The sequence below is a fragment of the Salmo salar genome, chromosome 17 (genome assembly GCF_965601325.2).
Source record: "Salmo salar chromosome 17, fSalSal1, whole genome shotgun sequence".
Taxonomy (NCBI): domain Eukaryota; kingdom Metazoa; phylum Chordata; class Actinopteri; order Salmoniformes; family Salmonidae; genus Salmo; species Salmo salar.
In genome coordinates, this window is record NC_138307.1 from 73,733,745 (window position 1) to 73,875,479 (window position 141,735).

At 43.4% G+C, this 141,735-nt stretch overlaps 10 protein-coding genes and 1 long non-coding RNA gene across 34 annotated transcripts in view; 6 read left to right on the forward strand and 5 right to left on the reverse strand.

Moving 5' to 3' along the window:
* LOC106576581 (neuron navigator 3) overlaps positions 1-15,174 on the forward strand; it is a 226,349-nt gene extending 211,175 nt beyond the window's left edge. For all 21 annotated transcript variants that reach the window (XM_082964081.1, XM_082964077.1, XM_082964078.1 and 18 more), the window contains 11 exons: positions 350-533; positions 3,883-3,980; positions 4,468-4,563; positions 4,801-4,969; positions 6,288-6,523; positions 6,713-6,867; positions 7,209-7,280; positions 9,755-9,951; positions 10,473-10,591; positions 10,723-10,926; positions 12,537-15,174. In XM_082964081.1, the coding sequence (XP_082820207.1) occupies positions 350-533; positions 3,883-3,980; positions 4,468-4,563; positions 4,801-4,969; positions 6,288-6,523; positions 6,713-6,867; positions 7,209-7,280; positions 9,755-9,951; positions 10,473-10,591; positions 10,723-10,926; positions 12,537-12,656 (1,650 nt within the window). In that variant the 3' untranslated portion in view covers positions 12,657-15,174. The remainder of the gene's footprint in view (positions 1-349; positions 534-3,882; positions 3,981-4,467; positions 4,564-4,800; positions 4,970-6,287; positions 6,524-6,712; positions 6,868-7,208; positions 7,281-9,754; positions 9,952-10,472; positions 10,592-10,722; positions 10,927-12,536) is intronic.
* A 4,541-nt stretch (positions 15,175-19,715) lies between these two features.
* On the forward strand, positions 19,716-25,257 carry LOC106576582 (uncharacterized). Its single transcript, XM_014153811.3, has 8 exons — positions 19,716-19,920; positions 20,164-21,250; positions 21,540-21,742; positions 22,030-22,122; positions 22,545-22,640; positions 22,870-22,980; positions 23,339-23,462; positions 23,607-25,257. Exons 2-8 carry the CDS (start codon positions 21,208-21,210, stop codon positions 25,067-25,069), a joined length of 2,133 nt encoding a protein of 710 aa, XP_014009286.2. The 5' UTR covers positions 19,716-19,920; positions 20,164-21,207; the 3' UTR covers positions 25,070-25,257.
* A 1,037-nt stretch (positions 25,258-26,294) lies between these two features.
* LOC106576593 (uncharacterized) lies at positions 26,295-28,876 on the forward strand. The gene is made up of 4 exons (XR_014381049.1): positions 26,295-26,868; positions 27,005-27,042; positions 27,785-27,836; positions 27,962-28,876. It is a non-coding gene; the product is annotated as an uncharacterized LOC106576593 (long non-coding RNA).
* Positions 28,877-29,412: 536 nt separating this feature from the next.
* Positions 29,413-36,123, forward strand: LOC106576586 (uncharacterized). Its single transcript, XM_014153822.3, has 4 exons — positions 29,413-29,857; positions 30,089-31,532; positions 31,736-32,854; positions 35,381-36,123. The coding sequence occupies exons 2-4, from the start codon at positions 30,182-30,184 to the stop codon at positions 36,121-36,123; spliced, it is 3,213 nt and encodes a 1,070-aa protein (XP_014009297.2). The 5' UTR covers positions 29,413-29,857; positions 30,089-30,181.
* A 276-nt stretch (positions 36,124-36,399) lies between these two features.
* LOC106576599 (uncharacterized) lies at positions 36,400-40,468 on the forward strand. The gene is made up of 4 exons (XM_014153844.3): positions 36,400-36,557; positions 37,323-38,120; positions 38,261-38,293; positions 39,750-40,468. Exons 1-4 carry the CDS (start codon positions 36,542-36,544, stop codon positions 39,797-39,799), a joined length of 897 nt encoding a protein of 298 aa, XP_014009319.2. The 5' UTR covers positions 36,400-36,541; the 3' UTR covers positions 39,800-40,468.
* Positions 38,660-45,787, reverse strand: LOC106576590 (tRNA N6-adenosine threonylcarbamoyltransferase). 2 transcript variants are annotated; one of them, XM_014153830.3, is made up of 12 exons: positions 45,653-45,787; positions 45,044-45,163; positions 44,819-44,938; positions 44,543-44,718; positions 43,836-43,931; positions 43,518-43,567; positions 43,343-43,421; positions 43,094-43,159; positions 42,823-42,913; positions 42,597-42,672; positions 42,306-42,404; positions 38,660-41,687 (listed from the first exon to the last, which is right to left on the reverse strand). In XM_014153830.3, exons 2-12 carry the CDS (start codon positions 45,156-45,158, stop codon positions 41,648-41,650), a joined length of 1,008 nt encoding a protein of 335 aa, XP_014009305.1. In that variant the 5' UTR covers positions 45,159-45,163; positions 45,653-45,787; the 3' UTR covers positions 38,660-41,647. The 2 variants fall into 2 exon arrangements, with proteins under 2 accessions (XP_014009305.1, XP_045556082.1); XM_045700126.2 differs by lacking the exon at positions 43,094-43,159.
* A 162-nt stretch (positions 45,788-45,949) lies between these two features.
* Positions 45,950-50,881, forward strand: apex1 (APEX nuclease (multifunctional DNA repair enzyme) 1). The gene is given in 5 exon segments (NM_001141755.1): positions 45,950-46,013; positions 46,413-46,553; positions 46,701-46,867; positions 48,744-48,936; positions 49,052-50,881. Coding segments are annotated over 4 exon segments (939 nt in total). The 5' UTR covers positions 45,950-46,013; positions 46,413-46,489; the 3' UTR covers positions 49,567-50,881.
* On the reverse strand, positions 50,438-60,229 carry LOC106576585 (uncharacterized). The gene is made up of 9 exons (XM_014153821.3): positions 59,892-60,229; positions 58,085-58,281; positions 57,305-57,403; positions 57,083-57,178; positions 56,845-56,955; positions 56,583-56,706; positions 55,357-56,482; positions 53,246-53,298; positions 50,438-53,082 (listed from the first exon to the last, which is right to left on the reverse strand). Exons 1-9 carry the CDS (start codon positions 59,923-59,925, stop codon positions 51,833-51,835), a joined length of 3,090 nt encoding a protein of 1,029 aa, XP_014009296.3. The 5' UTR covers positions 59,926-60,229; the 3' UTR covers positions 50,438-51,832.
* Positions 60,230-60,360: 131 nt separating this feature from the next.
* Positions 60,361-66,980, reverse strand: LOC106576587 (uncharacterized). The gene is made up of 9 exons (XM_014153823.3): positions 66,814-66,980; positions 66,214-66,416; positions 65,867-65,959; positions 65,661-65,756; positions 65,376-65,486; positions 65,090-65,207; positions 64,319-64,982; positions 64,159-64,217; positions 60,361-62,354 (listed from the first exon to the last, which is right to left on the reverse strand). Exons 1-9 carry the CDS (start codon positions 66,845-66,847, stop codon positions 60,841-60,843), a joined length of 2,892 nt encoding a protein of 963 aa, XP_014009298.2. The 5' UTR covers positions 66,848-66,980; the 3' UTR covers positions 60,361-60,840.
* A 552-nt stretch (positions 66,981-67,532) lies between these two features.
* LOC106576583 (uncharacterized) lies at positions 67,533-86,981 on the reverse strand. 2 transcript variants are annotated; one of them, XM_014153813.3, is made up of 14 exons: positions 86,808-86,981; positions 86,192-86,394; positions 85,830-85,928; positions 85,630-85,725; positions 85,193-85,303; positions 84,911-85,034; positions 72,401-72,603; positions 72,016-72,111; positions 71,823-71,918; positions 71,456-71,566; positions 71,013-71,136; positions 69,878-70,829; positions 69,616-69,674; positions 67,533-69,412 (listed from the first exon to the last, which is right to left on the reverse strand). In XM_014153813.3, exons 1-14 carry the CDS (start codon positions 86,833-86,835, stop codon positions 67,812-67,814), a joined length of 3,903 nt encoding a protein of 1,300 aa, XP_014009288.3. In that variant the 5' UTR covers positions 86,836-86,981; the 3' UTR covers positions 67,533-67,811. The 2 variants fall into 2 exon arrangements, with proteins under 2 accessions (XP_014009288.3, XP_014009289.2); XM_014153814.3 differs by lacking the exons at positions 84,911-85,034; positions 85,193-85,303; positions 85,630-85,725; ... (1 more) ...; positions 86,192-86,394; positions 86,808-86,981 and adding an exon at positions 72,935-73,088.
* Positions 86,982-90,835: 3,854 nt separating this feature from the next.
* On the reverse strand, positions 90,836-110,360 carry LOC106576584 (uncharacterized). Of its 2 annotated transcripts, XM_014153819.3 has the most exons (12): positions 110,180-110,360; positions 109,219-109,418; positions 108,583-108,684; positions 105,903-105,998; positions 103,360-103,470; positions 103,094-103,217; positions 95,553-95,755; positions 95,178-95,276; positions 94,978-95,073; positions 94,746-94,856; positions 94,467-94,590; positions 90,836-93,967 (listed from the first exon to the last, which is right to left on the reverse strand). In XM_014153819.3, the coding sequence occupies exons 1-12, from the start codon at positions 110,205-110,207 to the stop codon at positions 93,783-93,785; spliced, it is 1,479 nt and encodes a 492-aa protein (XP_014009294.1). In that variant the 5' UTR covers positions 110,208-110,360; the 3' UTR covers positions 90,836-93,782. The 2 variants fall into 2 exon arrangements, with proteins under 2 accessions (XP_014009294.1, XP_082820224.1); XM_082964098.1 differs by lacking the exon at positions 90,836-93,967 and having other exon boundaries at positions 94,746-94,782.
* Positions 110,361-141,735: the final 31,375 nt, after the last annotated feature.

The window sequence follows — 141,735 nt, forward strand, 5'->3', positions numbered from 1 at the left end:
GAAATTTCCATATTCTTCTAATAGGCTTACCACTCAGTAGAATTACTTTATTTTACATCAGGTTGGGCTCAGTTTCTGGATTGCTCTCTAAAAGCGTCCATTTGTGGTGACGTCATTGTCTCCCAACAGGTGGCGTAGGCCTACATGATGAGTTATAACCATAGAAATATGAATTACTAAACAGGAAACTCAATACGGTTGCTGGTCCACCCATCACAGAACATTGACTCTGAATGGGAATGTCCATTCTGGTAATTCTGTTTCTATGGTTTAGAAAAGCATCTGTCAGGAAACGCCGACAGTGTCATTTAGAGTATCCTCCTGATGTTTATTCTCTGTCACTGGGCAGAATGAGATCGAGCTGCTGAAAGCGGAAAATGACCGGCTCAAGACGGGAGGCACCACGCCAGCCGCCACGCCAGCCAAGATGGGCCGGCCGCCCTCTGAGACCTCCAGCACATCCTCGTCCTCCTCACGCCAATCTCTGGGCCTGTCCCTCAACAACCTCAATATCACAGACACCATCATGTCAGGTGAGCCACAGCTTAGGGCCTGTCCGTCAACAACCTCAACATCAACTGTGGTGACCCACCATAACCCCGTGACTCTACAACATGACAGACACCATCATGTCAGGTGATCCACCACAGCCCCGTGACTCTACAACATGACAGACACCCTCATGTCAGGTGATTCACCACAGCCCCGTGACTCTACAACATGACAGACACCATCATGTCAGGTGATCCACCACAGCCCCGTGACTCTACACCATGACAGACACCATCATGTCAGGTGATTCACCACAGCCCCGTGACTCTACAACATGACAGACACCATCATGTCAGGTGATTCACCACAGCCCCGTGACTCTACACCATGACAGACACCATCATGTCAGGTGATTCACCACAGCCCCGTGACTCTACACCATGACAGACACCATCATGTCAGGTGATTCACCACAGCCCCGTGACTCTACACCATGACAGACACCATCATGTCAGGTGATTCACCACAGCCCCGTGACTCTATTCAGTAGAACAGTTTACATTATATTCTCCTGGATGAGGATTTAGTTGAACAGTTTACATTATATTCTCCTGGATGATGATTTAGTTGAACAGTTTACATTATATTCTCCTGGATGATGATGTAGTTGAACAGTTTACATTATTTTCTCCTGGATGATGATTTAGTAGAACAGTTTACATTATATTCTCCTGGATGATGATTTAGTAGAACAGTTTACATTATATTCTCCTGGATGATGATTTAGTAGAACAGTTTACATTATATTCTCCTGGATGATGATTTAGTTGAACAGTTTACATTATATTCTCCTGGATGATGATTTAGTAGAACAGTTTACATTATATTCTCCTGGATGATGATTTAGTTGAACAGTTTACATTATATTCTCCTGGATGAGGATTTAGTTGAACAGTTTACATTATATTCTCCTGGATGATGATTTAGTAGAACAGTTTACATTATATTCTCCTGGATGATGATTTAGTTGAACAGTTTACATTATATTCTCCTGGATGATGATTTAGTAGAACAGTTTACATTATATTCTCCTGGATGAGGATTTAGTTGAACAGTTTACATTATATTCTCCTGGATGAGGATTTAGTTGAACAGTTTACATTGTCATTTGAGACCAGTCATTTAGGATAGGGACTTGTTCTTAGGGAGTTGAGCTGGAGTGTGTCACACAGGGGATTGTTTGAGACTGCTTCTCTGTGGATGGGGGCTCCAATAGCTTTGACACACTCACTGTATTAAAGTCTTTACTGTTACCCAACACGCTGCGTTGATCTATCTTTATTGTTACCCAACAGGCTGCGTTGATCTATCTTTACTGTTACCCAACACGCTGCATTGCCCTATCTTTATTGTTACCCAACAGGCTGCGTTGATCTATCTTTACTGTTACCCAACACGCTGCATTGCCCTATCTTTACTGTTACCCAACACGCTGCATTGCCCTATCTTTATTGTTACCCAACACGCTGCATTGCCCTATCTTTACTGTTACCCAACAGGCTGCATTGCCCTATCTTTACTGTTACCCAACACGCTGCGTTGTCCTATCTTTACTGTTACCCAACAGGCTGCATTGCCCTATCTTTACTGTTACCCAACAGGCTGCATTGATCTATCTTTACTGTTACCCAACAGGCTGCATTGATCTATCTTTACTGTTACCCAACAGGCTGCATTGCCCTATCTTTACTGTTACCCAACACGCTGCATTGCCCTATCTTTACTGTTACCCAACACGCTGCATTGCCCTATCTTTACTGTTACCCAACACGCTGCGTTGATCTATCTTTATTGTTACCCAACAGGCTGCGTTGATCTATCTTTACTGTTACCCAACACGCTGCGTTGATCTATCTTTACTGTTACCCAACAGGCTGCATTGCCCTATCTTTACTGTTACCCAACACGCTGCATTGCCCTATCTTTACTGTTACCCAACAGGCTGCATTGCCCATCTTTACTGTTACCCAACAGGCTGCATTGCTCTATCTTTACTGTTACCCAACACGCTGCATTGCCCTATCTTTACTGTTACCCAACACGCTGCATTGCCCTATCTTTACTGTTACCCAACACGCTGCGTTGTCCTATCTTTACTGTTACCCAACACGCTGCATTGCCCTATCTTTACTGTTACCCAACACGCTGCGTTGTCCTATCTTTACTGTTACCCAACACGCTGCGTTGTCCTATCTTTACTGTTACCCAACAGGCTGCGTTGTCCTATCTTTACTGTTACCCAACATGCTGCGTTGTCCTATCTTTACTGTTACCCAACACGCTGCGTTGTCCTATCTTTACTGTTACCCAACACGCTGCGTTGTCCTATCTTTACTGTTACCCAACACGCTGCGTTGATTTATCTTTACTGCTACCCAACACGCTGCGTTGATCTATCTTTACTGTTACCCAACACGCTGTGTTGATCTATCTTTACTGTTACCCAACACGCTGCGTTGTCCTATCTTTACTGTTACCCAACACGCTGCGTTGATCTATCTTTACTGTTACCCAACACGCTGTTTGGACAGTTTGAAGACAATGTGCTAATCCTTTTGGATGAAGGTGAGTCACCACAGCACGTTTGTCCAAGTAGAGTTCCTCAAATTGAAGTAACATGTGCATCAATCAAGCAGACGTCAGAACAGAACTCCTCGGAGAGATGTGTGTGTGTGTGTGTGTGTGTGTGTGTGTGTGTGTGTGTGTGTGTGTGTGTGTGTGTGTGTGTGTGTGTGTGTGTGTGTGTGTGTGTGTGTGTGTGTGTGTGTGTGTGTGTGTGTGTGTGTGTGTGTGTGTGTGTGTGTGTGTGAGAGACTAATTAAACCTTGTATGCTCCTCTTCTCCGAATCCGGCCTTGTCCTCGTCGATGAGTGGAGCGCTGTTCGTTCCTCCTTTGGTCTCCTCGTCTGTCCTGTAATTAAAACAGAACACTCTCGGAAGACTTTGGGGCTGTTTAATTGATGGGGGGGATGAGTTGGGAGCAGCAGCGCGTGGGAAGACGAGTGGCAGAGGGCCCTTATCACCCCTGCACAGAGCCTGCGTGCCAGCAAGCCAGCCGAATACAAAGTAGTTCCCCTTCCTCCCCAGTTCAATGTAAATAAAGCAGAGAGAGAGGAAAATAGAATGTTTATAATTAATATCTGGGGCTCCTAGCAATGTAACTTTTTTTAGCCTGACAACCGTGTCTTTCAAACAGGCAGAAGGACCGCTCTATTTTAAATTTAGGCTCTGTTGTTTTTACTTCTCTATTTTTCAGACGCTTTTATTACAGAGATGTTTTTCCCCAAGATTGTTTCTTCCCTTGATAGATAGTTGTGTTTGTGCCCACAGATATTCTCCTGGACGATGGTTATGAGGGCAATCTACGCAAAGAGGGGCGCAGTGTCCGCATTGTGGTCACAATCAACAGTGGCTCCAATAAGACCAAGGTAACTAATGAGATATAAGTGCCGAGAATCAACAGTGGCTCCAATAAGACCAAGGTAACTAATGAGATATAAGTGCCGAGAATCAACAGTGGCTCCAATAAGACCAAGGTAACTAATGAGATATAAGTGCCGAGAATCAACAGTGGCTCCAATAAGACCAAGGTAACTAATGAGATATAGGTGCCTAGAATAACAATGTGAGAATCTTATGCTGTCGGATGATCAGATGCTTCAGTACCAGCGCTTGACTTGGGCAGGAGCTCACCAGAGCCGAGTACCGGGACCTTCGTTTTTCTGTTGCTCTTCTAAAATATTATATCAAAAGAATTTTGGAGCTCCTGCACCTTAATATAAACAGTACCGGCAATCAAAATAAACACTGGCACCTATTTCAGTCCAAGTCACTGTTCGGTACAACAATTTTGCCACTTATTTTCATTCAAGTCTCTGACATCCTACATTTTCTAATTCCCTATCGTACACTCAGGGTATGCAAAGCCAGGAGTACCTCATTGGTTCCATCGGCGTGAGCGGAAAGACCAAGTGGGATGTGCTAGATGGAGTAATCAGACGATTATTCAAGGTAAAACCTCCTTCCCCCTGCTCACCATATGATCAGTCACTGACTGAACCCTACAGACCAAAAACCAAATATGAAGCACTCCATTTATTGTGTCAGAAAATGCTCATGATATATGGTTCTTCATCTGTATGATTGACAGACTATTTCTTTGTTGTGGAAATGCATATGGATAAACACTGAGATGTTAGATAGAATGTGTCTTGATCTTAGAATTCTATTTGGCCATTTCCCCTCCAGGAGTACGTGTTCCGGGTGGACCCACTGACCAGTCTGGGGCTGAACTCAGACAGTATAGTCAGCTATAGGATGGGGGATGTGGTGCGGGCCCACGCCTCTGAACTGCCTGAAATGCTGCCCTGTGGCTACCTTGTGGGGGACAACAACGTCATCAGCGTCAACCTCAAAGGTACTAGGATGGCCCAGACTAACGGCATGATGCATTTCACAGTTTCTATTGTTGTGTGTTTTATGTATTACTGTACGTCCTACATCCTTTTAAGGACATGACCAAACACATTTCTCTCTGGTGGGATAATAAAGTTTATTAAATCAAAATAGCACAGATATAGAGGAAGGGCCTTGAGTCTTGACCATGAGACCTGACCAGGAACAACCCACAGCCCTACCTATAGGATGGCACATTTCCAAACATGACAAAATGGAACCCCAGAACGTTTAAATAGAATGTCCAAAAAATTCTTTATCCTGACATGACAATACCCTCATTTACTTTGAAAAGCACTTCGGACACTTCAGTCAATGTACTGCTCCTGAAGGGGCAAAGGAGGTGTTTTAAATGGACAAACATCGGCTTCCATTTTTATTCACCAGAGCTAAAAAAAAGTAGACAACACTTCCTTTATTTCACTCGCATGCTGGCTGTTATATTCCTGTGGTTGTAATGGCCGCTTCTCTCCCATAGTCACAACAGTGGCCATCAGCAGGAAAATGTAGTGGGCCAGGCCTGAACTAGGTGCCATTGAATCCTGTGTCAGCACTCTGCATTACAGTTGTGTTTTCACTGGAGGAGTAGTGTCCAAGCTCCCACCAACAGTCAATTATAGTTACTCTGCAGTCATTGAAGCTGAATTATAGTTACTTTGCAGTCATTGAAGCTGAATTATAGTTACTCTACAGTCATTGAAGCTGAATTATAGTTACCTCTGACCCAGTCATTGAAGCTGAATTGTAGTTACTCTGAAGTTATTGAAGCTGAATTGTAGTTACTCTGAAGTTATTGAAGCTGAATTATAGTTACTCTGCAGTCATTGAAGCTGAATTATAGTTACTCTGCAGTCATTGAAGCTGAATTATAGTTACTCTACAGTCATTGAAGCTGAATTATAGTTACTCTGAAGTCATTGAAGCTGAATTATAGTTACTCTGCTGATCCTAAATCAGCACTCCTACTCTGAGCAGCTTGACACATACGCCACCTGACGTCCATAAACAATAATCAACTCTTCCCATTTCTCATGATTTATTTTATGTTAACATCATTTATTAGCCATCGCACAGTCGCACTGCATTTAATTATGATATTTTATGGGCTATTACCTGAGTGAATGAACTCCATTCATTCCATTTGTTTTAGAATGGCATGAATTGTATTCAGTCTACCACAGGTTGTGAGCGGCTATGTACCGTTATATACCATTAACATGATAATATCCTGTATTATTAGCACCTAGTATCATCAGACAATCACGTCTCTCCTCCTGTAGGTGTGAAGGAGAACAGCATAGACAGCCTGGTATTTGACACCCTCATCCCCAAGCCCATCATCCAGAGATACCTCAACCTGCTCATGGAGCATCGCCGCATCATCCTCTCTGGCCCCAGCGGCACTGGGAAGTCCTTCCTGGCCAGCAAGCTGGCAGAGTTCATTGTCACCAAGTCTGGTCGAAAGGTCACGGAGAGCAACTTGGCTAGCTTCAACGTGGACCAGAAATCCAGCAAGGTAAGAAAACGCTCAGCCAAGAGTATTAAGGAGCTAGTCGCTAAGGAGTTGACATATTTGTCTATAAATCGCCTCGTTTGGCACTGTACAGTATATCAAGGACAGTGGTCCTATTTCAAAGTCAAAGTAACACTCACTTTATGAATAATGGCCACATCTTTAAGCTCACTTTGTGTTGTTTCTGTGCAGGACCTGCGTCAGTACCTATCCAGCCTGGCAGAGCAGTGCAACTCTGAGGAGAGCGAGACGGAGCTGCCCACCGTGGTCATACTGGACAACCTCCACCACATCGGCTCACTCAGCGACATCTTCAATGGATTCCTCAACTACAAGTACCACAAATGGTGAGTATAGCTCCACCGGCACAGGAAGCAAGTCTAGCCGCTATAGGATGATGGTGATGATGATGATGGGGGTGATGATGGTGGTGGTGGGGATGATGATGATGATGATTGTGTTTAGCTCAAATGCAACAGTTAATGTGAACACTGGGATTCTATACCAACAACCATTTCTAGCTTGACTTATTACAAGATAATGCAATTCGTATTCATTCAAGATAGTTTACCTTCTGTTCCTTAATAAGTACAATCAGTGTTGTGAAAGGAAAGGTAAATATCCTTATTGCCTCGCCCTGGTACGTAACTGCACTGTCCTCAGTATAATTGTTCTGTCTTGTCTGCAGCCCGTATGTGATTGGAACCATGAACCAGGGAGTGTCTTCCTCTCCCAACCTTGAGCTTCACCACAATTTCAGGTATGTGTACCTTCACCAACACTCAAACCAGGATTCAAAAGCTTCATTTGCTCTCTGCTTTGGACATATTCTTTTTCCTGTACAGACAACATATTCAAGCAGATTTTTGCTAACTAACGTTATTTTGGGGCCTTTTTCTTTTTTGTTGTTGTTGAAAACTTTGTTTATTCAGTTTTACACACAAGACAACACAAAACAATATAAATAATATACTCAACTAGAAAAAATACAAATAAAAAAGAATTGCTTTAAAGATACTGTACTTTGGACAAGTTAAACACACCGGGCAGAAGGCTGCCCAGGTTAAAGGGCAATCTGTAGTACAGGGACAGAGCACACACCTCACCATTGTTCCTGTAAACAGACAAGGGATAGGGGTGGAGAAATGCAACCATCCAACCATCCACTGGACCAAAAATAAAGTTTACAATGCTTTAAAAAAAATTGAATAATTTCATGTAAGCATGAACAAAATAATAAAAATAAAAAACAGGGCAAAACAAGCTCACATTTTAGTCTCTGACAGGGCAAGATGAACAAGGCATCCGCAGGTCACATTCAATAAGAATCAATAGGCACATCATCAACCTTAATGCCCCCCCCCCAAAAAAAAACACAAAGAAATGCTCATCCAGCCCTTAATTCACAGGGGAGTCAAATACAGACTTATTTTTGTTGTAATATGAATGCCATCAGAAGATGGACTGTTTAAAGTAAGACCGGAATGGAGCCCAGGCCTCGTAAAACAGTTTGGGGTTCCCTCGTGTATTGAATTTAAAAAAATCTATTTTCAGAGAGCACCCAATATCCCACCCAATATTTATAAGATGGGGGAGCTGCCATCTTCCAGTTCTCTAGTATTAGCCGTCTAGCTAAAAGAGTTGTATAAACAACAGTGTCCAACTGAATTCTTGACAGGGGGGTACCTATGGGCAATACTCCAAAAGGGCTGTAAGGGGAGACTGATCTATAACAGTGTCATATATATATATATATATATATACACACACATCAGAGAAACATTTAAATATTCATTCCCAGAAACCTGACAGTTCGTGACAGCCCCAAAACATATGATACAGTGTGGCTGCTTCTGTTTTACATCGGACACAGGTAGGATCAGAATCTGAGAATATTCTTCCCAGTTTGGCTTGGGGGCTTTTTCAATAATAAGATGTGCTGTATTATTTTAAAAAGGGTGACAATAAAAAGATTTTAAAATTGTAACTCAATTAAAAATTAATCAATAGTCAATAGTAAAACTACCAATAAGAACATTGTGATTATGTACAGTATTTCATCAGCATTTCATTCCTGCTTCCACTAGTAGAAACAATAATACCACCACCAGGCCTACTGCCACAAAATAGTTGTGTGGATGTCTTTCAAACCATGAAGTCAGTCAACTTCAGATATTACATATTAGAAAGTAGAAGAAAAAAAAACTCACAATTCACATAGAAGTATTTATTATAGATCTGTCATTCTAATTTAAAGTAAGTTCTATATGAGCTATTTCTATGCTTCCCGTTAAGTTTCGTTTTTGCGTCTTTAACTTTGGTTTTGTACACCAGCTTCAAACAGCTGACAATACAATATTTTTGGTTATGGAAAATATTTCACAGCTGTTTAGATGATACAATGATTCTCTACACTATACTTGCTGGTTTTGTTACATAAACTGAAATAAGGTTAACTATTATAATTTTTCTAAACAGGCAATGGTGGAGTGATTTATGCATAGTGCATCTTAAACTTGGCTAATTAGCTTTGCTAATTTGACCTGATATAATTTTAGGCCTTAGACACCTGGTAATTTTTTACGTGACATATTTGAGGAGATAATTACATGACTAATGTGGCGACAGATATATTTGTCATTGGGTGCATGCAAAATCACACTGACATTCATTGATTAACATTTTCATCACACTGTCACCATGGAAGGTACAGGAAACAGCCCAGCATTTCATAAAATGCCATGAGGTCAAATGTGGCACAACCTCCACGCTGACACTGGCCTTCCTGACTATGAGTCGGAATTACAATATGGAATGATCAAACCAGAGTGCAAGCCTCAGAACAAGCAGTCATCTTTATTGTGACAACTGACAACAGAGCAGTCATCACCAATGGGGCTTTATTTGGGATACAGATTTCAAATATATGCCAAACATCCATCCCCCAACGGCCCTTATCTTTGGGCCAAACTTGCGTGGAATTTCCCTAATGCTGAATTCCAAATCGACATCTAATGCCATTCTCTAGTCACTGATCTGAAAGAATTGGATCTGGGTATAAGAAACTTGATGCTTCATCTTTTCTTTCCATAGGCTGATTGGAATAACCACCACATCCAATCATTTCAGGTCTACCGGAATCATGTAGCGGTGTAGCCTCCAATTCCATCACAGCTGCTCCATAGAGTGTGATGTCATACATGTTGTCTCGTCATCCTTTTCCCCCGTCTCCAGGTGGGTGCTGTGTGCCAACCACACAGAGCCGGTCAAGGGTTTCCTAGGCCGATTTCTGCGCAGGAAGCTGATCGAGACGGAGATCAACAGGAACATGCGCAGCAATGACCTCATCAAGGTCATCGACTGGATTCCCAAGACGTGGCAGCACCTCAACGGCTTCCTGGAGGCCCACAGCTCCTCAGACGTCACCATCGGTTAGACAATGCCCGCACGCATGCCCACACACACACTTTGAGTTCACATATTTCTAATGATATTTTGAACATTGCACACATGACACTTAATAAGTGTATTTTGGTGTTGTGACTTTGGCCATGTGAGGTAATGCCTTGCTCAAACTGAAAGGTGCTACATGGTCAATCAGACGTCTGCATTGGCCGTGCAGCATTTACAGTGATACGGCCTCTGCAGAAGTCAGGGCATTCATACTTCTTGCTCTTTGCTGAGCAGCACAGAGCTGTTGTCCAGGAAGTGAGTTTGTGTTTATGCAGGACCTGCCGCCCCCACCTACCGTCAACCAATCATGTCAATGCGGAGCTATACAGAGCCCTCCGAATTATTACAAATTTGAGAGGCGCACGGCGATGCGGTACAGAGCTCAATATAGCCTCTGCGTCACACCATCCGTACTGCGCCTCCGACCACATTTTCCAATCAAGCATGAATTGTCTCTGACCCCACAAAACACACTGAATGTGTTGTGTTCTGCCTACAGGTCCCAGGCTCTTCCTGTCCTGCCCCATGGATGCAGATGGCTCGCGGGTGTGGTTCACTGACCTATGGAACTACTCCCTGGTGCCTTACCTGCTGGAAGCCGTTAGAGAAGGGCTCCAGGTGGGTACAGACGGAGGTCAAAGGACACAAAGTAGAGGGGTACCGGTGTAGGGTGAATTTGCTCCTGTCATCAGCATCTATGATTTCTCCTTTCGCTTAACTCATTTCTCGTTTTGTGGCCACCATTACAGCTGTACGGCAAGAGGGCGGCGTGGGAGGACCCGTCCAAGTGGGTGAAGGACACCTACCCCTGGAGATCTGCCTCCTTGCAGCATGACAGCCAGGCCCTGCTCCAGTTACGGCCAGAGGATGTGGGCTATGATGGCTACAGCTCCTCCAAAGAGGGCGCCTCCTCCAAACAAGTGTCCCAGAGTGACACGGAAGGAGACCCACTGGTAAGGAGAAATGAAAACAAAGCCCTGAAATGCTGAAAGAAGGTCCAGTACGGGGATTTTGAATTTCTGAAGAAGGCCATTGAAAGCCAAAACGTCAGTCTTATAAGCTTGTCTAATAAAACTACGTGTCTTTAATGGTGAGCGAGTGTTGCACCTTTTCCTGTCCAATTATTTAATTTCCTTCAATCACGTTTCGGAGCATCGTTAAACATTATTGAACATTATTGAATTAAGTTTCTGCCCTGAACCCTTCTTTCAGCACTTCAGTTTTACTGTGGTCCAGAAAATATAGACATATTGGTTAGAGCGCTAGCACAACACAATGATTCAGGGCGGCAGGTAGCCTAGTGGTTAGAGCGTTGAGCCAGTAACCGAAAGGTTGCTAGATCGAATCCCCGAGCTGATATGGTAAAAATCTGTCGTTCTGCCCCTGAACAAGGCAGTTAACCCACTGTTCCTAGGCTGTCATTGTTCTCAACTGACTTGCCTAGTTAAATAAAGGTCAAATAAAAAATACAAAAATAAATAAAAACATGATGAAGACTGAAATCACAGGCATGTTCTAACTCTGATAGCTGATTTTAATGACCGTTTTATTTGTACAGTGATATGTAAAATAGAGTCATATGAAAAGAGTTTGCTAAGAGAGTTTTACGTTCACTGAAGCTAAGTGAAGTAACATGAAGGAGACCATGTTGGTGGACATAATAATAAGTAATAAAAAAAGAGACATCAGTGAGTAGAGGTGGAAGCCAGTTTCCAAGGATACCAATAACAAACGTGACAGCAGATGACCTTGTCTTTTGAAAGAAGAAAAGACAAAGGGGGATTTAAACACACACACACACACACACACACACACACACACACACACACACACACACACACACACACACACACACACACACACACACACACACACACACACACACACACACACACACACACACACACACACACACACACACACACACACACACACACACACACACACACACACACACACACACACACCATTAAGCTCTGAAATGTCAGCAGCTCGTTATTCGGATGACTACACTTTAATTCCACTTTGTGCGTGATAAACAGTGTGGCAGGCGATTCCTGGGGAGTTGAATAGGAATGGGCTTTCTCTGCAGGCCACTTAATCCTCAACACATTACTGTGTAATCATCAGAGGAGGCCTGCACAGAGCTTCCCAGCCCTGGCCGCTCGCCTCCCTATAGGCCCACCAGGACCATTACAGGGAAAATGAAGACCGCTGTGCCAGGTGCTTTCCATATATGGTAGGAACGGGCCACTCCGTTCCTCAGGGGCTTGAGGATCGGCTGGTTTTTCATCTTTCTTTTCAAACCACGTCTGATGTAGACCTGAGGAAACAGGTGTGTGCACTTGTGTGCAATTAAGCGCGATGCAAGTGGAAAAAGCAGCTGACACTCGGGCCCCCTGGTGTCCATCTCTGATAAAGGACCACTGCAATGTCACCTTAATGATAATAACCAGTCTAAGACCTTGTAGTTGGGATAGTGGACTCTGAATAGCAATGTGGTGTTGGACCTCTTTTTGTTTACCAGTCTTTTTATTGGTTGTTTGTTTTCTGTGTTTTCCAGATGAACATGCTAATGAGGCTGCAGGAGGCGGCCAACTACTCCAGCGCGCAGAGCTGCGACAGCGACAGCGCCAGTCACCATGACGACCAGCTGGACTCGTCGCTGGAGTCGGCGCTCTAGACAAGAGCTCGGAGAGGAGACCTCAGATGGAGTGACGGAGCGGAGCGCTTTTCAGCGTGGCGTCAGCGAGACGTGGCGGCTCGAACACTTCCAGGCACCCCACACATAAGACAGAGAGATGTGTGTAGTCAGGAGATGTCTGTTAGCGGGGTCGGGGGGAGTAAGGCCTCTGAATGGAGTAGATTTTTGTGTATGGTGGTTGAGACACAGTCCTCCATTTCTCCACTGGATGTGGCATCCCAAAATGCAGGCTGCACGTACACAGTGAGAGACAATTATGTCTGTGGTTCTACACCATAAAACTGGAATTGACATTATAGTTTTATTTATGTTGATTCACAGTTGTTGTATTAACTACGGATGTTTACAAGGGCCAAATTCTGGTTTTGTTTACTAAGGTGCTGAACAAAAAAAGGCACGTATCCCTCCCGTCAAACCCTGACCTCAGACGAGCCACATGGTGCTGGTCCCGTGCTTAAACCTGTCCCTAGTTTACAGGCAACGCCAAGACCCTCCATACACCACTCGCCAACAAGCACAAAAAGAGCATTGTGTGTCGTCCAACCAACTGCTACTGTGAAACAATGGGCAAGTGCTAATGTTACCGTTTGATTTACTGCCAAGTGCACTGCGACGTGTCCATCCACATCCACAAACAGAGTCCTTTTAGGGTTTCACACTAGCAGACCAGTTGTTCACCCTTTCCTTAAAAGATCGACAGCACTATACCAACAGATGGGTGCTGAAGGGAGTGATGGCTCCTTCAATCCAAGGGCCAGGTCAAGAACAGTACAAGCCTGATATTGGTGCTTTCTCAATGCAAAGCTCTGAGACAGGGGGTGTATTACTTCAGCCTTTGGCTCCCTGCTGACCATCCTGACTGGATAGGAGATTGACAGGAACACACACTTCCTGACACACAACCATTCAAATGAAGTGGACCCATATCGTGTCAGTGGGTGCTTTAATCTTAGTACAGTAAAGGAGAGTTTTATAACTACTTTTAGGCCAAAATATCTCACAAATCCTGTCAAAAAGTATGTTGCCCAAAACCATCCACTTTTGTTTCTGACAGTAATATTGTACAAGCATAATGGCTGTTATACTGTATTTGCAAGTAGAACTGACCAATTGTATAAAAGTTCAAAGGGGTGGGCATTTCTTTAGTTGTTGCTTTTACCCAGTTGAGCTGGGTTCACTTGAACTGTCATGAGCACAACCCGACCCTTTTGATTTTATAGCCTAAGGAGCATGTTTTAAGCTTTCTAGGGGGGAACATTTGAAGGAGACTTTTACTTTTACATAACAGCGTGTGGTAGGGACAGAAGCCATTTTGGATTTTGATTGTCCTTCCTCCATTAATGAGTGGGTTGGTTTTGCACAGTTAAAGTGGGGGTGTAAATAATAAAGTATTGCACAGTGAATCAGAGATGCATTCTTCCCTGTTGATGTTATATTACGCTTTAACTCGCTGAGAATTATTGTACGTTGCAAAAAAATACAAAATAGAAATGCAAAAACCAACAAGCTGTCAGAAACAGGTGTATGTCTTGTGATGATTGGTTGTCTTGCCTATGCAGGAGGCATACGATGTACAGTATGATATTATTATTTTTTAACGCCGTATATTAATGTTCACTAAATCACTGATTTGAGGAGCAAACCATTCAATTTATCAAGAAAAGCAAATCTGGTCATTGTCACAGATTTCCCTTTTGTGTATTCTCTGGAACTAGTATTTGGTGACTCATCCCCCTATTCAACAGGCAAAAATTCACTTCAAAGTGTTACAGTGTAACATTTATTCACTTCCCAAAGCATTACACTGTAACATTTCTGAATATACTTTCATTCAGTCTTGTATTCACCGGTTTTAGTAGAATCCGATTTTTTTTGTCATCCCATTCTGATGTACTGTTTGCCTACTGTTGTGCTATTTACAATTCCAAATAACAGGTGCTACTGGTCAACTAAATCTATCAGATTCCATTTTCTGCAGAAAATGTTGTCACAACCTCAGGACAAGCTCTTGTTGTCATCACTTGGCTGTGACAAATGTATTTTTTATTTTGTTTTTGCATGCATCATTGTTGGTCTACGCCATCAGCCTGCATCTAAACTTAGCCTCACACACACACACACACACACACACACACACACACACACACACGGATTGTCGGTAAGACATAGCTCCCCTCCAACACAGCAGAAATGTAGTCAGTCCTCCCTGTTCCCCTAGGACACCACCAGTTGCCTAGTTAACCAAATGTTTTCACAACACAGTGTACCATTATGTCATGGTGACGCCATAAAATTGCAATTACATCTTAGTTGAAAACATTGCATTTACTGCTTTGAGAGAAGAGTTTCTTTTTTGTTGAAACATTTGTCCTTAAATGTTTTATATTTTGTACATTTGTATGTAACATATCGTGTAAATAGACAGAGACAGCGATTTAAATCATCTGGAGGGATTTTGTAGTCTTTGTAAAGCCCTAATAAATGGTATTTGGTGTCACATGAGCAAACAATGCGTCCTGTTCTATCTCATGTCTCTGTTCATTTTTTCTCCACCATATCTTTCCTCTGGTACAGACTTGGAGATATCCCAAACAAATGTTAAGACACACAACTGGTCTTGACTTTATTTACGGTCGCTATTTGCTAGTGTGCAGTTTTATTTGAACATACATTTGTTTGGGATTGAACTTTGTTCCTGCCAGAACCAGCACCTGTATCTGGACATACAGCTGTGGACAGGGTTTCCACTTAGTTCTACAACTATGCCTAAACTTAACATGAACCTATCCCTCATAGAGAATCATGTTGGGGATGGAAGGTGCTGGCTGGGTAAAACTATTGTGCCCAATGGATTATGCCACTATAACCGATTACTGTGCCACTCCAGAGCTTTGCCAACAAGTGTTTGTCTATCATTCAGCTTTGGCTTACCTATCTGTGTCAGTGAGCTACTGGATGAGTAATGGCCAACCCTGTGAGCCACTCCAGAACTCTGACCACAAGTACTCTTGATCAAATACACCATATTTGAAATTCTAAAAAGCTCACTTGTAAAGGAGTGTACGTTCACATTATGTTGCTAGTCCAACAAAAGCCGGTCGTCAATGTTCACTAAGATGTCAGCAACTTCAGTTCCAGTTATGTTAAATGGACAATTGTTATTAACAGGGGTTCCTTCAAATGGGCTTTAATTGATTTTAAAAAGTTTATTTCTACAAGTACAGAAGAGGAATGATTAGTAATTATAATACAATATCACATATAACCAATAATACAATATTACAATACATTTATATTATGAACTGCTATAATAGTAAGCGGTTACATTGATAATGGGAGATTCTCAATTGTATCCTTCTTGCGTCCTCTCTCCTTGCCGCCTCCTCAAAACCCATTGGATGAGAAAGCCAGAGGTCCCGCCCCTCTGACCCTTTCTTCCATTGGGTTTTGAGAAGGGGGCTATGAGAGAGGACACGAGGAGAATGCAATTGAGAAAAGACCCTTGAGTTATAACTGCCAGTAGTTACATGGGGAAACCTGACAATTCATTGGAACCTGATTGGAAGGATTGGGGAAGGATTGGGGAAGAAGGGGAGTGTGAGTGAGGGTTGGAGGTCGGAAATGGCGGCGAGTAGTGCAGACGAAATGGAGGAAATGGAGAAAAGGTTGGTGAAACAACAGCTGTGCTGGAATGAGGACAATATGGGTGTCAGTTCTGATGCTATGGAGCAGGAGGATGAGGGTCAAGGACCGGAATGGTCAGTAGTGGAAAGACATAGGAAGAAGAGAGATCATGATACAGAAAGTAGTGGATTTTCTAGTAAAGAAAGCATAAAGAAGGCCAAGGTAGGAAGCAAGAGTAATGAAGTGTTGGAGTGGAAATGGTGATGGTGTTTGATGAGACCACAGGGCCTCACTTACACCCTATCTGACGAACTAATGCCGTAGAGAAAGAGGAAGGTGAAGTGAAATTAGCTCGACTCATTGGAAATGGTAGATTGTAAATATTGTGTGGTAGTCAGGCTCAGCAAGAGAAGATATTGGAAATGGAAAAGCTTAATGGGAAGAAGATTAAAAGCCATGCCCCTGGTGTTTATGCTAGATTGAGGGGAGTCATCACTGGGGTCCCAATATCTATGTCCACAGATGATAATTAAAGAAAATGTGAAGGCAGGCAGAGTGATTGAGGCCAAAAGGTTGTTCAGTAGGAAAGAGGGTCAAAGAAGTGAAAGCTTATCAATGATGTCTTGCCGGGAAAAGTACAGATAGGATTCCTTAGTTTCAATGTTAGAGAATTTGTCCCATATGCACTGCAGTGTTTTAAATGCCAAAGAATGGGACATGTAGCTGCTCATTGTAAAGGAAAGAAAAGATGGTGGAGGGGACATGATTACCATTACAAAGTGTGGAGGGGACATGATTACCGTGAAAACAATGTGAAGGTTAAGTACTGTAATTGTGGGGGAGAACACAGTGCAGCATTTGGTGGATGCCAGTTACAGAGAAAGGAGGATCAGTCATGATGTATCATATGCAGAGGCAGGTTCTGATGGATCTACTGAGTGGACCTACTGTCAGATTGATGGATCTTACATGGATGTAGCTGTAGTGAGTGGATCTACTGTCAGACTGATGGATCTGACATGAATGTATCTGTAGTGAGTGGACCTACTGTCAGACTGATGGATCTTACATGGATGTAGCTGTAGTGAGTGGACCTACTGTCAGACTGATAGATCTGACATGGATGTATCTGTAGTGAGTGGACCTACTGTCAGACTGATGGATCTTACATGGATGTATCTGTAGTTAGTGGACCTACTGTCAGACTGATGGATCTGACATGGATGTATCTGTAGTTAGTGGACCTACTGTCTGGGCTGGTGTTTCTGATGGTCCTGGCATGGTTTGGAAGCTTATTCAGAAATCTTGTGCTCATGAATGTGTAGTGTCAAAGGGCACTTTGATAATGAATAAAGTTGACTTCAAAGCTTTTATTGGTAAGGTTATCAATACGAATCGGGTTGTGGAAAGCAGAAATGCCAGGTTGAAGGTTATTGTGGAGACGGCAAAAGAGATATTGGGGGTAATAGATGTTACTGTTGAAATGGTTGTTGACATGCTGAACAATCCTAAGGGTGGAGTGATTCAGCATGATATAATGTTTAATGGGTTGGGGGAGGGGGGAGGGTGTGGTAGAAGTTAGTGATTTATTTTGTTTTGAATTTTATTTTCATGGTAGTACAGACTTGGGCAGATCATGATTGATCGTACATTCCAGCACAGTAGGTGGTGACATGCACTTTAAACATTTGTTTGCAGACCGCCATGATATCATAGAAGAAGAAGAAGAAGAAGAAGAAGAAGAAGAAGAAGAAGAAACAACTGTACTATAAGCTCCACTAGGTGGAGGGGGGCGGACGCCTCGGCGGAAATGGAGTCCCTAGAGAAAGCAAGAACAAGATGCTTGTCAGGAGTAGTACAGTATTATCATAAGGAGACGTATACTTGGAAAATGGAGGAGGAATGGAGGGAAAAAGAGAAGGAGAGGAGGTCTAAGAGAGAGAGGGAAGAAGAGGGTGAGCTTGAGTCATAAAAATTGTGGGGAAAAGGGAGATGGTTTGTTAAAGAATGGTAGAAAGTGTAAGCAGAGGGAGCTGAAGACAGGAGGAGATATGGAAGTGAATGAGGGTGAAGTATCGGAGGTGGTATGTGTGGTGAAGTTATTGGAGACCGAGGTATGCTCCGAGGATCAGGAAAAAGATGAGTCTGTGACAGTAGGAGTGAAGTTTATGGAAAAAGTGGGCTCTTGCCTTTTGGCTGATCAATTTGTGGTTTCACAGTGGGTGAAAAAAAGAGTTGGGTAATGTGGAATCGGTGAGGGTAACCAGAAGTGGTCTAGTGATAATTGTTTGTGTTTCTGTTGGTCAGAGGGAGAATGCACTCTAAAACGAATGGGGGCAAGAAAAGTGAATTGTTTCACTCTCAAGAAAAGGGCACCAATGAAAGGAGTGATAACTGGGGAAGCAGTAAATATAAAAGTTGATCAGCTGAGGGGAAAGATTCTTGGTGTATGTGATGCTCGTCGTTTGATGCGATGCAGACAGGGTGGGGAGACTCAGACTGGGTGGGGAGACTCAGACAGGGTGGGGAGACTCAGACAGGGTGGGGAGAGTGGGGAAACAGAAGAGTCATTGTCTGTTCTTTTGAGTTTTGAAGTTGAGTCTTTGCCCCGACAAAGTGAAGTTAGGATATATAAGTTATCCTGTATGAGTATGTGCTGAATACATTACGATGTTACAGGTGTCAGGTTTATGGACATGTGGCAGCACTGTGTAGGAGGGGGGGTCCAAGGTGTGAGAAGTGTGCAGAAGGGCATGAGACAAAGGAATGTGTAGTATTGGGGAAAGTAGTGGAATGTGTTAATTGTAGGGGTACCCATGGAGCTGGGGATCAGAAATGTCCCGTGCGAGAGAGGCAGGTTGAGGTTTCTAGGGTTAGAGTAGTACAGAAGTTGTCATGCTGAGGCAGTGAAGAAAGTAGAGGCAGAGGAGTGGTGAGAGTAGTAGAGATATACCAGTACAGAGGAATGGGCCACAAAGTGATATAAGTTTCAGTAAGATTGGATTTTTAGCATGTATAGCAATGGTTATCAACTGTACTGCAGGGATGGAACGGAAGTCGCAGAAAATGTAGGTTGTGGTGGCAGCTGCAGAGTGGTATTTGGGTGTGCGAGACTTGACATCAGAAGAGTTACAGGATGTGTTAAATGGTGATGTCCCATCCTTTCTGGATGATGGCATGAAGTAGGAATAAATACATTTAATAAGTGGCGTAGGGTGGTGTTAATTTAATATAATTTTTTTCATGTGTGAGTGTAATGTTAGATGGTAGGGTATTTATTTAGTACATTTTTATTTTTCAAGCAAAGTATAAGGGAGTTGTACTCCAGTCTAGTAGGTGGCGGTAATGCAACAAATTGGATGCCAACCGCCGTTAAACCTCGAAGCAGAAGCCACTAGGCGGAGGCAAAGAGTAAGAAATAAACAGGGCTACGATAGCACTGGGGCGGTGCTCTTCAGTCCACACACTTCCTGAAAATGCGCTCGGAAGAGAGTTTGGACACGAAAGGAGCTTTGGTATCTTTACCAAAACACTCATACTGGTTTGACTTTTGGCTGTTTGTGATGTTTGACATCACATTTTTCCTCGTTATGTATTTCATAGTTCCCTAGCTAAAATGGTAAGTTTGAGTACTACTGCAAAACCCCAGATAGCTAACTACAAATGAGACTTGCTAGCTTTGGTGGCTAAGGAAGTGATCGTGCCAGTAAAGTTTGTTGTGTTAGGGCACACCCTGTGTATTTTAAAGTTAGCTAATTTATCATATTAAAAAATATATATACAAATACCACTTTATCTGGTTGCGTACCTGAACATGTGTATTCAAGATGATTAATAATTTGTTGAATTGTATCCCTTGCAGGAGTGACTTGGAATTCTACACTTGAAGTCCTGCCCCCTTTAACCATGATCGCCTGAAATGATCTATCTTTAAAAAGGAGTGTTTACACCACTGAAGTATAAGGTTTACACGCCTCGACCAGATTGACGCAGATTGGTATTCAAATTATATTGGATGTCTTCCTTCGTTAGGCCCATGTTTTGTTTTTAACTGCCCACATTTTGGTATTATATGGAATATTTACCAGTATTGGTCAGTATGTCCAGAAAATAGCTACATTCTGAGACCATAACATTTGAATATGCCTGTTGAAAACAAGACAATGATTTGTGGCAGTCTATTTAAAATGTGAAACTCAACTTCAAGACAACACCTCACTCTGGATAAAAGTGACAACTAAATGACTGCAACGTCACAAGAACTGCAGGTTAACATGATGTAGCTAGTAGATTAAAGTGTGCTCTTTCTAAAATGTGTATGTCTGATTTGGATATGAGACAAATGAGAAGGCGACTTGATTAAGCCACTTAAACATGATGATTGAAACAATATTAAAGCAATAAGGGGAAAGAGATGTATTCCCGGTCTCTTGAACAAAGATCCTACTGAAACTACATCGGCATAAACCAGAGATCTGTAATTCCATGTTGTCTGGAATAAAAGTGATGTACACTATGAGAAAACTTATGTAAATCTCTAAGTAAACATGTTTTTTTTTGGTCACATTCTGAGATGGGCATAGGGGAATCATATTTACTAATACTTTTGACAGTATGTTTTATACAAATATACAGTTGGTTTTTGTATCTGTGTTTTTGTAGTAAATAAAGACAGCTGGAAGTTTACACCAGAGTCGTGCCAATGTCGTAGGTCGGTAGGTGGCAGTATAAGCGCCTTTTCACATTGATGGACCAGAGAGGAAGGAAGATAAAAAAGAAGAGGAAGAATGCTAGCCTGCCAGATAGTGGATAAGCTAAACTATTATACTCCCAAATGTCTTTCTGGGTTTAATATAAACCAAACTAGTTAATTAAACTTATATAAGTCACAACTCAATTATCCATAATGATGGAAATCTGTGTCACGACAAAACCAGTGGAGAATGCAGGTTCGTTTAAAAGAAGTACCTAGCTAACGTTGGATAGATAGCAACTTGCGGCTACTGTTAGTTGTAGCAAAGATATAGACTGTCTAGGGTGGACCAGCCATTGGGGTAGACTAGCTACTAGAAGATGGATCGAATAGATAAAATAGTTGGGCCACTGATTCACATTTTAGCTGCATCTTTATTTGCTAGCGTGAACTCAAGTTATGCCTCCTAACCCGCACTACCAATAATTATTGTCCAAAGATTGTCTCATCTCTCACCAAACTCAATGACCAATTTTTGCCCGTAGATATCTTCCTCCCGTTATCCTCTTTGCGCCTGTTGATACCACCTCTGAGGCTGCTCTCTGCGGCCATGTGGCAAGTAGCTCAACGAAGAGATGTCATGGATTATGAGAAACTAGAGGAGTTCGTCGGCCTTGTGACAGCGACAGTTCCAGACCTGTTGAATGAGAAACAGAGGGCCAAGCTTCTTCTGCGGCTGCGAACAAGGGTTAGTAGCGAATACAGTTAAAGATGTTGTTTTTGTAAACTGGAACCCCTAACAGCAGTGGTTTGGACAGTGTGTTTAAAGTCATCTCTGATTAAAACGGTCTTTATCTTGCGGTTTATGTAGCTGCTGATTGGTTAGGTTCTGTCCATTTTCCTGATTGCATGGGGGTTGTCCATGGTCCTGATCAGTTGGGTTCTGTCTATTGTCCTGATTGCTCAGGTTCTGTTGGTGGTCATCATTTGTTGGGTGCTGTTGTCTACTTTCTTGAATACTGTTATTCCTTTCAGGTGATACTAGAGTTGTGTTCCGCTGATCATACAGCTGATATCCAGATCATCCAACCCCACCTGGACAGAATTCGTCCCCCTGGACACACAGGGGTAAGTAATGATACTCTGTGGAGAACAACTGTTCAATTTGGCCAGGGGCCATATGTATCAAACTTCTCGGAGGAGGAGTGCTGATCTAGGATCAGGTCCCCTCTGTCCTTGTAATCCTTTTCATTGTGATATAAAAGGCTAAACTGTTCCTAAATCAGCTTACTTTGAGATGCTTGATATATATGGCCCCTGGTCTTTATGGAACCGCCTTTGCCATTCCTATCATTTGAAATGTGCTTATTTAAATCACTTATTTGCCTAGGATAAGAGAATTAAAACATTGACATAATGAATAAGCAACCGTCAGATCCTTTGCACCAATTAGCTTGCGCTAATTTCCAGTGCTTGTTCCTATATGTCAAGGCCATCAAGGACTGCAGTGGTTTACTGTTCCCTTATCACTGATAAGTTCTATTTCACAGAGTGGAGATGCTGAGGTGGATGCAGAAGAGGCCATCTTCCTGGAGCTCATCCAGACTTTGCTGAAAGACCCAGCGGAAAGAGAACACTTCTTCCAGGTCAGTCTGCCTCCATCATATGTTAATGTCTCTCTCTCTAGCTTCCTGGTTCTGTTTAGTAACCAAAGACAATATTTACAGTCCTTGGAATTATTGCCCCGGAGGGAGGTTTCCCATAGGTACAGATCTAGGATCAGCTTCCCCGCCCCCAATCTAACCTTGACCATCAGTGGGGTAAATGCAGAACTTCACCGTACACCAATTATATCACCATCTATCTTGATTCCAGGAGGTGTTTCCGGCGGAGTACGGCGCCAGCTATGACACAGATATGCAACTACTTGTGTGGGAATTCCTTTCTAAACTGGAGAAGATACTGCCAGTACCAGACCTTGGACAGGTACCACAAAGTAACACCTCACTAGGTCACCTTCAGCTGGGTTCAAGTCACCTTCTGTTATTGTATTGTGAAAATCCTGCAGTGCTGACCATGATGGCAACATTTAGATTGGTTAAGTTATAGGAGGGTAATATCTTCTGTATCTTATTAGGAGAAGATATCCAAGCTGTACTGTCACTTTCTGCACATAACCTCTGCCTTATAGCCACTGTGGGGACACGCTGTTAGCTGAGGTGCTAGCCATCTTCTTCTCTGGTTTTCTTGAATGGGTCTAGCATTTTGTAACGTTTCCCGGTGTGAAAAAAACCATGTCAACTTTCCAGCATATTGTCACTCGTTTGCATCTCTGCTCCTATAGACTGTGTCATGGCTCAGTTCTGCTCCCTCTGTCCTGGAGGATTGTTTGCAGGCCCTCTCTCAACCTGAGGACCTGAAATCCCTGCTGCAACACCACACATGTCTTGAGAACTTGGGCACTCAGAGTAAGGAGGAAATATTGAATGTCTTTCTCTGCTACTACATATAATAAAATGTGGAGACTGGTATGCCTTGTTAAAAACAACCACCTAATGCTTGTGCTGCCTCTGTTAAACTATTAGTCTCCTTTTCCCATTGTATTCCTTCAGGTCACACCGTTGAGATGTCTTCCCAGGTCTTTGCCTGTTCCCAGTGCCCATTCTTTCACATGCAGGAATCCTACCTCCTCCAGCACATTGAGCGAAATCACCCAGAGGAGTACAGCAAGCTCCAGAAAACTGAAGAGAACCCAGCTCTTCCCAGGAAAAAGTTCCCCCGTCCTGAATTCCCCAAGCCTTTCCCTATCCACGCAAGCTCTGAACCCGGTGCTCACACGTGCCACGAGTGTGGAAAGACTTTCACTCGCTCGTCAGATGTGACCAGGCACCAGCGCATTCACACAGGGGAGCGTCCGTACACCTGCAAGGAGTGCGACAAGGGTTTCAAAAATTCCTGGGATCTGACGAGGCATCAGCGGATTCACACCGGGGAACGGCCATATATCTGCCCTCAATGTGGCAAGGGGTTCACCCAACTGGGCCTACTGTCCCTGCACTTCACCAGAACACCTTGCGGCCAGAGTGCTGATCCCCCACTACAGTCCACAGAGCAGCAGGAGGAGCCGAATGACAAAGGGAGTGGTCAGTACAAGTGTCAGAAATGTGGGGCTAGCTTTGACACCGTACTAGAGCGGCTGAAGCATAGGCAAACCCACGTGGTGAATCGCCATTACAAGTGTTCCCAGTGCGAGAAGATCTACGGCCGCCCGTCTGACCTGAGGAGACATCAGATGAAGCACACCGGAGAGAGACCCTTCCCCTGCGCAGAGTGCGGCAAGGGCTTCACTCACGTGTGGCTGCTGAACAAGCACCGGCAAATCCACACCAAGGAGCGGCCGTACCCGTGCCCAGAGTGCGGCAAGAGTTTCACCCAGTTACAGATACTGAACAGACACCAACTGATTCACAACGGGCAGAGGCCTTTCCAGTGCTCCTTCTGCGAGAAAAGCTTTACTCAGCTCGCGGGCCTGACGAGACACGAGAGGATTCATACAGGGGAGAGGCCATACCTCTGCACCGTCTGTCAGAAGACCTTCTTAACACATGGGGAGCTGGTAAGACACCAACGCAGCCACAGCGACTTCAGACCGTTCTCTTGCTCTCAGTGTCCCAAGAGCTTCAAAACCAAGCGTGCACAGAGTGAACACATGAATACCCACACAGGGGAGCGACCGTTCTCTTGCGCACACTGTGGGAAGGAGTTTGCCAAGTCTACTTCCCTCATAAGACACAACCTGATGCACACAGGGGAGAGACCGCATCAGTGCGCTCAGTGTGGCAAGACCTTCCTTACCTCTGGGGAGCTGCTCCTCCACAGGCGAATACACACAGGGGAGCGGCCATACCCGTGCTCGGTCTGTGAACGGAGGTTTAGGTGTTCGTCAGACCTGACCATGCATCTGCGGACACACACAGGAGAGCGCCCATACTCCTGTATGTTGTGTAAAAAGTGCTTCTCCACCTCAACGCGTCTCAAAAGGCACCTGCGCACTCACATAGGGAAAGGTGTGTAATCATGGCGAGAACCTTCGAAAATATTGTCATGTATATTAATTTATTTTCCAAATTATGTTTATGGACTGGATTACTGAATAGTATGAGGACACAAAATATATGCATTTTACTAAAACTCAGCCTTACATCATGCCTCTATTAAAAAATACAATTATGCCTTTAATTCACATTAAACATTTTATTTTAATACTTGGTGTGGAATTTTTCTTGGCTCATCTCTTGTATTTCCCTGTTAACATTCCAACACAAATGTTGTACACACACATTTTTCCAACAGTTGACCTGTTAGATCAGCCCACTGGAAAATAAAGGAAAGCCAACGTTTCGACAGCGAAGCTACCCTGATGAAGACAGCTTCGCTGTCGAAACGTTGGTTATTACATTTTTGCATCTGAGCTCTTAGAGTGTGCGGATTTCCTTTTATTTTCTAGTGTTCTACTCCGCTAGCCAGCACCTCGCCTTTAAAGGTGTGCGTTTCTTTTTTCTAGATAGATCAGCCCACTGCCCATAAACTAGTCAACTGAAAAACAATATGGTGCTCCCTCCCTGATCAGATGGCTTTTCTGTTTCGTTATGAAGTACTGCACCAAGCAAGATTGGTGTGAAATAATTAGAAGTGGAAAGACACCCCTTTGAGGTTAAAGCAACAGTCGTGAGAAATTTTGAAATAAGCAACCAATGATTTAAATTATCATTGGGCACAATGGTAAGGTTTGGTTAAGTAATTATCATTTGAAATTGAGTTGACAAAATTATATTCTAACACTACACAAATATGCTTTCTGATATACTAAGGCTTTTTCTGATAATGCCATAAACCATATCAAGGATGAACATGTATTTACATGTTTTATTTTGAATGCTTAGGTCATCTGTCTTTTAATCTGAGAAAATACTATGGTTCATTATGAAGTATTTTATTACAACGGAACTTTTCTTAATAAAGTATACCATTTATCATCGGCGGGGGGTTATCGTGTCGTTCACTACAAACCGTCACGCAGCGTAAACGTTAAACCTAACTGAACACACCCCAGGAGTCTTAACGAGCTACTGACACCTACTGGTGGAGATCGAGTCGTGTCTGGCGACGATCAACATCTCGCATGTAAACTTTACAACTGACTTAACAAAACAAGGTTCTACAAAATCCCTTTTTCTTTTATGATTCTGTCAAAACATAATGTTGCTAGCTATTCATGGGTTGCACCTCGGTCGCGTCGCCGCATCATATTGATGTCCAACTGATGATCAGTCTTTCTGAACTGGGGCTAATGACATTGCTAAAGTAGACAACATTTGTAGAAAACAAAATTGGCATCATTATGATGTCAAGTTTACTTGAGAAATGGCAGTGTTGGCATCATGAGCTAGCGAAGTTCGGCAGAAAAAGCTAGCAATGCTAACGTTAAGTTAACTAAAATGTCGATGCTCTCCCCTCAATCGTAGTTAGCTAGCTGAAGTTATACTGCATATAAAGTCAATCTGGCGACATTACAATGATGACAAAAGCTTGTCCTACTAATTTTCCTCATTTTTAAATGTAATTGTGTTTCCAAGCCACGGAAATGCACTTCATACAATATCTTCATCAACACCAAGACCACATTAAATAGAATGCTCAGCTAGGCATCAGTCGAATAAAACGAATGTTCAAAACAATATTGTATGACGAAACGTGCAACCCAGGAATATAATTAAACTACATCATGTTATGACACGACATTTGCCGTGGTTAACTGGGTTCCATTTGTTTTGAATCTAAGCAACTGCTACAATGCCGAAGAGAGGGAGAAAGGTATGTCGATTGATAGACTATATTTTTAAAGGCTACAAAACAATAATTTCTTACCGGATAAATTACTGTAGAAGTCGTGTTTCAAACGGTGTTAACTTGAGTTTGTGTGTATTTGTTTATTTTAACATGGAACTAGAAGAAGAGGTCAACCCCTGTAACCATCGAGAACGCCAGGTGAAATTACATTAGAAAATTGAGGCCCACATAGATCCTATTTAATTATAAATGTAATTCTATATTTAGGCCTATATACATGTTTTCCCCACAGAAAATAATCTAATGAATTATCTAAAAGTATCATTCATGTCATATGAAACCCCAGCCATGGTGAAGGAAGTTTCTAATGTATTCCACCTACAGAGTGAAGCAGAGACAAGTCAGTCTTTGTGGAATTCAGCTACGACTACATTGATTCGCCCAAAGTCAATACTTGTAAAAATATATATATATATATTATGAAATGCTTACCTTGTACCTATGTTTTTCCTCAGTAGTTGCGTGCCTTTCTTTGTTTGCTGAAATCCATACTTTTTCATTAAACCTTAATCGAATACAACCACCTGCTGTTTCCTTAAGATTCAATTGGCACATGCTCATTTTCACTGAGTTGCCATCTTAGAGCAACAGCAATGAGCAAACAGTCAGTGGTTGCATTTGATTAACATTTATTGAAAAGGTATGGATTTCATCAAATAAAGGCACGCAACTACAGAGGACAAACATAGGTACAAGGTAAGCATTTCATTATTTACATTTTTTGAAGAATTGACCTTGGGCGAATCGATGTTGTCAGAGCTGAATTCCACAAAGACTGTTCTCCACAAAGCCTGTTCATCAGGAACTTCCTTCACCCTGGAGGGGAGTTTAGTCAGCTAACACATAGCTGACTAATACATATATGGTCAAATATCTGCAGGAACAATGAGGCGACACCTGACTCGATACGCCGTTACGCAGGAAAGATTGTGGTGAGCCATCAATTGTGAACTATACCTTTGCTCTATGTATGTGGTTTCACTGTATAAACATTTGCCTTGACTTTGTATTAATACACCTGCATCATCTTAAACATACATCTTGCATTTACTTGTAGGAATACATTGCCCAGTCAACCACTGCTTTCTCTCAGGAAGATGTTTCCGGTGTAGGCCTACATAACATCTTGGGGAAGACGGTAGAGGGCCTTCTCCAAAAAGTGTGCGGAGGGGTCTCAAGCGTCCTGAACAAATATTTGTATGGGGCGGGGGTGTTATCTGATGCGGTGATCCCAGTAAATCTCTTGCCTGTAGCTCCAAATGGGGACAATCAGAAAATGGAAAAAAGATGGCAGGACTGCACTGAGGAAGACTGTGAACTGATAATTATCAGACTGACAGGGACTGTAATTATCACCATGTTGGATAGTGTTATGGAGAGTTGCAGGACGGACCCCACACACAGTTCATTCTTAGAAGAACTGGGGCTCACCATGGAAATGGTAAAGATCATACGTGACGTAGCAGAATGTGCAGCAAACGCCACAAGTAATGATTTCAGTCAGTTCACAGTCGGAGGAGTTCCTCTCTTTCAGAGACCACTGAGCAATCTCTCTTCTGGGCCCAGTCAACCAGCACCCCCCCAAAATGCCTTGCCAACATCCACTGTTCCCACACCTGTCTCAAAGGTGAGCTCAGCCAGTCCCAGATCCACTGACTCAGGGTCCTCACAAGTCAGGAAGCCAAGACAATCAACAGAAGGAGTTCAGAGCCTCTCCGAAAGGCAGCAGGACTCAGGGGAGGAGATCACATCTCTAGTGATTGAAACCATTCTACGGTCAGTTGCGGATTTAGCCAGGCATGGACTTCTGCCAAGCTGCACCCAGTAGACTGGATGCCCCCTTTTTATGGAGGTGATGCAGAAAACAAACATGTGAAGCCAATTCATAAAAGCATTAATTAAACAAATATGTTGTTTAAAGGTGAGTCAGCGGTTTGTTTCTATGGCAACAAAGACATGAAATAAAGTGAAATGTACTACTGTTTTTATTTTTTATTTATGAAAGCCTTATGAAGGGATTTAACACAGAACGTTGTGTTAAAAGATGAATGTCAGTACAGAATCAAGTACTGAATGTGAAATGGCAGTGCAGATATGATATATTTTCCAACAACAAAAGAATGTTTAACAAGACTCCATCCAAGGATACATTCAGGTCACCAGATGGTGTTCTACTCTAGAATAATAATATTGATTATAGCAAGCAACACTGTATGAAAGCTCAGATAGCCTAATAAAATAAAAAATATGAACGTTTTAAAACAAAGAAAAGGTGTAGAGGTTACATGCCTGAGTTTCTCAATATGGGTTTCTGATTTTCAATATTCAGGAGTTGCATATTCCTTTCCTTTGGACCAATGGTGGGGAGTAAGCTATGCATGGAAACAAACTCAGGGCTCACCAGCCATACAATCAATAATGCAGTTTTCATATGTGGTTTGAGTCTGTACCCATGAAATACATGTCAAGATGCTAACACTTAAAAGGTCTTGTTAAGCTGACAATGTGTAATATTTCCCTGTATATAGTCACCACCCAAAAACACATTAAAGCCATGTATGTGAAGCAAATAGGCTACAATATGTATGCACACACACACGCATACAGGAAAATAACATCAAAGTCGCAATTGCAACATTGCTGCACATGGAGCCTGGTATGGCCTAGTACATATGAGCCAGTGGACAGCGCTTAGTGCTGAAAACGTAAACGCGCTGTTGTCAAAATGTTTTGATTTGGACATTTGGCATCTGACGTAACTAGCTAGCTAGCGAAAGTCTACTAACGCGTCGAATACTTGAACACAAACATTCATCAACTTGTTGCTTGCTAAAAGAAACAGCAAAAATAGTAGCTTGCTAGCTCCCGATGTTTGCTTGATATCGTTTAACTCTAGCGTTTCGTCGTTTGTTTTAGGGACGCTGTGATTGATATTGACAAAATTACAAAGGAGGTAAATTATCTTGAGTTATGTGTTGCTTGCTATTTTTTTAATGAAATACATTTTCCACTACAACTGCGTTGCTAATTTATCTAGCTACGTAACTTAGCTGACGTTAGTTGCTGACAATGCAGCATGTTATTTTAAAAACATTTAATTATTTGACAACTATTCAGGTGATGTTAATGTATAGAAAACACTGTCAATACTGAACTATACATTTTTTTTTTTTACAATTGGCAGAGAAAGCCATTAGGGAAGCTGTGCACACAGTTCTGACAGATGGACGCCATGGGGAGTTTTCCATTCTAATAATAAGAGCTGAAATGCATTGATATGTCTAAGACACCTAAAGCCCAATCAACCTTGGAGTCCATTCAGCTGCCCAAAGACCGTGATGACAGCTTGACATCAGGATCCTGTGAGGACTCCCTGATTGCTGAACCTCATGCTGACCAAGTTGATGCCATCAAGGCGTCTCTGAACACTGAAATCCACTCAGTGGTTACTAAGGCCACAGGGGTCTATGCTAACCAACCCGAGGCACTGTCCAGTGAAGTGCTTCTGGGCACTGAAGGTAATGGAGATGATGCTGACCATGCTGTGGTGGGTTCTCTGACTCCAGACTATGACCTGGCATTGGTAGAAGGGCTGGACCCTGGGTGGCACACTGCCCTGGTACTGATGGAGACCTTGGTAAATCCTGGCAATGACCCTGACCTGACTGTGTCTGACTCCAGTAAAGTGTCTCTGATCACTGATGACCTACCAGTGGTGGACTCAGCTGTGGACTCCAGGGGGCAGCAGAGGGCAGAGGATGACTTACAAAGGACTGACAAGCTGCTAACGAGGTCCTGTGCAGACTTTGTGACCACAGAGAAGCACTATGCTGTACCCTTTGATGACTCTTTGAACTCTGACAAGGAAATCTCCCTCAACATTAAAGACCATGATGACCGACCTACAGTAGACTTTAGCAGAGATTCTGTGAGTTCGTCTGACCAGTCTTTGTCCCTTGTTGCCACTGCTCTTGGATCAATAGTCACTGTTGACTCTTTCAATAAGGCTCTGTTGGTTTCCAATACATTGTACCAAGACAAAGATAACCCTCCTATTGACCAGCCTGTAGTGAAGTCTCAGACCACTGAAAATCTAATTAACCCCACGTTGGTGTCAGAATCCGTTCAACCTCTCATCAATGAGATCCTGGAAGATAACATTATCTCAGCCCCTGATGACAGACCTCTGTTCACTACAGACCATATAGGATCACGTGAGATAGAAATATTTATATTTAGAATGCACTTAGGCAGTGTTATCACCTGTCATGATGACCAGTTTTTGGAGTCAGACAGTGAGGATGACATGGTTGACCCTTTGGCTCACACCCGTCATAGCCATCATCTGTGCGAGTCAGTCATGAGGCCCAAAGGTCAAGTCCAACTCAGTGGACATACTTGGTCACCCTCTTATGAGACTAATGACTGCCGTCGCTATGCTCAAGACCACAACATGATGGAATACAAATTCAAATACAGCTGGGACCTAAAGTCTGCATGTGTTTCTGTGCCACACTACATTTTGACTAGAGGGGAGAGTGTGACCAAAAGGATGGAGGGAGAGAAGAAGTATGGAGAAAAGGAATGGGAGAAGTGCTCCTCACAGTGTGACAGGAACTCTCTGATTGGTGAGTATTGTGATAATTATGTAGTTGATTATTTCTATACATATTTTGACCATGGGAAAGGGGTAGCCTATGTTTCCATGTTACTACAAGATAGATTAAATAGATTCATTTGAATCCAACATTTTAATTATTGTGATTCTTGGTGTAATGTTAGATTACAGGTATGTATTGATTGGATTTAATTTTTCCCTCTTGCTCTTTAGAGCATAATGGACAGTGGAGGATAGCCAGAGCAGTAGAGGCAATCACTGAAGAAATCCTTCCCAAGCCGTACACGAGAGACTTAGTTATGTACGATGGATTCAAACAGCTAAATGAAGAGAGAGTGGGAAATCAGCTGTCCTCTCTCTCAGCGGCTCTCAATGAAGTTAAGAAGGACAAGGCTTTTTGGAGGTCATTGGGGATCAATAAATTAATGAAGGAAAACGAGAGAATTAATGGTGAGATGAAGAAGAAAGACATGAGGAACTTTAACAGTGCCAAAGAGCGAAGGGCAGAGAGAAAGAGGGAAAGGAGGAGAGAGCGGGAGAGGAACTGTGATGTGACCACGTGGATGCCCTCCCGGCCCGGAATGGAAAGTTCCATTATAGGACTCCGTCCCAGGCCTCCGTCCCGGCCACTACTCAGAGAACCACTCATAACCAGAACCAGCTTCAGCCGCACCGACGCCAGAACGATAGAGGTTAGGGAGATGATCCTGCAAAGGAGCCGCATTGCCTACAAGATCAAGTGCCTGCAACGCCGGAAAGCGGCTGCTGAGGGGTTGACACTGACTGAGGGAGGTGGAGGGCCTGAGGATGGGGGTGACGGAGAGACAGTGATGGACATTACAGGGCAAAGTAAGAAATCCTCAAAGGGCAAGGGGTCAAAGGGCAAAGAGAGTGAAGGAGGGGAAGGTAGTGACTGGGGCAAATTAGGTCTGGAGGAAATTGTGGAGACAGATGACAGGAATAAAGAGAAGAGAACCAAAGTACAGACAGGACAGAGAAGTAAGGACAGGCGAAGAGAGGAACGAGAGAGACAAAGATGTAGTAAGGAAACAGATTTGATCTCACACGAATTAGCAAGAATGGACATAGAGAAAATAGATCGACATAAAGAGGATGAGACGGTGAGCAAGATCTCTGAGGAAAAGATTTCTAAGAACTGTTGTGTAGAGACAAATGAGGGAGAAAAAGATGATAGAAAACAGATGAAAGAAAAGACAAACAGATCAAATGTACTTACTGATGAGGGAGTGTTGAGCAAAGCATCATGGGAAAGAGAAGAAGAGGCTGGAGAGGAGAATGCTAAGACATTTCAAGAGAGCTTAAAAGTCCAGGGTAATAGCATAACATTCAAGTTAATGATAAGTATAATGTGTCATAAATCAAATCAAATTGTATTTGTCACAACAGGTGTAGACCTTACAGTGAAATGCTTACTTACAAGCCCTTAACCAACAGTGCAGTTTTAAGAAAATACCAACAAACAAAAAGATAAGAAAAACAAATATTTAAGGAGCAGCAGTAAATAACAATAGCAGGGCTATATACATGGGGTACCAGTTCAACGTGTCAATGTGCGGGGGCACCGGTGTCAAGGTAATTGGGGTAATTATGTACATACAGGTAGGATTATTAAAATGTCTATGCAGTAGCGTAGGGGGAGTGGGGGGGGGGGGGGGGCAAATAGTCTGGGTAGCCATTTGATTAGCTGTTCAGGAGTCTTATGGCTTGGGGGTAAAAGCTGTTTAGAAGCCTCTTGGACCTAGACTTGGCACTCCGGTACCGCTTGCCTTGCGGTTGCAGAGAGAACAGTCTATGACTAGGGTCGCTGGAGTCCTTGACAATTTTTAGGGCCTTCCTCTGACGCCGCCTGGTATAGAGATCCTGGATGGCAGGAAGCTTGGCCCCGGTGATGTACTGGGCCGTACGCACTACCCTCTGTAGTGCCTTGCGGTCGGAGGCCGAGCAGTTGCCATACCAGGCAGTGATGCAACCCGTCAGGATGCTCTTGATGGTGCAGCTGTAAAACCTTTTGAGGATCTGAGGACCCATGCCAAATCTTTTCAGTCTCCTGAGGGGAAATAGGTTTTGTCGTGCCCTCTTCATGACTGTCTTGATGTGCTTGGACCATGTTAGTTTGTTGGTGATGTGGACGGCAAGGGACTTGAAGCTCTCAACCTGCTTATCTACAGCCCTGTCGCTGAGAATGGGGCCGTGCTCAGTCCTCCTTTTCCTGTAGTCCACAATCATCTCCTTTGTCTTGATCATGTTGAGGGAGAGGTTGTTGTCCTTGCGCCACACGGTCAGGTCTCTGACCTCCTCCCTATAGGCTGTCTCATCGTTTTTGGTGATCAGGCCTACCACTGTTGTGTCATCAGAAAACGTAATGATGGTGTTGGAGTTGTGCCTGGCCGTGCAGTCATGAGTGAACAGGGAGTACAGGAGGGGACTGAGCACGCACCCCTGAGGGGCCCCCGTATTGAGGATCAGCGTGGCAGATGTGTTACCTACCCTTACCACCTGGGAGCGGCCCATTAGGAAGTCTAGGATCCAGTTGCAGGTGTCTAGTCCCAGGGTCCATAGCTTAGTGATGAGCTTTGAGGGCACTATGGTGTTGAACGCTGAGGTGTAGTCAATGAATAACATTCTCACATAGGTGTTCCTTTTGTCCAGGTGGGAAAGGGCAGTGTGGAGTGCAATAGAGATTGCATCATCTGTGGATCTGTTGGTGCGGTATGCAAATTGGAGTGGGTCTACGGTTTCTGGGATAATGGTGTTGATGTGAGCCATGACCAACCTTTCAAAGCATTTCATGGCTACAGATGTGAGTGCTACGGGTCGGTAGTCATTTAGGCAGGTTACCTTAGTGTACTTGGGCACAGGGACTATGGTGGTCTGCTTGAAACATGTTGGTATTACAGACTCAGTCAGGGACAGGTAGAAAATATCAGTGAAGACACTTGCCAGCAGGTCAGCGCATGCTTGGAGTACACGTCCTGGTAATCTGTCTGGCCCTGCGGCCTTGTGAATGTTGACCTGTTTAAAGTCTTACTCACATTGGCTGCGGAGAGCGTGATCACACAGTCAGTGTTACTTGCCCCCAAAGCGAGCGTAGAAGTTATTTAGCTCGTCTGGTAGGCTCGTGTCACTGGGCAGTTCTCGGTTGTCCTTCCCTTTGTAGTCTGTAATAGTTTACAAGCCCTGCCACATCCAACAAGCGTCAGAGCCGGTGTAGTACGATTAGATCTTAGTCCTGTATTGATGCTTAGCCTGTTTGATGGTTCGTCGGAGGGCATAGCGGGATTTCTTATAAGCTTCTGGGTTAGAGTCCCGCTCCTTGAAAGCAGCAGCTCTGCCCTTTAACTCGGTGCGAATGTTGTCTGTAACCCATGGCTTCTGGTTGGGGTATGTACGTACGGCCACTGTGGGGACGACGTCCTCGATGCACTTATTGATAAAGCCAGTAACTGATGTGGTGTACTCCTCAATGCCATCGGAAGAATCCCGGAACATATTCCAGTCTGTGCTAGCAAAATGATCCTGTAGTTTAGCATCTGCTTCATCTGACCATTGTTTTATAGACCGAGTCACTGGTGCTTCCTGCTTTAATTTTTGCTTGTAAGCAGGATTCAGGAGGAGAGATGGAGAGCTTTGTACGTGTCTCTGTGTGTGGAGTAAAGGTGGTCTACAATTATTTTCCCTCTGGTTGCACATTTAACATGCTGATAGAAATTCGGTAAAACTGATTTAAGTTTCCCTGCATTAAAGTCACCGGCCACCATAGCTGATGTTGATGTTCATATAAATGTTTGTCCTATTTGTGAATTATAAGTGAACTGAATTTTTTTGTAATTCTTTCAGAGGTCATAGATGGAGAGGAAGGTACTACAGGAAGAAAGTTAGAGCATCAGAAGGCTAGAGACAGTGAGGAGATACGAAACAGTGATGGATATGTGAAAATGAGAGAGATTGGTAAAAGAAAGGAAGTGGAGGTAGAGGTTACAAAAATCGGTACCGCCTGTGATGAAATGTCCATCATGGTTCTGGAGAGCCAAGCCAATGCTAGGCCTATGACAGACTCCCAGACTCCAATGAAGGGCAAAGGAAAGCAAAAACGTAACCTTCCGTACAAGAGAACGGAAAGACTTCAAGAAGAGATCAATTCAAAGGGTGAAATGCTTGAGGGTGGAAGACAAGTCAACTTCCCTGAGTGCCAGGCACAGAAACACAGAAGTCCGGGTGAGTTGGGTGATGTTGCAGGCTTCTGGAGAAAGGAGAAAAGAGTCCACAAGGAGAAAGACAGAGAGTGTAAGGAGGAGAAGGACAGAGTGGGCCGGACATGGCGAGACCAGGGGGGAAATGGCAGGGATCAATGGAATGGAGAGACAGAGAGGGGTGGAGTTGGTAGGAGTAGAAGAGCTAGACAGAGAGGAAACCAGTTGCTGCTTTTTTCTAGGCAAAAGCACAGCAACTGGAATGACTCTCATCCATCAGAGAGCAGCTGTGACTGGAGGAGCAGGGAGAAAGAGGCGCCTGAGAAACATGTTGAGAGTAGGATGGATAGGCAGAGAGGTGAGAGGCCTCGGAAGGGGGAAAAGAGCTAAAGGAAAGAAATACATTGATGTTTGTTAAATAAATATTATTTCAGATATCAGAAATTGGTTTATTGAAGTTATTGGTAAATCAAGGCACATCATTGCAGGGGGAGTTTAGAGATGCAGCCATGGAATTACAGAGTACGATTAAAGATTACACATGATTCAGACAAAATGAAATCCATTAATATTATTAATCACTAAGACAGGGTATATTATTATAACCCTTTCTGCAAAGGGTTTGAGGGCGGGAAAACTATTTGATTAACATCCCTCCTCTATTCGCGCTTCAATATCCGGCAAAGTTGAACGGTGACGGTCATTTCCACCTCCGACAGTTTCCGTGTGGCCACAATCAAGACACCCGCTGTAAACAAACTTTCAGTAACGGTTTAATTCCAGAAGAAGTACATTTAAACAAAAAGATATGCATATCAAAACAGGTGAGTTTTGGGTACCGGCATCTATTAGCACATTACTTTGTTACTTTCTACTTTGCCAACGTTAGCAAAACGTTCTGAAATGAATACTCCCGGTCCGGTGCGTTGGAGCCGGGGTGTTATGAAACTTATCTAACGTAATGTTAGCTAGCTAGCCAGGAAATTGTTTATTGTTCCAATGCATACTTGAAGACTAACGGTAGATTGTATGGCCTTATTATAATACCCACTGCTTAGTTATGTTACTATTTTAAATAAATTACGTTTCAGGTTAGCTGACGTTGGGTACTGTTAACGTTACATACACGTTGCTTTTCTGTTTATTAGCAGACTAGCTAGCTAGTTAGCAAGAGGTTGGTTGGCAAGGCAGTTCGATAAGGTTATAACGTTAGTTACATAGCTATTTCCTCATATGACATACAACTTGAATAAAATTGGTAACTAGCTAGCTAGTTACAAGTAATTTAAGTGTCATAAAATTTGCCACTGGATTTTCTTTCTGGATTCAGCTTAATCGGTAGCTAGCTAGGCCAACCGTGGCGTGCATTCTAGCTCTGCGTAGCTATGTGGCTAGCTAACGTTAGCTAGCCAGTTAACCTCAAGCCCCAACAAAACCCAACACAAGTTAAGATGGGTACTTTGACAGTTAACTAGTTCATAATTTCACCAATAAACCATAACATAAATGCGTAGTTTAAACTGTTCCCATTTTTTTTTAAATTATTAGGGGATTCTAACGATCTTCCTTTGCCTTATATCTAACTTTAGGTACATGGGAGGCCAACACAGTGTGCGAGTCCGACACCCTGTGTGATCCTGCTGGCCTTGTGTCCTCCACCAACCCAGAGGCGCACATTGGCAACCGCCGCCTATCACCTGGGTCTGGCAACTGTGGTGGAGGTGGAGGCTGCCCAACTGGGGTTGACCAGCAGCCCTGCCAAGCTTCACCCCAGGCCCTCGAGGGCAACCTGAACGGACCCGCCCATGTACATGCCTTCACCTACCGTAGAGACAGAGATCGTAGAGGCCAGCACAAAGGCCGTGGCCCTCGCAGAGAGGGGCCCAGGGGGGCAGGGCGTGTAGCAGATAGGCCCCCGAAGCCGAGCCAGAAGGAGAGGTGGGTGGAGGACAGCCTGTCTCTACTCAAGCACCCACCTGCTTTTCCAGTGCAGGACAGCCCTGCCAAGCTGCAGCCAACCATCAGCTATGCCTCGAAGGTGAAGTCAGGGGCTGTGGGTGGAGTGCTGGAGGAGGAGGGCCGCCCAGCCATCGGTGTCCTGCTGCAGAACCAGTGGGGACTTAGTTTCATCAGTGAGGTCCTCCAAGCCACAGAGGGGTCAGTTCCCTGCCCTGCCCCTGTAGCACCACCTCAGCTCACATTTGGAGGTGAAACCGCCAACCCAACACAAGAGAGGCATCACACAGTCCAGGCCAGTGGTGAAATCCCAGTTCCTGTCACTACCTCAATCTCTATTGACCAGTACAGAGAGGAGGAAGCAAAGATCAATGGGAAGCTGCTTCTCACCTGTCGCCATCTAAAGGAGGCTCTGCGCTATCACACAATAGGTAAGGGCTGATGTGGTTGAGACCTCAATAATACATTAATGTATTATAAATGTTATTTTTCTGTTGCATCTGTCATAAAATTGTGGTCGACGTTATATGCATCATAGTATGAATCCTAACTATACCCTGTTCATTTTTAGAATGGAATGTCACCTGCAACAAACAGAAAGAAGGTGAGATGATCATCAGGAAGGTCCATTAGAATTTGGCCTGGATTCTCCATTCTCCACGCTGGGCATTAGAATCTCTGAAGCAGGGCTCATAATTTAAAGGATTTTAAGATGTTTTCAGACCTCTAAAGTAGTCTAATGTTAAGAGAATATCCCATGACATCAGTGGTGTAAATTCAATTTAGCTATATGCCTCCATCCCAAATTAATAGAAAATATGGTCACCCAAATAGGCCAGGAAATGAAATGGTGCTCATCTTTTCCATTCATTTGGAATTGTGGCGTATAGCTGGATATACACAACCACTGTCGGGGACATGGTTTCATCTTGACATTACTTTTGAGGTTGGGGGAAAAAATGGACGAATGTTACTTCAAAAATTAAATTCTCTTTAATGGTTTGATTTGGTAAACGTTGATATTTTATTATCCCACCATAATGCGTAAAAACACCCAATAATACAAGATGGTTTAAACACAGATGGAACGATGAGACTGATATATAAATGTGAAGGATCCGCTTGGACTACTGACTCATTTGTTCCAATTTGAAACGACGGGCTGTGGTCTCTTGGTTTAGTTATAAAACTCTTTGGTTTAAACGCGTAGAAGAATAAGTTCAATGCGTGCAGTGCAGTGAAGAACAATCTCCTGTAGTTTCTGTCTTTGAGGGCACAGTCATTGAATTTCAGGTTGTTTCTCAATTCCAAGGTATTTATTTATGTTATCACTATCAACTGATTCCCCGTTGCTCTTCGGGGGGGGGGTTCTTCATATTTTTTTTAAATCAATTGCCATCTTAATTTTTCTTAATGTTTATTTTTTAAGGGAGTTGTCTGAGCATCACTGGATGAATTTGGATGTTTCTCTGTCAAGACCTTCAGGGGAGGCTTGATATGATTTTAAGGAATCCCACCAGCCGAGTGTCGTCCGCATATTTAAAGAATCCATGGGCTGGGCCAGAGGCTTGGCAACTGTTACTGTATAGTGGACACAGTATCGGTGATTGTACGCAACCTTACAGGGCTCCCTTGTTAACCTTTCTAGATGAAGAGATGGCAGGGTTAAATCTCACCTGACTACGGTTTACAAGGAATCTGATAATCCAACAGCTTCTCAATAAGTAGATGGTGTTGAAAGCGCTACTGAAATCAATTAACACAATTTTCACGCGCTGTGTTTGTGGTTATTCAGCATGATCAGTAGGTACGGTAGGCAAATTGTTTTGGATCTAGGAGAGTTCCTACTAGTGACATCATTAAAACTTGCTGCATCTCATCTGCAAAAACATTTGTATCATGTACCCTACTGGTTCTAAAGGAAGGATACAACTTGAGATTTTTTTTATCTAGTGGGTTTCCCTTTTCAGAAGTCCTTACAATCTAGCCCTTAGGGGCTGCAGCATGAGAGGTTTGACAATGCTGCCTGTCACTAAATGCTGTCTTATTTTCTGTTTCAGATCCCAATAAGGTAGTTTGGTATAAGAACTCCCTGGACCAGCCAGCCTAGTGACGCATGGACCTGTCTGCCACAACACACACACACACACACACACACTCAGGTCGATGTCTTTACACAAAGCCACACTGAGACACTTTGGACTAACTCCTTGATGAGATCCACAACTAGGGACTTTTCTAACGCCTTCAAAGGCCTGCCTTAATGAGTTGGACCTGGAGTTCCTATCAGCTCAAAATGATTGGTTTTAATGTCGTGTTGAGCTGGTCTTTTAACAATCTTAAGAGCTGTCATTTTATTGTGAGGAACTGCAGTTTTATCAGACATTTTCTGTTTTGTCCTCTTGTGAGGGATCCGTCAAGCACTTTCTAATCTGTTGTGACCAATCCTTGGTACGCCTACCCTACCAGGTGTTTATTTTTTCACAAATTTGAAAATGTTATACCTGCTTATTTCACTGTATTTTACACGGGACAGATGTGTAATCATGTCTCCAGTTTACAGGGGTGCAGACAGCACAATAAGAACGCACCCTTCCCCTGTCTGATCCTAATGCTGGTTTGTTTTTTTGTACCCTGATTGGGTGAATGTTACTCATGAATCCATATGATTACTCATGATCACACTAGCTCAATTTTTATGATTTGAAATTTTAAATATAGAAAAAATACACTGGAGGACAAGTGAACAGTATTGCATAATAAAATTGAATGAACTTGACATGCCCCATGGTCTTACTGGTAATGCTCATCATTTTAACATACGATACATAAAACCCACAGCATTATTTGCTTTGTTAATAAGGACAAGTATAAAATGTATTTACCTTTAAGTAAACTGAGGGCTTGACTCTATCCTTGTCGCTGAAGTTCAGCACGATTGACATGTAAAGGTTATTTCCAATTTAGCCGACATGCAGTGCTGGTAACGCAGAACATTGCCTTTCAATTTCTATGGCGCTGAACTACTGAATAAAGCCGACAACTTGATTGTGATCCTTGGACAACTTGATTGGATAAATGCTCAGTGGGTGGAGGGGAAAAATCTGTTGCGTCTTGAGTTCCAAACTTGCCTAACTTTCTGCCTGAACAGCTTTAAATATGTGGGGAAAAGGCATAGTGCCCTCACCTCTGCTGGTGCAATGCACTGGGCTAGGAAGATCACAGGTTCTGATCTCCATCCTTGAAAAAGGTACATTTCAGCGTAATGCACATTTTTATTTAATGTTAAGCCAATATTGCCACCTGTCGATGATTTAAATGGTTTGATAATCCAGATCTGTTTAGTTGTAAGAAATCTAGCTACATTACAACGCATCACTGACTCTCAGCAGGTGGTCGGGAAGATCTGATCACTTCTATTAATCGTATACACTTCTCAAAAAATATGGGCGCAATCAGAATGTTGACAAGATCAGGAAACGTTAACACCAGGTATAAACGTGGCTATATTGTGGACTAGGGGCTGGATTAAATCTGTATCGCGGAAGATCTGCATTATATTGAAATTTAAAGGCGTAGTTCGCGGTGACTTCATTCACGGTAAACGCTGCATATGTTGGCTCAATCAGAAATGACTTATTTTAATGCGGATCTTCTGCGATACGGATTGAATCCAGCGCTAGAGAAAGCAAAAACAAATCGAAAGATAAAGGTGTTTTCTCCAAATGCGGGAACATTGCCTTTACATTTTAATCGCGCTATAACGCAGATTTTCTGCAGTCCGGATTTAATCTAGGCCTAAAATACTAATGCACGTGGCTAAAAACTGTTGTGTTGAGAGGTTCAGAACAATAGAAGTGAGGCATAGAATATTTCTACATTCTTTCCCTCCATCATGACACAATGCATACAATCCAGGTAAAGGGAAGGTGGGTGCAGGCTGTTGGGTAGTGAGCTGTCAATCTCTCCAGGTCACCTCCACTTCATCTGTTCTGTACCTGCCAACAACAATGTTTCTCTTGTCACTGGATGACAGCACAATATGGTAGACCTGTTGTCAAAAATATCCAGTTAACATCTCAATACACTTTCAGAAAATAGACAAGAACTTCCTGTAACATTTTAGCTAACAATTTTATGTAAAGGGAGTCACTGTACAATAGAATGAAAGGTAATCATTGTACTGTACAATATGAAAATCACTGTACTGTATAATAGAATATGATCAAAGGGAATCACTGTACAATAGAATATAATGAAAGGGAATCACTGTACAATAGAATATAATGAAAGGGAATCACTGTACAATACAATATAATGAAAGGGAATCACTGTACAATAGAATATGATGAAAGGGAATCACTGTACTGTACAATATAATAAAAGGGAATCACTGTACAATAGAATATAATGAAAGGGAATCACTGTACAATAGAATATAATGAAAGGGAATCACTGTACAATAGAATATAATGAAAGGGAATCACTGTACTGTACAATAGAATATAATGAAAGGGAATCACTGTACAATAGAATATAATGAAAGGGAATCACTGTACTGTACAATAGAATATAATGAAAGGGAATAATTTGAGTTGCAGATATAGTGGAATTACCTTTGAGTGATCCAAGAGTCTGACAGCTCAGTCGTCTGACCGGACCGGAACATCTCCCAGCCAGCCTGTGCAATCATTGCTCCGTTATCGATACAAAAGCTGTGACACAACAAAACAGAATATCACATTTTAATAACAGAAGGATGTACAAAGTTAAAGTACATTATGAAATTAGCATCAACATATGCCATTTTACTTGTATTAGTTCATAAATAATAAAGGTAAGCATTGAATGTCTTAGATACACTTGTCAGATCCCTTGTATTGAAAACATAGTATGTAGAGCCTTACCTCTCATCTGTAGCAAAGAGCTTTGCACCTCTCTCCTTGCACATGACTCCCATCATCTCCTGCAGACGCAGATTACCTACAGAGCAAAACCCTCATCAGCATTCCTGAAGGGTTGTGTTTGAGGTGTGCCTGTCCATAATGAGGTCAGCCAGATTTACATCTTATGTGTTTTAATGAATTACATTGGAAAGTCCACAACCCCCACAATGAAGTACAATTGACTTACAGCCAACGCCTCCAACGATGAGCACTTCCTGGGAGCTGCAGTGAGCCATGGCCCTCTCTGTGATCTCCACCAGCATGGAAAACAGGGTCTCCTACAGGACACACAAGTAGTGAACGGATCATTACATAGTGGTGTGCTCTGCCACCTCTCAGACAGTGAATGATGCCACCATGTAGCCGCCATCATTCTGAAGGGGAAGGGTGTTGCCGCGCCGATGCAGGAAACAGGCTGACAACAATGCACTGGGGCAGTTTATTGCTTTTGTCCTGACCTGTAGGGAGAAGCACAGGTCTTCTGCTGTACACTGATTACATTTCAACATCTTCCCAGCTGCTTCCTGAAAGAAAAGGGACAAATATGAACACATCAAACACGCACCCCTTATTATTACCACAGTCCATCTAACTATCACAAAAACCCTGTCTCTCCCCTACAATGCAATGTAACCCAATGCAACGCAACCCAATGCAATGCAACTCAATGCAGAACTTTATTCCCACTTAAAGGCTCTGCATCTTACCTCGATATAGGATAAAATCCCAGAGAATGACACATCCATCCCCTTCACTGTGTATGGAAGCTCCACATACTGTGTACCCCTGACAAAACAAACAGGAAATCAATGGTGTAAATATATACACATATGAAAACATCTACTGGCCGACAGCAATTCCAAAGAAAACACATGTACTCACTTCTTGGCCATCTGCTCAATGTTGTACCCAGGGCTGGGATCATTGGAAATCTGAGCACAAACCATTTTTATTCATGAGAAAGTGTAAAAACAATTTATACAAGGTATAGTCCAAGTCCACAATAAATCTTAAAAATGATGTTGCTATCTCGCTTTAAAAACAAGATGCATGAAAAGAGGAGCAAATTGAAAATGATATTCAGAAACTCTTGTAAGACGATGGAAGTGGACTACATGTTTCAGCATGTAGTCTTTATAGGAGCATTACTTAATCAGGTTCGTTTCAGTTTAGTCCCCTGAAGAGCCATGCAGAACTCACCTTTATCACCCTAGCAAACCTGTCCAGGCAGTTGCCCACTGCAATGTCGATGGTCTCACCAAATATCCTGTAGCGCCGCTCAGAGTATGCAATCACCTTCATGAGGAAACATTGCATTAGAGCACAACTAAACCCAAAAAACCTCAGTTGAGACAGGTATGAGTGCTAACTAAGGGGAAACCCTAAGAACTCTCAAGTTGCCTCCCGGGTGGCGCAGTGGTCTAAGGCACTGCACCACCAGAGATTCTGGGTTCGAGCCCAGGCTCTGCCGCAGCCGGCCGCGACCGGGAGGCTCATGGGGCGACGCACAATTGGCCCAACGTCATCCGGGTTAGGGAGGGTTTGGCCGGCAGGGATATCCTTGTCTCATCGCGCACTAGCGACTCCTGTGGCGGGTCGGGCGCAGTGCACGCTGACCAGGTCGCTAGGTGTATGGTGTTTCCTCCGACACATTGGTGCGGCTGGCTTCTGGGTTGGATGTGCGTTGTGTTAAGAAGCTGGTTGGGTTGTGTTTCGGAAGACGCATGGCTCTCGACCTTCACCTCTCCCAAGTCCGTACGGGAGTTGCAGTGATGAGACAAGACAGTAACTACTACCAATTGGATACCACGAAAAAGGGTTAAACATTTTTTTTTTTTAAATAAAGAACCCTCAAGTTGTGCGGGACATCCCAAATCTGTCTTAGTAAGTATGTATGGGTGACTGACCTGTGTGTTACCCCCACTGACATAGAGCACAGTGGGGTTATTGGCTTGAGTGATGAGGCGGCCCATCTCAATGTGGCCAATACAGTGGTTGACACCCAGGAGAGGCTTCCCCCACAGCTGGGCCACTGTGCGTGCCACCAGAGCCACCGTCACCAAGGGGGCACCCATCCCTGGTCCTGCGGTAAATAATATCATGTTGGTGAAAACTGAATGGTACTACAGGTCAGAAAAGGCCATTTCAGCTTTATAGGAATCAGTGACATAGGAGTTCCTGACCCTTTGTGTATGCCACGCAATCAACGTCAGCAGGCTTCAGCCCTGCCTCCTCCAGCGCCTCCTTCAGAACTGTTAGGATGACACTGCGGTGATGTCTGGCTGTCTCACTAGGCAGGAACCCTGGGATGGAGAGTTAGTCTGTTACTGCAACTACACACATGAGCATTAGGACAAATGCAATCGTTCAGTTGTCATTTGAGTCTACTTTGAGTTCAACCAACTTGCCTTGACCAGGGGGTGTAATGTAGGTGTGTCTGGGGTTTGAGAGTACTTCCCCATCCCTCACAATGCCCACACCAATCTTGTTGGCACTGCCCTCAAATCCAATCACTACAGTCATGACAGCTAGAGAGGTTGAGGGAGATGGAGAATTATATTGTTATGAATAAAATAAAAACTTGTGCACATTGAAAGAATGTCGTAAATGTCATAGCTAGTGGTCTTGTGTGCATCTGAAAAAAATATATGTTCAGAGTGCGATGCCATAGCTACAAATACCAGAAACAGTTGCATACATCAGTTCATACAAGAATAAACAGTGCAATGTCAACGACTAAAAAGTACAGGTGTTGTTTTACTTATTCTTCAAAAGCAATACGAAAAGTAGAACATAAGCACTAGAATATAGATACCAAAACAGGGTCATGTTTGGTTAAAACTATTAGAAGCATGATTAGTTAGCTAACACTCGGGTTGCACACCAGGTGGCGATCTAGATCTACCATCAATTATTCATTTCACATGCCAAAAGCGAAGGCACATTAAGAGCCAATTTCACGTGTTTTAAATGAAAAACATCATTTCAGATGAGAAAGCAAAAAGTTTAATTCGAACCTTTCAGTTGCTGAGTATTTCGGGTTTCAGACAGCACTCTAGGCAGTGAGGACCCATAACAAGAGGTAGTTTGATGATTTTCTTACAGAATTGTATCTTTCAAGGTATTGTATTAACCAAAACAAATTGGAAGCTAATTGTAGACATTTAATGTTTGACGTAAACAAATACATAACATGCATAAAGAGCTGATTCCTGGTGCGTTCACGGATTCAGAGGAAAATCACATCAGGCATAATATAGGGCAGCCTAACAGCACATGCGTGTCTGTGTGACAATGTTCCTCAAAACCCACTGCTTTGTTTTGGAGGAGTGACTGCGCGAGTGTGACACGGTTGATCCTTTGTTGTGAAAAAGCAAAGTAAGAATAGTTTGGGTTCTCTCTAGTTCAATTCTTAATTTGCAAAGAAGTAGTAGTAGCAACATTAGTTGCATTCATTTTCTGCCTGATTGCTCGTGCACATTTCCCCCATTTATTCAGACTCGATCTTCATTCGACATGGATTGAGCCATAGGCCGCACATAAAGTTATGTATATGTCCTAGCTAACTAGCTTTTTATCAAAGATTCGCCTGTTTTTGCAGTAGTTACAGAATTGTTAAATGGATATGTAATGCAGTAATGTAAACATCTATCACATCTGGCGTACAAACTAGTAGCTATTGTGGCAGTAGCTGATGAGCTAAGCGTCGCTATAGTATTTGCTAAATTGGCTGCTATAAATAAAGCTAATAACTAGATAATGTTTTTCTTTTCCCAGCGGCGGCGCGTGTGTACTGTGTGTGCGTGCGTGTTGTGTGTCTTCGGGGCGTGTGTGGGATAACAACGAGTGCAAGTATGTCGAAAAGAGCAAAGAAAAATGAGCAGGAGGCTGGAGATGGTGACCATGACAACGGCACAGGTGAGACGTCTAGTCAATTAATGTTTCCTGTTTTTTGCGATATGTATCTTACTTACAGTATGTCTGAAGCAGAACAGAATAAAAATGAAAAGAACATACTGTTACATCAGTGTCATTACCCCTCCTGTTTTCTCTGTCACCTTACAGCTCCCGCTGCCAAGAAAGGAAAGAAGGTCAAGGAACCAGAGGCCCCCATTCTGTACAGTGACCCTCCTGATAAGATGAACAGCAAAGATGGTCGTGCTGCTAACATGAAGATCACCTCCTGGAATGTGGATGGGCTCAGAGCTTGGGTCAAGAAGAAGGGCCTTGATGTGAGTTTGGGAACCAGAGTCCAAAGCTGCATGACGACTTGGCATTGCGCTAGAAATAAAATTGTATTAGTCACGTGTGCCAAATACAACAGGTGTAGACCTTAAATTGAAATGCTTACTTACAAGCCCCTAACCAACAATGCAGTTTAAAAAATAGGAATAAGAAATAAAAATAACATAGTTAAAGAGCAGCAATAAAATAACAATAGCGAGATTATATACAGGGGTACTGGTACAGAGTCAATGTGTAGGGGCACCGGTTAGTCGAGGGGGCACCGGTTAGTAGAACTATAGTGCATAGAAGAGTAGTAATGTAGTAACCAGTTTAAATCGGGTACGTTTTTTATCCGGCCGTGAAAATACTGCCCCCTAGCCCAGACAGGTTAATACTGCCCCCTAGCCCAGACAGGTTAATGTAACCACATTGTCCGATTTCAAAAAGGCTTTACAGCGAAAGCAAATCATTAGATTGTTAGGAGAGTACATAGACAAAAATAACCACACAGCCATTTTCCAAGCAAGGAGATATGTCACAAAAACCCAAAACACAGCTAAATGAAGCACTAACCTTTGACGATCTTCATCAGATGACACTCCTAGGACATCATGTTACACAATACATGTATGTTTTGTTCGATAAAGTTCATATTTATATCCAAAAACAGCATTTTACATTGGCGCGTGATGTTCAGAAAATGTATTCCCACCAAAAACTTCCGGTGAATGAGCACATCAATTTACAAAAATACTCATCATAAACGTTGACAAAATACATCAATTATTTTAAGAATTATAGATACAGTACTCCTTGATGCAACCGCTGTGTCAGATTTTAAAATAGCTTTTCGGTGAAAGCATATTTTTCAATATTCTGAGTACATAGCTCGCCATCAAAGCAAGCTATACAGACACCTGCCAAGTTCTGGGGTCACCTAAACTCAGAATTAGTATTAGAAATATTCTCTTACCTTTGCTGATGTTCGTCAGAATGCACTCCCAGGACTGCTACTTCCACAAGAAATGTTGTTTTTGTTCGAAATAATACATATTTATGTCCAAATACCTCCATTTTGTTCGTGCGTTAAGGTCACTATCCAAAGGCATAATGCGCGAGCGTAATTCGAAACACGAAAAGTCAAAATGTTCCATTACCGTTAGTAGAAGCATGTCAAACGTTGTTTACAATCAATCTTTATGGTATTTTTAACGTAAAAATGTGATAATATTCCAACCGGACAATAGCGTATTCATTCCAGAAGAAAAAGGAGGGGCATGCTATCGGGCTCACACATCACCAAGTCCTTGGTCCTCAGGCAGTCCACTCATTGACTGAGCTCCTATTCTCTGCCCGGTTACAGGAGAATGATGAAAAAAAAACTTTCTGAAGGCTTTTGACAGCCAATGGAAGCCTTAGGAAGTGCAACGTGACCCCACACACACTGTAGTTTCGATAGGGATTCAAAAGAACTACAATTCTCAGATCTCCCACTTTTTGCCTGCCATATTAGTTCTGTTATACTCACAGACATCATTCAAACAGTTTTAGAAACTTCAGTGTTTTCTATCCAAATCTACTAATAATATGCATATTATAGTTTCTGGGCCAGAGTAGTAACCAGTTTAATTTGGGTACTTTTTTCATCCGGCAGTGAAAATACTGCCCCCTAAACTTTAAGAAGTTAACTACATATGTGAAATAAGTCCACGCACTATAGTTATGCAATGCATGAGATTTAAACATTGAGTGTCTATGAACTTCTGTTAAATACCATTGTCTGGTTCATTAATCTGCACAGTGGCTGCACCTTTTAAACACTGATAAATGGCAGTGCAATGTGAAGGAGCTGACTGGTTATTTTCCCTCTCTCTTGCCCAGTGGGTGCGTGACGAGGCCCCGGATGTGCTGTGCCTGCAGGAGACGAAGTGCGCTGAGAAGTCCCTTCCTGATGAAATCACCTCCATGCCCGAGTTCCCCCACAAGTACTGGGCTGGCTCCGATGAGAAGGAGGGCTATAGTGGGGTAGCTATGCTGTGCAAGACTGAGCCCCTCAAAGTAACCTATGGCATTGGTGAGTGAATGGCTGATCCTGGTTACTCTAGTTGGCTGTGAACGTCTTAACTTTACTCATTCAGACTTCTCTCCAGGTGTCCTAGTTAACCTGCCTATCCCCAATCTGTCTGCAGGTAAAGAGGAGCATGATAAGGAGGGCCGTGTTATCACTGCTGAGTTCCCCACCTTCTTCCTGGTCACCGCCTACGTGCCCAACTCTGGCCGAGGCCTGGTGCGCCTGGACTATCGCAAGACCTGGGACGTGGAGTTCAAGGCCTACCTGAGCGACCTGGACAAGCGCAAGCCCCTGGTGCTGTGTGGCGATCTGAACGTAGCCCATGAGGAGATCGACCTGAAGAACTCCAAAGGCAACAAAAAAAACGCAGGCTTCACAGCAGAGGAGCGTGAGGGCTTCAATCAGCTGCTGGCTGCAGGCTTCACCGACAGCTTCCGCGAGCTGTACCCCGAGCAGGCCAACGCTTACACCTTCTGGACCTACATGATGAACTCTCGGTCTAAGAACGTAGGCTGGCGTCTGGACTACTTTGTGCTGTCCTCTGCTCTACTGCCAGGCCTTTGCGATAGCAAGATCCGCAACCAAGCTATGGGTAGTGACCACTGCCCCATCACTCTACACATGGTTGTGTAGATCAGTCTGGCCAAAGTGCTGGATCAATTGTTTCCCAGTTCAATAGTTTTGGCAGTGTGGCCATGCATTGTTTTCTCATGTTAAATGTGACCTAGGTGGCGGACCTCAGATGAAGTCATGGCATTCCTAACTACTGAAACTAATCTGTATGCCGGTGTGCACACTCAACATGAGTGAAACATCAGAACCTGGAAACACGTTGCTACTGAAACAGATTCTCAAATGAGTTTACTTTCACCTCAAATCTTAAATTTGATAAACTAGTCACAATTGTCCTGTCACCTATTTGAAGTGACTATTCAATACTGTCCTTTACTTTTCCACCCACACAATGCACTCCTAAGTGACATCTGGTAACAAATTGCATAATCCCTGCAAGTCCTCTGAGGCATTGTGTTCTTTAACCATGTGAATCTGGTGTTGGTGCTAAATAACTGCTAGTCTGTCATTGAAACATTGCTCGCTCCTTTGAAGGGAATGTGAGTCCTATTTTGTTAATGAATATTATATATAATGGTAATGAAGTCATTACCATTGAGTGAATATTGATCAATTAAATCATGGTACAGATTTAGCATGCAAACATTCAGACCCAGATTGATGGCCAGTGTTAAGATTGTCAAATGGTTCAACCTCTGCAAAGCTGATATGAGACCAATGTCAGTGGAATCTCACCCCTTACTGCCAATGTCCAGAGCAATGTTTCTAAGACATGCCTGTTTTGTAAAAAAAATCCAAAATAGAATCCTAAACCATAGCATAAGTTTATAGATGATAAATGTACCCATGCATCTAACAAAGTTTAGTTTTAAGTATGCTTGAGTTTGCTTTTTTTTTTAAATGAGGTTTTCATTACAGAAGACAGTAACAATTTGTATTGTTCATCGAAGTCTTTTCATTAAACTCATTTGAGCTACAACTATGAAAATACAATGTACTATACATATGAAATGCATTTTAGCAGAAGGACACGAGGCACAATTCTTTTAGTACTTCTACATTATTATAATTAGCCAAAAACAACATTTTGTCCGGGATTAATTGCAGCCAGCGCTCTACAGATTTAATCCAGGCCAAAGTTGTGTCACATGAGTGATTCAGCTCACAGAAGAGCTGTATGTGCCTTGATGAGTAACAATGACACAGTATTTATCATTATTTCAGCTGAGGAAAGTCAGAAAGAATTCAAATGCATTTCATGAATCCTTAGATTAGGAATTATCACTAATATACTGAACAAAAATATAAACAACGTGTAATCATGTTTCATGTGCCGAAATAAAAAAATCCCAGGTATGTTTCACACTCACAAAAAGCTTATTTCTCTCAATTTTCTTGCACAAAATTGTTTACGTCCATGTTAGGGAACATTTCTACTTTGCCAAAATAATATATCCACCTGACAGGTGTGACATATCAAGAAGCTGATTAAACAGCATGATCATTATTTAACCAGGCACATCAGTTAATTAAGAGCAAATTCTTATTTTAAAATGATGGCCAAACTCTCCCCTAATCCCGGAAGACGCTGGGCCAATTGTCCGCCGCCCTATGGGACTCCCGATCACGGCCGGTTGTGATCGAACCAGGGTCTGTAGAGACGCCTCTAGCACTGAGATGCTGTGCCACTCGGGAGCCTAAGGATCTGATGGGAGCTCACAGGTGCACCTTGTGCTGGGGACCATAAAAGGCCACTTTAAAATGTGCAGTTTTGTCACAACACAATGCCACAGATGAGGCGTCAAGTTGAGGGAACATGCAATTGGTATGCTGACTGCAGGAATGTCCACCAGAGCTGTTGGTGGTCTCACAACCGCAGACCACGTGTAACCACGACAGCCCAGGACCTCCATATCCGGCTTCTTCACCTGCGGGATCATCTGAGACCAGCCACCCACAGCTGATGAAACGGAGGAGTATTTCTGTCTGTAATTAAGCCCTTTTGAGAGGAAAAACTCATTCTGACTGGCTGGGCCTGGCTCCCCAGTGGGTGGGCCTGGGAGGGCTTAGGCCCACCCATGGCTGCACCCCTGCCCATTCATGTGAAATCCATAGATTATGGCCTAATGAATTTATTTCAATTGAATGATTTCCTTATATGAAGTGTAAGTCACTTAAATCTTTGAATTTGTTGCATATTGAATTTATATTTTTATTCAGTATTTATATTTTAACACTCCTGGTTGTCTACACAGTCGACAGCTAACTCACCATTACATTCTACCAAATCAATTGACTGAAGTCTGGACAGAGACACAATCATGCCTCAGCAAATCTTAGTGGCATGAGTCTGCTGGTGCATCTTGAGGTGATATGACTGTTTGAAACCTTTCCCACACTCTGAACACAGGTAGGGTTTCTCTCCTGTGTGGGTTCTCAGGTGTCTCTTTAGACGGTTGGCGCTGAGAAAGCTCTTGTCACAATGGGTGCAGGAGTAAGGACGTACCCCTGTGTGGTAGCGCAGGTGAATGGTCAGGTAGCAGGACTGGGTGAACTGCTTCCCGCAGTGGGAGCACTGGAACGGCTTGTGGCCCGTGTGGAAGCGCTCATGCTTTAGAAGCTCCGCATGGGAGAAAAACCCTTTGCCACAATCGGAGCACAGGAACGGTCTCTCCCCCGAGTGGGTTAGCTCGTGCCTGGTCAGTGTGGCCTTGTACACAAAGGTCTTGTCGCACTGCGAGCAGCTGAACACGTTCTCCCTGGTGTGGCAGCGTTCGTGTTTCTTCATGTTCCTCTCCCTCTTGAAGCTCTTCCCGCAGAATGAGCACATGAAAGGCATTTCTTCGGAGTGGATCTTCATGTGACTTACCAGCCCTCCCTTGTAGAGGAAACCCTTTCCACACTGCTTGCACTGGTGTGGCCTCTCTTTCAGGTGGGTGCGCTGGTGTGCGGTCAGAGCAGCCTTGTAGGCAAAGTTCTTGCCACAGCTGCAGACATGCAACCTCTCCTCTTGGTGTGTGAGCAGGTGCCTGTTAAGGTACGTACTACTGCTGAATCCCAAGTCACACCTTGGGCATTTGTAAGAGAGCTCATCCTCGGTGGCGTTGTCCGTGTGAGTCCGGAGGTGTCTTACCAGCGCAGACTTCCAGGAGAACCGCCGGTCGCATTCCGAACACCGATACACACCGTTCTCCATGTGGTTCTTCTTGTGCTCTGTGTACGCTGACAAGGACTTGAAGTTCTGCCCACAGATCAGACAGTCATGCTTGCGCCCATCCTTGTGTGTCTGTTTGTGCCTCTCTAGTGACTGCTTGAAGGAGAAGCGCCGTCCGCACTGAGGGCACACGTACGGGCGCTCGCCGGTGTGGACGCGCCGATGGTATTTCAGTAAGGACTGAAACTTGTAGCTGCTGTTACAGTCTGGGCAATCATAGCGTCCAGCTTGGCCTGTTTGGTGCGGAGCGGACTGAGCATCTTCCTGCGCTTCCCCCGAGTGGTTCGTCTCAATGTGCTGCTGGACGGACGCCTCGTCTGAGTTGACGAATGAGCACTCGGGACAGGAGAATGGACACCACCCTGAAGGACCAACAAAGTAAAAGTGAAAACCTGATGGATTCAATAAGGGCAGGATACAAACAATTGTTTAAGCAATGTATGTAACAAAATAATACATGTAGGTAACCACTCAACAAACCTAACAATTACACACTTATGCAAACTGATAAGGTAATACATGCACCTGTGTCTCCTTCCTTTGTTGAGACCACTGGTGAGCCATAGGAGTGTTCCTCACTGTTGAAGATAAACAAGTAGGTAGAGGGCAATTCCAAGGTAACAGAGTGACACAGACTCAGATTTTTCACTTTAAAATGAATGTCAAACAAAAATGATTGCAAAGTTAAACAAACCATACAACTATGCACAAGGACAACATTGAACAATTTCCACAGAGAATTTTACAAGGATACATTTACTTGAAAAACAGTAGTTTGGTAACAGAATGACAGTTTGTGCTGTTCGTGTTGTCTGTTACCAAACTTAGTTTTTTGTTTGACATATTTTAAAGTAAAAAAAAAATTTGAAGTCTCAGTGTCGCTCTGTTACCGTGGAATTGCCCGCCTAGAGCATTAATGCCATGAGATGACAGTTAAGTTACATCTTATTTTTCACTTAAAATACCAAACTTACAGTGCCTTGCGAAAGTATTCGGCCCCCTTGAACTTTGACCTTTTGCCACATTTCAGGCTTCAAACAAAGATATAAAACTGTAATTTTTTGTGAAGAATCAACAACAAGTGGGACACAATCATGAAGTGGAACGAAATTTATTGGATATTTCAAACTTTTTTAACAAATAAAAAACGGAAAAATTGGGCATGCAAAATTATTCAGCCCCCTTAAGTTAATACTTTGTAGCGCCACGTTTTGCTGCGAATACAGCTGTAAGTCGCTTGGGGTATGTCTCTATCAGTTTTGCACATCGAGAGACTGAAATTTTTGCCCATTCCTCCTTGCAAAACAGCTCGAGCCCAGTGAGGTTGGATGGAGAGCGTTTGTGAACAGCAGTTTTCAGTTCTTTCCACAGATTCTCGATTGGATTCAGGTCTGGACTTTGACTTGGCCATTCTAACACCTGGATATGTTTATTTGTGAACCATTCCATTGTAGATTTTGCTTTATGTTTTGGATCATTGTCTTGTTGGAAGACAAATCTCCGTCCCAGTCTCAGGTCTTTTGCAGACTCCATCAGGTTTTCTTCCAGAATGGTCCTGTATTTGGCTCCATCCATCTTCCCATCAATTTTAACCATCTTCCCTGCCCCTGCTGAAGAAAAGCAGGCCCAAACCATGATGCTGCCACCACCATGTTTGACAGTGGGGATGGTGTGTTCAGGGTGATGAGCTGTGTTGCTTTTACGCCAAACATAACGTTTTGCATTGTTGCCAAAAAGTTAGATTTTGGTTTCATCTGACCAGAGCACCTTCTTCCACATGTTTGGTGTGTCTCCCAGGTGGCTAGTGGCAAACTTTAAACAACACTTTTTATGGATATCTTTAAGAAATGGCTTTCTTCTTGCCACTCTTCCATAAAGGCCAGATTTGTGCAGTATACGACTGATTGTTGTCCTATGGACAGAGTCTCCCACCTCAGCTGTAGATCTCTGCAGTTCATCCAGAGTGATCATGGGCCTCTTGGCTGCATCTCTGATCAGTCTTCTCCTTGTATGAGCTGAAAGTTTAGAGGGACGGCCGGGTCTTCGTAGATTTGCAGTGGTCTGATACTCCTTCCATTTCAATATTATCGCTTGCACAGTGCTCCTTGGGATGTTTAAATCTTGGGAAATCTTTTTGTATCCAAATCTGGCTTTAAACTTCTCCACAACAGTATCTCGGACCTGCCTGGTGTGTTCCTTGTTCTTCATGATGCTCTCTGCGCTTTAAACGTACCTCTGAGACTATCACAGAGCAGGTGCATTTATACGGAGACTTGATTACACACAGGTGGATTCTATTTATCATCATTAGTCATTTAGGTCAACATTGGATCATTCAGAGATCCTCACTGAACTTCTGGAGAGAGTTTGCTGCACTGAAAGTAAAGGGGCTGAATAATTTTGCACGGCCAATTTTTCAGTTTTTTATTTGTTAAAAAAGTTTGAAATATACAATAAATTTTGTTCCACTTCATAATTGTGTCCCACTTGTTGTTGATTCTTCACAAAAAATTACAGTTTTATATCTTTATGTTTGAAGCCTGAAATGTGGCAAAAGGTCGAAAAGTTCAAGGGGGCCGAATACTTTCGCAAGGCACTGTATTTAACCTTAAACTGTCTGCATCCATCTACTTTACCTCTTAAAATGCAATGGTGTGAAACCCTGGGGGTTCATCAAGCTTCCACCCATCATCCTCTTTGGGGTGGCAACCTTTCCCTTGAGCTTCTGCAGGTTCACCATCTGCACCTTCAAGGTCGGTTTCGTTTTCCTACCACTGGTACGGACCTTGACAAGTGTTACGACCTTGTCCAGAAGTCCAGGCACCAACACTGCAGGCTCAGACGAAGTGGACTGACCATCTCCTTCCTGTTGTTTGTGATCCGCTCCTTCCTGTGGATTGTGACAGGATTTCCCTCCATCCTCCAACACCAGGTCTGTTTCAGGGGGCTCAATAGCCACCTCTCCTACAATCTCTTTAATCCCTATATCATCTTTCTCAGACTTCAGGCTTTTTGTAAGTTCCTGCGTTTTGACCTCAGTGCCCTCTGTGTGAGCCTTCAGGTGTCTCACCATGGCCGATGCCCAGTTGAACTTCCTGTGGCACTGTGAGCACTGGTAAGCGCCTTCTTCCATATGACTCTTCTTGTGCTCTGTGCGGGCTGACAAGGACTGAAAGGTCTCCCCACAGATCAAGCAGTCGTAAACGCGCCCATCCTTATGTGTCTGTTTGTGCCTGTCCAGAGACTGCCTGAAGGAGAAACACCGTCCGCACAGATTGCACACATACGGGCGCTCTCCTGTATGGATGACCTGATGGGCTATTAGTGCAGAGGCAAACTTGAAGCTCTTCTCACAGACTGAGCAGATGTGGGGCCCAGAGGATGTTTGGTGATGGGAGGATGCTGGGTCATCCTCGGCTTCTTCTAGATGCGAGTTGCTCTCCAAGCCCCTCTCTTCATGGTCCTCCATCACTTTCTCCTCTTCCTCCACTTCTTCAGCAGACGTTTTTTTAGGCTCTTCTTCCTTGTCCTCCATGGTCTGCCCTTCATCATCGTTCCCATCCTCCACCTCCTGACTCAAACCTAATTCAACCTCTTCATAATCTGTCAGAGTTACAATTTCCACCTCGAAGTCATCAACAAACTCCTGCGAGGGTTCTGACTGGTTGTGACAGCTGGTCTGCTCAGTGCTGATCACCGTTCTACTGTGTGGCGGGATGGAGAGAGAGGACAGGATGCAGTCGCCCATGGCGCAGGGGGGTACTGTTCAAAGAGAAGATGCTACAATTAAAGTCAATCCATTTGGATGAATGACACGTGCAGTTTTAAAATATGATGCATACTTTTACTACGTGTCACCCACCATGTTGCTCCAAATGTCCAAGACGTTTATGGTGCTGAAGCAGACTCTTCAGATCTGCTGGATGAGATATAACATGGGCACAATCATCCAAGACTGAGGGGGCAGTACCGAGCCATGCTATTGTCTGGGGGATAGATCAAATAATAGATATGTATCTACTGAATATTCCACTTCACATGGTTCCTTACACAGTTTAATTAATCTGGTACAGCACAATGATTATTAAACAGTAGGTGTGAATGGAAGGTATTCTTTCCCTCACCTGTGTGAGGTCAGGGGTCGGTAACAGTTGAAACAATCTGGACAGGAACTCCCACAGTAGAGTCTGCAGCTCGATGTCATATTGTGGTCCATACTCCACTGGGAATATCTCCTGAGGGACAGATGAGGAAGAAAAATCATGTGGAGGGGTTAATATACAGGTAAATGCAATGCAAAACACTTTACTTCATTGACCTGTAAATCCAATGCAAGAGGACATGTGTTCTGTGAAGTCTCACTGTGAAAAAATGCTCTCTCTCATCAGGGTCTTTAAGCAGGGTCTGGACCAGCTCCAGAAAATGAGTCTCTGACTCCTCCACCTCTGTGTCACTTACCTGTAGGATACATCAAATAAGGACACATTTGTCCAACACACAGTTTATCTATAGCAGTGCATTTCACTCCACAGTTATTCCAGTCTACTCCTCCAGGAAGAAGGTACTCTTTGAAGATCAACTTACATCATTACTGACGTGGGTAAGTGGTTGAATCATGTACAGCTGGGTTAAGATGACCTGAGGTTCTACAGGATGCTCACTGCGACACAACTCCAGAATGTGCTGCAATAACACATACCCCATGCACCGTTATTCATTAGTTATATAGTTGTAGTACGTCAGACTGTTACCATGGTTACCCCATGGCTTTTCAGTCGGAAAAAGTCGCCCTAAAAAATATGCAGTAGTCTCTACAAGCCAGAATGTTGAATAAAATGATATTTACACTCAATTTACCGGTTGTCCATGCTTGTCCTTTTGGCAGTAGGAAATGAAGAGAACATCTCCTGACGCATTGCACATGATGCACAATATGCAAACAATAGCCGAACGTTGTCGACCGAAGCATGTCCCCTTCGCAATCAGCTGGAAGCGCATGCGATATACTGCAAATGAAAAGTTGTCAACGTTTGGCCATTGTTTAGATATTGTGCAAGTGTTTACGTCCCATGCATCAGTATTGAAAACATATACAGACCAGCGTCCTGAAAGTCGGGCTAATAACACTTCCCTGTGGATATTTTGTCACCAATTACCTCCGACGTAAGGATAAAAATCAACAGACAACAGGTAAAGTATGGCCAAATGAAGTTTATTCAACATTCTGACTTGTAAAGGGCCTGTTTTGAAAGTAGTGTGCCTAGACGAGACTAAATCTTCCACTCTTGGATTCTAAAAGGAATCCTAATACAATAGGGGTCTATCCATGCTTCTACACTCACTCATTAACGTTGTAACACTCACCCTTGCTCGCAATCCCAAAATAAGTTGGGCCCTGTGCCTATAGATCAGCAACTCTGGGACCATCTCTGTCACCAGGGAGACAAACTCTGCCAGCATTGCATAATTCATGGCATCTCGCTGTTGCACCACCTGCCATATGGACGCTGACATAAGCTGAATGGGTGGAACCAAGAGGCAGAGGGAGAGGAGAGGGAGACCTAAAACAGCATGGAAAAATTAATAATAAGGGTGCAATCAGACAGAACGTCAAACGCATACACTGTATATATATATATGTATGTGGACACCCCTTCAAATTAGTGGATTTGGCTATTTCAGCTACACCAGTTGCTGACAGATGTATAAAATCTAGCACACGGCCATGCAATCTTCAGACAAACAATTTTCAGTAGAATAGCCTTCCTGAAGAGCTCAGTGACTTTCAACGTGGCACCGTCATAGAATGGAAACTTTCCAACAAGTCAGTTCTTCAAATTTCTGCCCTGCTAGAGCTGCCCCAGTCAACTGTAAGTGTTGTTATTGTGAAGTGGAAACTCTGGGAGCAACAACAGCTCGGCCACACAAGAACGAGACCGTCGAGTGCTGAAGCGCATAGCTCGTACAATTTGTCGGTCCTTGGTTGCAAAACTCACTATAGAGTTTCAAACTGCCTCTGGAAGCAATGTCAGCACAAGAACTGTTTGTTGGGAGCTTCGTGAAATGGGTTTCCATGGCTGAGCAGCTGCACACAAGCCTAAGGTCACCATGCGCAATGCCAAGCGTCAGCTGGAGTGGTGTAAAGCTTGCCGCCACTGGACTCTGGAGCGTTCTCTGGAATGATGAATCACGCTTCACCATCTGGTAGTCCAACAACGAATCTGGGTTTGGCGGAGTCCAGGAGAACACTACCTGCCCAAATGCAGTGTCAACTATAAAGTTTGGTGGAGGAGGAATAATGGTCTAGGGTTGTTTTTCATGGTTCAGGCTCAGCCCCTTAATTCCAGTGAAGGGACATCTTAACACTGAAAGCATTCAATGACATTCTAGACAATTCTGTCCTTTCAACTTTGTGGCAAACGTTTGGGGAAGGACCTTTCCTGTTTCAGCATGACAATGCCCCCGTGCACAAAGCGAGATCCATAGAGAAATGGTTTGTCGAGATCGGTCTGTAAGAACTTGACTAGCCTGCACTGAGCCCTGACCTCAACGAACACCTCTGGGATGAATTGGAACGCCGACTGTGAGCCAGGCCTAATCGCCCAACATCAGTGCCCGACCTCACTAATGCTCGTGGCTAAATGGAAGCCAGTCCCCGCAGCAATTTTCCAACCTCTAGTGGAAAGCCTTCACAGGATGTCTAGTGGAGGCTGTTATAGCAGCAAAGGGGGGGGACCAACTCCATATTAATGCCCATGACTTTTCAATGAGATGTTCGACGAGCAGGTGTCCAAACTTTGTCATGTGTTGTACCTTCATTGGCGTGGAAAGAGTATTTCAAAAGAACATTGTAAACAATTTTGAAATCAATCTGCAACATAGCTAGTGCATTATCTGAAATTGTTAAATAACGTTTCACAACAGTCTTGTGTAATTGAATGTAGCTTATGCATCTTAATTATGGGTACTGGGGCATATTCAGTGGAGAAAATGTTCATAATTGTTGTAGAAATATACGAGTACTGCTTGTGTCCAGTGGACTTCATTTTTGACTGCAAACAAGCTGTGAACATGGTGTCTTGCTGAACATACCCCACAATAACTCAAGTAGCAAAAATAGTATATGCAGCGGCTGGAATATTTGCATGGTCATTTATTAGATATCGCCTACCTGCATTGTCCGCTGCCGAAAATTCCGAGTCCATTTTGTCGCGTGAGCCAAATGCTGACTGTTGTCACAAAAGTTAGATGGAAGATCCCATTAGACGACGGGATTTAATGCATCGGTTCCTTCCTGAACGCTGCATATTGTAGCAAATAATGTTGTGTACACTACGTTTGCTTTGTCTACGAATGTTTTACTAATATAATTGTAAACCAGTTAATAACATGCTTATAGCCATGAACGACAAGCAATCCGGAAGTGATCCTGGAATTACTGCGCGTCACAACGGGTACTGTCATCGGAAATGCATCGGATAGTTCACCAAGTTATGATTCAACCGGCATCCAACAGATCTTCTGCACAAAGCTACTCAAAGCCTATTGTTTTCACTACATGGGCCTAACCTGTTCTCCCCGCCCAACTGATTTCATTTTAATTACTGGTATGCGTGTCAGCGAGACAGAGGGCTACAAAGTAGAACAAAATACATGTATTGTACTGGGAACTGTAAAGACAAGGAGACAAGTTGGCATCCACCTAAGGCTGTTCATTACATAACAGAACATTTTACTAATCTTTGACATTCTTCAAAAGTTAGACATTTTAATTTACCAGCGCTTCCAATAGACCAGCTACTGATTGACTACTAATTGGATGATCATAGCACTCTTTTTACAGTTTAAAACGGTTGCATTTAAGATGCTGAGCATATACAGTTTCACAATAAAATAAGCCAAGGACATGGAGTTGCAACTCCCTTTGATCAGACACAAAATAATACATTGACAGCTATATTCAATGGCCATGAGCCAGACTGACAAGATATCTTATTTTAGAGATCTAATGGTGTTGAAAGATCTTCCTTGACAGAGACATTGTAGAATATAATAGCTGTGAAGGTAAATTTACTTTAATTGTGTCTGCCATTTTTGCCAATTGTGCTGCTGCCCTTACTTCACGCTTGGTTGGAATTTTCTCCAAAGTCTGAGCTCTGGACTGCCTCTGTCCCTGAGTGGTTCTCCATGTGTTTCTTCAGTTTGGACGAGGTGGGAAAGTTTTTCATACACTGGTTACAGACAAATGTCTGCACCCCTGTATGAAAGCGTTTGTGTCGTGCCAAGTCTGACGAACTCCTAAACTTCAGCTGACAATCAGGGCAGGGGTAAGGGCGTTCCCCTGTGTGAATGCGGATGTGTAGTTGTACCTCTGCGGGGGTGAGAAACGTCTTCCCACAGTGGACGCAGGGGAATGGTCTTTCCCCTGTGTGTATGAGATGGTGCCTGGTCAGAGCGTATGGTTTGGTGAATCCTTTCCCACAATAAGAGCAAGGGTAAGGGCGCACGCCGGTGTGGGAGATGATATGTTCCTGTTGGGATTTTTTGCTCTTAAACCTCTTGTCACACTGATTGCAAGCGTACGGTCTCTCATCAGTGTGGGAGCGGTGGTGCTTGGACAGCTCCCCCTGGGACAGAAAGCTCTTCCCACACTGAGAGCAGAGGAAGGGTCTCTCCCCGGTGTGCATTCTCTCATGTCTGCTCAGGATGGATATCAATGTGAACCTCTTGGGACAGTAGGAGCACTGGAAAGGCCTCTCGCCCGTGTGAACTATTTGGTGTTTCTTGAGCAGGAAGAGGAAGGAAAAGCATCTCCCACACTGGTTACACTGGTGCGGTCGCTCGCCGCTGTGGGAGAACATGTGCCTCTTCACATCAGCTTTGCGCGTATAGCTCTTGTCGCAGTGCGGGCACTTGAACTGCCGCTTTACCAGGTGGGTCTGCCGGTGTTGGGAGCGAGCCAGCAGGGAGTGGAAGCTTTCGCCACACTGCTGGCAGATGTACTGGAGGCTGGTCCCGTGGCTCTTCCTGTGCTCCAGTAAATCCAAGGAGGAGGGGAAGCTCTTGCCACAGATGGAGCAGAGGTGGGGCAGGTCGCTCTCGCCCAGGTGGGAACTTCTATGGTGGGCTGTCAAAGAGCGGAGGTTGGCAAAGGAGCTCCCGCACTGCTGGCAGGGGAAAGAGATGGATGTCCCACCATGTTTCTTCTCATGCTTGGTCAGGTCCCACGAATGCTGGAAGGTCCTGTCGCATTGAGAGCAGTGGAAAGGTCTCTCACCCGTGTGGGTGAGCTGGTGTCTCCTCACATCTGAGGAGCGAGTGAAGATCCTACCGCACGTGCCGCATGTGTGGGCCTTATGGTAGCCTTGTGCTTTCGTGGGAGTCCCAGCATTACCGGTTTGATTCTCAGAGTTTTCAGTTAAAGTTTTTGAAGAAAGGAGAGGTTTGATTGATGTGGATATCTGGCCAGTGTTATCGGGACATGGTGAAACCTCTGCTCTGTTTTTCCCAGACACATTGGGCTTGTTGTACTCCTCTGTGTGAATGCTTTGCATGTGGAGGTGAAGGCTCTTTTCCTCCAGACTGTGGTAGGCACACTTAGGGCAGGTAAAGGGGGTCACCTTGTCAGATCCACCTGGGAGACAGAAGTCAGACAAGGCATGTTTTATTTGCATGGCTTGGGAATGAAATAAAGGGCATGCTCATTGAAAAAATATATTGAGACCACACAATGAAAGACATGTAAACATACATCTCTTCCAAACATAATTTTTTGAAAATGTTGGTCCCTCAGAAGTTTACATACACCTTAGCCAAATACATTTAAACTCAGTTTCACAATTCCTGACATTTAATCCTAGTAAGAATTCCCTGTCTTAGGTCAGTTAGGATCACCACTTTATTTTAAGAATGTGAAATGTCAGAATAATAGCAGAGAATGACATTCCCAGTGGGTCAGAAGTTTACATGCAGTCAATTAGTATTTGGTAGCATTGCCTTTAAATTGTTTAACTTGGATCAAACATTTTGGGTAGCCTTCCACAAGCTTCCCACAATAAGTTGGGTGAATTTTGGACCATTCCTCCTGATAGAGCTGGTGTAACTGAGTCAGGTTTGTAGGCCTTCTTGCTCGCACATGCTTTTTCAGTTCTGCCCAAAGATTTTCTATAGGATTGAGGTCAGGGCTTTGTGATGGCCAGTCCGATACCTTGACTTTGTTGTCCTTAAGCCATTTTGCCACAACTTTGGAAGTATGCTTGGGGTCATTGTCCATTTAGAAGACCCATTTGCGACCAAGATTTAATTTCCTGACTGATGTCTTGAGATGTTGCTTCAATATAACCACATAATTTTCCCTCCTCATGATGCCATCTATTTTGTGAAGTGCATCAGTTCCTCCTGCAGCAAAGCACCCCCACAACATGCTGCTGCCACCCCCGTGTTTCACAGTTGGGATGGTGTTCTTCAGCTTGCAGCCTCTCCCTTATTCCTCCAAAACATAACAATGGTCATTATGACCAAACAGTTCTATTTTTGTGCCATCAGATCAGAGGACATTTCTCCAAAAAGTACGATCTTTGTCCCTATGTGCAGTTTCAAACCGTAGTCTGGCTTTTTTATGGCGGTTTTGGAGCAGTTGCTTCTGCCTTGCTGAGCGGCCTTTCAGGTTATGTCGTTATAGGACTCGTTTTACTGTGGATATAGATACTTTTGTACCCGTTTCCTCCAGCATCTTCACAAGGTCCTTTGCTGTTGTTCTGGGATTTATTTGCAATTTTCGCACCAAAGTACATTCATCTCTAGGAGACAGAACGCGTCTCCTTCCTGAGCGGTATGACGGCTGCGTGGTCCCATGGTGTTTATACTTGCGTACTATTGTAGACGAACGTGGTACATTCAGGCATTTGGAAATTGCTCCCAAGGATGAACCAGACTTGTGTAGGTCTACAATTTTTGGCTGGGCTGATCTATTTTGATTTTCCCATGATGTCAAGCAAAGAGACACTGCATTTGAAGGTAGGCCTTGAAATACATCCGCAGGTACCCCTCCAATTGACTCAAATGATGTCAGTTAGCCTATCAGAAGCTTCTAAAGCTGTGACATCATTTTCTGGAATTTTCCAAGCTGTTTAAAGGCACAGTCAACTTAGTGTATGTCAACTTCTGACCCACTAGAATTGTTACAGTGAATTATAAGTGAAATAATCTGTCTGTAAACAATTGTTGGCACAATTACTTGTGTCATGCACAAAGTAGATGTCCTAACCGACTTGCCAAAACTATAGTTTGCTAACAGGAAATTTGTGGAGTGGTTGAAAAATGAGTTTTAATGACTCCAACCTAAGTGTATGTAAACTTCCAACTTCACTGTATATAACCATTTCCCTGATTACTGTCAGAATAGTCACTGTCAGAATAGTTGGAGAGCTCATTATTACCAGCTTCTCTTCCCCTGGGTGAGATGACATAAACCACGCTTGAGGCCTCACCGTTGTTCCTGTGATTAAAAACGAACACAAAAATATCACTAATTTGATGACAAAATGGCAGATTCCTTTTTAAATGACAGTACTCCTATTTTCTAATCATCACTCATACTTGTTCTCAGTGTTCTTTTTCCTCCGCCAAGTTCTTGGTGTCTTCGACTGCAGCCGTGTAGACCGCCTCACAGTTGACGTCGCAGGCTGTTGGGTTTGAAAGTTGACCACATGGGACGTGTCCTTCCCTTCCTGGTTCACACACACATTCACAGTCTCTGATTGGCCGCCCTGATCTGCCACCACCTCATCTTGGACATCCTTTTTGACTGCTAGTGTCTCTGTCGCAGTTCCAATGTCTTCACTGATATTAACGGCTTCATCTGCTTGCTCCACCAGAACACTCACTGTGTCCATCTCTTCCTCGGCTGCATTCATCTCCTCCCCCACGTAGCCATATTCTTCAACGACTGTCATCTCCAGATTCATATCCTCAGCTTTAAGTTCAACCACCTCCTCCCGCAGTGGAGAGGCGTTTGACGATACGTATTCCTCGTTCATTGTCTCTACAATCTCTTCTTCCACCTCTGTTCCAACCTCCACTTCTGTGTAAACAGTTACTACTACAGCATCTGTGTCCTCTAAAGACATGGGGCCCAGCACGTCTGCTGAGTTATGTGACGACTCTGACCGGATGACAAAAGTGGTCGGCTCAGTGGTGACCACCATTTTAGGGGTGGACAGAGAGGAGAGGATGTTGTCACCCATGGAGGAGGAGAGAGCAGCTAAACGAGAGAAAATAAGGACTGTTATAAAAAGACCTGCGAGTTTTAAACAGTACTGTGCTACAAAACGTTGCATCATGATTTGGTAATCATTACAGGAGACTTACAAGGTTCTTTTAAATGTCCAAAACTCTTATGGTGCAGGAGAATGAGGTTCAGATTCTCTGGGGTCGACTGCATACACTCCTCCAGGACTGAAGGGGCAGAGCTGAGCCATGTCGCCGTCTGAAAAGGAATGTCTTTTAGAAATGCATTTTATATTCAATCAACGTAGCCTAAATAATTGTTTGTCTTCCCAAAATGTACTATTCCTAACCTGTGCTAGATTTATGCTACATCCAATATCAGAAAGGCTAAATTGCCAGAAGCTATGTATGCCATAATGCTCAATACCTGCTTGAGGTCTGGTACTGGAAACAGTTGTTCCAGTCTGGAGAGAAACTCCCATGTTAACGTCTGCACCGCTGTGTCATAATGTCGGCCATATTGTTCCGGGAACACCTCCTGTTGGGGGAAACATTATTTAAATGAAGGAAAGGTGATGGATTGTCACTTTTTTCTTGAAGGCCTGGACGAGTAACTTTTCCCGGGAGTGAGACACTCCCATTGTTTTCAACAAAACCTTGACGTAAGCTGCGCGGTCCTGCAAGAGGCTCACAGCGCCGAGTGTAAAAGTACCTGAAAGAAGCACTCCCTCTCGACAGGGTCCTTTAGCAGTGATTGGACAAGCACCACAAAATTGGATTCAGATGCTTCCACTTCTGCATCTCTGTACTGCAAGACAGTAAACAGATACAATCATCTCATCACATAGTGGATGTGTGCACTCAAATCCACTTGGAAAACAACCAAATTCTGTTCTAAAAGGACTATAGCCCACTTACTCCTGTGCATCCTGGAGTAACAGTGGGCATTCTGTCCAGGTAAGGTTGGATGGTTTGAGGGTCAGCAGGGCCTCGGCACAGCTCCAGAACCAACTGAATCACACACAGTAGAAACAAGTATTAACTGTGGTACAAACCTGTAGCTGGAGAAACCATGTCATTGTCATCTCTCAATCAACTCAGGTGGGGAGTACCCATTCATAGGATTGCAGACAGTTACATAATGTATAGAACAGACCCAATTCTCTACTCATAGGAAATTCTCTTCTGTTCAATATATTTCATTTGCGCTTTTCAGGGATCTCCATCCAACCGAATAACCCTATGCCCCCTGACTCGTGTCTCACCCGTGCTCTCAGACCTAGAATGAGCTGAGCTCTATGTCTGTGGCTCAGCAGCTCTGGAATGGCCTCTGTCACCAGAGTCACAAACTCCTCCAACTTCTCATAGTGCCTCACATCTCTTTGCTGTGCCACCTGCCACATGGCAGCAGACAGGAGCCGCAATGGTGGAACCAGGAGGTGCAGAGAAGAAGGACTGAGAACTGGATCTGAAATGTTGGTGTACAAATGGACAAACATTCAATCAGAAGTCAGAACACTGTTCAAAATATATACAGTGGTAATATATCACTATGTCTGTCAGCTAATGATGCGGACAATCATTTCTCATCCAGTCGTTACAGGATGGGGCTCCATAGAATGGAAGACTAGCATCAGACATTAGCCTTTGTCCGGATTAATTTGCATTAAGCAATACTATTCAAATTGTCTTTACTTTAAATTGATAGCTAGTCAGGTTAGAGGATTACAAGCACACTTGGCTTAACAATGCAGTCATAACCGATTTTAGCCGGCTATCAAATGATAGAAAAAGTGTCATAGTTAGCTATCGGGCAGATATTAGCTAGCATGGTAACGTTAGCTAGAAGTTATTTTCTTACACACCACTGATGTCTTTAGATAGTCCACATGCATCCATGGCTATAAATATACTTATGTAAAAGCGCAGAATAATTTGAAAACAAAATTATTTGACTGCTCCCTAACGAGCAAAGTAACATCGATCTACTTCCCCAAAACTTCCGGTACCCAAGACTGGACTCAATTTTCGTTCCGCCTGTACCTTTTCCAAAATAAAAGTCATAGAATAAGCCCCCCAAGCTGCCGGCCTACATTACTACTAACATGGCTCTGTTAGATTTTAGTTGATTTCCTTTTGAAAAATATTGTAGCCTACCGCAAGACAAAATAAGCAACGTTACTTTTATTAACTTTTCTCTTCTTTTAATAAGGAATACTTCGTTAAAGATACAGAAGTTTTGCCTCTGGGAGTGCTGATGAGACAAAATGGGTCCCTTCGAAAAGGAAATACTGTATCGTCTATTGACCGAGATAGCAGATTGATTAATATTATGTATATCAGCCATAAAGACAACACTCAAGCCTACATTTAAGAATACATATTTTCCCTGTTCTGAACATACAGTAGGGCCTGGCACTCGCCTCTCAACAACCAGCCTGTATAGATGTACTATTGTAAAGTGGTTGTTCCACTGGATATCATAAGGTGCACCAATTTGTAAGTCGCTCTGGATAAGAGCGTCTGCTAAATGACGTAAATGTAAATGTGTACCGGTAGCAACTGTCCTCTTCATTCTGCAAAGGAGAGTGCGCAATACTTCTCTTTTTAATGTCAAAACAAGGTGAGTAATCTAAATAAAATGCCCTTTGATGTATGATTCCTGACAGCAAAAAGCACATCTCCTCAAAAATACAATCAAATTCCAAGCAGTGACAGAATTAACAATTTACAGTACGAGGCTCAACTCTTGTTACAGGCCTCTAATACAAAGGGCCTGTTTTACTTTACATTTCCAAAAAACAACAAATGATCCACCAAAAGACACTACAACATATGAATAGCAAATGACACTCCAATATCCTCAACAAACAGCCTCAGCTGCTGCATGAGTTCGCTCGTGTGTCCGCAGAAGATGCAATCTGTTGTAAGCCTTCCCACATTCAGTACACACGTATGGCTTCTCTCCCGTGTGGCTGAGCATGTGTCTCTTCAGTGGAGTGGTGCTGTTATAGCGATTTCCACACACGCTGCAGGAGTAGGGCTTCTCTCCTGTGTGTATCCGCTGATGTACTGTAAGATAGCAGGACTGGGTAAAACTTTTCCCACACTGCGCACATTTGAATGGTCGTTCTCCAGTGTGGTAACGCTGATGTTTCACCACTTCGGAGTAAGTTAAGAAACTTTTACCGCACTGAGAGCACATATGTGGCCTCTCCCCTGTATGCATGCGATTATGCCTGGTCAGATCAGTCGACTTGGAAAATCTCTTCCCACACTGGGAGCAGGGGAAAGGACGCTCCCCTGTATGAGTCTGTAAGTGTTTCTTTAAAAAACGATTGGCCTTGAAAGTCTTTCCACACTCGAGACAAGGGAAGGGTCTCTCCTCTGAGTGACACTGAAGGTGTTTTGACAATTCACCAGAGGACAGAAAGCTTTTTCCACAGTCAGGGCAAAGAAATGGTCTCTCTCCTGTGTGAATTCTCTCATGTCTAGTCAAGATCTGTAGTTGTGTGAATCTCTTTGGACAATGAGAGCACTGGTAAGGCCGCTCACCTGTATGAGTTCTCTGGTGTTTGATCAAGTTCGATAGCCTTGAGAAACTTTTAGGACAATGGGAACACAGAAATGAACCCTCTTCCTTATGAGCATTCAAGTAGTGTTGCCTAAGACAAACTAGCTGTGTGAAGTTAATTTTGCACATTGAACACTGGAATGGTCGAGCGCCGTTGTGCATTTGCATGTGTTTTGTGAGGGCATCAGAGTTTTGACATTTCTTCAAACACTGGTTGCACTGCAGAGTGTCACCACCGGAGTGAATCAGCTGGTGTCGCTTCATTTGGGATATCTGACTGAAAGACATGTCACATTCTGGACATTTGTGTTGACCCTCTTCGCTGGGACACTGCTCACTCTCAAGGCCTGCTGGGAGGGTTAACTTGATCCCAACGTCATCATCAGAGACTGGCGACTCTGCTAAATGAGCCACACTGCAGTGTGTCTTGAGATCTTCCGCCCGATCGAAGCCCTCTCCACACGCGCAGCACTGGAACGGCCTTGACCCTAGGCCCTTTCGCTGGTGTCTTTTCAAGTCGAAGGAGTACTGGAAAGTCTTCTCACATTGGGTGCACCTGTAAGGCCGCTCCCCAGTGTGGGATCTCTGGTGTCTCCTCATATCTGTCGCTCGAGAGAAGGTCTTTCCACACACAGAGCATGTTTTGGAGCGTGATGCATGCCTGCCAGACTTCCCCAGCGTGTGGGGAATGTCTGAGAGACATGGCTTCAGAGGGGTGCTGCTGGAAGACCCTGGAGGGGTTTCTGTTTCATTTTCTCCAGCAGCAAGTATCCTTCTGTACTCCTCTGGGTGAAGCTCTTTAAGGTGTTGCCGGAGGGTCACCTCGTCGGCATGGTTAAAAGAGCACTGAGAGCAGGCGAAGACAAGAGAGGGAGCCTCCACCGTCCCACCTGCAGGGGAACAGAGAAAGGAGCATACTGTATATTTAGAAAGTTATAAAAAATTATAATCCAACTTATTCTGAACCAGGCATCTGGACCATATTCAACATTGCCAAATCTATTCAATTAAAATTAAACTTTCAGAGAATTCTAACGATATCTAGTGTACCTACAGTGCCATAGAAACCTTGTGTTGATATAACATTGCAAACCTTTATTTCCATTCATTGTGGAGCTGTCAGAAGTGGCGCCGAGGTCTTCAGAGTCTTCCCTAAAGATAGCGATAAAGCACAATTGATGTCCAATGACACTGGATTGATTTTATTTGACAGTTTAACAAAGCCATACAAACATTTTAAAAACGTGACAGGGATAACACAATGAATTCAATTACGCATTTCCATTGTGGTCCTTTTAAAGTAAATGGTGAAATTGCTTTAAAACCTTAAGTCCCCTCCCACCCCTCATTCTTACCTTGGGTCTGGAGGCAGGTATAAAGGGACGCCCCAGGTCCCATTAGCCTCCTCCTTCAATGCCTTGAGCTGCCCTCCATTGGGTCCTTTTGATCCCACTGTCTTCATCCGGAGCCTTGTGTTTCTTCTCAATGGTTGAGAGGGGGAGGACATTTGGAGAGGCAGACCACTGACGTCCAGTCTCTGGAACCCTAATGTGGGTTTTTGGTGCAGACAGGATGTGACCAGTTCAGGCTGGTTCATTACTTCTTGTGGCGTACATTGGGAACTTCCTTGATGCGTGTCAGTTTGGGGGACATAACCAGCTTCATTTCTCTCCTGCTCAATCCCCTCCTCTGTGACCCCCTTTTCTCCATGTAGGTTCTCATTGTGGGTGGACGGTCTGTCAATTGTATTCTCTGCACATATAGGCCCAACTAACTCCTGATGTTCAACATGCTCCACCTCCTCATAAATAATTTCCACCTCTCTATTTATTGACTCCAGATCCACACACACATCCCCCACCTCTGCACAGAAAACGTCTTCCTCTGTGTTCATGTCACTGGTTTCCTCTGAAACAAGCTCAGCATCTCCGTTAGGATGCCCCACTTCCTCAAACATAACCTCCACTTCTCCCTCTTGACGGTCTTCCTCGCTTTGCATGGCTACCATCTCCCGCTCTTCCCCATTCAATTCAACCTGACTGTCTCTTTGGTTCTGTGACTCAGTCTTCTCTATACTAAACTCCCTTTCCTCACTGGTGTATGTACTGGTCCCCAGCTCCACTTCTGCATACTCCGTCACTACTACAGACTCAGTTTCCATCGCTTCACCATATAAGGCTGGGTCCATACAGCCATCCATCAACTCTGATTGGATCTCTGTTTCTGTCTTTCTAGTGGCCGTCACCACTACCGGAGTGAGAGACAGAGAGGAGAAGATGCAGTCGCCAGCAGAGGAGGAAGAAGTTGCTGATTGAGAGGTAGAAGGAGACAATTACAGTGAGATGTTATTTATTTTAATAAACTGCTGGGATGATATGAATAAAGGGGGAATATTACAATCCTAAAAGCATTTCCTTGAATCATTCAAATGTAACAATTTGCATACCACCTTTACTAATTCTGGATTTATTTATTTTTTAAGAGGTTTACCATTGGTGTCCAAATGTCCTAGTTCTCTATGATGTTGCAGTAGAGTCTTCAACTGTAGAGGTTGAGATAGAGAGTTGACACACTCTTCCAAGACAGAGGGTGCAGCATTGAGCCAAGACACTGTCTACGAGATGGGGAGCACACATTAATATATGTATCAATCGGTCCAGTTGTTCTTCAATAAAATTTTCTAAATGCCCATTATCTTAAATAAAATGCTCCAAGATGTCTCATGTCTAATACATATACAGAGAAACCAATGTAACGTTTTGTGAAGAGTGCTGCACATGAGATGTGTCAGCATGTTAATTCATCGTGGGCATTATGACATGAAAGAAAGATGCAGACATTCAAATAAGCCAACTTTATTCACAAGCTCATGCTTGATAACGACGGTCCGAGGAGTGGTCTAATGACGAGGTTCTGCATGAGTACATGAGTACCTGTTTGAGGTCTGGTACTGGAAGGAGCTGCTCCAGCCTGGAGAGAAACTCCCACATTAATCCTTGCAGGGCAGAGTCATACTTGGGTCCATAGTCTACAGGAAACACTTCCTAATGGGAGAGATGAAAAAGACAGGGGGATCAATTATTTGGCTGGCTACTTTTCACATATAATTTTTCTTTCAAAGATTAAATGTAGCCTAAGAACATGAAGCGATAGGTTTATCATCACAAAAACATTGAAAAATTGAAAATGTAGCCTAGATATTACTGGTTTCATCTGTTTTGAAATACCAATGTTGACGGACCATATAAATGTTCAAACTTTGGTGTTTAACAAACTGAACCAACAAAACCATATACTGACCTGGAAGAAATGTTCTCTCTCAACTGGGTCTTGGATAAGAGTTTGTACCAGTGCAAGGAAATTTGATTTAGAGGCTTCCGCTTCTGCGCAACAAAACTGGGGAAATAACCTCTTGAATAAATGTACTGTAATTCTGACAAGATCGAGTGAGAGAACATCATTACAGAGGATTGAGGAATATCTTAAGACTCACGTCTGTATCCCCCGGATGTGATCTTGCAGCGTGGATCCTGTCCAGATGGCTCTGAAGTCCTGCTGTCTGCTCCGTGCGGCACAACTCCAAAACCAACTGGGAAAAAAACATAGATTATTCCTACAAGAACACTGTTGGGTAAACAACTTGGCCTAACCTTTCTCTTCAAATATTCCATTCCCTGTTGCTTCATGACTAAAATATTATTCCTTACAACTCATTACTAAATTAACCATGTTCTTTTCAAGTCACAGGACAAATCTGGATATATAGATTTTGTGTTATCATTCCTGGTCCTTTTGGACCGTGAAAGATGTGTGGGCGCTATGACATCTGGTAATGACATCAGAGTCAAAGTTACTGCAAATAATCACCTCTCTCTCACCTTTGCTCGTAAGCCCAACATGAGCTGGGTTCTCTGTCTGAAACTGAGCAGCTCTGGAACCATCTCTGTAACAAATGTCACAAACTCTTCCAGCTTCCCGTAGTCCATTATATCCCCTCGTTGGGCCACTTGCCACATCGCTGCAGAAAACAGCCGCAGCGGTGGGATGAACAGGCGCAGGGCAGGTAGAGGAAAAGATAACCCTATGAATGGACATATCGCAGGCAGTAAGCAGCTGCACTGACTGGGCCAAACAAGAGCACACAAATAGCTAGGCTATGACTAGAAGAGTAAAACATTGCTATACTAGCTATAGCTAACTACGCATTGCATTTTAAGTAGACTATGTATGAATGCAGATCGCATAAAAGCGATCATAAACGGAAATAAGCATTGATTCCATACATAGTTACACCATAAGTACCTAGCTACAGGGCTACGATTGGAAAGTTGGCTTGCTAGCTGGAACCCCTGCCTGCTGTTTCTGTCTGGTGAAAGCTTCCAATCAGTTCCCTGCGACAACTATCAACTTACCCGTATTCACCACCGGCTCCATTAAGTTCCGATAATCCATTATTATCAGTCACAGGGACGTCCTAAACTAAACCCAAGCAATCATTTAGTCACTTGGCTGAAATATCTGTTCACCTGGAAGTTATTATTTTTTTTCTTCTCATTTTGCAGGAAGTCACTTAAAAAAAAACAATAGTTCCGGTTTATATTCGCCTTCAGAATAAAAGTTACGATCATGGGAAACGCTATATCACAGATAGAACAATGAGACCGGTATTTCACTGGATGTATAAATATGAAGCATCCGCTTGGCGTTTCCACTCGGAAGCCCACTGGCGGGCAATGGGAGAAGATGGAACGAGATGGATTTTGGCCTACATTCTGCACATTTTCTCATTAATGAAACATTTGATCTCAATACAGTTCTGCTCCCAAAACTAAAATATGTTATCAATAGAGTGGACTAAGTATTGTCAAAGTTTTTTTAATCGCGTTGTTTAGGAGTGAAAACTCGAATTGAGTTATTGCACACGTGCATTTCAGAGTAGGCGTTACCTAACGGATATATGCAGAAGTTTGCTAGAACGGGCCAATAGGATCTCGCCATCTCGTGCTTGGCTCTGCCCACCTCCTTGCTTGTTCTTCTTACTATGACTCATCTGTTCCCATTGGAAACTACAGGCTGTGGTCTATCTTGGTTTAGTTATACAAATCTGGCTATATCGTCTCTAGTAATCAGTGAATCATCTCACAGATGCTAATATAATGCAATAAACTCCTCTGATGTTGCCAAAAAAGTCAATTTAATTCAAATGACAAAAAATAATAATCTACAGCACGTTTCATACAATATTAAAATAATGGTTAATAAAATGAATGTAACCATAAAAATAATGAGTGTATTCTCAATGAAAAAAAAACAATACTTGAAGTATTGGACTGGATATACCCACTATGATATGTAGTTAAAGGAACATTCCACCCAAAAACGATCTTAAAAAAAAAAGGTAATTAGTCTATTGATGATGTTTCGCTTGTCAGGAATCAAGTTTTCAAGATATGTAACTTTTGGAAAGTATTCAGAGCCCTTGACTTTTTCCACATTTTATGTTACAACCTACACACAATACTGAAGGGTACGTATGCAACCCCGGTTACGTGAGCTATTTGGATCACTCCAATATATTGGTATCACTCCACGGCAGAGGGATACATATGATGTGAGGATTAACAGATTTACTCCAGTGTACACCTGTGTCACGGCTGGGGTCCGCCCATATATATAGACCCCATGGCCGCAACATGCGTTCTCTAGTAGAGAATCTCTACATCATTTTTGAGGCACCTCTAGCACCGTAGAGGATTGGAGTGATCCAAATAGCTCACATACCCGTGGTTACATACATAACCTTTGTTATATTTCACTATATTGGACCACTCCAATATTTTGGTATACCCGTACCAGACTAGTCGGTGCTAGAGGAACCTGACCAGCCAGCGGCGAAGTCCCAGTGCGGGACCGAGACGCAGGGGCTGTCAATGTGGAAGGGGAGGCGACGCCCAGGACTGCTGAACCAAGGGAGGGAGGTGCCTAATTTACCTGATAGTACCTAGCAAAAATTGCAAGTGAACAAAGCAGACAAAGAGCTGGTCTGTTCTAACTGACCGTGTCTGCTCCACATAGGCAGCCAGTGCCCTCACAGGGCTAAACATGCTGGAGGGAGGCCCAGAATCCCCCGCCACTGCCGGGGGGTCATAAGCAGACAGGATAAAAGAACCTTCGGGAGGAATGAAGGGTTGGGGCAGAGAGATGTACTCCTCCCCCGGGGTCCATCCGGTAGCACACAGAACTTACTGAAAGAGCATGGAGCTCACCCACCCTCTTCATGGAAGTAATCGCTACCAAGAAGCCACCTTCATAGAGAGGTGTTTCAGGGAGGCAGACTCCAACAATTCGAAAGGAAGATCTGGATGTGTGCCAAGACCACATCCAGACCCCAGCTCGCCATTAAGCGGGTCCTAGCTGGACGCAGGCGACGAACCCCCTTCATAAACCTGGAGACCAAGGGATGGCACCCCACTGGCCTGTCCATCCACCCCACATGGCAGGCAGATATAGCGGCCAAATACCCTCTTAGTATAGAAGCTGTCAAGCCCTCATCCAAATGAGACTGCAGGTATTGGAGGACATACTGCACCCCGCATGACGACTCGGGCACGACCTCAACAACAGTGCACCAAGAGCAGAACAACCGCCAGTGCAACTGGTATGCCACGGTTGTAGCCGGTGCCCTTGCGTTCTGCATGGTGTTCATTACACCCTCCTGTAGTCCTAACATGGACCATTGGTGCCGTTCAGTGGCCAAGCCCACAGACTGCGGTGCGGCCTCGGATACCACAGAGTTCCCCCGGCCTGAGACAGCAGGTCCGGTCTCAGGGGAAGTTGCCAAGGTGTCCCAGACAACAGCGACAGGAGAAGGCTGAACCAGGGTCGTCTGGGCCAGTACGGGGCCACCAGAAGCAGACGATGCTCTGCCAATCTAGTCCTGTCCAGCACAGCCTGGATCAGGGGAAAAGGGGGGAATGCGTAAAGCTCCAGCCCTGGCCAATAGTGAGCCAGAGCATCCAAGCCCAGAGGCCCTGGTGGCTCCGACATGGAGTACCACTGGGGGCAGTGAGCATTGTCCAGAGAGGCAAACAGGTTCACATGCACCCTCCCGAACTTGTCCCACAGGTGCTGCACCTCCCTTGAGAGCATATCCGCTGCCCCAGTCAGAATGCCAGGTACGTGTGCTGCGCGTAGAGACGCTAGACGTCCCTGAGCCCAGAGAAGGAGCTCCCGTGCCATAAGATGGAGGCGGTGTGACCTCAGTCCACCCTGATGGTTGATGTAAGCCACCACTGTGGTGTTGTCCGTTCTCACCAGGACATTTCTTTCCTTCAGATGTGGAAGGAAAGACTGCAGGGCCAGCAGTGCAGCTCGGAGCTCTAGTATATTGATGTGCCTGCCGCTCCAAGGGGGTAGCCAACAGCTGCTGGCCGACCTGCCCTTGGTCACACTCCAGGAGAACTGGGAGGCGTCTGTGCTGACCAGCTCCCAGCGGCACATCCTCAGCATCTCCACCCCACCTGAGAGAAAGGAGTGACAGCGCCACCTCAATGCCATGAGGCACTGTGCGGTCACCCGCAGCTGGTGGTGACGGTGGCGCTTCGGGTGCAGCCGGTGGGAGTTGAACCACCGTTGAAGAGGCCGGAGATGGAGCAGGCCCAGGGGAATCAACAACGAGGACGCTGTCAGCAAGCCCAACAGGTGTTGGCAGGTTAGGATGAATACCATCCGCCCCTGCCGAAAGTGGTCGATAAGATAAGATCGCCTGAACCCTTCAAGTGGGCAGGCGTGCTTTCATGAGGACTGAGTCTCCATGCCAATGAAGGCCACCCTCTGGGTTGGCGTCAGGCGACTCTTGCCGTTTACAGTAATGCCCAGCCCCCCGATGTGGGTCAGGAGCATGTCTCGGTCTGACAGGACCTGGGTCCTGGTTGGGGCACAAATCAGCCAATCGTCCAGGTAATTGAGGCTCAACAACCCTCGGGACGTGAGAGGTGCCAGGACAGCGTCCATGCGCTTTGTGAAAGTACGGGGTGCCAAGGAGAGGCCAAAGGGAAGAACCATGAATTCATAAGCCCTCCCTTCGAAAGCGAATAGGAGGTACTGCCAATGAGCTACTGCCAATGAGCTACTGCCAAGGAGCTGGGTAAACAGGAACATGGAAATACACATTCCTCAGGTCCAGCATCACAAACCACTGGTCCCTGGACACGGCCTGCAACACGCGGACTGGGGACAGCATGTGAAACCTCAGTAGCTTTAAGTACCCATTGAGGTTGCGGAGGTCCAGAATCGGTCTAAACCCTCTTGACTCTTTTTGGTTATTTTTGGTTCTGAACTCTTGATCCTGCGGATGGCACCCTTGTCCAGGAGTGAGGAGATCTCCAGTCGCAGGGTTATCTTCAGGGGGGGGGGGGGGGGGGGGGGGGTCGGCCACTGTGGTGACAAGAAGGCCCCTGAAGGACGGGGAATTGGAGTTGGTACCCTTCGAGCATTGTGGACAAAACACCCATAGGGACTCCACACACTCCTCCCACTTTGCCCTTTGAGACCAGGCTGGGGAAGGGTGTGTCAGCGGTCCTGCCAGGGCCCGCCTTTCCTCTGGCGCCTGGGTCCACCAGGCACATCCCTATGGCGGTGACGGTTGACAGGTTGTTGTTCCACCGCACACTGTGCCCCTCCCCGCTGTCGTTCCTCAGCACGAGGCGATGGGGCAGGAGAGGGACCCCACCGTCATTCTGGTGCAGGTGGAGGCAACGGTCCGTCTGCCTTGGACCCGGGGCCTGAGGAGGCGGCATGAACCATCTCAGGGTCTCCCGGTCCATACGAACCTTATCGGTCTGCTCCAGAATGTCATTAACCCCTGTGCCAAAGGTCAGCCCTGGGGTGATGGGGAGAGTGACAAATGTGCTCTGGACAGCAGCGGGATTGGGCCAGCCAGAGATGGCGCCGGGAGGTACACACCTGTACCATGGCCCGTCCGTTGGAGCGGGCCACATCCCTCTGGAGCAGGCAAAGCAGGCGAGCTTTCCGGAGGAGCTCCTCTGTACCCCCCTGCAGCCGGGGATACAGAGTCTGCAGGTAGGCCTGCAGCAGCATGGCTGCATTGGTAAGGTGGCCAAGACAGCAGAGGGACCCATATGTGGCTTTCAAGCCCACATCAAAGACTCTGGGGGGGGTCCCGGCTTCAGTTGCCGGTTCTGCTCTATTATCTCCCGGTCCGGGAGGACCATGGCAGCGATCATGGTGTCCGGTACTCCCGGAGGCCGAGTGACTCTGCGCCCGCCACATAACTCCATGGTCCAGTCTCTGCTCTGAGTCAGAAGCCCCATCGGCCGGCTTCTGATGACCTGTCAGCCTGGTAGCCCCGCTCACGGTGGTGAACAGTGCCAGCATCGTCCCCCAGGAACAGCCCATCACTGACCAAAGGGGAACAGCTGTGGTTGCCATCGAAGCTATTGACCTCTTGACGCAGGGCATGCGCCATCTGTTCAAGGTGGTCCCAGCGGTCCCGACTCCTGCCCCCGTCCAGGACTGGCAGAAGATGGGCTCTGCCTGCGGTGGCTCCAGCCATGCTTCCTGGGAGGGGTACTGGGCCCAGTAGAGGGACTAACAGCTCGCTGGCGCACCACTCCTGAGGGAGGGAGCTCGTCCCCAGCCTGAGCCCAAGCCTGGCCGACTCACTCATGCATGGCCTACAATCGCACCAGGCACAGGCGTTCTGAGAACACCACACAGAACAGGCATCCAGTAGGGTGCTCCACCGCCCTCTCCACGTGGCTCAAACCCAGGCAGTGCATACCGAGGAATGCAGATCTCCAGGGGGATGCCACCATCACACCTGTCAAAGGGAAGCCATAAACTCAGCCAAGCCAGCAAGGCCACGGAGCAGGGGTCCGACGCCCTGGGAGAACTTATGTCGTGACCCGCTTGGAGGAATAGGAACCCGGTGAGGGATAAATTACTCAGTACCTCTGCAAAACGGGGAAGACCCGTGAGGGAAAAACAGGCAGACAAAAAACAACAACCAGGTAATGGATTTGATTTATATGTTGTTGTTTTTTACACCAACTGCAATATTACCTAGCTGGTTTAATATCTAAGCAGTAAAAACAGCACCATATGATGAAGTAACGCCGCTAAAGAACTCCAAAGTTAATGTCTCAACGTAGTGGAAGCCCACCACGATACGCTTACATTCTGCAGGGGAAAGAATAAAAAAAAAAAACTTGTAGTGTAATTAGCAGAGAACCCGCTAAAGCAATTCACAACACAAAGAACAAGCCAGTCGGCAAGTTGTGTAAGGTAAATACAGTTTGTGGCAGCAAGAGCCAGCAATATATTAAAGGATGCACACAGAGTCGTAGTGTAACACTAACGAAACACAAGCACGACAAACCACAGGCGGAAGATACAGATCAACCGAGCGCAGCGAGTGGAGCACTCAAGAGGGGCTGGCCATTTGGCCAGCTGCAAACAGCCAGTGAGCCAAAAGGCACCTAAATGACTCTCAGACCATGAGAAACAAGATTCTCTGGTCTGATGAAACCAAGATTGAACTCTTTGGCTTGAATCCCAAGCGTCACGTTTGGAAGAAAACTGGCACCATCCCTACGGTGAAGCATGGTGGCAGCATGTTTTTCAGCGGCAGGGACTGGGAGACTAGTCAGGATCAAGAAAAATATGATTAGAGCAAAGTACAGAGAGATCCTTGATGAAAACCTGCTCCAGAGCACTCAGGACCTCAAACTGGGAAAAGGTTCAACTTCCAATAGGACAACGACCCTAAGCACACAGCAAGACAACGCAGGAGTGGCTTCGGGACAAGTTTCTGAAAGTCCTTGAGTGGTCCAGCCAGAACCCAGACTTGAACCCGACACATCATCTCTGGAGAGTCCTGAAAATAGCTGTGCAGCGATGCTCCCCATTCAACCTGACAGAGCTTGAGATGATCTGCAGAGAAGAATGGGAGAAAGTCCCCAAATACAGGCGTGCCAAGCTTGTAGCATCATACCCAAGAAGACTCAAGGCTGTAATCACTGCTAAAGGTGCTTCAACAAAGTACTGAGTTAAGGGTCTGAATACTTATGGAAGTGTGATCAGTTTTTAATTTTTTAAATTTTTTATAAATTTGCAAATATTTCTAAAAACCTGTTTTTGCTTTGTCATTATGGGGTATTGTGTTTAGATTGAGGGGGAAAAAACCAAATGTATCAATTTTAGAATAAGGCTGTAATGTAACATGTCAAGGGGTCTGAATACTTTTTGAATGCACTGTACGTCAACAATGGACTAATGAAACAAATACCAAAATATGTTTTTGGGTGGATTTGTCCATTAAGTAAAATCAATTGCCCATTGGTCATTTAGATTTTCTCTCCAAATGACTTACTATCAATACTTGCAGCCGACTCTACATGACATTTTAGATAATCTATTCAAAATATCCACTTAACTATCAGACGGACCAAGTTATTAAATCTATCCAAAATAAAAATCTAAAAGAACATTCAACAACTGATATGCAAATGTACAACAATAACTCAATTTTCATTGAGGGAGTGAGTGAGTTGGTGAGCCTTGAGGCATCGAATTTGGGTGAACGATTCCCCACATTCCCCACACACATGCTTCTCTATATGGGTTTTCTGGTGCCTTTTCATATGATGAGAAAATCTGAAACGTTTGTCACAAACGCTGCATGAAAATGGCTTCTCTCCTGTGTGAAGTCGTTGGTGTGATTTCAGGTAACCTGACTGAATGAAGGACTTTCCACAGTCTTGGCATTTGTATGGTCGCTCACCAGTATGGTATCTTTCATGCAACCTCCTTTCATTTGCTGTGATGAAAGTTTTCACACAATAGGAGCATGGAAATGGTCTTTCTCCTGTGTGAGTGAGTTCATGTCTTTTCAATGACACTGCTTTGTAAAACTGCTTTCCACACACTGTACAGGTAAATCTCACCCCCTCATGAACTTGCTCAATATGTGTATTTAGCTGAATCTTTGTCCGATAAGTCATGTCACACTGCGAACAAGAAAAAGGTTTCTCCTCTGAGTGAGTCCCCATATGCACCGACAGTTCAGAAGCGGCCCGGTAGCTCTTTCCACACTGCCAGCACAGGAACGGCTTTTCTCCTGTGTGCTTCCTACTGTGTATTGTTAGAGAATTGGCTGTTCGGAATTTTTCTGGACAAACAGAGCACTGGTACAGGTACTCTCCTGAATGAACCCTCTCATGGATGACAAGGTACGATAACTGAGTGAAGGTTTTCTCACATTGAGAGCAGGGGTATGGTCCTGTGAATTTATGTTGATGCAGATAGTGTTCTCTCAGACGCCCCAACAGGGTAAAGGTCTTCTCACACATGGTACACTGGATTTCCTTGTGCATCAGCTTGTGTCTGTCAAAGGCAATGGAGTTTGGGTATATCCTTCCACAATCAGAGCAATAGAATGGATTGTGAATTCGTTTGTGTGTTCTTAGGGAGGATGAGCCTTTGAATTCCTTATCGCATTCATCACATTTGAATACCACCTTTCTTTCTTCCTCCTTGCATTCTGCCCTTGTGTCATCAGTGGCTAGCAGTTCACCAGCCTCCTCTGGAGTAGCATCCTCTTGTTGCTGGTCCACCAACTTAGATGCTTCTTCTTGGTTCACCTTCAGACAGATATCCCTCTGGTGTTTCTTTAAACCATGCATGTACTTGAAGCGCTGCTCACAATTGCCACATTGATAAGGACGCTCCTCTGAATGGGATCTCATATGAATAGCCATTCCTGAAGCACGGTTAAAAATCTTCCCACACACAGTGCATGGTTTGGGTTCTTTGAGAGTCGGCACTGAAGTAGCAGCCATGATAAGGGTCCCAGTGTCGTTTTCCTTGGTAGTGAGAGGGCTGCTGCAACCTTCGGTTTTAACTTCCGCTTGTTGCTGGTCCACACTCTGACCCAAGTCTTCTAGGATGCCCTCGTGGCCAAGGATTTCCTGATGTTTCTTCAAGGTATCTTTGTACTTAAAACTTCTCTCACAAATAGCACAGTGAAAGGGACGTGCCTTTGAGTGAGATTTCAAGTGCCTTTCCATGTCTGAGGTACGAGTCAAAATCCTACCACAGACACAACAGGTTTTTGAGTCGGACAGCCCTTTGTGAGATGGTTGCGGGTTTTCATCAGTGCCAATAGACCCAGTGCTACCCATTGATTCGGATTCATCTTTCTCTGGCTGCGGTTTCCCGTTCTGTTGTGACAAGTTTGGACCAACCTGACCTAAATCTTCCTGGTTCACTTTCTTACACAAATCTCTCTGGTGCCTCTTCAAATCATATGAATACTTGAATCTCTTATCACAATTTACACACCAAAATGGATGCTCTTTTGAGTGGGATCTCATGTGCCTTGCCATGTCTGAAGTACGAGTGAAAAACCTCCGACACAAAGAGCATGTTTTGGTGTCCAGAGCTCTTTTCTGTGTTAGCCCTGATGGAGAGAGCGTCTTAAGGGGTGATGTGTTCGGAGATTTGGTAGTTGAGGGTTGTGGGATCTCTTCTATATTTTCCCCATCAACCAAAGTTGAGAGGTTCTTTTCACAAACTCCCTGCTGGTGTCTCTTCAGATTATAAAGATCCTTGAAGCCTATTGCACATTTGAGGCACTTAAACCTATGATCATGATCTTGAGTGTGGCTTCGCTGGTGCCTTCTAAAGGACGTGGCTCGAGCAAAAGTCCTCCCACAGTCTGGGCATGTCTTACTGAATGGGCCCCTTTTGCATGACTTCCTCAGGGAGGTGTGCACCTTGGAGGAGGATGGCTGTTGGATTGCATGGCCGGAAGAATCCGTTTTACATGTTTTTTGAACTTTTGACCATATTTTCTTAATCTGCAGCCTTTTGCTTTGTTTTGAGGTTTGAACATGAATTCCGGTGACAGCTTGATTGTCCGTTGCCCCACTTACAGGCTTCCTATTCATAGCATGCTCCTTCTCAGTAAATGCGTCTCTTTGATCCTCATCTGGTGCAAGTAGTCTTCCATTTTTCTCCATTGTACCCTCCACCAACCCTTTTCCTTCCACTCTAGCCAAATATTCTGATTGCGAATCTACTTCTGTGGCAGTCACCACACGTACATGTGGAGGGAGAGACAGAGAGGAGAGGATGTAGTCACCAAAGGACGATGGAGTTTCTTTTTGTGCAAGAGGGAGACAAAAGACAGGTTAAACTGAATTAATATATTTTCTGCAACAGTGTTTGACCAACTTCATACATGTCAATTACTTTTCCACAATCTTATATAATTGTTATTTATTTATTTAATTTCAGTTTCATATTCCATTTGGTGCCCAACCCATGACTTACAAGACACTATTCATCAAGCACTTGTGCAAAAAAAAACACAAAAACAAAATTACATTTTACACTTTAGATGCACAATTCATATTTGCATCATGTACAACTAGCTTATACTTCAAATATTTGCAATTATGGCACAACCAATCCAAGCAACAACAAAAAAAACTGTTTTATTGTCACATACACCAGATACAGTGCCTTGCGAAAGTATTCAGCCCCCTTGAACTTTGACCTTTTGCCACATTTCAGGCTTCAAAATATAAAGATATAAAACTGTAATTTTTTGTGAAGAATTAACAACAAGTGGTACACAATTATGAAGTGGAACGACATTTATTGGATATTTCAAACTTTTTTAACAAATAAAAAACGGAAAAATTGGCCGTGCAAAATTATTCAGCCCCTTTACTTTCAGTGCAGCAAACTCTCTCCAGAAGTTCAGTGAGGATCTCTGAATGATCCAATGTTGACCTAAATGACTAATGATGATAAATAGAATCCACCTGTGTGTAATCAAGTCTCCGTATAAATGCACCTGCTCTGTGATAGTCTCAGAGGTACGTTTAAAGCGCAGAGAGCATCATGAAGAACAAGGAACACACCAGGCAGGTCCGAGATACTGTTGTGGAGAAGTTTAAAGCCGGATTTGGATACAAAAAGATTTCCCAAGCTTTAAACATCCCAAGGAGCACTGTGCAAGCGATAATATTGAAATGGAAGGAGTATCAGACCACTGCAAATCTACGAAGACCCGGCCGTCCCTCTAAACTTTCAGCTCATACAAGGAGAAGACTGATCAGAGATGCAGCCAAGAGGCCCATGATTACTCTGGATGAACTGCAGAGATCTACAGCTGAGGTGGGAGACTCTGTCCATAGGACAACAATCAGTCGTATACTGCACAAATCTGGCCTTTATAGAAGAGTGGCAAGAAGAAAGCCATTTCTTAAAGATATCCATAAAAAGTGTTGTTTAAAGTTTGCCACTAGCCACCTGGGAGACACACCAAACATGTGGAAGAAGGTGCTCTGGTCAGATGAAACCAAAATCGAACTTTTTGGCAACAATGCAAAACGTTATGTTTGGCGTAAAAGCAACACAGCTCATCACCCTGAACACACCATCCCCACTGTCAAACATGGTGGTGGCAGCATCATGGTTTGGGCCTGCTTTTCTTCAGCAGGGGCAGGGAAGATGGTTAAAATTGATGGGAAGATGGATGGAGCCAAATACAGGACCATTCTGGAAGAAAACCTGATGGAGTCTGCAAAAGACCTGAGACTGGGACGGAGATTTGTCTTCCAACAAGACAATGATCCAAAACATAAAGCAAAATCTACAATGGAATGGTTCACAAATAAACATATCCAGGTGTTAGAATGGCCAAGTCAAAGTCCAGACCTGAATCCAATCGAGAACCTGTGGAAAGAACTGAAAACTGCTGTTCAAACGCTCTCCATCCAACCTCACTGAGCTCGAGCTGTTTTGCAAGGAGGAATGGGAAAAAATTTCAGTCTCTCGATGTGCAAAACTGATAGAGACATACCCCAAGAGACTTACAGCTGTAATCGCAGCAAAAGGTGGCGCTACAAAGTATTAACTTAAGGGGGCTGAATAATTTTGCACGCCCAATTTTTCAGTTTTTTATTTGTTAAAAAAGTTTGAAATATCCAATAAATTTCGTTCCACTTCATGATTGTGTCCCACTTGTTGTTGATTCTTCACAAAAAAATTACAATTTTATATCTTTATGTTTGAAGCCTGAAATGTGGCAAAAGGTCGAAAAGTTCAAGGGGGCCGAATACTTTCGCAAGGCACTGTAGGTGCAGTGAAATGTGTTGTTTTACATGGTCAGCCATAGTAATACGGCGCCCCTGGAGCAAATTAGGGTTGAGTGCCTTGTTCAAGTGCAAAGACAGATTTTCACCTTGTTGGCTCAGATATTCGAACCAGCAACCTCTTGGTTACTGGCCCAACGCTCTAACCGCTAGGCTACCTGCTATGGATCTATGGATCCTCTGAGTCTGTATGATACTCACCGATGAAGTCCAAATGTCCATGTTTTCTGTGGTACTGGAGCAGGGTCCTCAATTGTATGGGGTCAGGTACAAATTGTAAACATTTCTCCAGGGCAGAGGGGACAGCATTTAACAAGGAGGCAGTCTTGAGAGAGAGGAACACGTTTAAAATCATTAACCCACTACAAACTCATGTCCGACTCACAGTTTATTAAACATGAAAATATCATTGATTCTTGCTTGGTATTCTTGACTTCTAATTTCCCAAGCTAATTAGATAAAGGTGTTATTCATTCTTATTACCTGTTCAAGGTCTGGTATGGGAAGTAACTTCTCAAATCTGGAAAGGAATTCTAACATCAGCATCTGTATTGCAGTGTCATACTTGGGCCCAAATTCCACAGGGAACACGTCCTAGGAGAGAATAAATTAATGTAATAATGAATGTCAATAATTAGCCTAGTATTTGCCTTTTGTAACCTAGACCAGCAAACTTTTTGGCTCAAGGGCCACATCGGGGTTTCAAAATTCCGAGGGGCGCACAGCTTTTGTTTGTCAAGATAAGGGCAGTTATCTGAAATGATTTAGGTCCATTATTATTTCTACATACTTTCTATTTGGTTTTATATGTTAAAGTGTAGCCTGGAGTTATTTTTCTATCCAAAATAATCATGGGACTGGATAGGGAAGTCAAGCAGAAAGAGGTGGTCACTTTCCTACCATATAAGAGCAAAACAAACCTGGTAAAAGTTCTCCCTTTCACTTGGGTCTTTCAGCAGAGATTCAACCAGCTCCACAAACTTTGATTCAGATAATTCCACCTCTGCATCACTTGACTGCAACAAAACACGCACAACAATTAAATAATCACATTTTACAACTCAATGACAGAATATTTTGAGTGACATTGGTCTTTGCTCCCTCCCAGAAAGATACTCACCTCTGCTTCCCCAGTTGATATGAGGCTTCGGATCCTGTCCAGGTGTTGCTGAATGTCTTGGTCTGCTGTCTGCTCAGTACGACACAACTCCAGAACCATCTAAAATTACAGATGACCAGTCAGGAGTAGAACAAAGGTCAACCACACACTTCGTAGGCATTACTCTGTTCTCATTTGGAGATAAATGATAGATAGTTAAGGGCCAACGGCAGTATTTGAGAAACCAGTGTCAGGGTCATTATCTCAATCAATGTTTAACAGCTGTCTGTTTTAGGATAGAGTCAACAATATTGTTGTCAGAGAGTAACCTCACATGATCTTGTTGCATGTTTATTTTCCCCATTCTGAACCCAATCTCTTACCCTTGCTCGAAGCCCCAGAATGAGTTGGGCCCTCTGACTGCAACTCAAAAGCTCTGGCACAATGTCGGTCACCGTGGTGACAAACTCCTCCAGCATCCCATAATCTTGAACATCTCCTCGCTGAACCACTTGCCACATGGCTGCAGAGACAAGCCGCAGTGGTGGAATGAAGAGACGCAGAGAGGGAAGAAGAAGAGGGGGACCTAAAAATAAGGATATGAGCCACAATAATGATTTTAATAATACTGAACTGATATTGAAAGTTAGAGCTGGTTTAAAAACCTTTCAAATATTTCCTCAAGGTTCCAATGGAATTGCCCCAAACGTGGAAACTGCATTCATACAAATGTATCAAGCGCACCAGATTAGTTCCAAATATTGAGGTCCCTATCTAGCAACTCATTTAGTTAAATGGAAAAAAACATAACATGCTTGCCAAGGTAATTGTAACATCTAAATAGGCTATCCCTTACAAAACATAACAGTGGATGATTCAGAAGTACCAGTCCTCCCGCTTCTAGCATACTAAAAAGATCGAGACAGACGGACATTTAGCGAGGATACGCCATGTTGAACATCAAGCACACCAAGTTTAGTAAAACAAAATCCGCAATACCATTTTCGCTGGGATTTTGATATTGCATCTCGTCCTCATACAAACGTAGTCACGCACGAAGCTTGGAAATTAGCTAAGTGTTTGTTATAAAGATGGTTTCCAAAGTTAAAAGGCTTACAACAGTTTTAAAACCTAACCGTCGGTAGCACTGAGTGTGACACTGAACGTAGTCCGTTCAATTTCCGGTTGCGTTTACACCCTCCAGAATAAAAGTCCTCCTGAATTGAGTTAAAATTCGGAATAGATTTTTTAAGAAAGTCATCTTTGTCAGCAAGTTCGGTTATTGACTTGGTGTGCCAACTAAAAATAATTCTTACAATAGTTAGCAATCCCCTTGTATAATCATAAAACATATTTAGAAACTCACCTGCAACTGCGTAAATCCCAGAGTCTGGCATGGCTCAATAATGTGTCCCTGAATGTGAGGGTCAACAATGTGCAACAAGAAAACACAGCCTAAAAAGATTACTTTGAAACAATGTACAGTACACCATAAACAATGTGGGTCACATTATGTGCATTGAAATCAAGATTGCCCACTTTCTCCATCTCCTCATGTGTAACCTACTAGATGGATTTACCCCTGTAATGCTCCTTCCACAAACAGCAATCTGGAAAAAAGCCCACACCATAATCAATGACCATTCCCATATTCTCTACACCCCCTGGGATGTGCTTGCTTCCCTTAAAAGCAGTGTTATGTGGGTTTGTATGAGTGTTAAGGCTGAAGCAATCACCTGCAGACTAAAATTTGAGGAGTGAAGTCAGGGGAGGTGAATCTGCTACAGTTTAAAGTCTGACATTGATGTGGTTTTCTAACAGAAAGGCTCAGTGCAACATGGCAGTGTTGTCATTGTTTATAAAAGTTATTCTTTGTAATGTCGAGATAAACATGTCTCCAACCCCCATATCACACACTGAAAATATGTGTGTACATTGTACTATCATGTTGTAGGCCCTCATTGTAAATAAGAATTTGTTCTTAACTGACTTGCCTAGTTAATTAAAGGTAAAATTAAATGTTTAAAAAAAATTGGGGAGAGAGCCTGAAATATCCCATTCATTTGTACATATCCACTGTATATGTTTACCTTTGATGATGTTAAATGGCATTATGCTTATCTTTGTAATTCCGATAATAACTATTTTATTAACATTATTATTCTCTTGGCCAAATAATATATTCACACATGTAAATGGGGTAGGACAATTCCTTATTTAACTTGTGAAACTTAAAAAGTTTGAAAAATTATTAGACGTCATGTCTCTGAATGTCTGTTAATGTCTCATAGCCTTATTTTTTTATTTTATTTTATTGTATACACAGGAATGTCCCTGTATTGATGTGTAATATTGCTATTATTGTTGCAATAAAAAAATGTAATTTATTATTGTTGCAATAAAATAATTATAATTATATCCACGCGGCTAAATTGCTACCTGTTAGTCTTTGGTTCCGTTCGCATCCGTCAAACAAAAACACTCTAATGACCGGTTGACAATTCCCTTACAAAAATGTACCATGCTAGTACTATGGTACTTTCATTCATACCATGGTACTACTATGGTACTTTCACTTAAACCATGGTATTGTCTGAATTATGGAAATGTACCATGGTTTTATCCTTGAAGTATGATGGTACTACCACGGTACTGACATTATACCTAAATACTACCATGGTATTGTCTCATTTATACCATGGTATAGATGTGGATCATGGAAATACCATGGTGTTAAACGGCATTATACATTCTACTATGGTAATGCACAATTATGATGAATGGTACCAAAAATGATATATGGTACTATCTTTATTAAGTGTGCGTTACCATGGTACAATGGCTATATAATGCATAAATAAATAAACCCCCCAATGTGAAAAGAGGTTGGTTGGCATATTGATGAATTGATATACCAGTATGGGCAAGTTTCTGATAGTCAGAGGCAGGCTACTTGTTGGTCCTAGTTTTCTGAAACATCAAAGAAAAAGGAAAATAGTTGCTGTGAAAAAAGGGGTAATACTTTTTGTTTTAATAGTACCGTATTTTGCTCATGTTTGGGTTCCCTGTGTTGCCAACCTGAAATGTGGGAGAAAGTGAGATATATGGTAGATCTTTGGCATTGTGTAATAATTTAGTATTTATAGTCAAGGGGCGTTGTGCTCGTTTCAGCCCGCAGAGGGAGCCGCTCGCTCTAGCGGTTGCTTCACGCGCTCTCTTACAGCGGCTCTCGCGCTAGCCTGCCTGGTCAGTTAGTCAATTCAAGACAATTGATGAGGCACCAGATAAAGGAAATATTTTAAACGTTATCATCATGGTGAGCGAGTTGTAAACCATAGGATAGGAAACACCAAGTTAAACGGAGTGTAGTTATATAATTGTTGTTATTTTATGTTTTGATAGTTTAATTAATTTATAAAAACCCGTTAACATAGAAGTCGGCTAAAGTTCGCTCCAGTCAAGCTAGCCTGTCGTAGTCATGGCGACAGGATCAACGAACGTTCTTGCGGAGTGTAACAAAGTGAAACATTGTAAATGGCTGTTTTAGGGATATGTTGAGAATCTATTAAATAATATAATTAATACCTTTAAAAAATATATTTTTAGTATGTTGGCTATTTAGAATTGTATAAGAGTAGCCAATTCAGTTGAATGAGAGAGCAAACTGAAAAATGTATTGAAGAGAGAAGTTAACTTACCAGATGTACTATTTTAAATAGTTTCCGACTCCTGTCATTTTTTTCACCATACTCTATCCAGCTCCCAAGGTTTAAGAGGGTACACTACTAGACCATGTGTGTTGTGGTTTTTCACAATGAGCTAAAGGGGTTTAAGAGGGTACTAGGTTTATGCTTAGCCATTTCAGAGCTTCTATAGTAGTCAATGTTGCATTATGCGAGTATCATAAATTACTTCGATTTTGGCCACTTTACCCGGAAAACGGTGGTGCACAAACCATCATAATTCACTGTAAACAACTACCATGCTTTTGTTTTACAACATGCTACTAGTACAAAACCATGGTATTTTTTGAATTGTACTACCATTTTTCATTTTTGTTCCATGGTAGCTAGTATTTTTATATCACGTTTTTTTAGCAGGAAAATACCATGGTACCGGTGGGAAAAACCTGATAGTATTTTTTTTAAGGACATTAGAGCCTCCCACAACGCAGGCGATGGCTGCAAATTGCAGCTGGTGAGAAGCAACTGCAGAAAATTGAAGTCGACCAGTCGAAATTTCGTGACTTTTGATCACATGGTTGTAGTAAAGTTCATGCAGTCCACATGTAGACGCATGTCGGAAAATGTTTATCCCCACAATGCAACACAGTTTGAAAGGTTGGTCACTGATTTAACAAACGTGATCCACTCGAGCATTCATGGTGTTGCATTTGTTTGAGTATGTCATTTGTGCTGTTCGTGTATGCTGTCATGTTGCTGACTCTCACGTGCCCAAAGTAATTGATTGCCCTGCGGAGACAGTTATAGTGGTTTAAAGAAGGCCTGAGTAAGGCCAACATGTCACAAATATTCCAACCTTGGATGAATTATTTCTCGATTAAGCTTTTGGATAAAAATGTAAAATAGCCAATATGCCCGAAAAAACACCCTTCCTCCAAAAGGACCTTTCTATGGATTAGCCTACCTTCCAGTTAAATCAAACGTCATTAATAATTTTGTTCCAGTGTCACTGGGACATTTGAGGACCAGTGATGTTGACCTGAATGATACAAATATGACTGATACTGTTGGCATGTGGACTAATATGTTGTTGAGTTGTGTTCTTACACTGGTACAGTCATGCCCTATGAGAGATGTATGACTGCGCATGTGCGAAAATAAATAAAGTGCATTTTCCCCCGTTCTGGTTAAAACACCAATGATGAACATGTGTGTTTATTCCTCCGTTAAGTAAACCGGTATTCCTGTCCTGAAGATGTCAGCACCAACAGATACAAAATTCAACCAATGCTTGCAGAAATGTATGAAGTGAATCTGTGCAAGATATGAATGTGAATACACACGTTTTTAAATCAGACATTTTCATGTCCTTTATTATTGCTATTGTCAGAAAATGCAATGTGTAGTTATTTGAGAATAACAGTTTACATTACAATTTGGCTATTGAAATTATATAGGGAATTATGAAAAAAATATGAAATGAACAACAAACAAAAAACTATTAAAAGCAGAAGGTGTTAATATACACATACATACACACACACACACACACACACACACACAAAACAAGAACTCAAATGCCAGAGTGGTAATGCTTTTGACTCCGGTCCACATATACCTGCCTGGTGACGAGGGTTCAAACTCCTTCTCTGCCCTTCTGTCTGTGCCCCTACTTTCCCTGCTGTACTGTCTTAAAATTAATAACAATACAAAGGAACATGAGTTCCAAAAAAACCTTCCATTTTAATTCACGGGGTGAGTGCATAGGTGTTCAGTCAGGCGCTTTTTTTGAGCGAAAGCTAACCCACATTCTCCACACACATGTGGCTTATTTTTTCTGGTATGGGTTCGCTCGTGTTTTAACCTATGATAAGATAATCTGAAACTTTTATCACAAAAGCTACATACAAATGGCTTCTCTCCTGTGTGAAGACGTCGGTGTGATTTCAGGTAACCTGACTGAATGAAAGACTTTCCACAGTCTTGGCATTTGTATGGTCTCTCACCAGTATGGTATCTTTCATGCAGCCTTTTTTCATTGGCAGTGATGAAGGTTTTTGTGCAATAGGAGCATGGAAATGGTCTTTCTCCTGTGTGAGTGAGTTCATGTCTTTTCAATGACACTGCTTTGTAAAACTGCTTCCCACAGATTGTACAAGGGTATCTCACCCCCTCATGAACTTGTTCAATGTGTGAATTCAGCTGAAGTTTTGTTCTGTAGGACATGTCACACTGCGAACAGGAAAATGGTCTCTCCTCTGAGTGAGTCCCCATATGCACTGACAGTTCTCCAGCAGCCTTGAAGCTCTTTCCACACTGCCAGCACAGGAACGGCTTTTCTCCTGTGTGCTTCCTACTGTGTATTGTTAGAGAATTTGCTGAATTGAACTTTGCTTGACAAACAGAGCACTGGTACAGGTACTCTCCTGAATGAACCCTCTCATGGATGACAAGGTATGATAACTGAGTGAAGGTTTTCTCACATTGAGAGCAGGGGTATGGTCCTGTGAATTTATGTTGATGCAGATAGTGTTCTCTCAGACGCCCCAACAGGGTAAAGGTCTTCTCACACATGGTACACTGGATTTCCTTGTGCTGCATCAGCTTGTGTCTGTCAAAGGCAATGGAGTTTGGGAGGACCCTTCCACAATCAGAGCAATAGAATGGGTTGTGAATTCGCTTGTGTGTCCTTAGGGATGATGAACCTTTGAAGTCCTTCCCACAATCATCACATTTGAAGACAACCTTTCTTTTTTCACATTGGAAGACCACCTTTCTCTTTTCCTCTTTGCATGAACTTTCTTGGTGTTGCTTCAAATTACAGATGTCATCGAAACTCTTTCCACATTTTTTACACCAGTGAACCAGTTGTAGTTGCCCGGTAGATGTCGCTGGGGTATTAGCCTTAACAGCCAGCAGTTCACTAGACTCCTCTTGGTGCTGGTTTACCATCTGAGAGGACTCTTCTTGGTTCACCTTACAGATATATCTCTGGTGTTGATTAAAACTTTGCTTGTACTTAAAACGCTGCTCACAGTTGACACATTGATAAGGACGCTCCACTGAATGGGATCTCATATGAGTAGCTAAATGAGAAGCACAGTCCAAAATCTTCCCACACACAGTGCATGCATGTTCTTTGGCAGTCGGTGCTGGAGTAAAAGCCTTGATAAGGGGCTCAGTGTAGTTTTCCTTGGTAGTGAGAGGGCTGCTGCAACTCTCTGTGTTAACGTCCACTTGTTGATGGTCCACACTCAGGCCAACGTCTTCTAGGATGCCCTCGTGTCCAAGGATTTCCTGATGTTTCTTCAAAGAGTCTTTGTACTTAAAACTTCTCTCACAAATAGCACAATGAAAGGGACGTGCCTTTGAGTGAGATTTCAAGTGCCTTTCCATCTGTGAGGTACAAGTCAAAATCTTACCACAGACATAACAGGTTTTGGAATCTATCTGGGTTCGATTCTCTGCAGTGGCAAGAAAAACCTTCTCTGGTTCCGGGCCACTCTTTTGTTGTGCCATGTTCTGACCAACATCCTGACACAAAACTCCCTGGGTCACTTTCTGACACAATTCTCTCTGGTGTTTTCTAAAATCATATGAATACTTGAATCTCTTACCACAATTGACACACCTAAATGGATGCTCTTTTGAGTGGGAGCTCATGTGCCTCACCAAGCTTGAAGTACGAGTAAAAAACCTCCCACACACAGAGCATGTGTTAGAGGATGTGATAGTGTCCAGAGTTCCTTGATGAGATGGCCCTGGTGGAGAGGGAGTCTTGAGGAGTGATGTGATCTGAGGTTTGCTAGTTGAGGGTTGTGGGATCTCTTCCTCATTTTTATCTTCATTCAACACGTTTAGCTCCTTTTCACAAACTCGCCTCTGGTGTCTCTTCAGATTATGACCATCCAAGAAGAATTTTTCACATTTGTGGCACTTAAACTTGAGATTTTCAGTGTGGGTTAGCTGATGCCTTTTCATGGCTGCGACCCAAGTGAAAGTCTTTCCACACACTTCACATGCCTTATTGAATGGGCCTCTTCTGCATGAATTCTTTGGGGAAGGACACACCTTGGAGGATGATGGCTGTCTGTTTGCAAGCCCAGTCTTTTGAGGTTTTCTACCTTTTGAACACATTTCTTTAATCTGCAGCCTTTTGCTTCGTTTTAATTGTTGAAAATATGATGGTCTGAGTAAATTCAAGCCAGTGACAGCTTGATTGTCAATTTCCCCAACAGCAGACTCCATGTCCATACCATAATCCTGCTCAGTAATTATGCATCTTCTAACTTCATCTGCTGGGACTAGTACATCGATTTCCTTTGTCTGATTCTCCAACAACTCGCTTGCTTCCATTCCCTCCAAATTCATGCCTTCTGATTGTGTATCTGAGTCTACATCTGGGGCAGTCACCACTTGCACGTATGGAGGAAGAGACAGAGGAGAGGATGCAGTCACCAAAGGACGATGAAGTTCCTTTTTATGCAAAAGAGGGAGACAATGAAAAAAAAGTTAAACTGTGAATACACTTTTTTTGCGATAGTAGTTGACTAACATCATACATGCAAATTATGTCAATACCTCAAATATAAACTTTTACAGATAAAAGTAATATTTGTTCTACTTGACACAAGTCATTCAAGTAATAAGGCCGAGGGGGTGTGGTATATGGCCAATATACCACGGCTAAGGGCTGTTCTTAAGCACGACGCAATGTGGAGTGCCTGTATACAGCCCTTAGCAGTAGTATATTGGCCATACACCCCCAAAAAACAGAGGTGCCTTAATGCTAATATAAACTGGTTACCAACGTAATTAGAGCAGTAAAGAAGTATTTATACATCATAACTGTGGCAAATTGTTTGATATACACATGGCTGAAATGCGGTATCAACCAATCAGCATCCAAGATCCAAACTACCCCGTTTATAATTGAAATTTTGGCACAACCAATCTATAACACTATGATACTTACGGATGGAGTCCAAATGTCCAAGTTTTCTGTGGTACTGGAGCAGGGTCCTCAATTGTATGGGGTCAGGTACAAACTGTACACATTTATCCAGGGCAGATGGGACAGCATTTAACAAGGACGCCGTCTTGAGAGAGAGGAACATGGTTTAAAAGCATTAACAACTACAAACTCATGTCACACTGAGTTTCTTTGTTTAAAAGTGAAAAATATTACTGATTGGTATTCTTGACTTCTAATTCCCCAAGCTAATTAGATACAGGTGTTATTCATTCTTATTACCTGTTCAAGGTCTGGTATAGGAAGTAACTTCTCAAATCTGGAAAGGAATTCTAACATCAGCATCTGTATTGCAGTGTCATACTTGGGCCCAAATTCCACAGGGAACACGTCCTAGGAGAGAATAAATTAACCTAAAATGCCAATAATATCTATATTTATATTGGTTTGAAACAATATAAAACTAGGCCACTAAAACTTTTATACTTTCCTACCATATAAGAGCAAAACAAACCTGGTAAAAGTTCTCCCTTTCACTTGGGTCTTTCAGCAGAGATTCAACCAGCTCCACAAAGTTTGATTCAGATAATTCCACCTCTGCATCACCTGACTGCAACAAAACACGTACAACAGTTAAATAATCACATTTTACAACTCAATGACAGAATACTTTGAGTGACATTGGTCTTTGCTCCCTCCCAGAAAGATACTCACCTCTGCTTCCCCAGTGGATATGAGGCTTCGGATCCTGTCCAGGTGTTGCTGAATGTCTTGGTCTGCTGTCTGCTCAGTACGACACAACTCCAGAACCATCTAAAATTACAGATGACCAGTCAGGAGTAGAACAAAGGTCAACCACACGCTTCATAGGCATTGCTCTGTTCTCATTGGGACACATTTGGAGAAAATGATAGATAGGTAGGCTAAGGGCCAACGGCAGTATTTGACAAACCAGTGTCAGGGTCTTCATCTCAGTCAATGTTTAACAGCTGGGTGTTTTATGCTAGAGTCAACAATATTGTTGTCAGAGACTAACCTCAATGATCTTGTTGCATGTTTATTTTCCCCATTCTGAACCCAATCTCTTACCCTTGCTCGAAGCCCCAGAATGAGTTGGGCCCTCTGACTGCAACTCAAAAGCTCTGGCACAATGTCGGTCACCGTGGTGACAAACTCCTCCAGCATCCCATAATCTTGAACATCTCCTCGCTGAACCACTTGCCACATGGCTGCAGAGACAAGCCGCAGTGGTGGAATGAAGAGACGCAGAGAGGGAAGAAGAAGAGGGGGACCTAAAAATAGGAAAATAATTTGTAAACAAAGCCACCCAGATGTCTTGCTAGCTAAGAAGTTATCCCACTGCACTGTACAGTCATCTTGACCAGGTGTACACATTCATAGAACCTAGGTATAGTTAGAAGGGGAAATGCTATACTGAACAAAAAAATAAAAACAACATACAATTTCAACGATTTCACTGAGTTACAGTTCATATAAGAAAATGAATCGATTTAAATAAATTCATTAGGTTCTAATTTATGGATTTCACATGACTGGGCAGGGTCGCAGGAGGGCATAGGCCCACCCAATTGGAAGCCAGGCCCAGCCAATCAGACTTCGTTTTTCTCCACAAAAGGGCTTTATTACAGACATAAATACTTCTCAGTTTCATCAGCTGTCTGGGTGGCTGGTCTCAGACGATCCCGCAGGTGTAGAAGCCGTGCAGTAGCAGAGAGAAAAGGGTGGCTGGAGGCCTTCCTCTGACAACGCCTGGTATAGAGGTCCTGGATGGCAGGAAGCTTTGCCCATGGTGATGTACTGGGCCGTACGCACTACCCACTGTAGGAGGCCGACCGCAAGGCACAGGCAGTGATTCAACCCATCAAGATGCTCTCGAAGGTGCCGCTGTAAAACCTTTTGAGGATCTGAGGACCCATGCCAAATCTTTTCAGTCACCTGATGGGGAATAGGTTTTGTCATGCCCCCTTCACGACTTTCTTGGTGTGCTTGGACCATGTTAGTGTGTTGGTGATGTGGATGCCAAGAAACTTGAAGCTCCTAACCTGCTCCACTACAACCCTGCCGCTGAGAATGGGGGCGTGCTTGGTCCTCCTTTTTCTGTAGTCCACGATCATCTCTTTTGTCTTGATCATGTTGAGGGAGAGGTTGTTGTCCTTGTGCCACACGGTCAGGTCTCTGACCTCCTCCCCATTGGCTGTCTAATCGTTGTCGGTGATCAGGCCTACCACTGTTGTGTCATCAGCAATCTTAATGACGGCGTTGGAGTCGTGCCTAGCCGTGCAGTCATGAGTGAATAGGGAGTACAGGAGGGGACTGAGCACGCACCCGAGGGGACCCCGTGTTGAGGATCAGCGTAGCGGATGTGTTGTTACCTACCCTTACTACCTGGGGGCGGCCCGTCAGGAAGTCCAGGATCCAGTTGCAGAGGGAGGTGTTTAGTCCCAGGGTCCTTAGTTTAGTGATGAGCTTGGAAGGCACTACGGTGTTGAACGCTGAGCTGTAGTCAATGAATAGCACTCTCACATAGGTGTTCCTTTTGTCTAGGTGTGAACGGGCAGCGTGGAGTGCAATAGAGATTGCATCATCTGTGGATCTATTGGTGCGGTATACAAATTGGAGTGGGTCTATGGTTTCTTGGATTATGGTTTTGAATTGAGCCATGACCAGCCTTTCAAAGCATTTCATGGTTACAGACATGAGTGCTATGGGTCGGTAGTCATTTAGGCAGGTTACCTAAGTGTTCTTGGGCACAGGGACTATGGTGGTCTGCTTGAAACATGTTGGTATTACAGACTCAGTCAGGGAGAGGTTGAAAAATGTCAGTGAAGACACTTGCCAGTTGGTCAGCGCATGCTCGGAGTACACGTCCTGGTAATCCGTCTGGCCCTGCGGCCTTGTGAATGTTGACCTGTTTAAAGGTCTTACATCGGCAGATGAAAACTCTCTAGGTAGATAGTGTGGTCTACAGCTTATCATGAGATACTCTACCTCAGGTGAGATATCATGCACCAGCTGTTGTTTACATATATGCATAGGCCCCGCCCCGTGTCTTACCAAAGGCTGCTGTTCTAACCTGCCGATAGAGTGCATAACCCGCCAGCTGTATGTTCTTAATGTCGTCATTCAGCCACGACTCGGTGAAACATAAGATATTACAGTCTTTAATGTCCCGTTGGTAGGATATTCGTGCTTTCAGTTCATCCCATTTATTTTCCACCAATTGAACGTTAGCTAGCAGGACCAATTTGTAAGTCGCTCTGGATAAGAGCGTCTGCTAAATGACGTAAATGTAAATGACGGAAGGCAATGGCAAATTAGAGACTTGTCGCCTGATCCTCACAAGGCACCCTGGTCTTTTTCCGCAAAAATGTTTCCAGCGAATGACGGGGATCTGGGTCTGGTCAGGTGTCTGTAGTATATCTCTCTCATCCGACTCATTTTAGAAAAACCTTTCGTCTAATCTGAGGTGAGTAATCTCAGTTCTGATGTCCAGAAGCTCTTTTCGGTCATAAGAGACGGTAGCAGCAACGTTATGTACAAAACAAGTTATGAAGAACGCAATTTTTTTTTAGCATGGTTGGTTAAGACCCGATAAGACGGCAGCCGTCCACTCCGGCGCCATCATCAGATGTCGTTGGAGGCGGCTTATGGTAAAGATATAAACATTAAATTGTCTGGCAACAGCTCTGGTGGACATTCCTGGAGTCAGCATGTCAATTGCACACTCCCTCTCAACTTAAGACATCTGTGGCATTGTGTTGTGTGACAAAACTTAACATTTAAAGTGGCCTTTTATTGTCCCCAGCACAAGGTGCACCTGTCTAATGATCATGCTGTTTAATCAGCTTCTTGATATGCCCCACCTGTCATGTGGTCAGATTATCTTGGCAAAGAAGAAATGCTCATTAACAGGGATGAAAACAAATATGTGCACAACATTTGAGAGAAGTAAGATTTTTGTGCATATCGGACATTTCTGGGATCCTTTATTTCAGCTCATGAAACATGGGACCAACACTATAACGTCACATGTTGCGTTTAAAGTTTTGTTCAGTATAAAAGGGACCCTTCGGACGTCCAACTCTGACGTCACCCCATTTAAATTGAAACGTAATGAAGAAAGGGTAAGGACGTCCCAAGGAGCCCAATCTCAGCATCTACATACAATGCGGGGCTAAAGAAATTGATATGAGCCGCAACCCTGATTGAAAACTGAACAGATTCAAAAGTTAAATTTAACATAATACAGAGCTGCTTCAAATACATATTTAAAATATTTATTAAAATGTAGCAGATTTCAAACAACAGACAATGAAACCTATGGTGATGCCCCAAACGTGCGAACTGCATGCACAAACCAACAAAGCGCACCCGATTAGTTGAGAATATGTTTAAAAAGACAGATTACTTATTTGGGGTAAAAACAATGCATTCTTGTCAAGGTAAAGTTAGGTCTCTATGTCCTTCTACAATGCAAAGCGCGCTGAATAACTACACAAATCAAATAAATTATTATTTAATAACAGGCTATCCCTTACAAAACATAAGTGGGTGATTCTGAAATACTAGTCCTCCCATTACTAGCAGAACGACAAATGCAAATTTAGCAAGGATACGCAATGTTGAACATCAAGCACACCAAGTTAACAAAATCCACAATACCATTTTCGTCAGGATTCTCGTCCATCTCGTCCTCATACCATATTCACCCCAAAAACATGAAATGTTGCTAAGTGTGACAGCTATGATTTCTACGTTAAAAGGCTTGCAAGTTTTAAACCTTATCTTCAGTAGCAGTGTGACAGTGAATTTAGTCCGTTCAATTTCCGGTTGCGTTTACCGCCCACCAATTTCTGAATAACAAATCCCCGTGAAGTTGTACATTATTAGAAAGACATATTTGCCAGCAAATTCAGTTACTGACTTGGTTTGCCATATTGGAACTCTTACTATAGGTTAGCCATACCCTTTGATAATTATTACAATTAAGAAAACCCAACGGGAAGTGCGTAAATATCATGAAACTGTAAAATAAAAATGTCAATAGCCTTTATGCCAGATACCCTTCCTGCAAAGGACCTTTCCATGGATTAGCCTACCTTGCAGTAAAATCAAACGTAATTAATAATTTTGTTCCAGTTTAACAGATATTTTTGCAAGCATTGGTTGACTTCTCTATGAAGTGTATATTTTCCAAAAGTTACAAATGTGAATACACACATGGATATTTTCATGTCCTCTTTTATTATTGCCATAATCATAAAATGCAATGTTGTGGTTATTTCAGAATAACATTTTACACGTTTCATCCTTTACTGTACATACTACAAATTAGCTATTGAAATTATCCACGGAATTATGAAACAAAGCTGAAAAATAGAATATTAATTCAAACCTGAGGTGTTAAACCTGTGTTTTTATTTATAGTACACTACAAGGGTTCAAGCCCCTTCTCTGCCCTTCTTTCTGTCTGTGCCCCTAATTTGTCTCCCTCACTACTTTCCCCAATGTACTGTCTTAAAATGAATAACAATACAAAGGAACATTAGAGTTTTAAAAAAGTACTTTTTAACTCAAGGAGTGAGTGCATTGGTGTTCAGTCAGGCGCTTTCTTTGAGCGAAAGCTAACCCACATTCCGCACACACATGTGGCTTCTGTTTTCCTGTATGGGTTTGCTCGTGTCTTTGCCTATGGTAATTTAATCTGAAACGTTTGTCACAAACGCTGCATGCAAATGGCTTCTCTCCTGTGTGAAGTCGTTGGTGTGATTTCAGGAAACATAACTGTACGAAGGACTTTCCACAGTCTTGGCATTTGTATGGTCGCTCACCAGTATGGTATCTTTCATGCAATCTCCTTTCATTGGCAGTGATGAAGGTTTTTGTGCAATAGGAGCATGACCATGGTCTTTCCCCCGTGTGAGTGAGTTCATGTCTTATCAATGACACTGCTTTCAAAAACTGCTTCCCACAGACTGCACAGGTATATCTCACCCCCTCATGAACTTGTTCAATGTGTGTATTCAGCTGAATCTTTGTCCGATAAGTCATGTCACACTGCGAACAAGAAAAGGGCTTCTCCTCTGAGTGAGTCCCCATATGCATTGACAGGTTTCCACGATCCTTGTAGCTCTTTCCACACTGCCAGCACAGGAACGGCTTTTCTCCTGTGTGCTTCCTACTGTGTATTGTTAGAGAATTTGCTTTATTGAACTTTGCTTGACAAACAGAGCACTGGTAAGGGTACTCTCCTGAGTGAACTCTCTCATGTTCAACAAGGTATCTTAACTGGGTAAAAGTTTTCTCACATTGAGAGCAGGGGTATGGTCCTGTGAATTTATGTTGATGCAGATAGTGATCTCTCAGACGCCCCAACAGGGTAAAGGTCTTCTCACACATGGTACACTGGATTTCCTTGTGCTGCATCAGCTTGTGTCTGTCAAAGGCAATGGAGTTTGGGAGGACCCTTCCACAATCAGAGCAATAGAATGGGTTGTGAATTCGCTTGTGTGTCCTTAGGGATGATGAACCTTTGAAGTCCTTCCCACAATCATCACATTTGAAGACAACCTTTCTTTTTTCACATTTGAAGACCACCTTTATTTTTTCCTCTTTGCATGAACTTTCCTGGTGTTGCTTCAAATTACAGATGTCATCGAAACTCTTTCCACATTTTTTACACCAGTGAACCAGTTGTAGTTGCCCGGTAGATGTCGCTGGGGTATTAGCCTTAACAGCCAGCAGTTCACTAGACTCCTCTTGGTGCTGGTTTACCATCTGAGAGGACTCTTCTCGGTTCACCTTACAGATATATCTCTGGTGTTGATTCAGATTGTGCATGTACTTGAAGCGCTGTTCACAGTTACCACATTGATAAGGACGCTCATCTGAATGGGATCTCATATGAATAGCCATAACTGAAGCACGGTTAAAAATCTTCCCACACACAGTGCATGGTTTGGGTTCTTTGAGAGTCGGCACTGAAGTAGCAGCCATGATAAGGGTCCCAGTGTCGTTTTCCTTGGTAGTGAGATGGCTGATGCAACTCTCTGTGTTAACTTCCACTTCTTGCTGGTCCACACTCTGACCCAAGTCTTCTAGGATGCCCTCGTGGCCAAGGATTTCCTGATGTTTCTTCAAGGTATCTTTGTACTTAAAACTTCTCTCACAAATAGCACAATTAAAGGGACGTGCCTTTGAGTGAGATTTCAAGTGCCTTTCCATCTGTGAGGTACAAGTCAAAATCTTACCACAGACATAACAGGTTTTGGAATCTATCTGGGTTCGATTCTCTGCAGTGGCAAGAAAAACCTTCTCTGGTTCCGGGCCACTCTTTTGTTGTGCCATGTTCTGACCAACATCCTGACACAAATCTCCCTGGGTCATTTTCTGACACAATTCTCTCTGGTGTTTTTTCAAATCGTACGAATACTTGAATCTCTTATCACAATTGACACACCCAAATGGACGCTCTTTTGAGTGGGAGCTCATGTGCCTCACCAAGCTTGAAGTACGAGCAAAATACCTCCCACACACAGAGCATGTGTTAGAGGATGTGATAGTGTCCAGAGTTCCTTGATGAGATGGCCCTGGTGGAGAGGGAGTCTTGAGGAGTGATGTGATCTCAGATTTGCTAGTTGAGGGTTGTGGCATCTCTTCCTCATTTTTATCTTCATCCAACATGTTTAGCTCCTTTTCACAAACTCGCTTCTGGTGTCTCTTCAGATTATGACCATCCCTGAAGCTTTTTTCACACATGAGACACTTAAACTTGAGATCTCCAGTGTGGGTTAGCTGATGTCTTTTCATGGCTGTGACTCGAGTGAAAGTCTTCCCACACACTTCACATGTCTTACTGAATGGGCCTCTTTTGCATGACTTCTTTGGGGAGGGCCGACACTTGGAGGATGATGGCTGTTTGATTGCATGCCTGGAAGAATCAGTCTTTCGTGGTTTTCGTCCTTTGGGGGAGACGCGCACCTTGGATGATGGCTGTTTGATTGCACGCACGGAGGAATCGATCTTTCGAGGTTTCCGTCGTTTTGAAAAAAAATTCTTAATCTGCAGCCTTTTGCTTCGTTTTAATTGTTGAAAATGTGATGGTCTGAGTAAATTCAAGCCAGTGACAGCTTGATTGTCAATTTCCCCAACGGCAGACTCCATGTCCATACTGTAATCTGGCTCAGTAATTATGTATCTTCTAACTTCATCTGCTGGGACTAGTACATCGATTTCCTTTGTCCGATTCTCCAACAACTCTCTTGCTTCCATTCCCTCCAAATTCATGCTTTCTGATTGTGTATCTGAGGCTACATGTGGGGCAGTCACCACTTGCACATATGGAGGAAGAGACAGAGAGGAGAGGATGCAGTCACCAAAGGATGATGGAGTTCCTTTTTATGCAAAAGAGGGAGACAATGAAAAAAATGAAGGTTAAATTGAACAGCATATGATAATTATATCAATGCCTCAAATATAAACTATTACCAGACAAACATAACCAATAATATATTTCCTATACATAATTACTCTACCCGACACTCATCATTTGCCATTTTTGCAGAACCAATCCAAGCCATGGATCCTCTATAAATCTGTATGATACTTACGGATGGAGTCCAAATGTCCATGTTTTCTGTGGTACTGGAGCAGGGTCCTCAATTGTATGGGGTCAGGTACAAATTGTAAACATTTCTCCAGGGCAGAGGGGACAGCATTTAACAAGGAGGCAGTCTTCAGAGAGAGGAACATGGTTTAAAAGCATTAACAACTACATACTCATGTCCAACACACAGTTTCTTAAACATGAACATATTGATTCTTGACTTCTAATTTCCCAAGCTAATTAGATAAAGGTGTTATTCATTCTTATTACCTGTTCAAGGTCTGGTATGGGAAGTAACTTCTCAAATCTGGAAAGGAATTCTAACATCAGCATCTGTATTGCAGTGTCATACTTGGGCCCAAATTCCACAGGGAACACGTCCTAGGAGAGAATAAATTAATGTAATAATTAATGTCCATAATTTGGCTAAAATGTGTACTGATATTACCTTTGGTCTTAGAGCATCATACAGTCACTTCAACATCCTAAAGCAGAACGTTTTAGCCTTTTGTTTGATCTATAAAGAAATCATCACTAAACCACAAACACCTGGAGGTGGAGAGACAGTATGTGTGAATGAGAAGGACTCAAACATATAAATATTGTACTTTAATTTACTGTAGATGCAGTCTTGTGCATGGATGTAACATGTAGAATATAAAAACACAGCCCCTCAGAGTTCTAACTAGCCTGGGTGCTAGTCTGTTTCTGCTTTCTTGCCAACTCATTTACATTTACATTTTAGTAATTTAGCAGACGCTCTTATCCAGAGCGACTTACAGTAGTGAATGCATACATTTCATACATTTTTTCCCCCGTACTGGCCCCCCATGGGAATCGAACCCACAACCCTGGCGTTGCCAACACCATGCTCTACCAACTGAGCCACACATGACCAAAAGTATGTGGACCCCTGCTCGTCGAACATCACATTCCAAAATCATGGGCATCCTTATGGAATTGTGAGGCCAAACATTGACAATGGAGTAGGCACAAGCAGATCTGCTACCAGGCTAGTTTCTAACTGTAGCGAAGACTAAATGGAGCGAAGTCTACAGTTGAAGTCGGAAGTTTACATACACCTTAGCCAAATACATTTAAACTCAGCTTTTCACAATTCCTGACATTTAATCCAAGTAAAAATTCCCTGTCTTAGGTCAGTTAGGATCACCACTTTATTCTAAGAATGTGAAATGTCAGAATAATAGTAGAGAGAATGATTTATTTCAGCTTTTATTTCTTTCATCACATTCCCAGTGGGTCAGAAGTTTACATATACTAATTGAGTGTTTGGTAGCATTGCCTTTAAATTGTTTAACTTGAGTCAAACATTTTGGGTAGCCTTCCACAAGCTTCCCACAATATGTTGGGTGAATTTTGGCCCATTCTTCCTGACAGAGCTGGTGTAACTGAGTCAGGTTTGTAGGCCTCCTTGGTCAGGGCTTTGTGATGGCCACTCCAATACCTTGGCTTTGTTGTCCTTAAGCCACAACTTTGGAAGTATGCTTGGGGTCATGGTCCATTTGAAGACCCATTTGCCACCAAGCTTTAACTTCCTGACTGATGTCTTGAGATGTTGCTTCAATATATCCACATAATTTTCCTACCTCATGATGCCATCTATTTTCTGAAGTGCACCAGTCCCTCCTGCAGCAAAGCACCCCCACAACATGATGCTGCCACCCCCGTGCTTCATGGTTGGGATGGTGTTCGAGGCTTGCAAGCCTCCCCCATTTTCCTCCAAACGTAACAATGGTCATTATGGCCAAACAGTTCTATTTTTGTTTCATCAGACCACATTTTTACATTTTAGTATCCAGAGCGACTAACAGTAGTGAATGCATACATTTCATTTCATTTTTTTGTACTGGCCCCCCGTGGGAATCGAACCAACAACCCTGGCGTTGCACACACCATGCTGGCGTTGCAAACACCATGCTCTACCAACTGAGCCACAGGGAAGACCAGAGAACCTTTCTCCAAAAAGTAACATCTTTGTCCCATGTGCAGTTGCAAACCGTAGTCTGGCTTTTTTATGGCGGTTTTGGAGCAGTGGCTTCTTCCTTGCTGAGCAGCCATTCAGGTTATGTCGATATAGGACTCGTTTTACTGTGGATATAGATACTTTTGTACCTGTTTCCTCCAGCATCTTCACAAGGTCCTTTGCTGTTGTTCTGGGATTGATTTGCACTTTTCACACCAAAGTACGTTCATCTCTAGGAGACAGAACGCATCTCCTTCCTGAGCGGTATGACGGCTGCGTGGTCCCATGGTGTTTATACTTGCGTACTATTGTTTGTACAGATGAACGTGGTACCTTCAGGCGTTTGGAAATTGCTCCCAAGGATGAACCTGATTGCTCCCAAGGATGAAGCAAGGATGAACCTGAGGTCTTGGCTGATTTCTCTTGATTTTCCCATGATGTCAAGCAAAGAGGCACTGAGTTTGAAGGTAGGCCTTGAAATACATCCAAAGGTACCCCTCCAATTGACTCAAATGATGTCAATTAGCCTATCAGAAGCTTCTAAAGCCATGACATCATTTTCTGGAATTTCCAATGCTGTTTAAAGGCACAGTCAACTTAGTGTATGTAAACATCTGACCCACTGGAATTGTGATAAGTGAAATAATCTGTCTGTAAACAATTGTTGGAAATATTAGTTGGGTCATGCACAAAGTAGATGTCCTAACCGACTTGCCAAAACTATAGTTTGTTAACTAGAAATTTGTGCAGTGGTTTAAAAACGGGTTTTAATGACTCCAACCTAAGTGTATGTAAACTTCCTACTTCAACTGTAAATGGAGAAACGAACCTGGTAGAAGTTCTCCCTTTCACTTGGGTCTTTCAGCAGAGATTCAACCAGCTCCACAAAGTTTGATTCAGATAATTGCACCTCTGCATCATTTGACTGCAACAAAACATGCACAACTATTACATCATTGAAGCTTACAACTCAAATCACACAATACTGTCTGGTTGGTTTGGTACCGCCTGGTGACACGGGTGGGTGGAGTTTGCATTGGTCCTAAAGATGATTGTCCAGCCAGCTGGGGGCACATCAGGTTAAATCCATTTGAATTCAATTACTTTTTGACAGCATCTGTTTTGATTTAAATAAAACATTCCATACATATTTACCCACGGAAGAAGTGGTCAGAAAGTTACTTTTTGTACCGGAATGCCAAAACATTCAGGAGGTAAAGGTGCTTAAAGTTGACCCATTTTGCATACCCCACCATACCATGAGACATCCATGTCTTCGTCACTGGAAAAGATAAACGGTTACAAGAAAGGTTGTCATTTTTATATATATATATATATATATATATATATATATATATATTTGTTTTTCACAATATTACACTTATTACACTTATTACATCTCAAACTACTACCTACTGCTATGCCTTTGTTCTGTATTTTAATGGGTGTGTTCATACTACCGCTACATCATATTTATTAGACTAAATTCATTTAAAAAGTCGATGAAAAAGTGTAAGAATAGCTCATGCAAAGCCCATATGTAGTAGGACAAGTGTGCATGTTTATATGTAATGTAAATGGCAATTGTCATTATTACATCTTTATACAATTTTTTTGAAGGCCCTCATAATGATGACGACGATGAATTCTGACATTATAGCACCACCCTGTGTCCGTATTAAGCTATTACTATTATTGTCGATTGACAGTGGTGGCACAGGGTGGTACAATTCTCGTAAGTGCACTGTAAATAGGAGCATCAACGCGGTGCAGCGGGTCAGGGCTGGGTGACATTGTGTAAGGCAGAGAGCCAGAGACAGGCAGCTGGTCACTGAGGCAGAGAGGATAAATGGAGGCTGGGGTTGAGAGAGGGTGATGACCTTTAGAGGAACAGGGAAGGCTGGGGTGAGATGTTGACAACCCTAGACCCACATGATGGATGGAGGGTCCTCACCCTTTTGCCCTCAGAACAGCCTCAATTGACTCCAATGCTTTCCGCAGTTGTGTAAAGTTGGCTGGATGTCCTTTGGGTGGTGGACCATTCTTGATACACACAGGGAACTGTTGAGCATGAAAAACCCAGCAGCGTTGCAGTTCTCGACACAAACCGGTGCGCCTGGCACCTACAACAATACCCTGTTCAAAGGCACTTAAATCTTTCTCTTGGTCATTCACCCACTGAGTTGCACACATACACAATCCATGTCTCAATTGCAAGTTAGCTGGTACACACACACACACACACACACACACACACACACACACACACACACAAATTATGACATTTATTAACCTTTAACGTCAGTGATCTAAAAACAAGTAATCTCAGATTTGTTTCATATTCCCATATGTTATAGTTTAAACCTTTTATTTAACCTGGCAAGTCAGTTAAGAACAAATTCTTATTTACAATGACGGCTTAGGAACAGTGGGTTAACTGCCTTGTTCAGGGGCAGAAGGACAGATTTGTACCTTATCAGCTCGGGGATTCGATCTAGCAACAGTTCGGTTACTGGCCCAACGCTCTAACCACTAGGCTACCTGCCGTCAATACATCATCTGAGGTTTTTGTGTTGAGCCCGCCATCGGTTGAGACACAACATGCTCTTGAATAAAGGGTGGGTGTCATTTCAATCATAGAAATAGAATGTATAGAATGTGCCAATCCCCCCAGACCACTGCAAGTTAGCTGGTACACCATTATTTTAATTGAATGGAAATGTTTACTTTTAATTTTCTACCACAAAGATGCCCGCAAGTCCACCCACTGTCAAATGTCAACTTAAAATGGTCATGTCTATTATCCATATTTCTATGATTTCAATATGTTTCCTATGAAGGATTGATAGTATCATTTAAAACAACAGATATTTCATTCTAGTCAACATTCTCTAATGTGTGGACCTACATACATTTTTGTGGTACCATTTGAAAGTAGACATTTCAATTTGATTCCCATTTTAGTACATTTATCAGCGACAACATGACACCCTGTATTTAAGAGTACGTTGTGTCTCAACCGATTGCAGGTTCAACACAAAAACTTCAGTTGATGTAAAATAGGGTCTGAGCTACAACATATGCAAATATGAAAAGAATCTGAGTTTAAGTGTTTTTAGATCATTTACATTTAAGGTTAAAAAATGACAATGATTATAAAAAAATTAAAATAAAAGTTTTTAAAGAAACTATAAAATCGTTTGAAAACACTGTCTGCTCGTTTTTCAATGATATCAATCTCAACTGGTTATCTTTTTTAGTGATGAAGACATGATGTCATGGTATGGTCGGGTATACCTTTATCTTTTGAATGTTTTGGCATTCAGGTCACTTTCTGAGCACTTCTACAATGAACAAATATGCATGGAAGGTTTCGTTCAATTTAAAAGGATTGTTGTCAAAAAGTGATTGAATTCAAATGGATTTACCCATCAGTGAACATCAGTGAGTGTGCCCACTGACATAGGCATGTGTTCTTCACCTCCAATCCCTCTTTGAAAGATACTCACCTCTGCTTCCCCAGTGGATGTGAGGGATCGGATCCTGTCCAGGTGTTTTTGAATATTCGTGAGGTCTAATGTCTGCTCAGTGCGACACAACTCCAGAACCAGCTGAAATGACAAATGGCCAGTCAGTAGTCGGTCAAAGGTCAACCCAAAACTTCCTAGGCACTGCTCTGTTCTCATTGGGATACATTTTGAGAAAATGAAAGATAGCCTAGATAAGGCCCAATGTCAGTATTCAATTGAGTTAATCAACGTCAGGGTCTTCATCTCAGTCAATTACCATTACCAGATCGTTGTAAGGCCAGAGTCAACTGTCTACACTATCTGGTCAGAGCTAAAGGCTCGGGTAGCCCCAGGGTGCATTGTGGTGTTTACTATGATAACTATAAATATCTGCATCTAAAGGTGGATGAAACATGTTCAAGGTCTGTGTAGGAGTTCAAGGTCTGTGTAGGATATGTAGGAGTTCTAGGTCTATGTAGGATATGTAGGAGTTCGAGGTCTATGTAGGATACGTAGGAGTTCGAGGTCTATGTGGGATATGTAGGAGTTCTAGGTCTATGTTTGGGCTAAAGGCTAGGACAACCATTATCATCTTGTTGCATGTTTATTTTCCCCATTATGAACCCAATCTCTTACCCTTGCTCTAAGCCCCAGGAGGAGTTGGGCCCTCTGACTGCAACTCCATAGCTCTGGCACAATCTCTGTAACCATGGTGACAAACTCCTCCAGCATCCCATAATCTTGAACGTCTCCTCGTTGAACCACTTGCCACATGGCTGCAGAGACAAGCCGCAGTGGTGGAATGAAGAGACGCAGAGAGGGAAGAAGAAGAGGACCTAAAAATAGGAAAATAAATTGTTAGCCGACACACGGTTACCCTGACTAGGCGCGTGCATTCATAGGACCTAGGTTGCTAGCTCTAGCTAAAAAGTTAATACACTTTAGGCTAACGTTACTAAAAATATATGTTATGTTAATGATATATTTAAAGCAGCCACCAGCAGTAGAAACAATGACAAAGCGGAGTCCCGACTCTCCACCCATGTTAAGGTAAAAAGTTAAGGGACGGGGCTGGAGAAATGTAACCACTCAAATAGAAATAGCTATCCATGATATCAAAATTATAGTTTTAGTCATGTTTTGAGACTATGTAGTGTTTGTTTACAATTACATTGTTGACAAACATTGTAATAAAACAAGCTTATATTTTGGGTTATGATGGGGTACGACCAATGGTTTATATACATCATTGGGTACGACAGTAGAACTTAGCTCATGAGGCATACAGGTTGTATTTTTCAAGAAACAATGGGTAAATATCATTAATAAGTACAACAATGGATGAAGCAACTGCTGATTTTACGATATAGAGTTAAATAAAGTCATGAACGATTTCGAAACGGTCTAGACATATCGATATTGCAGATCCGTGGACTTGCCAGTGCCACCATTTCAGCTAGCCTAGACTACATTTCAGGCAGGGCGGGATCATAGGGCAAGATACGGCATACGCCATGTTGAACATCGAACGCACACCAAACCTAGCTAACGTTAGCTACGTTAACAAATGTGTTAACAATTTCTATCGTTAACTTACAATTTTCGCATGGATCCTGACTTTGCATCTCGGCCTCATACAATAGTCAACAGGAAGCTAACGTATACTTGAAAAGTTAGCTAGCTAGATATGATTTAGATGCCCCACTTCCCGGTCTAAGAGTCGCCGTTCTCTCTTCATTCCATTCAGGCAGTGAGGAACGGAAGTTGTTTCCATCAGTTTCCGGGTTTTCTTGTTTTTCACAATATTACACTTATTACATCGCAAACTACTACCTACTGCTATGCCTTTGTTCTGTATTTTAATGGGCGTGTTCATACTACCGCTACATCATATTTATTACACTAAATTCATTTAAAAAGTCGATGAAAAAGTGTAAGAATAGCTCATGCAAAGCCCATATGTAGTAGGACAAGTGTGCATGTTTATATGTAATGTAAATGGCAATTGTCATTATTACGTCTTCATACAATTTTCATACAATTTTTTTTGAAGGCCCTCATAATGATGACGACGATGAATTCTGACATTATAGCACCACCCTGTGTCCGTATTAAGCTATTACTATTATTGTCGATTGACAGTGGTGGCACAGTGTGGTACAATTCTCGTAAGTGCACTGTAAATAGGAGCATCAACGCGGTGCAGCAGGTCAGGGCTGGGTGACATTGTGTAAGGCAGAGAGCCAGAGACAGGCAGCTGGCCACTGAGGCAGAGAGGATAAATGAAGGCTGGGGTTGAGAGAGGGTGATGACCTTTAGAGGAACAGGGAAGGCTGGGGTGAGATGTTGACAACCCTAGACCCACATGATGGATGGAGGTTCCTCACCCTTTTGTCCTCAGAACAGCCTCAATTGACTCCAATGCTTTCCGCAGTTGTGTAAAGTTGGCTGGATGTCCTTTGGGTGGTGGACCATTCTTGATACACACAGGGAACTGTTGAGCATGAAAAACCCAGCAGCGTTGCAGTTCTCGACACAAACCGGTGCGCCTGGCACCTACAACAATACCCTGTTCAAAGGCACTTAAATCTTTTGTCTTGGTCATTCACCCACTGACTTGCACACATACACAATCCATGTCTCAATGTATCAAGGCTTAAAAATCCTTCTTTAACCTGTCTCCACTTTTTATTTTATTTTGGGCAGGTCAGTTAAGAACAAATTATTTTATTTATTTATTTATTTTTACCTTTATTTAACTAGGCAAGTCAGTTAAGAACAAATTCTTATTTACAATGACGGCCTACCAAAAGACAAAAGGCCTCCTGCGGGGACGGGGGCATGGGATTAAAAATAAATAAATAAATAATATAAGAAAATATAGAACAAAACACACAACACGATAGAACTACATAAAGAGAGACCTAAGACAACCACATAACATGGCAGCAACACATGACAACGACATGGTAGCAACACAACATGGCAGCAGCACCACATGGTAGCAGTACAAAACATGGTACAAACATTATTGGGCACAGACAACAGCATAAAGGGCAAGAAAGTAGAGAAAACAATACATCACGCGAAGCATCCACAACTGTCAGTAAGAGTGTCCATGATTGAGTCTTTGCTTGAAGAGATGGAGATAAAACTGTCCAGTTTGAGTGTTTTTTGCAGCTCGTTCCAGTCTCTAGCTGCAGCAAACTGAAAAGAGGAGTGACCCATGGATGCTTTGGGGACCTTAAACAGAATGTGACTGGCAGAACGGGTGTTGTATGTGGAGGATGAGGGCTGCAGTAGGTATCCCAGATGGGGGAGTGCGGCCTAAGAGGGTTTTATCAATAAGCATCAACCAGTGGGTCTTGCGACAGGTATACAAAGATGACCAGTTTACAGAGGAGTATAGAGTGCAGTATTGTGTCCTATAAAGAGCATTGGTGGCAAATCTGATGGCCGAATGGTAAAGAACATCTAACCGCTCGAGAGCACCCTTACCTGCCGATCTATAAATTACGTCTCCGTAATCTAGCATGGGTAGGATGGTCATCTGAATCAGGGTTAGTTTGGCAGCTGGGGTAAACGAGGAGCGATTACGATAGAGGAAACCATGTCTAGATTTAACCTTAGGCAGCAGCGTTGATATGTGCTGAGAGAAGGACAGTGTAACCGTCTAGCCATACTCCCAAGTACTTCTATCCGGTGACTACCTCAAGCTCTAAACCCTCAGAGGTAGTAATCACACCGGTGGGGAGAGGAGGATTCTTCTTACCAAACCACATTACCTTTGTTTTGGAGGTGTTCAGAACAAGGTTAAGGGTAGAGAAAGCTTGTTGGATGCTAAGAAAGCTTTGTTGTAGAGCATTTAACACAAAACCCAGGGAGGGGCCAGCTGAGTATAAGACTGTATCATCTGCATATAAATGGATGAGAGAGCTTCCTACTGCCTGAGCTATGTTGTTGATGTAAATTGAGAAGAGCGTGGAGCCTAGGATTGAGCCTTGGGGTACTCCCTTGGTGACAGGCAGTGGCTGAGACAACAGATGTTTTGACTTTATACACTGCACTCTTTGAGAGAGGTAGTTAGCAAACCAGGCCAAAGACACCAATACTCCTTAGCCAGCCCACAAGAATGGAATGGTCTACCGTATCAAAAGCTTTGGCTAAGTCAATAAAAATAGCAGCACAACATTGCTTAGAATAAAGGGCAATGGTGGCATCATTTAGGACCTTTAAAGTTGCAGTGACACATCCATAACCTGAGCAGAAACCAGATTGCATACCAGAGAGAATACTATAGACATCAAGAAAGCCAGTCAGTTGATTATTGACAAGTTTTTCCAACACTTTTGATAAACAGGGCAAAATAGAAATTGGCCTATAACGTTAGGATCAGCTTGATCTCCTCTTTAAATAAAGATTGCACCGTGGCTGCCTTTCAAGCAATGGGAACCTCTCCAGAGAGGAGAGAGGTTAAAAAGGTCAGAGATAGGCTTGGCAATGATAGGGGCAGCAACCTTAAAGAAGAAAGGGTCTAAACCATCTGACCCAGATGGTTTATTGGGGTCAAGTTTAAGGAGCTCTGTTGGCACCTCAGACTCAGTGATCGCCTCTGATTGAGAGTCCTATATATGGGTATGTGTTTGGTTAAGTGTTTGTGGGAGATTGTTCTTGGATTGCTGTGTTGCCTTCAAGACTGTTATTTTGTCGTTCATCGTTTTGTTATTTTTGTATACGTGTTTTTTTTTTTTTTTCCTTATTTTCCCGTCAATAAAGAAGATGAGTATACATGTCCCTGCTGTGTTTTGGTCCTCTCCTTACGACAGTTGTGACACAATCTCCCACCAAACATGGACCAAGCAGCGGAGGAAGGAGCGGCAACAGGTGGAATATCGGGAGACATGGGCTGAGATGAGGATAAGAATTTCCAGGGCTATGGAGGAGTTAAGGGAGTCTGAGAGGCAGCCCCAATAATATTTTTTTGGGAGGCACACGGGTAGTTTGGCTGGGCGAGGATTGAGCCCCAGGCCAAATCCCCGTACCTTTCCCAAACAATCAGTGACTGGACAGGTCCCGTGCTTCGGGGTGATGGGTGCTGTGAAGAGGCCGGGTATTTTCAGGCCGGTACACGCAGTACCAGCGCCCTGCATTTGCCGGGGGGAAGTGGGCATCCAGCCAGTAAGGGCGATGCCAGTTCTGCGCTCGAGACCGCCAGTACGCCTCTACGGTCCAGTGTTTCCCGCTCCACGCACTAGCCTTGAGGTGCGTGTCTCCAATCTGGCACATCCTAAGCCAGCAACACGCACCAGGCTTCCAGTGCATAATCCCAGTCCAAACCCGTCCTATTCCTGCTCCCCGCACTAGCCCTGAGGTGCGTGTACCTAAACTGGCACGTCCAGTACCAGCACCACGCATCAGGCTTCCAGTGCGTAATAGTAGTTCCTCTCGGCCGGTTCCTGCTTCCCGCACTAGCCCTAGGGTGCATGTCTCCAGCCTGGTTTCTCCTCTACCAGCCGGCAAAAGTGTGCAGTCCAGAGTATCTGGCAACAGTGTGCAGTCCAGAGTATCCGGCAACAGTGTGCAGTCCAGAGTATCTGGCAACAGTGTGCAGTCCAGAGTATCCGGCAACAGTGTGCAGTCCAGAGTATCCGGCAACAGTTGTTCTTGGATTGCTGTGTTGCCTTCAAGACTGTTATTTTGTCATTTAGTTATTTTTTATATACGTGTTTGTTTGGTTTTTTCCTTATTTTCCTGTCAATAAAGAAGATGAGTATACATGTCCCTGCTGCGTTTTGGTCCTCTCCTTACGACAACTGTGACATATTGAGCACAAACAAAAAAATGATAATACATTATTATTAAACACTCCTAAAAATCGTCATTAACATGCTTTATTAACAGGAGACATGAATCAGTAGAACAACATTTATGTGCATTTACTAAATACAACTATGTTGATCTCTGTTATGTGAAGTTCTGTAAATAAAGTGATTGTAAGCATAGTGTATGAAAATCATTGGAATTATGGTTATGGTTTGTCAGTTACCCTACATACACATTGTCTCATAGCATAAAAATAACTCTGATTTAAGCATATGTACTTTGGATGGTGTCCATGTTGATCCGTCCCTGCTTACACATATCTGGGTAGATGAAAAACTGTCTTTAGAAAGCATATTGACAAGTTAGTTCAGAAGCTGAGAATAAAAAGTATTATTCTATAGAAATAGGTCCTGCCTCTCGATAAATAGTAGAAAGCAGGTTATTCTGTCAACGTTCCTATTGGTCCTAGACTATGGCGACATCATCTATATGAACACAGCTGCCACTTCATTAAAGCGTTAGATGGAGTTTATCATAGCCACTGCGCTTTATTACAGGCAACAGTTTTAGCACTCATCACTGCATTCTCTACCAGAAAGTTGGCTGGGCCTCTTTGATGTCACGTAGGTTGATACTTTCCTATGTTTTCATTTATAAAGCCATTTTACAAAAACTCCCTCTGTACCTAACAACATCACTAAACAAGATATCACACCCGGTCTCAGGGATCGCTAAATGGAAATTCATTTGCTCTTTACTGAGTTAGGTAAATCAGCTTTTAGTTTTTTTCCATCTCATTTGTGGAACAATCTTCAACATTTTCAAAAATGTGATGTTTTGGTGCCTCTAGGATACTTCAGAATGCTGATTGAGGACTTTTTTACTGATGATTGTCTTAGGTTTTTTTTCTGTCTCTTTGTTTTTCTTTCTGCTTTGATTTTGTATTTTTATTTTGATGTGTGTAATTTATGTAATCCAGGGCTTATCTTTAAAAGAGACCTTGGTCTCAGTATGGCTCCCTGATAAAATAAAGGTTAAATAAAATACAAATAAATTAAAAATACATTTGACAAGAATGGATGAAACAGAAGTGCGCTTTACGACAATGCACAGAATCAATCAGAATACAGCCCTTATTGGGACCAATGATCACAAAGCTGCAGGCATGGGATGGCTGGTGCTAGAGGGAATGGCTGCCGTTTTACGGGCCCTAACCAACTGTGCTATTTTTTGTTTTTTTCATCTGGGTTAATTTAACCAAGCTAATTGACAGGCTTATTTCCTGCTTTTATGTTGATTGATTGAGTTAGCTAGCGTTACTGTACCAGTTTTCAATGGTTTCTGACAGCTGCAGCTTTACTCGGACTTGTGAATTTGAGCAGGATGTGTGCAAATTCTGTTAGCTAGCTAACGTTTACCTTAAATATGTTGTATCCACGTTAGTTTAGCTAGCTAGCTATGTTTCTAACATTTCTTTATTGCTGTACTTAAATGCAGAGGTCAAGGCCAATAAATGGACAGCTTTGTAAAGATACGCTGAATGAGTGGAATATTGGCCTCTTTGATTCCAAAGTTTGAGGGTAAGTAAAACAGGAATTCCTCTTTGAGAGTGGGGACAGAGCTTTGGGGGGGAAAAAATAAATCAAAATCTAAGTCCCCCCAGACATCAGTAAATTCAAAGGATTTATTACGTAAATTGTATGTTATTTTTTCAGATGGAATATAGGAAGATAGTTATTTTAGCCACATCTGCTTGCTTGGCGGAGTGTCACTCTTCCGTATAATAGCTGTGCATTTAATGGCTGCAATGACTGCCAATTTAATGAATCTGGTTTTGCTACAAATATTAACTGGTAGAACAGAATCATCTCCAAGAAGTGTAAGGGAAGGATCTAGTGGTACCGTCATATTAGTGACCTGTGATAAGATCTGAATAATGCCTTTCCAATAATTGCTTAGTTCAGGGCAGGACAAAAACACATGTATAAGTGTGCCTACTCCCGTTTTACACCTTGGGAAAAATTTAGAATATTTAGAATTGATCTCATACAGTCTCTCTGGTGTATCTCTGGTCTATGTAATATACTGAATTGCATCAACTTGGCCTTGTGTTAAATGAAAGACGCTGAGCATCTAAAAAGAGATTTCCCCATTTCTCATCCTCAACAATGAGACCAAGGTCATCATGCCACTTCATGCAAGCTTACAGAGGTTCATCGTTCCCCAACAGAGCTTGAAGACCAGAGTACATGTAGGAAATGAAACTTTCCTCTCCAGCCTCAGTTTATCAGTTTTAGGTTTACTCATGGGCTGAATCCTACCTCCCTGCTGAGTGGCAATGTAATGCCTAACCTGTAGGTACTTGAAGAAATGAGTTTGAGGTAACTGAAAATGAGATGCCACATGTTGAAAGGATAGTAGTTCACCTTCTCTATAGAGATTACCAAATGTTTTAATTCCTTTGTTGAACCAAGAAAATGTAATACCATCTCTAAGGGCTTTGGGTAAGATGGGGTTATTATAGAAAGGTGTTTGTTCATATATAGATCTAAGGACTTCTGTTTGTTTACAGACTTCAATCCATATATTTAAAGTGTTTTTAATGAAAGGGTTGTTTATGAAACCTAGCAAAGCTTTAGGTGGGCTAATATAAGGTATAGATGCCAATGTAGCAGGGGTTAGACACTCCTCCTCTATCTGTCTCAAAGAGGGTGAACTTGTTGTATCTTGCCATACCCACACAGCCTTTAACTGAGATGCCCAGTAATACAACTGGAAGTCAGGTAGAGTAAGCCCTCCTTATGAGTATGGTTTGCATAAAGTTGTGAGTTTCACTCTGGGGGGTTTCCCTTTCCACAGAAATTAAGAAACCTTCCTATTAAGTTGTTTGAAAAAAGCTTTGGGAATAGGAAAGGGCAAGGTTTGAAAAAGGTACAAGAATTTTGGTAATATATTCATCTTTACACAATTGACCCGCCCAATAAGAGAAATTGGTTAAATCCCGCCATCTATCCAATTCTTCCCCAACCTTTTTGAGAAGTGGAGTATAGTTCAGTTGATATGTCTTAATAATTTCAGAAGGAATTTGCAATCCAAGATAAAACGGCTGGTATAAGATTGGGTTCTGCATAGCTGCCCTGTTAAAAGGCATAATTATACTCTTCGATGGGTTTATTTTATATCCTGGAAAGATCCCATATTTTTTCAGGATGTCAACTAATGCTCGGAGTAAAATTTCTGGTTTAGTGAGGTAAAGTAAAATGTCATCGGCATATAGCGAGACCAGATGTTCACACCCACCTATACGAACACCATGGATGGATGGATGAGATCTAAAAGCTTCTGCCAGTGGCTCTATAGCCAAAGAAAAAAGGAGAGGACTAGCGGGACAACCCTGTCTTGTGCCACGTGATATAGAGAACTGTGAGGAAATGTTTCCATTAGTCAGGATCTGAGCTACCGGACATTTGTACAGTAATCTAATCAGACCAACATACTTAGGTCCAATAATCATCCTCTGTAAAACTTCAAACAGGTAGTTCCATTCTATGTGGTCAAAAGCTTTTTCCGCATCTAATGAAGCCGCCACTACAGATTCTTGGCCATTCTCTACATAATGCATAATATTAAATAATCTTCTGATATTATCAGTAGATGAGCGGTTTCTTACAAAGCCTGTTTGGTCCATATCAACCAAGTCCGGAAGAACCTTATCCAGTCTAAGAGCTATGAGCTTCGCAAGAATCTTATATGAAGTGTTCAATAGAGATATTGGTCTATACGACCCACAAAGCAGAGGATCTTTCCCAGGTTTTAACAAAACTGTGATCAGTGCCTGTTCAAGTGTGTCTGGGAGCTTTTCTGTCTCAATGGCATAGTTAAACATACTGCAAAGAGGCTCAATTAGTTTGGGTAAAAAGGATCGATAGAATTCAATCGGGAATCCATCTAACCCTGGTGATTTTCCCCCAGCACTGTTGAAAATGGATTCCCTAATTTCCTCTGATGTAATCTCTTTCTCCAAGTGCTCTCTATCCTCATCAGTTAAAATTTGTACATTGAGTTTGTTCAAAAACTCATGCATTGTGGCAGGGGCATCCCCTTCAGACTTGTACAATGTTTCATAAAACTCCCTAAAGACTAGATTAATTTCCTCAGGACTGTGAACAACTGTGTTATTAGGTAGCTTAATAAAGCTAACAACTCTACTTGCATCCTCTTGTCTTATCTGCCAAGTAAGCAACTTTCCTGCTTTATCTCCATGTTCGTAGTAGTTTTGTTCTCCTAAGAGCATTTTCCGCTTTATGGGTCATCAGGGTGTTATATTCCAATCGCTTTGAGTCTAATTTTTGTAGAGTTGAGTTGTCAAATGTTACACTATCTCTGATTTCATTCTCCAATGAATTTACTTGAGCCTTATACATCTTACGAGCACCTGAACTAAAGGATATGATTTGCCCCCTCAGATGTACAAGGAGAGCTTCCCATAATATTAGGGGGAGGCAGAGTTGTTATTGGTGCTAAAAAATATGTCTATATGAGTGTTCAGAAGTGTTACAAATGTGGGATTATTTAGTAAGTATGTGCCAAACCTCCATCTTCTTGAGGGTGGCTGTGCTCTACTGACTGGTACTGAAGCCAGCAGGGCAGAATGATCTGATATACATCTTGGTAAGTACTTACACCCAGTAGTTAAACTTCCCTTGGCTGCAGGAATAAGAAATAAGTCAATTCTAGAGTAACTGTTATGGACAGGGGAGAAAAATGAGTATTCTTTAACCTTTTGATTGTGAAATCTCCATAAGTCTACAAGTCCAAAGTGTTTCATTTCTGCTTTTAATATTTTAGCTCTCTTCAGTTTATCATGCTCAGAGTGAGTCAGGTGTGTCTCCTGAAGAAGAGCCAAATCAACCTTATGCTGCTTTAGATAATTCAGAATGCGTTTGCACTTGACTGGGCATTTAGTACCTCTAATGTTAAGTGTCATAAATCTATAGTTATTAGGTGCCGACATCTTTAAAGAAAATAAGAAGTAGGGAAAAGGAAAGAAACAAAATTGCGTTGAGTATATACAACGTGTACAAAATGAAATTATGAAAGTATAAAGTAGTAAACATCTCGTGAGCTAATTGCCTGACCCTACCACAAACCCACCCAACCTCCTCCCCAACTGAGGGAGTTAAAGAACCCATATCCTTAGACGCTAGTCTTTAAGCTAGATGTACCTGCTATGCATAACATCGCTCAAATTAGGATAATTCTAAATTATATGTATATGGAATTAGAAGTACATTGACTGTTCCTTGTAGCATGAAAATATTGTTAGTCAAGTAACAAAATACAATTTGATAACAACAATAAAGACCAGACTATTTGGCCCCACTTGAGCATGTCTCAAAAATAAAAACTTGGGTGCGTTCAGTCACCAACAGCGCCTACCCGCACACCCAAATGTCAACCAATCAGCATTCCCCAATGCGCCCTGAAACCTGTGCCGCGCGGCAACAAAAGCGATGACCACAAACGCACCCCAGCAGGTCAGGAAAAAAGACATCGAGCTATGATGTATAAATGAAAACCTTTACCAGACAATAACTATCATCTCTCAAATATAAAATAGGGACAAGTAGTTAAACAATCACCATCCTCCTGAGTTCACCCTCCCCCAAAAAATATTATACATATACACACACACACGTATACACATACACAAGTGTAAAGCTATCAGCTAGCTGGCAATTAGGCGGCCAGCCAGTAAGTAGTTTATCCCTGTCTCGGTATCACTAACGCCAGCATACATCTCTAACAATAAACAAGCCAGCAAACGTAATAGTAGCTAAAATCCCCTGAAGTAATATAAACAACGTAGTTAGGCTTGAAACCCAGTCAAAAGCCACATAACTATTTAACCAAACACGACTGGACCTCTCTGCATAAAATAAAAGTATACAGCAAAAATGTAACTACCTGGCATAGTGTGGATGTATAGTAGCTATAGCTACACCCTTGTAAACTTAGCGAGCTCGCTAAATAGCACAGCCAACATTAGCTATGATCCAACTTCACCTCGCCAGTCATTATCACGCTAGCCATCTAGCCAGCCAGCCAGTCGATCATATGAGTCATTTCGTTCTTTCCTCATGTGCTAACAGTTCACTGTCCACTGTATCCAAGTTCAAAAGACAGTTCCTCGGGTTGTAGTAGACGTGAACAAGTCAGGAAGTTCTTTCCTCATATATGTTTCAGCCATCTTCACAGAGTCAAATGTGCGCTCACCATTCTTGGTTTCGGTCCACAAAGTCGCTGGGTAGCGCAGGCCGTATGCCAAGCCAGCCCGACGCAGGAGTCTCTTCAGTGGGGAGAAAGTCATCCTCCTCTTGTGTAGTGTGGGAGAAAGATCCGGAAAGATCATGATTCTGGCATCTCCGTACTTGAGCTCTCCCTTTGCTCGGGTGGCAGAGAGGATGCGAACAGTGTCCTGGTACCGTAGAAATTTAATGACAAATGCCCTGGGTGCAACCTGGCCAGGCAGCCACCTCCGTAGGGTGCGATGGGCCCTCTCAATCTCCAGTGGGTGCGCGGGAGGTGGTAGATCCAGAATTTAGGGAATCCATTCCTGTAGAAAGGAGATCGCCGCTCTTCCCTCCACAGCCTCTGGGAAACCATGAAGTCTCAAATTCGAGTGCCTTTGGAAATGTTTGTAATAATCAAATTTCTCCTCGAGTTTTGAGATGGCGTCTTCCAACTTCTTGTATTTTTGGTCCACTTCCTCGCAGACGTCCAGGATGGCATACACCTTAGCCAAATACGTTTAATTTGGGCTAGCAACCCACCTCGCCAAAGAGCTCCATTTTGGTCTCATCTGACCACAACACTTTCACCCAGTTGTCCTCTGAATCATTCAGATGTTCATTGTCAAACTTCAGACGGGCATGTATATGTGCTTTCTTGAGCAGAGGGACCTTGCGGGCGCTGCAGGATTTCAGTCCTTCACGGCGTGGTGTGTTACCAATTGTTTTCTTGGTGACTATGGTCCCAGCTGCCTTTAGATCATTGACAAGATCCTCCCATGTAGTTCTGGGCTGTTTCCTCACCGTTCTCATGATCATTGCAACTCCACGAGGTGAGATCTTGCATGGAGCCCCAGGCCGAGGGAGACTTGACAGTTCTTTTGTGTTTCTTCCATTTGCGAATAATCGCACCAACTGTTGTCAACTTCTCACCAAGCTGCTTGGCGATGGTCTTGTAGCCCATTCCAGCTTTGTGTAGGTCTACAATCTTGTCCCTGACATCCTTGGAGAGCTCTTTGGTCTTGGCCATGGTGGAGAGTTTGGAATCTGATTGATTGATTGCTTCTGTGTCCCTTTAAGAGTGTGCTCCTAATCTCAGCTCGTTACCTGTATAAAAGACACCTGGGAGCCAGAAATCTTTCTGTTTGAGAGGGGGTCAAATACTTATTTCATAACATTTTTGACATGCGTTTTTCTGGATTTTTTTGTTGTTATTCTGTCTCTCACTGTTCAAATAAACCTACCATTAAAATGATAGACTGATCATTTCTTTGTCAATGGGCAAACGTACAAAATCAGCAGGGGATCAAATACTTTTTTCCCTCACTGTATCTGAGTGGGATAAATGTTGAGTTGTCTGTTTTCAGCTGTACAGAATCTTTGGGAAGGATTAAAACTTGGTTAAAGCTTCTCTAGTCTCTGTGAGATGGTTTGGGATGAATTGAACCGCAGATTGAAGGAAAAGCAGCCAACAAGTGCTCAGCATATGTGGGAACTCTTTCAAGACTGTTGGAAAAGCATTCCTCATGATTGTGGTCTGGATGCTGGAGTGAGTAGTTGTGCTGTATTTCGCTCCGCGGGTGAGTGAGTAGTCGTGCTGTACTTTGCTCCGCGGGTAATATTACATTTCATTACATTACATTACAACGGAACGATTTGATTAGTGTAATGTTAGCTAGCTAGCTACATAGTTGTCTTTGCATCAAGGATAAAGGTGTAGCTAAAGGTGTAGGTGTAGCTTTGAGAGAAACTAACTTTGAGAAACTAACAAGGTTAGCTAGCCAATTGTATTCGTTCATTCGTTCGCGCCGTTTTCCACAGCACCACAGTCACTGCTAGCTAGCCAACTTTACCAACTAGCAGTACTGTAGAAACTAAATACATTACAACGGAACGATTTGATTAGTGTAATGTTAGCTAGCTACATAGTTGTCTTTGTATCAAAGATAAAAGTAAACACAGCCACTGCTAGCTAGCCAACTCTACCAGCTAGCAGTACTGTATAATTTTTTGTCAATAAGATTTTTGCAACGTAAGCTTAACTTTCTGAACTTTCGAGTTGTGTAGTCCACTTGTGTAGCTAGCAGGACTGTCTTTGTGTTAGCTAGCCAACGTTTAATTACTTCTGCGTTGTGAAAGGAACTAGACACGGACACGAATGATCCATTGGTAGTTTGTTGTAACCAAGTATTGGTGCTAACCGTGTGTTATTGGATGCTAGCATGCTAGTTAGCTACGGCGTCATAGGATACGGTGCACTGGGTGGGTTTCACGGAAGAATACTGTACCAAGTTATCTAGCTGAATAAACTAAGTTTGAGCCTATTCCTGGAAACATTGAACCACTGTAGTTTACATCAATTATAATTTCTAAAGTGGAAGTTGGAAAGGTTATATTTGAGTGTTTCAGTGAATGGTTAGTGAGGGAGGCCCTGCTCTATCGCTTCCCCAGTTGTTTAGTTAATTTTCATTCCAATCTCCTTTGCATTAGCGTAGCCTCTCCTGTAGCCTGTCAACTATGTGTCTGTCTATCCCTGTTCTCTCCTCTCTGCACAGGCCACACAAACGCTTCACACCGCATGGCCGCTGCCACTCTAACCTGGTGGTCCCAGCGCGCACGACCCACGTGGAATTCCAGGTCTCCAGCAGCCTCTGGAACTGCCGGTCTGCGGCCAACAAGGCAGAGTTCACCTCAGCATATGCTACCCTCCAGTCCCTCGAATGTGGATTACCACAGAAATCACTGCTACTCCTACTGCTCTCTCCTCGTCTGACCACGTGTTCTCGCATACCCCGAGAGCATCTGGTCAGCGGGGTGGTGGCACTGGAATCCTCATCTCTCCCAAGTGGACATTCTCTCTTTCTCCCCTGACCCATCTGTCTATCTCCTCCTTTGAATTCCATGCTGTCACAGTCACTAGCCCATTCAAGCTTAACATCCTTATCATTTATCGCCCTCCAGGTTCCCTTGGAGAGTTCATCAATGAGCTTGACGCCTTGATAAGTTCCTTTCCTGAGGATGGCTCACCCCTCACAATTCTGGGTGACTTTAACCTCCCTACGTCTACCTTTGACTCATTTCTCTCTGCCTCCTTCTTTCCACTCCTCTCCTCTTTTGACCTCACCCTCTCACCGTCCCCCCCTACTCACAAGGCAGGCAATACGCTTGACCTCATCTTTACTAGGTGCTGTTCTTCTACTAATCTCACTGCAACTCCTCTCCAAGTCTCCGACCACTACCTTGTATCCTTTTCCCTCTCGCTCTCATCCAACACTACTCACTCTGCCCCTACTCAGATGGTATTGCACCGTCGCAACCTTCGCTCTCTCTCTCCTGCTACTCTCTCCTCTTCCATCATATCATCTCTTCCCTCTGCTCAAACCTTCTCCAACCAATCTCCTGATTCTGCCTCCTCAACCCTCCTCTCCGCCCATTCTGCATCCTTTGACTCTCTATGTCCCCTATCCTCCCGGCCGGCTCGGTCCTCCCCTCCTGCTCCGTGGCTTGACGACTCATTGCGAGCTCACAGAACAGGGCTCTGGGCAGCCGAGCGGAAATGGAGGAAAACTAGCCTCCCTGTGGACCTGGCATCTTTTCACTCCCTCCTCTCCACATTTTCTTCCTCTGTTTCTGCTGCTAAAGCCACTTTCTACCACTCTAAATTCCAAGCATCTGCCTCTAACCCTAGGAAGCTCTTTGCCACCTTCTCCTCCCTCCTGAATCCTCCCCCCCTCCTCCCTCTCTGCGGATGACTTTGTCAACCATTTTGAAAAGAAGGTTGACGACATCCGATCCTCGTTTGTTAAGTCAAACGACACCGCTGGTCCTGCTCACATTGCCCTACCCTATGCTTTGACCTCTTTCTCCCCTCTCTCTCCAGATGAAATCTTGCGACTTGTGACGGCCGGCCGCCCAACAACCTGCCCGCTTGATCCTATCCCCTCCTCTCTTCTCCAGACCATTTCCGGAGACCTTCTCCCTTACCTCACCTCGCTCATCAACTCATCCTTGACCGCTGGCTGCGTCCCTTCCGTCTTCAAGAGAGCAAGAGTTGCACCCCTTCTCAAAAAACCTACACTTGATCCCTCCGATGTCAACAACTACAGACTAGTATCCCTTCTTTCTTTTCTCTCCAAAACTCTTGAGCATTCCGTCCTTGGCCAGCTCTCTTGCTATCTCTCTCAGAATGACCTTCTTGATCCAAATCAGTCAGGTTTCAAGACTGGTCATTCAACTGAGACTGCTCTTCTCTGTGTCACGGAGGCTGTCCGCATTGCTAAAGCTAACTCTCTCTCCTCTGCTCTCATCCTTCTAGACCTATCTGCTGCCTTTGATACTGTGAACCATCAGATCCTCCTCTCCACCCTCTCCGAGTTGGGCATCTCCGGCGCGGCTCACTCTTGGATTGCGTCCTACCTGACAGGTCGCTCCTACCAGGTGGCGTGGCGAGAATCCGTCTCCATACCACGTGCTCTCACCGCTGGTGTCCCCCAGGGCTCAGTTCTAGGCCCTCTCCTATTCTCGCTATACACCAAGTCACTTGGCTCTGTCATATCCTCACATGGTCTCTCCTATCATTGCTACGCAGACGACACACAATTGATCTTCTCCTTTCCCCCTTCTGATAACCAGGTGGCGAATCGCATCTCTGCATGTCTGGCAGACATATCAGTGTGGATGACGGAACACCACCTCAAGCTGAACCTCGGCAAGACGGAGCTGCTCTTCCTCCCGGGGAAGGACTGCCCGTTCCATGATCTCGCCATCACGGTTAACAACTCAATTGTGTCCTCCTCCCAGAGTGCTAAGAGCCTTGGCGTGACCCTGGACAACACCCTGTCATTCTCTGCTAACATCAAGGCGGTGACCCGATCCTGTAGGTTCATGCTCTACAACATTCGCAGAGTACGACCCTGCTTTACACAGGAAGCGGCGCAGGTCCTAATCCAGGCATTTGTCATCTCCCACCTGGATTACTGCAACTCGCTGTTGGCGGGGCTCCCTGCCTGTGCCATTACACCTCTACAACTCCTCCAGAACGCCGCAGCCCATCTGGTGTTCAACCTTCCCAAGTTCTCTCACGTCACCCCGCTCCTCCGCACACTCCACTGGCTTCCAGTTGAAGCTCGCATCTGCTGCGAGACCATGGTGCTTGCTTACGGAGCTGTGAGGGGAACGGCACCTTCGTACCTTCAGGCTCTGATCAGTCCCTACACCCAAAGAATGGCACTGCGTTCATCCACCTCTGGCCTGCTCGCCTCCCTACCTCTGCGGAAGAACAGTTCCCGCTCAGCCCAGTCAAAACTGTTCGCTGCTCTGGCACCCCAATGGTGGAGCAAGCTCCCTCACGACGCCAGGACAGCGGAGTCAATCACCACCTTCCGGAGACACCTGAAACCCCACCTCTTTAAGGAATACCTGGGATAGGATTAAGTAATCCTTCTAACCCCCCCCCCCCCCACCCTCCCCCCCCCAAAAAGATATAGATGTACCATTGTAAAGTGGCTGTTCCACTGGATATCATAAGGTGAATGCACCAATTTGTAAGTCGCTCTGGATAAGAGTGTCTGCTAAATGACGTAAATGTAAATGTAAGTTGGTTGAGAGAATGCCAAGAGTGTGCAAAGCTGTCATCAAGGCAAAGGGTGGCTACTTTGAAGAATCTCAACTATAAAAATATATTTGTTTAGCACTTTTTTGGTTAATACATGATTCCATATGTGTTATTTCATAGTTTTGATGTCTTCATTGTAATTCTACAATTTAGAAAATAGTAAAAAATAAAGAAAAACTCTTGAATGAGTAGGTGTGTCCAAACTTTTGACTGCTACTGTATGATATAGGGTGCTGCACATTACACACAACAGAAAAACAAAGCCCGTAGATGTAGCTAGCTATTATGCTCTCTTGGGTAATAAATGAAACTAGCTCCAGTATGCTAATCCTTTTGAGTGTGAACTGTATTACTGTGCTCTATTGTATTGTACTGTATTATATGGACTGGAATCACGCACATCGTTCAAACCATGATAAAGTAGGTAGAAAACATGTGATTCTGGTGCAGCAAATGCGGCCAACAAAGTTACAATATAGGCTAGCGAATGTGATTTTTATTTTGAAATATAATAGGGCCCATTTGTATAACTGGTCGTCTGATGCATATATACCTTTCATAATATTTCCCTTAATGTTATTAGCCTACTTCCTCTTTCTCTATTGTTGCTTCATTCCTTCCTCGGTTTCAACAGTTAATTGAAATAAGTGTATTTGTCTCTATCTTCAACATTCTAATGACATCCTTGAATAATATAGGACTATAATTAGATGCAGAAGGCATTCACTTCTCTTCACAAAGATTGAATGGTTATGGGTCTGAATAAATAACTGCTATAGCCTACTGCCATCGCACATTCCCTCCTTTCATACTACCCGTGAGTTCTATTGGCTGCTGTATTTAACATTCAGCAAACAAGAGCTTGCATCCCTCTTCGAATAGTTTGTTGGTATAAAAAATGTTTAAAAAAATGATGTCTAGCAAGCTATTTTAGTCTAGCTTTTCCTGCATAGGACTCCAAGAGCTAAGGAGTATTTTTTAAGGAGCGAGGCCAGCGGAGCACAGGTGCGTACATATTGTGCAAGAGACAGATTCTATACGTTTGAAGCTTATTATGCATAACCCATCATTAATTAGCTAAATATTAGGCTAATACGGCATTGAATTTATTACCTGAAAGAGGTAGTCTAGGACGTCTATATACGAGTCGTGGCCAAAAGTTTTGAGAATGACACAAATATTAATTTCCACAAAGTTTGCTGCTTCAGTGTCTTTAGATATTTTTGTCACATGTTACTATGGAATACTGAAGTATAATTACAAGCCTTTCATAAGTGTCAAAGGTCTTTATTGACAATTATATGAAGTTGATGTAAAGAGAATATTTGCAGTGTTGACCCTTCTTTTTCAAGACCTCTGCAATCCGCCCTGGCATGCTGTCAATTAACTTCTGGGCCACATCCTGACTGATGGCAGCCCATTCTTGCATAATCAATGCTTGGAGTTTGTCAGAATATGTGGGTTTTTGTTTGTCCACCCGCCTCTTGAGGCGTGACTACAAGTTCTCAATGGGATTAAGGTCTAGGGAGTTTCCTGGCCATGGACCCAAAATATCTATGTTTTTTTCCCCAAGCCACTTAATTATCACTTTTGCCTTATGGCAAGGTGCTCCATCCTGATGGAAAAGGCATTGTTCGTCACCAAACTGTTCCTGGATGGTTGGGAGAAGTTGCTCTTGGAGGATGTGTTGGTACCATTCTTTATTCATGGCTGTGTTCTTAGGCAAAATTGTGATTGAGCCCTCTCCCTTGGCTGAGAAGCAACCCCAAAAATGAATGGTCTCAGGATGCTTTACTGTTGGCATGACACAGGACTGATGTTAGCGCTCACCTTGTCTTCTCCAGACAAGCTTTTTTCCGGATGCCCCAAACAATCGTAAAGGGGATTAATCAGAGAAAATGACTTTACCCCAGTCCTCAGCAGTCCAATCCCTGTACTTTTGGCAGAATATCAATCTGTCCCTGATGTTTTTCCTGGAGAGAAGTGGCTTCTTTGCTGCCCTTCTTGACACCAGGCCATCCTCCAAAAGTCTTCGCCTCACTGTGTGCGCAGATGCACTCACACCTGCCTGCTGCCATTCCTGTACTGGTGGTGCCTCAATCCCACAGCTGAATCAACTTTAGGAGACAGTCCTGGCGCTTGCTGGACTTTCTTGGGCGCCCTGAAGCCTTCTTCACAACAATTGAACCGCTCTCCTTGAAGTTCTTGATGATCCAATAAATGGTTGATTTAGGTGCAATCTTACTGGCAGCAATATCCTTGCCTGTGAAGCCCTTTTTGTGCAAAGCAATGATGACAGTACGCATTTCCTTGCAGGTAACCATGGTTGACAGAGGAAGAACAAGGATTCCAAGCACCACCCTCCTTTTGAAGCTTCCAGTCTGTTATTTGAACTCAATCATCATGATAGAGTGATCTCCAGCCTTGTCATCGTCAACACTCACACCTGTGTTAACGAGAGAATCACTGACACAATGAACCACCCTTGCTGTCTCTGCCTAGCCAGTTCCCCTCTCTCCACTGGGTTTCTCTGCCTCTAACCCTATTACAGGGGCTGAGTCACTGGCTTACTGGTGCTCTTCCGTGCCGTCCCTAGGAGGGGTGCGTCACTTGAGTGGGTTGAGTCACTGACGTGATCTTCCTGTCCGGGTTGGCGCCCCCCTTGGGTTGTGCCGTGGCGGAGATCTTTGTGGGCTATACTCGGCCTTGTCTCAGGATGGTAGGTTGGTGGTTAGAGATATCCCTCTAGTGGTGTGGGGGCTGTGCTTTGGCAAAGTGGGTGGGGTTATATCTTGCCTGTTTGGCCCTGTCCGGGGTATCGTCGGATGGGGGCACACTGTCTCCTGACCCCTCCTGTCTCAGCCTCCAGCATCTATGCTGCAGTAGTTTATGTGTCGGGGGGCTAGGGTCAGTCTGTTATATCTGGAGTATTTCTCCTGTCTTATCCGGTGTCCTGTGTGAATTTAAGTATGCTCTCTCTAATTGTCTTTCTTTCTCTCTCACTCTCGGAGGACCTGAGTCCTAGGACCATGCCTCAGGACTACCTGGTCTGATGACTCCTTGCTGTCCCCAGTCCACCTGGCCGTGCTGCTGCTCCAGTTTATTATTATTTGACCCTGCTGGTCATCTATGAACATTTGAAAATCTTGGCCATGTTCTGTTATAATCTCCACCCGGCACAGCCAGAAGAGGACTGTTGTTAGAATAATTTGTATGTGTTAGAATAATGACTAAAGTGTTCCACTCTGAAATTGTATGATAGTGTGAAATGTTTGACAATCGGCCGGAGAATTGAACCCTGTAGCACCCCCATAGAGACTATCAGAGGCCCGGACAACAGGCCATCCGATTTGACACATTGAACTCTATCAGAGAAGTAGTTGGTGAACCAGGCGAGGCAATCATTTGAGAAACCAAGGCTATTGAGTCTGCCGATGAGGATGTGGTGATTGACAAAGTCGAAAGCCTTGGCCAGGTCAATGAATACGGCAGCACAGTATTGTTTCTTATCAATGACGGTTACGATATCATTTAGGACCTTGAGCGTGGCTGAGGTGCACCCATGACCAGCTCTGAAACCAGATTGCATAGCGGAGAAGGTGCGGTGGGATTCGAAATGGTCAGTAATCTGTTTGTTGACTTGGCTTTTGAAGACCTTAGAAAGGCAGGGTAGGATAGATATAGGTCTGTAGCAGTTTGGGTCAAGAGTGTCCCCTCCTTTGAAGAGGGAGATGACAGCAGCTGCTTTCCAATCTTTGGGAATCTCAGACGACACGAAAGAGAGGTTGAACAGGCTAGTAATATGGGGTTGCAACAATTTCGGCAGATCATTTTAGAAAGAAAGGGTCCAGATTGTCTAGCCCGGCTGATTTGTAGGGGTCCAGATTTTGCAGCTCTTTCAGAACATCAGCTGACTGGATTTGGGAGAAAGAGAAATGGGGAAGGCTTGGGTGAGTAGCTGTGGGGGGTGCAATGTTGTTGACCGCGGTAGGGGTAGCCAGGTGGAAAGCATGGCTAGCCGTAGAAAAATGCTTATTGAGTGTTACCCCACTCTTCCACCAAGGCACCGGCAAGTTCACGGACATTTCTGGAGGGAATGGCCCTAGCCCTCACCCTCCGATCCAACAGGTCCCAGACGTGCTCAATGGGATTGAGATCCGGGCTCTTTGCTGGCCATGGCAGAACACTGACATTCCTGTCTTGCAGGAAATCGCGCACAAAACAAGAAATACGTTTAGAGAACACACATGACACAGAATCAATTACACCTGGGGAATGAACCAAAGGGAGTGACAGATATAGGGAAGGAATTCAGGAAGGTGATGGAGTCCAGGTGAGTCACAACACAACTGATTGGCTCAAACGCATTAAGAAGGAAATAAATTGCACAGATTTACTTTTAACAATGCACACCTGTTTATTGAAATGAATGAACCTCATGAAGCTGGTTGAGAGAATGCCAAGAGTGTGCAAAGCTGTCATCAAGGCAAAGGGTGGTTATTTGAAGAATCTCAAATATAAATATTTTTTGATTTGCTTAACACCTTTTTGGTTACTACATGACTCCATGTAGTGACCAAAAACATGACTACATGACTACATGTGTTATTTCATAGTTTTGATGTCTTCACTATTATTCTACAATGTAGAAAATAGTAAAAATAAAGAAAAACCCTTGAATGAGTAGGTGTTCTAAAACTTTTCACCGGTAGTGTATGTCCACATTTTAGTCCAGAATAGGTCAATAGTTAAGATGGCAGGAAACATTGCCATGTTTTATTTCAAAATAAAATTATTATTATTAAATTAATGAAATATATTTTAATAAATGGAGCCTATTTGAATCATGATGGTCATAGGGATGATGGAAAATTAATGTGGAAATATTAAATAGCACTCCAATGACATGTAATGTAGGTTTCACTTTATTTTTATACAAACTTTCAGAAATACAGTTAATTTATTAAATAATTGTGAATGTGATTCCAAAAGTTAGAACTGGTGCTTCCTAGCTGTGAAACCTACATCTCCAGTATCGGACAGAATTTAGGAGCACTAGAAACATTTGTGGATACTGGATACAGTGCTAAACTTGAAGAACTCATGCTTCTAACAGTGAAGTGAATTCGATACAATGTATCGGTTTACTGGCCAGTGTGCTCTGAACAAGAAACAATAAGGTACAGTAGACTAACCACATTGCTCACAAACAGCTCATTTTAATTTCTCAGATAGAAGCCCAGGTCTTCTTACATTTTTATTCCAGGTTGCATATCAACATATTTATGGGTATAACCTATCTGATGGTCTGCTTTGCTTATACAGTCATGTGAACCATTTGCTCAACATTCACACAAACACAATGCAACCAATAGTCACTTCAAGATAGACAGTATGTCTACAAGGTAAAGCAAATAAGACTCATGAAAGCTTAAAAAATGGCAGACAGTGATTCAGAGGTCACCTCACTAACAACAACTAAGTCTAGACTACTCTATGTTTAGAAGCAACAATCTACAGTAGAAAAACCATCAACCTAAACCAACAACTCATAGGCCTAGTACACTTGAGCCCACTCAGCCTAAACCAACACTCATAGGCCTAGTACACTTGAGCCCACTCAGCCTAAACCAACAACTCATAGGCCTAGTACACTTTGAGCCCACTCAGCCTAAACCAACAACTCATAGGCAAGGTCACCATTGAGCCTTGAACAAGACCAAGCAGCTTTTCCAACGGCTCATAAAGAAGGGCAATGATTGGTTGATGGGTAAAGAAGTTGTAGCCTACATTTCTGACTACTTGACCTTTTACCTTTGGTGACAAATGTCTTTAAAGCCATTTTTCTCAGATTCACTGTTTCCGTAGACTGCTCTTTGCCTTTGTAGGGCAGTTCAGGTGGCTTCCTTGCCCTTAGTCTACCTCCTGTCCCTCATTTCAAAATGAGCACCCCTTCCTGAAAACAATGGCACTATACTTTGCTTCAACCTGTTCTGCCAGTTGATGCCCAAAAAGATTATAATGTTCCATTGTGGTTAGCCAAAAAGATGACAAGATAGTTCACACATTCATCATTCAGGACAGGTTACTATCAAACAGATATGTTACATTTCTGGTTTGTCCCTAATGCGTTTCCTGCTTGTAGCAGGGTGCGTTTCCAGGAATCCTTTCCTCTAACTATAAATTACATGATTTCATGAGAAAATGTTTCTTCGCTGAGGGTGTGTAATGTCAAGGTGTCAAGGTTAATATCACACACACACACACACAGGCTACTATTTACTCTAGCTTTCATATGACTTCATTAGTTCGCGCTTCCTTATTAAACTCTCCGAGGACACAAACTCAGCAAAAAAGAAACGGCCTCTCACTGTCAACTGCGTTTATTTTCAGCAAACTTAACATGTGTAAATATTTGTATGAACGTAACAAGATTCAACAACTGAGACATAAACTGAACAAGTTCCACAGACATGTGACTAACAGAAATTGAAGAATGTGTCCCTGAACAATCGGGGGGTCAAAATCAAAAGTAACAGTCAGTATCTGGTGTGGCCACCAGCTGCATTAAGTACTGCAGTGCATCTCCTCCTCAAATCAAATCAAATCAAATGTTATTTGTCACATACACATGGTTAGCAGATGTTAATGCGAGTGTAGCGAAATGCTTGTGCTTCTAGTTCCAACCATGCGGTAATATCTAACAAGTAATCTAACCTAACAAGTACTGCAGTGCATCTCCTCCTCATGGACTACACCAGATTTGCCAGTTCTTGCTGTGAGATGTTACCCCACTCTTCAACCAAGGCACCTGCAAGTTCCCAGACATTTCTGGAGGGAATGGCCCTAGCCCTCACCCTCCGATCCAACAGGTCCCAGACGTGCTCAATGGGATTGAGATCCGGGCTCTTCGGAGGCAGTGCCACCGACATGGCCCGCTACCAAGGACTGTGAGCTCTCCTTAACCATGGCCGACGTGAGTAAGACATTTAAGCATGTTAACCCTCGAAAGGCTGCCAGCCCAAACGGCATCCCTAGCCTCATCCTCAGAGCATGTGCAGACCAGCTGGGTGGAGTGTTTACGGACATATTCAATCTCTCCCTGTCCGAGTCTGCTGTCCCCACTTGCTTCAAGATATCCACCATTGTTCCCATACCCAGGAAAGCAAAGGTAACTGAAATAAAGGACTATCACCCCGTAGCACTGTCATCATGAAGTGCTTTGAGAGGCTAGTTAAGGATCATATCACATCTACCTCTGCCCCAATAGATCCACAGACGATGCAATCGCCATCGCACTGCACACTTCCCTATCCCATCTGGACAAGAGGAATACCTATGTAAGAATGCTGTTAATTGACTCAGCATTCAACACCACAGTACCCTCCGAGCTCATCATTAAGCTCGGGGCCCTGGGTCTGAACCCCACCCTGTGCAACTGGGTCCTGGACTTCCTGACGGGCTGCCCCCCAGGTGGTAAAGGTACGAAACAACACTTCCACTGTGCTGATCCTCAACACAGGGGCCCCACAAGGGTACGTGCTCAACTCCCTACTGTACTCCCTATTCACCCATGACTGCGCGGCCATACACGCCTCCAACTCAATCATCAAGTCTGCAGACGACACAACAGTAGTAGGCCTGATTACCAACAATGACGAGACAGCCTACAGGGAGGAGGTGAGGGCCCTGGGAGTGTGGTGCCAGGAAAAGAACCTCTCACTCAACATCAACAGAGCTGATCGTGGACTTCAGGATACAGCAGAGGCAGCACGCCCCTATCCACATCGACGGGACCGCAATAGAGAAGGTGGAAAGCTTCAAGTTCCTCGGCATACACATCACTGACGATCTGAAATCGTCCACCCGCACAGACAGTGTGGGTGAAGAAGTCGCAACAAGACCTCTTCAACCTCAGGAGGCTGAAGAAATTTGGCTTGGCACCTAAAACCCTCACAAACCTTTACAGATGCACAATTGAGAGCATCCTATTGGGACCCCAGTGATGACTCCCCTCAATCTACCATACGCACCAGGAACATGGCTTTTAATCTTCTTTCCAATTAAGCTTTTCCATTTTCAGTATCTTCTCTTGCTGAGCCTGGCTACCACACAATATTAATAATCTACCATTTCCAATGAACTGAGCTAATTCGACTTCAACTACCTCTTTCTCTACGGCATTAGTTAGTCGGATAGGGTATAAGTGAGACCCTGTGGTCTCATCAAACACAATCAACACATCATTACTCTTGCTTCCTACCTTGGCCCTCTTTATGCTTTCTTTACTAGACGATCCACTGCTTTCTGTGTCATGATCTCTCTTCTTCCTATGTCTTCCATTACTGACCATTAAGGTCCTTGACCCTCATCCTCCCACTCCATACCATCAGAACTGACACACATATTGTCATCATTGCAGCACAGCTGTTGTTTCACCAACTTTTTCTCCATTTCCTCCATTTCGTCCACACTACTCTCCGCCATTTCCGACTCTCTCCTTACTGTGTAAACTCTAGAATTCCTTCAAGGGCCTCGTTCGCAGTGTTGCTTGTATGTCTGTCTGCGGCTAGCGAGGTAAGCAAGCTGGCTGGCTTTGGCTACCCACAATAACGATTAGCCATATGTGGAATTTACGGTTCGCCTTCATAATAAAAGTCCCCCATTGGAAGCAACAGGGTGTGGTCTATCTTGGCTTAGTTAAACAAATCTTTGGTGTTAGCATGCACTTTTATAGCTAACTTTATAACACAATAACTAGTTAGCTAGGCCCAGCAAGCTATGGGCCTAAACTGTAGAAAACATGATGATGATGATAACTGGTATACGGTAACATAGTGTCTAATGCTAAATTGTCATACATTGTTCTTCTCTACCCCAGATTTCCACAAGGTCTCGGAATCCAGGATGGGAAAATGCTTACAAGAAAGAAGGATATGAATTCCATTGTTACTGGTAACGTTGAAAAGCGTAGAGAAAAAGACAATCCTGTTTTTCTAAATTAGCTATGTAGGCTACTCAGCATTCTATAGGCTACAGATTTGAGTCACCACTAGAATAGTTATTTTTATTTTCTGTCTTTGTTTCATCTAATTCATACAATTAGTAATCCATATTATTTTGTGAGAAATGTAAGGTATTTTTACATGTTGCAATATAGTTGAGTAAATTAGAAGCTTGACTATTGTTTGTAGGTATTTTCACTTGGTAATGAGTAATAGGCCTAAGTAATTATATAGAAATAGCTCAATCCTGTGTAAACGCCTAGTAACTACATTGTATTTATGCAGATATTAATTGCACTCTATGGTGTACTAGTGTGTTCATTTCCCACTTGGATGGCACATTCAGAAGCTGACTATTACATTGCCAGGATGTGTAAGATACTTTGTAGGTAGACAATAATTACAAGTAAGTACCCCTCAAGATACTCTTAATTTTAACTTGCTAAATCCTGTGAAACAACTAGTAAATACATTATACTTAGGCAAACATTACATGTCCTATGCTTTGAAATAGTGTCTTATTCCTCATCAGGCATGACACTCTTATTAGATCTGTTTTCGTAAGCTCAACCAAGTTCACCCAGATGGGAGGCTATATTTTGGGGGCAAGTGCTAGCAACAACATTGAATGGAGATATATTTTAAACAGTGCACATTCATGGTTAAATAATTAGAGCCTATAATCTCTCAGACAGCCAACGGATCCACAAGGGATCCTAACCTTTGTCACAGTTGTTAATGAATCAGATGCAGCTGACAAGAAGCAAAATAAGTTGGTGAATTTAGAGGAAACCTGCCCATTTGTAACAAGCATGGTAACAAGCATTCGTTGTTACGTTTCTGTAATTACAGACCGCAATTACTACCAGTTACATTTTGTTATTACATTGTAACTGAGTCGTTACAGTTAACTACAATACTTGTTAGTGTAATTACACATATAATTACACTGTAATAACAACCCCATAAAAGGAGGTGTTACCCAACTATTTAATGCAGACAAAAAGTACAGGTGTGACTGAAACAGAAAATGTTGTTAAACATTCCTAAATACTGCCAACATGAAAGGTTTGACAAGGCTAGATAGAGTAGTAGGTCTATCCTTAGTTGTTGTTGTTCAGTATTTGCTTTGACCTCTGAATCCCTGAACACCCTGACATTGAGGCTTTCATTACTTATTCTGTAACCATTATAGTCACCCTCCCTCTATCTTTTGATGGCAAATGTTTTGGAATCAATGGCTGTTTATTGAGTTGTCATGGAACAATTCAACCCACTTTGTTTGTGTGAGCAGCTTACAAAATGAGTTCCTTGAAGTTCCATGAAGGAAATCTCTCTAGCCAAAATAACCCTGGTATCAGTGTACTTTGTGTAACGCCCTGGCCATAGAGAGGGTTTTTTGTTCTTTATTTTGGTTAGGCCAGGGTGTTACATTGGGTGGGCGTTCTATGTTCCTTTTTCTATGTTTTGGTATTTCTTTGTTTTGGGTCATGTGTGTGGCTCCCAATCAGGCACAGCTGAAGCTCGTTGCTGCTGATTGGGAGTCACACATAAGGAGCATGTTTTTCCTTTGGGTTTTGTGGGTAATTGTTTCTGTTTAGTTTTGTACCTAGCAGAACTGTAGGCTGTCGTTCATTTTCGTGTTTTGTTTAAAGTGTTTCTATTAATTAAATATTGAATATGAACACTCACTCCGCTGCGTATTGGTCCACCTTTTCGGACGATGACTTATCTGTTTCATCTGACGACGAAGACAGCCGTTACAACTGGTCTGATGTCCTGATACTGCGACCAAGATGGAGAACAAGTATTTACTTCTATTATGATGCATAGAGACACATTAGATCCATCTGATAAGCAGACATTCATAACAGGCCCTGTATACCTGCCTATCAGTTCAAGAATTTCCATTTTACTTTCAGTCTCTCCTTTTTGACAAAGATTAACCTGAGATCCATCACTCAGTTACAGAAGGACATTTTTTGTTTTTAATTCCTTTGTATGTCTCAGTCATACAGACTAAGGAAATGTCAAACTTGTAGTGTATGTGAGGTTTAAAAATACTTTTGAGGTTTGTAATTTCCACTATTAAATGTCAGACTTGATTTTCCTTTACAAAAAATGTATCAACCTCTACATAAATGTCCATAATAATTCACATTTTCTGTTGCTGCAGTATTATTTTCCTGCTGTAGCAAATTGGCTCAAATTAAGATCCTACATCTGTACAGCTCAGGAATTCTCTCTTTACTTTCACTCTCTCCATTCCAGGTGGCCAAGAGGACAGGAGCCTTTGGCTCTTTTAACAATGTAAGCCATTACATATCCAATTCTTTAAAAAAATCTATTTATGACTTTATTAACAGTTTTTTTAGCATTTTGTTTAGAATGTCATTTCAGTCATTTCAGGGACATTGGCCGATTCATTTCCATCAGCTTTTAACACCATGTCTCTTACATATTGTTAAAGGGGCAATCTGCTGTTGATGCATCCATTGTTTTACTTTTAAATTATTGATGTATACCCATTGATTCTTCAAAAATATAACTTATAAATAAATACTTAATGAGCTTAGTTCAACTGTTACACTCCATCAGAACCCAAAATATAAGCTTGTTTTACTCCATGGTTTGTTAGCAATGTAATAGTGAGCAAACACCCCACAGAAAATATTTTAAACTTTATTTTGGAATCATGGATGGTCAGTCCTTGCATCCTTAGCTTGGTCTATGAATCCAGCTCCATCCCTCAGCTCTTTACCAAAACAGTGGCGGGGTATCCACTTTGTTATTGTTTGAACTGTAGATTATCCCTTTAAGGAAACTCCAAGACATTGTACAATCAAGGGAAGTTGTCTAACATTAGCATGAGCACAGGGTCCCTCAAGGATGTGTGCTATCCTCCAGAGTTGTTGTCACGTCCTGACCAGTAAAAGGGGTCATTTGTCATTATAGTATGGTCAGGGCGTGGCAGGGGGTGTTGTTTTTGTGTGTTTTGGGGTTGGTTTGTTTCATGGGGATTTGTTCTAGTTTTCATTTTCTATGTTCATGTTCTATGTGTGGCTGAGTATGGTTTCCAATCAGAGGCAGGTGTCTTTCGTTGTCTCTGATTGGAAGCCATACTTAGGCAGCCTGTTTTTCCTTTGGGGTTGTGGGTAGTTGTTTTTTCGTATAGTTAATGTTACCTTACGGAACTGTCGTGTGTCATTTTGTTATTTTTTGTTTAAGTGTTCACTTTACTTTAATAAAAAGAAGATTAGCACTCAACACGCTGCGCCTTGGTCCGCTCCTTCCGACAGGTGTGACAGAACTACCCACCACCGAAGGACCAAGCAGCGTGGAAGGGAGCAACAGCAGAGGTATCTGGAGTCCTGGACCTGGGAGGAAATCCTGGACGGGAAAGGACCCTGGAGTCAACCTGGAGAGTATCGCTGCCCCCAAGTCAGTGGTGCGTGTCCCCAGTCCGGCCCGGCCCGTTCCTGTTCCCCGCACCAAGCCCGCGGTGCGTGTCCACAGTCTTGTCCGGCCCGTTCCTGTTCCCCGCACCAAGCCCACGGTGCGTGTCCACAGTCCTGTCCGGCCCGTTCCTGTTCCCCGCACCAAGCCCACGGTGCGTGTCCACGGTCCTGTCCGGCCCGTCCCTGCTCCCCGCACCAAGTCAGTGGTGCGTGTCCCCAGTCCGGCCCGGCCCGTTCCTGCTCCCCGCACCAAGCCAGTGGTGCGTGTTCCCAGTCCGGCCCGGCCCGTTCCTGCTGCCCACACCAAGCCAGTGGTGCGTGTTCCCAGTCCGGCACGGCCCGTGTCCGGTCCACCGGTGCCCAATCCTGTTCCGGTTGACGGCTCCGCTCCGGAGCCTGAGCATGCCGCTCCACAGTGGTCCAGTCCGGGCCAGAGGGGTAGGGCTAAGGTGGAGGCGGGGGAAAGAACACGCCCGGGGCCAGAGCCTCCACCGACGGTGAGGCGCCCACCCGGGTCCCCCCCCAATAGACTTAAGTTTGGTGCGCCGGGAGTACGCACCGTTGGGGGGGGGGGGGGTACTGTCCCGCCCTGACCAGGTGAACTCGGGTATTTTGGTCAAGGTGTGTCATGTTGGGTATTTTTCCTTGGTTTGTTTTCTATGTTGGCGTTATAGCCTTGTGTTAGCTCTATGTGGGTTATTTCTATGTTGGGTTCTGTCGATTCCCAATCAGAGACAGCTGTCGCTAGTTGTCTCTGATTGGGATCACATTTAAGTTCCTTTTTCCCCCACGCTGTTTGTGGGGTGTTGTCTCTTTGTTTTGAGCAGTTAACGTATCGGCATTTTCTTGGTTTTGTGTACGTGTTTATTTCAGTGTTAAGAATAAACATGTGTTCGCTCCCAGCTGCACTTTGGTCCTCTTCCTCATCACCCGACGACGATCGTTACACGACTTGAAATGATCTGGTCAGGTTTTGTAATGTTGCGACAACACCCTTGCAAAAAAACTGTTACAGATTGGCTAGTGAAACGCACACTTTGCACTTTGATTGGGTGAGCTAGCAAACAGATTGGTTATTTGCTGTACAGCTACAGGATTGGGTGCAGCGCAAACGTCAAATTGTAGGGAGAGAGGATTGCCATAATAAATAAATACATTGCATCGGAAAGTATTCAGATCCCTTGACTTTTTTCACATTTTATTACGTTAGAGCCTTATTCTAAAAATGATTAAATAAAAATGTTTCCTCATCTGTGAAACTATGCAATACGTCAAATAACTGAATAGACAAAACAACAAACCGTGACGCAGAGGAGAAACAAACACTACTCAAAAGTAATCACCCACAAAACCCAGGAAGAAAAACCCCTACTTAAATATGATCTCCAATTAGAGACAACGAGGACCAGCTGCCTCTAATTGGAGATCATCCCAAACAAACCAACATAGAAATACAAAAACTAGAACCTAAGAACATAGAAATAGAACACATAAAATAAACCCTCTCACGCCCTGACCTACTCTACCATAGAAAATACCAGCTTACCATGGTCAGGACGTGACATCATCAATCTACACACAATAACCCATAATGACAAAGCGAAACAGGTTTGAAAAAAAATAAAACACAAATACCTTTACATAAGTATCCAGACTCTTTACTATGATACTCGAAATTGAGCTCAGGTGCATCCTGTTGTCATTGATTATCCTTGAGATGTTTCTACAATCTGAATGGAGTCCACCTGTGGTAAATTCAATTGATTGGACATGATTTGGAAAGGCACACACCTGTCTATATAAGGTCCCACAGTTGACAGTGCACGTCAGAGCATAAACAAAGCCATGAGGTCGAAGGAATTGTCCGTAGAGCTCCGGGACAGGACTGTGTCGAGGAACAGATCTGGGGAAGGGTACAAACATGTTCTGCAACATTGAAGGTCCCCAAGAACATAATGGCCTCCATCATTCTTAAATGGAAGAAGTTTGGAACCACCAAGACTCTTCCTAGAGCTGGCTGCCTGGCCAAACTGATCAATCGGTGGAGAAGGGCCTTGGTCAGGGAGGTGACCAAGAACCCAATGGTCACTGTCTCTGTGGAGATGGGAGAACATTCCAGAAGGACAACAATCTCTGCAGCACTCCACCAATCAGGACTTTGTGGTAGAGTGGCCAGATGGAAGCCACTCCTCAGTAAAAGGCTCATAATAGCCCACTTGGAGTTTTCCTAAAGGACTCAGACCATGAAAAACAAGATTCTCTGGTCTGATGAAACCAATATTGAACTCTTTGGCCTGAATGCCAGACGTCACGTCTGGAGGAAACCTGACACAATCCCTACGGTGAAGCATGGTGGTGGCAGCATCATGCTTTGGTGATGTTTTTCAGTGGCAGGGACTGGGAGATTAGTCAGGAAGATCCTTGAACAAAATCTGCTCCAGAGCATTCCGGACCTCAGACTGGGGTGACGCTTCACTGTCCTACAGGAAAACGACTTGTTGGACAGCCTTTCCGAATGCACTGTATGAGCTGGAAGTAGAAGCCTAAGTGTTGTTGTCCATTAGTTTTGTAACGGCTGTCGTATTGTAGAGAGGACCAAGGCGCAGCGGGTTGCATGTTCATCATTATATTTATTGTGAACACGAAAAAAAACAAGAAAACAGAACGACAGACCGACAGTTTCACAGGCTAAATAATAACAGCAGTGCGAAATACAACTACCCACAAATCCCCAGGTGAAAACACGCAACTAATATATGACTCCCAATCAGGAACAACGACGTACAGCTGTTCTTGATCGGGAGCCACACAGAAATAGACAGACTAGAAAACCATAGAAAACCAACACTAGAACAATTACTCAAACCCCAGACTACATTAACCAAACACCCCTTAAATAACACACACAACCCGAACCATATGAAACAAATACCCCTCTGCCACGTCCTGACCAAATATAATAC

What these genes read in the sequence shown, in the direction of transcription:
- LOC106576582 (XM_014153811.3), top strand. Translation starts at nt 21,208, where the DNA reads ATGATGGAAATCTGTGTCACGACAAAACCAGTGGAGAATGCAG. An exon ending in AAAGAGAACACTTCTTCCAG is followed by an intron (nt 22,641 to 22,869) that starts GTCAGTCTGCCT and finishes TCTTGATTCCAG; the next exon opens with GAGGTGTTTCCGGCGGAGTA. An exon ending in TGAGAACTTGGGCACTCAGA is followed by an intron (nt 23,463 to 23,606) that starts GTAAGGAGGAAA and finishes GTATTCCTTCAG; the next exon opens with GTCACACCGTTGAGATGTCT.
- LOC106576586 (XM_014153822.3), top strand. Translation starts at nt 30,182, where the DNA reads ATGTCTAAGACACCTAAAGCCCAATCAACCTTGGAGTCCATTCAGCTG. An exon ending in TGACAGGAACTCTCTGATTG is followed by an intron (nt 31,533 to 31,735) that starts GTGAGTATTGTG and finishes CTTGCTCTTTAG; the next exon opens with AGCATAATGGACAGTGGAGG. An exon ending in AGAGAGCTTAAAAGTCCAGG is followed by an intron (nt 32,855 to 35,380) that starts GTAATAGCATAA and finishes TAATTCTTTCAG; the next exon opens with AGGTCATAGATGGAGAGGAA.
- LOC106576599 (XM_014153844.3), top strand. An exon ending in TCTGCGCTATCACACAATAG is followed by an intron (nt 38,121 to 38,260) that starts GTAAGGGCTGAT and finishes GTTCATTTTTAG; the next exon opens with AATGGAATGTCACCTGCAAC. An exon ending in CTGCAACAAACAGAAAGAAG is followed by an intron (nt 38,294 to 39,749) that starts GTGAGATGATCA and finishes TTTCTGTTTCAG; the next exon opens with ATCCCAATAAGGTAGTTTGG.
- LOC106576590 (XM_014153830.3), bottom strand. Translation starts at nt 45,158, where the DNA reads ATGACTGTAGTGATTGGATTTGAGGGCAGTGCCAACAAGATTGGTGTG. An exon ending in CATTACACCCCCTGGTCAAG is followed by an intron (nt 44,939 to 45,043) that starts GCAAGTTGGTTG and finishes TCTCCATCCCAG; the next exon opens with GGTTCCTGCCTAGTGAGACA. An exon ending in CTCTTTGCTACAGATGAGAG is followed by an intron (nt 42,405 to 42,596) that starts GTAAGGCTCTAC and finishes GTTGTGTCACAG; the next exon opens with CTTTTGTATCGATAACGGAG.
- LOC106576585 (XM_014153821.3), bottom strand. Translation starts at nt 59,925, where the DNA reads ATGGACTCGGAATTTTCGGCAGCGGACAATGCAG. An exon ending in TTTTGGGATTGCGAGCAAGG is followed by an intron (nt 57,404 to 58,084) that starts GTGAGTGTTACA and finishes GTGTTATTGCAG; the next exon opens with CACATTCTGGAGTTGTGTCG. An exon ending in ACACCATTGCATTTTAAGAG is followed by an intron (nt 53,299 to 55,356) that starts GTAAAGTAGATG and finishes TATCTTCAACAG; the next exon opens with TGAGGAACACTCCTATGGCT.
- LOC106576587 (XM_014153823.3), bottom strand. Translation starts at nt 66,847, where the DNA reads ATGGATGCATGTGGACTATCTAAAGACATCAGTG. An exon ending in ACTATCTAAAGACATCAGTG is followed by an intron (nt 66,417 to 66,813) that starts GTGTGTAAGAAA and finishes CCAACATTTCAG; the next exon opens with ATCCAGTTCTCAGTCCTTCT. An exon ending in AGAGGGAGTGCTTCTTTCAG is followed by an intron (nt 65,487 to 65,660) that starts GTACTTTTACAC and finishes TTCCCCCAACAG; the next exon opens with GAGGTGTTCCCGGAACAATA.
- LOC106576583 (XM_014153813.3), bottom strand. Translation starts at nt 86,835, where the DNA reads ATGCAATATCAAAATCCCAGCGAAAATG. An exon ending in TGGACATTTGGACTTCATCG is followed by an intron (nt 72,604 to 84,910) that starts GTGAGTATCATA and finishes GTCCATTCATAG; the next exon opens with GGTTATCTTTTCCTCTACCT. An exon ending in TACCTGCCTCCAGACCCAAG is followed by an intron (nt 69,675 to 69,877) that starts GTAAGAATGAGG and finishes CGCTATCTTTAG; the next exon opens with GGAAGACTCTGAAGACCTCG.
- LOC106576584 (XM_014153819.3), bottom strand. Translation starts at nt 110,207, where the DNA reads ATGCAAAGTCAGGATCCATGCGAAAATT. An exon ending in AAAGGGAGAACTTCTACCAG is followed by an intron (nt 103,471 to 105,902) that starts GTTCGTTTCTCC and finishes ATTCTCTCCTAG; the next exon opens with GACGTGTTCCCTGTGGAATT. An exon ending in TTCTGGGGCTTCGAGCAAGG is followed by an intron (nt 95,277 to 95,552) that starts GTAAGAGATTGG and finishes CTGTAATTTTAG; the next exon opens with ATGGTTCTGGAGTTGTGTCG.